General features: G+C 34.7%; 1 pseudogene; it reads left to right on the top strand.

Annotated features, from left to right (window-relative positions):
* The first annotated feature begins 42,348 nt into the window (after positions 1–42,348).
* On the top strand, positions 42,349–136,080 carry LOC149252984 (UDP-glucose 4-epimerase-like; annotated as a pseudogene).
* Positions 136,081–144,179: the final 8,099 nt, after the last annotated feature.

Raw genomic sequence — 144,179 nt, 5'->3', positions numbered from 1 at the left:
GGATTAGATAAGCATCAATGATTTCCTTGAGGGTAGAAAGACATAATATAGAAAATGGACTAACACTCTTTGAGGATTGGACCAATATCCAAGGCAAGAGTGGTCGTAGAGAACCACTATTCTTTGAGGATTAGGAATTCAAGAAGAGTCTTGAAAGGACATAACCAATGAAGATCCAGATGGGGTATATGCCTTGTATAAGTAGTGTGGTATCTCACGTAAATACTCCCAGTCTCTTAAAGAGTCTGTCAAGTTAAGGCCTCATTATGATGACAATGTTGGTGATGATTTTTATGCTTAAGGATGGCTTATGCTGAGTCATGGAAAAGGTATGAATTTACTATTAATCTCATCATCCTTTTCCTTTATTCTTATCTTTTCTATATCTTAATGTGTTAATATATTAAGGAATTACATAAGAAATGAAGGAATTATCTGCAATTATGACTTAGCTAATTATTCCCTTATTTATGCAGGAAAACAAGAAAAGGGACAAATGTTGTTCCCTATGAAGGAACAAAAAAATCGGCAAGCTAAGGAAGGAACACGGTAGTTGCAGATAAGGCCAAATCAAATAAGAAGAAACAATGCAAGAAAGGAAAGGATGTCTGAAGTTGGAAATCTATTGTGAATCCCTCAGGATCGAGAGATCCTGAGGGATCGCATTTATCATTTATCTTTTACCCTTTCCTATTATAAAAGGAGATGTTTGTAAGAAGGAAAGGGAGGAATCTTTGTTATTATTGAAATTGTAATTTTAATTACAGACTCTCGCTGTCGAGAAGAACACGAATATATTGTAATGCTCATTCAGTTTGATGATTAATGTTTAAATGAAGTTGATGTTCCCTCGCATTATCTGAAGTAACTTAGTAGTGTTCACTGGCAACTAAGGGCCCGACCTCTGGTGGATTCAACTGCTTTCTTTGTGTCATACATTTCCAATTCTCGCAGGTGTCATGGTTTGATAGTATTCTTGCTTTCTGTGATTTTATCTCCTTCGTTTTTTATTATTTTCCGGTGTTGACAAAATATCCTTATTTTATATAATTTACAGTATTGTCATTTTGGATTGAGTTACATAAATATTCTGCTTGATATAGTCAACCGTAAAGAGTATTAACTATCGTTGTTAGACTCTCAGATTGATGGTATTGCTGTTTAGATTATCTAGCAAAGAGTGAGTTTAATTTAGATTAAATCAGTTAAAGAGAGATAAGTTATCATTACTGTACTCTGAACTGATGCTGTTGTTACTTGAATTGATGAAAGATTTGATTTCATTAGAGGATTGAGTTTTATTTAATTGCAATTGGAATTTACTAGATGCATCCGTTTACTCTTGTATTTAAAGATCTATACTGAAATATATAATACAATACTCTCTGAATTAAATAGTGGCCACATATTGCGTACACTCTTGAAATAAGAAGACTTGCCCAGATTGATAAGTAATGTGAGGATAATCATTAGTTTTAAAAGGCACCTTTTATCACCCAACATTTTTGCGTCATTGTCGGGGAGAGTGTAGCTGTTTCTAAAGAGTAATGTACATTTGATAATTGCTATTGAAGAAGAATAGGGTATTGAAAATGGAAGGTAAGAACCTATGTAACGAGTAAGTAAAGTGCCTTCTCCTCCGCTCGCTTTTTAGCAGGGAAAATTTTAAGAACCTCCCCTAAATTTATAAATATAATAAATGGGCGAATCTCCATGGTATATAGGAAAAATGGAAGGCGATTTTATCAATAATATAATATGTATATATAATTTTTTGGCGAATCTCTCACCAGGCATGGCGAATATTTTACTCCATTATAAAATCTTGTAAGATCTTCGCGAGTCTTTCACTAAATAATAAAACTTTGTAAAGTCCTAGTGAATCTTAGCATAGGCTACATGCTGGTTTAATTCCCCCATTTAAATAGGCTACATTCCAGGTGAATACCATGGGTCAATACCATGTGCCATTTTTATTTTTAGTAATTCTAATATTAGGGTTAATAATGGCTTTTTGCATGATATTAAAAACAATCTAGTCCATGGTATTTGTCCCATAGTATTTTGGCCATAGGTTTCACCTAAATATAACCCATTTTTTGAGTGTTCGTAAATATAAGGTGACTTATAGAGTAAATATAAAAAAATGTTGTATTTGTTTACCATACCTCTCGTTTATTTATATTTTTATTAATTTACGATACCTCTTTTACAAATATGGTATTTGGCCCATAGGATTCACTTAAATAAACCTCTTTCTTGAGCCTTCATAAATAGAACGAGGGTTATGGACTAAATATAAAAAGAGGTTTTATTTATTTACGATACGTCTAGTTTATTTATATTTTTATTTATTTACCATACGGTCTGAGTAAGTATAAAAATACGTTTTATTTATTTACCATACCTCCACTTTACTTATATTTTTATTTGTTTACCATACCGTTACATGTATATAAGGTGACTTATGGAGTAAATATAAAAAATGTTTTATTTATTTACCATACCTCTCATTTATTTATATTTTTATTAATTTACCATACCTCTTTTATAAATATGGTATTTGGCCCATAGGATTCACTTAAATAAAACCTATTCTTGAAAATGGGCGAATGGAAGGTTGTAAGTCCTAATTTCAAGGGCTAAATTTACCTTTTTTACCCTCTCCCTTAAAATAAGGTGGGCTATTTGAGGTGATTTGTAAAAATGTACTATGATACAAAATATTCGCCCACTAAAAATTTAAAACCCCTTAATTTCGCCAAAGGGCGAACATTCGCCCCTAAAATTATCCTTGCTTTTTAGCACAGTTACAGAAAACTAAAGTAGGTATTTTATGCTTGTCTATTGAGAAAGAACTAGGTATTAAAAATGAAAGGTACGAACCTGTGTACGAAGCACATAAAATGCCTGATCCCCCGCGCGCTTTCTAGCAGAATTGTTAGAAACTTAGGGTATAGATAAACATTTGAATTGTTTGCATGAATGAATAAGAAGAAAAACCCGAAAACATTCCAATTCCACTACCCAAACCCAACAAATCTAAGGGAACAATGACCTTTGGACAATCAAATTTCATAGATGACATCTTAAAGAAAGCTGAATCTCAACCATCAGTACGTCCTCAAAACGTTGCCTCTAGACAACCTACTATCTCCCTTCGGGCCACATGCTCACCATTTGTAGCCTACGCTGAGGTCCACAACAAAACGATAGGAACTGAGCAGAGCTTTCAAGAAATTTAAAATTTACGCCCAATTTCCTCATAAGAAGGGAAATCTTGTAATATTCGTGAAGGAGGAGGAGAAACATGGGAAACAGAGGAGCCAAGATCCCCTCAGGTAGTAATTCAACAAGGAACACCCAACATCCCAGACCGAGGGAGTGTTGTTAAGATCATTCCTACCCTTTCTAATCACCATAGGAATAACTCTGTAGAAATCGTAGAAGGGTACTGGCATATATTGATCAAATGGCCAAAAACCCACAAGAACCGCAGACCTCTACATTATAGTATCCCATTTTTGACACAGCTATCAATGCACCCATGAAAGTTATCCCTTTACAAAATATTCCCACCTTTCATGGATTTACATAAGAGGATCTAGATGCATTTCTGTTTGAATTTGATGCATTATGTCAGGGTTATGATTATACCACCAACCCCCAAAAACTAAAGTTGTTTCCCTCTACATTAAAAGGAGTAGCCCTGCATTGGTTTATGGGATTAGGTGGGGGCACAATAAATGATTGGGATCAAATGAAAATCACTTTCCTTAAAAAATATCAGGACTATTGCAGATATAGGGAATTGAAAGACGAAATATTCCAAATGGTAGCGAGACCTAGTGAGACATTAGAAGAATATGTGGAATGTTTTCAATATAACCTCCAGTGGTCTCCCTATGCAACTTTTCCTTTGCCTAATAATGTGCTAAAAACTACATTGATTAAACGGATGAAAGAATAATTGATGGATACATTAAATATTATGGGTAAAGGTGATATATATCAAGAAGACTATGGTGATATTATTAAATTATGTATCAGGTGCTCAAGAGGTAGTACGAGATTGAAACCAGCAGAACGTGACATGACCACCAGGGATAACAAAATCTCTGGCGGAAGTATAACTCGTGAAGAAATTGGCATCCTGCTAGAGGATTTCAAAACAGATATCTTGGGAACTTTGATGACACAATTAGACATCATCCAAGCCAAGCAGAAGTAGGCTGAAGTAGAGAAAAAATTGGTGATATTTTGTCCTAGATGCAGGAAAAAGCATAGTCACAAAGAATGCCTACTAGATATGGTACAAACATATGCCATATGTACTAAAGATCATGTCGCAGAAAGCTACCCATCACTGCCAAGGTTAAAAGCAGTATATAAGGAGGAAAAGGAAGAAACATAACCAGTCTACTTCCTAAATTAGGGTCACCAATGGCAACCATGACAAACAGATACACCTATTGATCCATCTTCTTTCTTTCAACCCTCGTAATATAATTCACAACAAGACCAAGAAGCTACCTGGTAGAACCAGCCATCTTTTCCCAATTGGTCATAGGAACCATTCTCTATGCCACCTTGGCCCAACCAATCAAATCAAAATAATAATTGGCCAAATTCCTCTTACATCCCACCATTCTAGCAGAATAATGCATATCAATCTCAATGGCCACCCTCCACTTCACAAAACCAGTGTTGGCATTCAAGCTGGCAAAGACCTACAAACCAGCCAGCAGGAACAATCCCCCCACCTTAAACGACACTACCAGAACCCTACACATTGCAATGGAACCCTCAGACCAACCTATGACCATAGCTCCCTGCCCAATCTGTGCAAATTATTGAAGGACCAAATCCAGAAACTGAGTTGAGGGAGTGTAATGAGCTTAAATTAAGGTTTGGACGGATAATAGAATCAGAGGGGGATAAAAATATACAAATTGAAGATCCCTTACCTCTATAACAAGCATCACAAGTGGAGAACATGGTTAAACAGAAAACCAACGATCAAATGATCACCTCTTCTCCACAATTCCTAGGAAGATTAATCATACCTCGACCAATCGAATATCCCAATTTTGATCTTTTGGGAGAATTGAAAAATTTGTATGTAAAAATACCTCTCCTCCAGGCTATTCAGGACATTCCAATTTATGCAAAAACTATTAAGGAATTGTGTATGAAAAAGCCGAAGTGGAAAATAAAAATAACCCCCTACTGTCCATGTAGTTGGTACTTTGTCTAATTTATTATCAAGCAGAGAAACACCAGTAAAATATGAGGACCCAGGAAATCTTACAGTCACGGTGCAAATAAATGGATGCTCCTTCCCCAATGCATTAGTTGACCTAGGAGCAGTAATCAATATTCTCACAAAAATAACTTGTCAAAATATTGGCATTACATCCTTGAACCCAACCATGACCTTGTTGGAACTGGCTAACCAATCGATAGTCAAACCAGAAGGCACATTACAGGATGTAATTGTGTTTGTAGAATCTTGGGAATACCCAACAGATTTCTTGATTATCAATCCTAGAAACCGACTAGATGGACATACCCTAATTCTAGGTAGACCTTGGCTAGCAACTGCAGATGCTTACATAAGCTGTCGAACATGCAGCATGACTATACCAAGAGGAAGTAATGTGAAGAATTTAGCCTTATATCCTCCAGCTCAGCTAAGTTTAAAAATAATAAAAACTAAAAAATAACCTGTATCATATCTAACTAAAAACATTAGATCACCACTAACTATAGAATATGATCTCGAATCCAAGGATCAAATAGAAGATGACATCATTAACACTTACATTAACCGATCAGGTGCCGTATCCCATCCAAAATGTCACATGATCGAAGCAACCCTGGATAATGAAATAGAAGAAGATCCCTTAAAAGATATTAACGATGAGTCAATACCAACAACTTCTGTTTATAACAGTAAAACCATAGAAATTGAGCCAGGGAAAACCTTAAATATCAACAAAAACCTGACTGATGACCAGGAGCAGAAGCTTGTTCAAATTCTATGAAAATATAAAGAAGATTTCGAATGGGATTACCCAGACATGAAAGGGTTTGATCCCCAATTATGCATCCACCAAATCTATACAGATAAAGATGCTAGGCCCATTCGAAAACCTCAACAGAGGTTAAACCCTCACCTTAAAGATATTGTTAAAGCCGAACTACAAAAAATGTTAGATGTAAATTTCATCTATCCTATATCTGATAGAAAATGGGTCTCTCCATTAGTAGGGTGCCTAAAAATAATGGAAAGTGGTGTATGTGTTGACTATAGAGAGATTAATAAAGCAACCCAAAAAGACCATTTTCCCCTTCCGTTCATTGACCAGGTCTTGGACACATTGGCAGGAAAAAATTCTTTTCTTTCTTAGACGGCTTCAATGGCTACAATCAAATTCAAATTGCCCCTAAAGACTAGGATAAGACTACCTTTACTTGCCCTTCAGGGACATTCGCTTACAGGGTCTTACCTTTTGGGCTGTGCAATGCACCTGCCACATTCCAGAGGGCTATACTCAGCATTTTTTCAAATTTGATAAACAAAGAACTCAAGCTATACATGGATGACTTTACACCTTATGGAGATGACTTCGAGCTAGCATTACAAACATTAGAGAAAGTTCTAGAAGGTTGCATTACTACCAGGCTCCGTTTAAGCCATGAAAAATTCCACATGATGATGATTGAGGGCCTCATCCTGGCTCACTACATCTTAGCAGCTGGAATTCAGGTAGATCCAACAAAAATTTAGATAATTCTTTTAATACCTACCCCTCCACACAAACTGAGGTACGCAGTTTCTTGAGATTTTATGGATATTATAGGAGATTTATAAAGAATTTCTCTCAAATTGCTGCACCATTATATGCATTAATAGGAAATATCGATTTCATTTGGACTGAAAAATGTGACATTGCTTTTGAAGATTTAAAACGGCTTGTATCAACAACCCCAGTATTACGGGGCCCAAACTAGGATTTTCCATTCCAGATTTCATCCGAAGCTCTAGATACAACCATTGGAGTAGTTCTCAGCTAGGAGGAAGATAAGAAACCATATGCAATATACTACATTAGCAAAAATCTATCTCCTGCTAAATTAAATTATATTGTGACTGAAAAAGAATTTTTGGCTGTAATCTATGCTATTAATAAATTCAGACATTATATAACAGGATACCCTGTGGTTTTATATACTGATCACTCTGCTATTAAATATCTAGCTAATAAACCTGTTACAAATGGAAGAGTGACAAGATGGTTGATCCTTTTGTAGGAATTCAACATAATAATCAAAGATCGACCAGGAAAAGAAAATCCAGTAGCAGACTTCCTTTCAAGTACGCCAAAGATAGATGACTCAGCAGTAGTAGAAGATCAGTTCCCCGATGAAAATTTATTTGCTGTAACCGTGAAAACACCGTGGTACGTGGATATCGCAAACTACCTAGCAGTGGGAGAATTACCCAAGCACCTAACACCCAATGAAAGAAAGCAAATAGTAAAGCGTAACACTCAGTTCTCCTAGATCAGAGGATATTTATTTCATACAGGGGCTGATATGCACATTCAAAGATGTGTCAAGGAAGACAAAGTCTTCGACATCCTGAAAGCTTGCCATGATGGGCCTTGCGATGGACATTTTGTAGACCGTAGTACTGGTCACAAAGTCTTACTGACGGGCTATTATTGGCCCACCATTTTTAAAGATGCCAAGAAGTTTGTCCAAGCATGTGATAGTTGCCAAAAAATGGGATTCCCCCTACATCCACAGTTAGTCATTGAACCTTTTGAGTGATGGGCATTAGATTTCATTGGTCCAATAAACCCATCATCTTATCAAAATACATACATACTAGTCGCAACAGAATATGTGACTAAATGGGTGGAGGTAGAAGCTTTACTAAGGGCAACAGAGGACTCAGTAATCCACTTTCTCTTCCAACTATTCGTGCGATATGGCTTGCCTAGAGAAATAATCACATATGGAGGGCCACAATTTATAGGCCATAAGATTACTGCAACATTAAAAAATCATCATATCATGCACAAAATCACAACTCCATACCATCCGCAGGCAGATGGCCAGGTAGAAAGTACCAATAAAGTAATCGAGGTAATACTCACAAAGACAGTTGCATCACATAGATGTGACTGGGCTACTCTATTACCAGAAGCCCTATGGGCATACCACATGACATGGAGAAATACCACAGGATATTCCCCATATCAGCTAGTGTTTGACAAAGAACCTATCCTGCAAATCGAATTCAAAATTCATACACAGAGGATAGCTCAGGAGGCAGGCTTGGACTTAAATGAAGCACATATTAATAGGCTACATCAAATCAATGAATTGGATGAAATCCAGCTATCAGCTCTTTAGCATACTGCATTGATCCAACAACAAAGAGTGAAATGTCATGATGCCATTATCAAGAAGATGATCTTCCAGGAAGGTGATTGGGCACTTCTGTATGACTCTAGGTTCCAGGATTTCTCGGGAAAACTCCAGACCAGATGGTTAGGCCCCTATGAGATACAAGAGGTGCATGATAATGGCACCCTCACATTAACTGCCATTGATGGGTATGGCTACTATTTTAAAGTGAATGGACATCAAATACGACTCTATCAAAAACTGCTTACTAGGGAGTCCTTTTGCCAATAGTTACGGGAAGATTCCACTATAAAAATTCTTGCTAAGGAGGGAAACCCATCCAAAACATTGGTCTAGTGAAGAATTTATTTATTTTTCGAATTTGTACATAAATTTTCCTTTCTATTTGATTGAATTTGCTTGTATAAATTGTACATAAGTTCTTTTTTCTATTTTTCCTTTGTTGTTACCTCTAAGGAACAACTTACGTTCCCTCTAAGCAACAATTGTTGCTCCCTATAAGGAACAACCATTGTTCCCTCTAAGGAACAACAATTTTCTATGCATATTTTCTTTCTGTTCCCTCTAAGGAACAACCACTGTTCCCTCTAAGGGAACAATAATTTTGTGTGCAATTTTTTGCTTTTTGTTGTTCCCACTAACGAACAACTGTTGTTCCATAAAAGGAACAACTGTCGTTTGCTCTAAGGAATAGCTACTATTCCCTCTAAGGAACAGCAATTCTGTGAACAATTTTTTATTTTTTATTTTCGTGTTGTTCACTTTAAGGAACAACTGTTGTTCCCTCTAAGGAACAGTTGTTGTTCCTTCTAAGGAACAACAATTTCGTGTGAAATTAATTAATTTTTTCTTTTTGTTGTTCCCTCTAAGGAAAATAAATTTCGTGTGTATTTATTTTCCTGTTGTTCCATCTAAGGAAGAACTGTTGTTCCCTCTAAGGATTAGCTGCTATTCCCACTAAGGAACAACTATTGTTCCCACTAAGGAACAACAATTTCACGTCCAGTTTTTTATTTTTCTTACTGTTCCTTACAAGGAACAACTGTTGTTCCCTTTAAGGAACAACTGCTATTCCCTCTAAGAAACAGCCGCTGCTCCCTCTAAGGAACAACTGCTACTCCCTCGAAGGAACAACTGATGTTCCCTGTAAGGAACACCAATTTTTGTCTGTATTTTCTTCGTTGTTCTCCACAAGGAACAACAAACTTCTGGCATGTATTTCCCTTGCTATTCCCTACAAGGAATAGATGTTGTTCCCTATAAGGAACAACAATTTTCATATGTATTTTCTTTGATATTCCCTACAGGGAATAACTACTATTCCCTCTAAGGAACAACACCCTTTTTGTGTGTTTTTCCTTGTTGTTCCCTATAAGGAACAACACTTTTTGTGTGAGGTTTTATTTTGCTGTTTCCTTTAGGAAATAACACTTTGTGAATATCATTTCTTTCCTTTGCTCACTCTTTATGATCCTCTATAGGGCACAAGTATACAAATATATATGTAAGGATACAAATCTGAAGTTTACTGGAACAAGCAAATCGAATATTATCATCTTTAATAAGATTGCTTTGTATTGATCGAAAAAGAAAGGACACAACCATCTATATCGCTTCACTATCCTTATTTTCACTATAAATGCAATTGATTGATTATTTGTACCATGCTGGTTCTCCCCTAACCCCTATAATTCTCTCTGTTCATTATCATCAAATAAGGTTAAGGGCATACATTTTTTTCTATTGTTATGTTCAAACTTCTTTCACCATCCCTACTCCTAAGGAGAGTTGAGCCACCCTCTATATATAAATAGGAAGTGCTGTTCAAATCTATATATATATATACACATATGTTCACTAATAATTCTATGATTTTTATAGATGGATGATAGGGGTTCTCATCATGAGCCAGCCTACCATGATCATAAGGAAGCAGCGATGTGGCATTCCCACTATGGCCACCACACCAAGGATATGATCCAATGGATGCATCAAGAAAAAAAATCCTTGGAGCAGGAAGTCTCATTATGAGCCTGCCTGCCCACCTTCCGCTCCTTCCTAGTGAATGGAAATGTGTTCATCTGGTTACCAAGCCAACACATTGGTCTCTACTCAAATATCATAATGCGCTTCCCCAATTATACATAGAGGATCATGGTTCCAAAGGGTGAAAAACAAACTTTGTCGAGGCTATAAATGCCTGCGGGCAACAAAAGCCCTGTTGATGGTATTGAAGTCATATTTTCAACATCAATAGTTATTATAATTCCTTTTTTTTTTACCTTTACTACAAAGAGATTATGTTCCTATTATATTTTTGAACCTTTATGCATGCGATATCTTTTAAAAATCAATCATAGTATCTTTAAGTGGAATGATGACAAAAAAGTATTTTCCTGCGCTAGTTGTCCTTTTTCCTTTTCGAATCAGCTTGTGTTATCTCCACACTTATTGATAATTCTCGTTATATGCATTGATTTTAGCACTTCGATATCTTTTGGGATCCTTTCATTGATATGCGTACCTTGCCACTTTTATCACCCTTATACTTTTCCGCCAGCACATTATTCCTTCACTCATTCGGTCAAAGGCGACCTATCATTTCAAAGGGGGGCGAGGAGCAACCTCCATTGTACTTATGTATGCGTGTTAGTTATTTATTTAATTTTGCAGGGCAATATGGCATTCCATGATTATGGAGTATGTGGTATAATAACAAGTCCTAGATAACGATATTTATGCCTGCAAAGTATCATCCGATATAACCATTATAACAACTTGCTGTTCCATCACTCAGCTCTGTCTATTGCTGTGATATCTCTGCTACACTAACTTTTTGTAGAATTTAGGTAGTATGGGAGGAAGAACAATGCGCAGGAAGCTGCTAATACTAGCCATTTCTGATGCAGCCAGAGAACTTCTAGCCCGATCTAGATGGATAATGTACTTCACATGATTTCAGCAACCCAACGAAGCAATTTCCATTGAATTCCTACAAAATTTATAGAATGGACAATCCATGATAAGAGGCAGGCAAATCATAGTGTCAGATGCTGTGATAGCTGAAGTGTACGGATTACCAGTAGAAGGACCCATATGGGCTAATAAAAGATTGAAGTTACAGGATGCTATTGGAGTCTTTAACGATGAAGGATAGGAGATGGTCATCAAAGGCAAAGGATTTCAACCATCATCCCTTAGAGAACCGAGGGGAGAACTAGCCAAAGTCATCCAAAATTACATCGCATGTGACGGGAAAAAAAGACGTGGTAAGGCCGCGTCAACTTAAACTCTTAGAAGTCTTAAAGCAAAAGTGTTCTGTGAATTTACCTGCATATTTGAATTTTCTATTGTGTGACACCGTTGAAAGGATAAAAAAGTCCTAACACATAGAAACCATCGTAATCCACAACTGTTTGATTAGGCTGATAGTGAGTTACAACCTCACCCAACAACAATGAAGTTGGGAGGAATTAATATTTGCTATTGAAGGGGGCTTAGCTCTGCTTACGCCTAACCCTGTTCTGAAAAGGAAGAGGACTACCCTTAAACAAACATTCCCCAAAAGCACAGATATTCCATCAGGCTGAGGACAAACTTAGGAGTGACCGAAAACCCCCAGGGTAGTATCAACCAGCCCATAGAATTGTTTACCCCAGGAAGTGAACAACACTTGTAGATAGAAGGCCAAGATAACCCTAAATTGGACCATGAGGAAGAATCAGGGCATTCTGGAGATGAGGAAAGAAATGAATCAGAACTCCCCTAAACATGAAATACAAGTACCCTAGGTGATTTACTGCACGATATCGAATTGGCCCTGATTCTGGCCAATATGTATGATTTCGTACAACCCAGAAGCCCACTCAATTTTAACATTGGAGCAACTCAATATTTAGAGAACTCTGGCCACGATAGAATTATATCAGAAAATGTAAGTTGTGAAGCAGAAACAAGGGCAGATGCCACTCAAGAACAGGTGAACCAACTTGGTGATATTCCTCTAGGAGAACTTATCCAAGAAGGCCTAAATATGGATAATATAGGCTAAACAGAAGAAATAGAAATAAACTAGGAAGATGACTACCAATCTAGGGACATAGTTCTTTTAGAACAAAGCCAAGATGAGCAACCGGGCTTGTTAGGAGCAGAGATGATTAACAAAATAGTTGCTCCTCCTAAAAGGCATAGAGACAAAATTAAAAAGCTTAGGAAGGAACAACAGAGGCTACATAAAATGGTAAAAAGGCTCAAATGAAAGATAAGAAAATTATCAGTGGGGAAGGTTACATACAAAACCCGGGAAATAATAAATGTAATAAATGACAAAAAAGCTACAGGGACTCAAAATGAGCCCACACTCACTCAACTTGTTAAGGAACAACATGGAATTCTTTCAGAAGTAGCTACCTAGACAGAGGATATACCCTCTTATGACTTAGCTATTCAGACGGAGGTGGTACCCTCCTACAACATGGCTACCCAGACAGAGGCTTGCGCCTCCCATAATAAATGAACATAGACTACAAGCATTCTTTCTCATAGTAGGAGTACATAGACAACCATTCAAGCCAAAGATACATGACGAGCAAAGATCCTAGTATATTGACTGTTCAAGAAGATTTAGCATAGGCTCATCTTGTCGTAGAATGGCTTGAGCTAGAAACTGTTTCACAGCAAAAATACCAAGAATTACAGAGGCAACTTCGTGACATGAATACATCAGAAAGAGGGACCTTCAACAAATACCGAAAGGCAGATGAGAAAATTGAGAAAATGAAGCTCATATTAGAAAACATCATGAGTCAAACGAACACTATCTTCTCATTGCACACTGATGTCTTGGCATGCAGATCTCCTGCCAATAATTATGCCTTATTTCTTCTAGAAAGATACTTGCAATTGAAAATCAAAGCCGTCAGGGCTGGAAAACCAATAGAATTAAAAATAATTGATGATTTCATAAACTGTTGCAAATAGTATGGGGTAAAATTTCAAAGATTGCTTTGTGAATTTTACCTACATAATTTTGTATTAGAGGAAGAAGTAGGAAAGAACCCCAATCCTTTTGTGGTGGATGTGCAATTCCAAGCTTTTATCTCACTTGTTGCCAATCAACTAAAATGGTTCAAGGATCATAACATGTTCCAGAGGCAAGAGAATGGATTGGACCTTTGTGTCAGAGGTGAACCCAAACACCCCTTTTAAATGCTTGCCAATCACAAGAGTCTGATGAAAAGGGAAGGATTAATCAAAATTTTGGGGTCTACTCAGAAAGAGATTGTACAGAAGGGAGTAGAATACTTCCTCTCCATTCAGGAATGCTCATTGGCTATAGCCAAGCTTAGGTGGTCAGTCTCCACTAGAAATTTACAGAATAGAGAGCCATTTAATTATAAAAATTTTAAATTAGTTGCAGAATGTTTTGTCACTTACAACAATCTCATTTTGAGAGAGGGTCCTTACTGGCTAGGTTGTCAGTTTTGCTGCCCTATCATTTGATATGCTACTGAAGGTTATCGGGCTATATATGAATTGTCTGAAGGACAAACAGGGCCCATCTTTGATCTCATGGCCAAGAATCATGGTTTTAGACCACTATACGACATTCCTTCTCTAGATTATTCTTTAACTGCTTTGAATACGAATTACTTTCTTTTCATGAGGCCATGAAATAGGATAAGCAGAGGAGTATGTTGAGTCATGGAAAAGGTATGCATTTACTATTAATCTCATCATCATTTTCCCTTATTCTTATCTTATCTATATCTTAATGAGTTAATATATTAAGGAATTACAGTAAGAAAAGAAGGAATTTTCTGCAGTTACGACTTAGCTAATTATTACCCTTCTTTATGAAGGAAAACAACAAAAGGGACAAATGATGTTCCCTATGAAGGAATAGAAAAATTGGCAAGCTAATGAAGGAAGACGGCGGTTGCAGATAAGGCCAAAGCAAAACAAAATAATCAACGTGAGAAAGGAAAGGATGTCTGAAGTTGGAAATCTATTGCAAATCCCTTAGGATCGAGAGATTCTGAGGGATCGTGTTTATCATTTATCTTTTAACCTTTCCTATTATAAAAGGAGATGTTTGTAAGAAGGAAAGACAGGAATCTCTGTTATTATTGAAATTGTAATTATTATAGACTCCCACTGTCGAGAAGAACATGAATATATTGTAATGCTCATTTAGTTTGATGATTAATATATAAGTGAAGTTTTTGTTCCCTCACGTTATTTGAAGTATCTTAGCAGTGTTCGCTGGCAGCTACGGGCCCAGCCTATGGTGGATTCAACTACTTTCTTTGTGTCATAGATTTCTAATTCTCGCAAGTGTGATGGTTTGATAATATTCTTGCTTTCTGTGATTTTATCTTCTTCACTATTTATTATTTTCCAGTGTTGACAGAATATCCTTGTTTTATATAATTTACAGTATTGTCATTTTGGATTGAGTTACTTAGGTAAATATTTCGCTTGATATAATCAACTATAAAATGTATTAACTATCACTGTTAGACTCTCAGATTGAAGGTATTTCTATTTAGATTATCTACCAAAGAGTGAGTTTAATTTAGATTAAATCAGCTAAAGAGAGATGAGTTATCATTACTATACTCTCAATTGACGCTGTTGTTACTTGAATTGATGAAAGATTTGATTTCATTAGAGGATTAAGTTTTATTTAATTGCAATTGGAATTTACTAGATGCATCCGTTTACTCTTGTATTTAAAGATCTATACTGCAATCTATAATACATTACTCTCTGAATTAAATAGCAGCCACATATTGTGTAAACTCTTGAAATAAGAAGACTTTCCTGGATTGATAATTAATGTGAGGATAATTAGGAGTTTTAAAAGGCACCTTTTATCACCCAACAACTTACCAATCTAACTCTTGTTATGAGAACTCTTGAGTTTGAGAATAACCTTGTACCAAGTCTACAATTATGAAAAACTCCCTAGTTAATAGGGAGTGTTGGAAAATGTAACTAGTTTCAACCTTCATAATTCTCTATGTACTTATTTCATTATATATATTTTATGTTACAAAAAAAATAAGAAAGAAAAATATTATTGTGAGTATGGGTTTCATGCTAAATTTTGATGGTCATCTAGGTAAAGCATGTTCTTCATCCTTCTATGGTTTTTCATGTCAAAAGAATATTTTTTATTGAGTCAAAAGAGTCTTTATCATTTAGATAATATCCTTCTAGGAAATTTGTAACATGTAAAATATATTTATTTTGAGTCTAGAATGTCCTAGAAAACTCTAAGAACAAGTCAACATAGGAAATGATAATTCAACCTAAAGGAAGGAATTTGAACCCCTCAGATGTGTATAAATAGAAGCAACATCATACTCATTTTATCACCAATTATATATCTCCCATAAAGAAGTTAGATATGAAGCTGGAAACATCAATGAAAAAATTGTGAAGGTTTAGAAGGAAAGAAGATCTCAAGAAGAATGAATAAATTTTGTTTTTGGGAATTATTCTCTCACATGTGTGAAGGTTAGCGTTGAAGATAAATTTAATTAATATTTTCCCTATTTAGTTCTCGAATATCTTTCATGCTTATGACCATAAAAATGAAAGACATTGGACATAACCACAAATTCATCAACATAAGCTAGGAACTGCATGAAGCCATCACCCAACCCTTTATCCAATATAGAAACACCAGCCATTACCATACAAAGATGTGTGTTGGGACCCTTACACTCGAGTCTAGAGGGTCAAATTTCTCCCAACCATCCAAATCACACTAAATGTTGCTCTGTATGTGAGAAAGGAAATAATAAAATCTGTCAAGACAAAACCTATAGTTTCTAAGCATTCTCTTGACATCTTCAAGAGATTAAAAAAAGTTATACTTTCCCACTTGTTTATCCCTCAACACTATGCCTAGAAGAATCTTCATTTTCCAATGTATAGCCACTAAATTTAGGTATTGTTTATTCTTTCCATTGGTATTCCCAAGATCAGGTACCCAAGTTACCATATCGCCCAAAAGGTAAGAGTCAATAGAGATTTTCTCTCCATGCCCACTTGCATTTCTATCCTTTGGATTTCTTTATGCTTTTTTTATGGGGGCACATTAAAAAAGAGGTGGTTGAGTTGTGGGAAAAAATGTGAGCTCAACGTGGCCCCATTTTGGCATGCATACCCTATCCATGTGTCCTTCTCCCCCTCTGACTCTATGGCATGGCTGTATCTAGGTCAAAATGACAAAAAAGATGATGGGAGCCTCTACCATTTTTCCTATCTATAATAATAATAATATTATTATTTTTTTGTTGTATTTAAAAATAATCTTATCATATATATATATATATATATATATATATATATATAGCATTAAATTAAAGAAAAATATTAATTTACTATATTTCATAATCAATTTTTTTTATTATTCCTAAGGATTTCATTATCTTTTTTTTCTTGAATTTAAATGGCACCTAATTGGCAAGTGGGAATGAAACCCCCTCCTTTAGAAATGTAGTTTCAATGGTTTCCCATTTATGTGGAGGGGGGGTGGATCATCCCTCACTTTAGAAATTTATTTGCAGGAAGGATGATTCAAACGTCCCTCCATAAAACTAGTAATTCCACTCTCCTTCAAGGAAATTTGACTTCGGGTAAAAATGATTTCATCCCTTCAGGAAACATGGAATAAGCCATAGTGGTTGTGAATCTAGCATTTAATAATTCCTGGTCAATGGATCTTTTCTTCCATAGTGATCGAAAAATTATTTTTTAGAAATCACAATGGAGAGAACAAGTGAAAAAGTTGAAGATTAGTAAGTGCATATCATTATCTACAAATTTGTGGGTGTCTATCCTTTAGGTAAAACCCTACTCAATTCAAAAGAATTTAACTTTGAAAGGGAACCTAAATCTCAAATGAGGGTCCAAAGATTTTTTATCAATGATATTCAACAACGTAAAAGATAGAGATTGAATATTTCAAAGGGGGGTTGATATTATGAATTTTGTGAGCCCCTTCATGAAGCCATGTGTTCAAATATTCAATCTAGATAAGTAATATTTCTATTCAACTCCTATGTGGATTCACCTTTATTATTTTCCCTAGGAATTCTTTGGGAAATCCTAAAAAGTATTGGCAATAGTGTATGACATTTTTTAGTGATCTTGGAAACCACTAAGGAGAGACATTACACTTCTCATGCATACCTATATTCCTACCTAGATATATCCAAACCCCTTCAAACCAACATCTAACTTAGTAGTGAACACGAAATCTAGGAGCATCTACTCGGAGAAAATATCATTAAAATGATGCAAATGCCATCAATACAATATTTTATACAAGGAATTCCCTGCCAACCAAGTTCAACAAGTGATTCAAGAAAATCAAACTCTAGATCAACATGGATTTAAATAAATCACTAATCAAATGAAAAATATCCAAAAAGCGAAGGGAATCCACCTTAAGATTTAACAATAGAAAAATAGATAGAAAGTCCTTTAACAACTAACAAATGAAAAAATAAAAAGTGGAGATGAGTCCAAAAATGACAGAAGATGAGCAAAAAACTTAAATGGAGCCCTAACGGATTGAATACACAAAGGAAATACTAACCAACAAGGTCAACCATGAAGAATAATAAATAGGATAAGATACATTGGAACCCTATGATCAAGATCTACAAAAAACGTAGTTGTAAGACATCAATCTACAAATCCTAACTGAAGAATGGAGAAGTAAACATCTAGTAGCTACATGAGATGAGAATATTTAAATCATCATAAGCACCTACATCAGGCACCATGGTTTTAATCTTCACCAAGCTCAGAACTCTAAGAACCATAACCACCTGGCTCGAAAGACATCCTTGTAAAATGAAGATAAACAAAGTACTTTTGTGCAACAACATTTTAATTTTTAATGGTATTTTTATATTACATAGTCTATTAATGTTTTTCAATGCAATACTTTGTTTATTTTTCTAGTTGTCAGACTCTGAAGTAAAAAATAGTATGAACAATCAGACAATTTATGCTTTTGCTAGTGCTTGAGTTATGAAATAACATCTTAATAACGACAAAAATCAATGTATGTGATGACTTTTGATTTTATGTATATATATATATATATATATATATATATATATATATATACACACTTCATAGTATATTTTACATTTTCATATCTATTTTAAGTAATATAATATTTCATAATTAAAAAGATAGATTATCACTCGCACAATTCATACATTTACTAGTATCTTTAAATAAATCTCAAGTCTTCAAAAATTAATCAACCCATCTTTAACATGTCTAATCATTTCATCAAAGTTTAGTTATCTTGTACCAACAAATATGTGACAATATTTTACATTAAAAATAACATCTTGGGGGACATTAATTTTTTCTCTTTTTTATTAAATATTTAATACTTATTATAACAGAATAAAGTCATGAATATTTATATTATAATTTGAAGTTTATCTATATTTTTAATCAATTTTATTAATTATGTTCATTTATAAATAGTAACATAACATATTATTTCACAGAGAGGATCATTCTACAACCTAATATGAGGGAGGTGTAATTCCTTCCATTTTCAACCTCAATTTGACACATGCCTCTTCTAATATATATGTCTATATATATCTATATATATATATATATATATATATATATATATATATATATATATATATTCTAATATATATGTCTATATATATATATATATATATATATATATATATATATATATATATATATATATATATATTTCCTAATTTAAATACAAGTTATGGCTTCCTCCTCAAGGGGAGGGGTATCGAACCCCTCGTACCGCAATGTAACAACCAATGATTCTTCAACATGATTCCATGGCTCTGCTTCTGATTTTTGGACTAAGCATTGGAGATTAGTAGCCTAAGGAATTTAGGTGAATGTCCTTATCCTAGGTGCAGCTTGGAAATGCAAGAGGAAGAATAGATGTCTTAATAAAGTTACCCAAAACTGACACTACAAGATAAAACTTGACTCCATCCTAAGCTATATCAAATACATGGAGGATCATGCTCTCATTTGTAAATTTTTGTGAGTCTCTTCTACTAAGAAAAGCTATTCCATGTAGATTAAAAATGCATGGTAGTGCAAGGGCCATGATGAGTTGTCCACAGGTTCCAAGGGATTCTTCATGATAGTTTTTATCAACCTTAACAATCACAATAGATTTTTTGTGGGGGGCCCATATTTCATAAATAATGAATACTCTTTCATCATTCCGAGACTCCTAGATATAACCTAAGTAATGAGATGGTATTGGCCACTCCTATGTCAATCCATTTATATGCCTTGCCAATCGAATACTGGAAAGAGTAAGTCTTGGAGGGCATAGTAAATGAATTTAAATCCTATATTGAAAGTTAATATATGACCAAAAGAATGAGGTAAAAAACATAGGCCAAAATTTGTGCCTACATAAGATTTCCTGGCCTATCTCAAAATATATTGAAATCTCCCTACATGATGATGTTACTATCCAACCCATCGATTACGATCATGTTCCTTTCATGTGGCATTGTTTCCATGAAAATAGCCACCTATTCTGTGATTTCTCTCTCCTAAGTCAACCTCTTCTCCTTGTGTAAGCAATGAAAACAAAGCCATATGGATTCAGGCCCCAAAATAATCATCGAGCGAACCAAATATACCCAATGGCCAGTTTCAAGGAGAACTCTTAGTACAACAACTAATATGGAGCATGTAGGCACATGGAGTATCCAAAATATGTAGAGTCGCCTCAAGAAAGTGAGGGCCATAAAGAGAGAAAAAATTAGGATCTCCTTGAATAAAAAGAAAAACTCCAAGGACTCAGTTTACAACACTTCGGCCCCATAGGTTCCAGAAAATATGGATATTGGAGCACTTGTTACTAAAAAAATTATCTTAGAGGATATTACTGTGAGCAAGACAAAAAATAATATTGAGTATACAACATCTATGAAAATAAAATTAGCAAACCTTATTGACAATGTTATATGAACTAAAAAATGGATATCCTTGAGTGGTCCCAGAGCCCAAATTGGTCCAACTTAGACAAACCCTAATCAAAGTCCAAACCAACTTGATTATCACTAAAAAATTCCTTGCGCCATAAAGGATGTCTTCTAAACCTTAGTCATTAGGATCCATGTCAACTTTCAAGGCTTCCATAAAGAGAAAATAATAAATAGGAAGACAATACAGAAGATAATTGGACATGAGATAAGCTTGTTAGCTAACCTAGGAAAGGTACATTTTCTATTATATATTTTTTCTTCATCCCCTCCTCTTTCTACATGAAGATATTTTCCTAAGATATAAAGGACCTGAATAGTAAATATAATAAATCTCTCCTTAAGGATTGCATGAAAAAAATGAAGCCTAGAATTGTTATCTTGCAAGAGAAAAAATGTACAAGAAAAAAATTAATACCCTTTTTCGAAAAAATTGGAAAGGGAGTGAAGTTCAATTCTTAGATGCAACTCAAATAGTGAGGGGCCTTTCTGCAATGTGGAACCTAATAGAAGTAGACACACATTATTGGATGACCATGCCCTCTATGTTTGCAAGAAAAACGAAACACATTGGCTCAAGCGACTCCTATACCTTTATTTTTATCTATGGGCCACATCAATCTACTAATAAAGGCCTTTCATTGATTAAGCTTGCTCTAATTTGTAGACTACATCAATTTGAGCATTACATCATTACAGGATAATTTAACATTATTGTATTTATAAATGATAAAAAGGGTGGAATTTGAAAATTGTGCATGGATTCCACCCTATTCATACACACAATAAAAAACATGCAAACAACCAATTTGCCAACTATAAATGGTATGCACACTTACATTAACACTAGAGCTCGACGACACCAAATAACTAGTAGACATGATCATTTTTTTATCTCGTTAGATTTGCTATAAAATGAGTGTTTAATGGAGTATTTTATATTTTTTGGTGCTAACTCATTGTTGTGGCCACCAAAAACCCCCCTCTTTGTTTGGTAGTAGAAATCACACCAAGCAAATGGGGACCCTTAATAAAAAATCCAAAAAACATTTTATGAAAATTTTTGTATTCAACTCCTTAAAACTGCATTGCATCGCGAGAAGAGAATAAAATTTTTTCTTATGAGCATAATAAACTACGAAGAAGCAACACGAAATTCATCGCATCGCATACATTAGGAAGCCCTCTTAAATGAAAAATCTTAAGAAATCTCCGGTGGCCAATATGCGACGTCGCATATCGCAACATCACGTAAGAAGCACACAATGATTGAATGACTAAGCGCGATCTGCGATGCTGCGATCTGCGATAAATGTGATCATGAATTTCTGCGATGACACATCTTGATGACGTGATCCGCGATGTTGCGATGCGAGTCGTAGAAATCACCCATTGCAAATTTTCCTCGGCACAATATTCAAGGAAAGCTATCCGTAAACCAAAATTGGGTGCGCGCCTTAAAAGAAATTAATGAATGTACGCCAAAGTATTCAAGAAGGACAATTTTGTGTTTTTTGAAGAGTCAGTTCGTTATGGGTGTCATGAATTTATACATTCATAAGAGCTTAAAGCTTTCATGTCAATCTTTATTATCATTACTCTTTTCCTTTGCGTAAACTGTAAGACAAGAAATAACATGAAGAAATGTGCAGGAAACATCTAAGGAAAAGGGGAAAGCGTCAATGCTCGAAGAACAGAGAAGAGATGCCTTTATAAACGGATGTCGCATGCAACAGGACCACAGATTCCAGAGTATCACTCAACAGATGCTGATGTCAATAGGCCATCCAACGCTCAGAGTCAAAAGCGCACAAAAGCAGCATGTTTACAAAAGATCCTGAAGCTTATGCCCGGTAACGGAAAAAAGGCACTAAAGAAGGAAAACGCACCAGAAAAGCCCGGAACAAAGAACGGAGGCAGTTTTCAATGCAGAAAATTGTTTAGAGAGCAAAGTCCCTAACTTGTTCAGTCATTCGCAAGGCCAGAAACCGAAATAGCAAAAGCAGAATCAGTTTGAGAGAAATTTGGGTTATTACCAAGTATACACGCGGTAAATACACCCAGCCAGAGGAAGATTCTCGAAAATATCTTCTAGTTTACCAGAAAGTGGTGCCAGCGCTTGTTATTTCTATTTTCATAGCTCAAACGAAAGCAGAAGGCGACCAGCCAACTCTTCCCAGGCGAATGTTGCATGCTTGCAGCACTAAGGAGCAAATACAGAAATGGTCAGGAATTAGATTCAATTTTTAGAAATAGTTTTGCTTTAGCAGAAGGGCGGTCATTTAAAAACCGTATCCTAAATTTATGTAATTAAGTTAATTAGTTAGCAGTATTTAAACCCTTCTCAGGCATTAGGATAGGGGTCCAGAAATTTGTCAAAAAACTTGTCCTCAGAACATGCACTTTTGCACCCTCGGAGGGGGTTTTGATGAATGGATGGATCAAGGTTTATTAATGTTTGCATCTGATATCTTCTACTGATGTTGCACTTCTCTACTCTTAGTAGATGTTAGAGCAAGGAGAGATAAATCATTGTTGCTTGAAGCTTATGAGTGGAACCAGTCATAAATGGTACTTTTATCTCTTGACCGTTTCTGTTTATATTCTTAAAGTGATATACAATTTTTAGTTGTTTATATGTTATTGCATGAATGTGTGAGTTACCATTTGGCACTTTTGTACGGTGGAGTCATTTATTTATGTTTGATATATGAATAACTTATTATGCGATATGCTGTTCACAACTGTTTTGCCTAACTTTTTATGCAAAGTGGTTTATCTTAATTGATTTCTATTCTTATGATAGCTGAATGATCTTTATTACCAGTTATTGTTTGAAATCTCTTTAGATCGCATAATAGAAGACATACACCCCGGGTTAGCGTAGATTAGATGTGTTGTTTCTCATTAGATTACAATAGCATATAGTTAGTTTAAAAGTTTGAATTAAATTAGCTTTGAGTACTCTTAGATCAGCATCATCCAACTCCACACACACACACACCCTTAAATTGGGAAACTGGTCCCATTATCCCCAGTCAGACCCACTATACCAAATGGATAAGGAGCTGCCAACCAAGGTCCGGACCGGGTGGGTATCCCCCTTGTTTTCGACTTGATTTTGGGGCTTCAACAAATTTGGCGCTAGAAGGAGGGCCCGAACTATGAATGGCACCTAAATCAAAATCTAAATACCATTCTGAGAGTAAATCACCCTCATCAACTCCCCCGACTTCCCCAGTACGTTTAAATCCAGAGTCAGAAGTCGCTCGAGTATTAACCGCTGCTACATACCCTAATATTTCAGACCAATCTACCATTGAACCCCCTGAAGTTCAAACTCTGATTCGCAAACTCCAGGGATTTTCTATTTCTACATAGAGGTCTAATAAATCTCAAAGCAACATGACTTCGCAGTACAATCCTGCTCACCCCCTGACCAGATTAAAGAGTGAAAAATTTGGCATCCAGCCAAATGAATTCCCTCTCCCCACCAGGAAAAGAGCAAGGAAAACACCACAAGAGTCTGACAGTGAGACTCTTTCATCTACATCGTCCATTTCAACTCCCTCATCGCGAAGTCAGCCACCCACATCTTCATTCCAAACCACACATCCATCTTCCGCAACCCGTCTTCTTCCATCATCTAAGATCATAATATCTTCATCTTCCCAGCCTCAGGGACCATCCTCTACACTTTCATTTACTTGAAGCTCAACGATGGCCTAGTCTCCATGGAACAATCCTGGGGCAGTTTTAATGCCTCCACCCCTGAGCCAAATACCGGCCCATCCTGAGAAATGGCTACCCAAATTCAATCCAGAAGCAGGCATGCTAGCTGAAGAGCACATTAACAATTTCATGCTTTCTGTCAATCTCAACGGAGTTACCAACGAGGATGCTGTTGTCTGGCTTTTTCCCTATACAATGCAAGGAACAACCGGGTCATGGTACTTTTCATTACCCTCTGGGTCTATCACAAGTTGGGACATTTTTCAAATTCAATTCCTTACCAAGTTTGGTGATGACAGATCAATGGCAATGTTAATCAATGATCTATCCAATCTTAAAGCCGAGGTTAGAGAACCCATCAAAGATTTCAATTTACGGTTCAATAAGATCCTCAACAAAATTCCCATTGCTTCCCAACCCAGCGAAGAAGTATGATGTGAATGGTATATTACGACCTTACCATCAAACTTAGCAATCTTCGTGGATAGGGCAAATAAAACAACCTTAGTTGAAAACCTGACAGAGGCGATAGCAGTAGAGAAACGCGTAGTAGCCCTGGAAAAGAGATCTGCGATAGAGGAACACAAATATAAAAAAGTCACCTTCAAGGAAGACTCCAAGAAGAAACAAATGAAAGATCCTTTCGATTTGGAAGGATTGCAAAAATTATTAAAGACCATGTCCAATGAGATGATTGACATAAAAAACAAGTAGCAGAAACTTCTTCAAAAAATTCCTATAGAGCTTTTAAAAGAGGCCCTTCAATGGATGTGAAACCACCCAACGCTATCTCAAATGTCGAATCCGAAGAAGAAGAAGAAGAATAGAGTACCACTGAAGGGTAGACCGATGACGAAGAAGTTGTGGAACTACAATGAATGTGGGATTTCATCCTCCCACAAGAAGAAGATCAAGAAGCATTTCCGGTTAGCACACGAAGAAAAAATCAACTTGATCCTCCCCAAACTACCCCTAAGCAAAAGGGCACAAGCCCTGCAACAAAAGATAAAGTCACAACAAAGAAAACGACCGCTAAAGCGACTCAATCTAGCCCAGTCCAACCATATCAAACACCTCCATCAAGAACAGTGATAGTGTCGGATGAAATGGAATACAATATTATTGATGACATGAAAAAGACTAGGACTAATATCAATCTTTATGAATTGAGCAAATTGAAACATCAACAGAAGATAATGATGAAAGAATTACATGCCGTGCCTACTACATCTTTGCCTATAGCTGTAGCTTCCCACAACATGGGAAGACCTCCAACCAACACGATCAATAAGATTGATCCAAATAACATCGCCTTGATTGGAGGAAGATCAAGGTCTCACACTCCCCCTTTTCTTCTCACTTATGAAATTTTCGATAAAAATGTGCACAATTGTTTGGTAGATTCTGGTGCTTCAACGAATATTTTACCCAGATCAATATGTGCCAAGTTGAATGTTCAACCACAAAAATCCGCAGTGCGCATAGTTCAACTTGATCGATCTCAAGTCGAAGTGATTGGTGAACTTAATCAAGTAACCATAAGATTGTCGTCCAACCCGAAGGTATGTCAGGTTATTGACATTCTAGTAGCTAATATCCCAAAATTCTATGGCTTGATTCTTAGCAGGGATTGGTCCGAAAAACTCCATGGATACTTCTCAACCGACTGGTCGCACATGTGGTTACCCTACAATGGTAAACCGAATCAAATAAAGGTTGAATGAGAGTTACACTAGAAGTACATAGTAACAGAATTGGAGGGAGAAAATGAAGCAATAGCATATAACAGCAGTATCATAGGCAATTACTCAGTAGATTCTTTCCTCGGAAATTTCAATGCTCATACATCACCTTACTTAGAAAATTCAGTTTTGTCCCAAGTCGAAAATATTTCCCAAACTGATAATTCAAAGTGTGTTAATTTTGTAGATAAGCCTGTAAATACATCTTTGTTTTGGAAATTATATTTTGATGGCTCTAAATCTAACGAAGGGGCAGGAGCAGGATGCATTCTGATTAGTCCAGAAGGAAATAAGACCATGCTTACGTGCAGACTTGAATTCAATTGCACAAACAATACAACGGAATATGAGGCCTTGGTGCAAGGCCTATACAAAGCAATCAGGTTGAACGTCAAGTATCTTCAAGTCTTCGGAGACTCTGAGATTGTCGTCAAATAGGTACGTAACACCATACATTGCCTATCAGGTCATTTGAAACACTATCAATCTTTAGTACAATATCTGACTGAGCATTTCATAGCATTCAATATTTCGTCAATCCCAAGACTCCAAAACGTGAGTGCAGACCTTTTAGCTAATGTAGCCTCTAGACTTAATTCCGTCGAAGATTTTAGTCCAGATAGATTCTCAATAGAATTAATCTTTAGACCGTCCATCCCTGACAGCATTACAAATTGGAGAGTATTCAATGACGATCCTGATATTGTAAATTTCCTCACTTTTGAAGGATCCTACTCCAATCAAATAATTGACGAAGACCATCACGATCAACAAATACAACAAGATAGCACTGATAATGCTATACCTAAATCGGTGGTTAAGTTGGAAGACTTATATGATTTGAAAAGTCGGTTTAAAGGTCTACCAATTCTAAGCTCTACAGTTCAACTTTGAACTATGAATTAGTAAACCTAGGAACCGATGATAAACCACAAAACGTTAATCTAGGTCACGGCCTAGCCCTTGAAGAAAAACTAGCGTATATTCGTCTTTTGAGACAATACAAAAATGTTTTTTCCTGGAATTACGATGAGCTGAAGACATATGACACTTCTATCATTCAACATACTATCCCTATGATTGACAACAAAAAACCTGTCCAACAGAAACTCAGAAAAATCCACCCCAATTTAGAAAATCAGATAAAAACTGAGCTGAATAAGTTATTAAAAGCCAGAATAATTTTCCCTGTCAGACATTCCAAATGGGTCTCCAATATGGTACCTGTTAGAAATAAAAACAGAGATATTAGAATCTGCATCGATTTTCGGAATCTCAACAAAGCCTGTCAAAAGGACAATTTTCCCCTCTCACCTATGGAGAAGATATTACAGGCAGTAGCAGGCTCAGAACTAATGTCTTTTTTGGATGGATTTTCAGGATACAATCAAGTGCTGGTACATCCCGATGATTAGTTAAAAACCACATTCGGAACTAAATGGGGCACATACGCATATCGGAAGATGCCATTTAGTTTGATCAATGCTGGCGCTACATTTCAGAGAGCCATGGACATCGCATTCAAGGGTTTAGTCAATAAATCTGTAGTAATTTATTTGGATGATATAACAGTGTACTCCAAGAAGCGAAGCGACCATCTCAAAGACTTGAAACAAATATTTCAACGATGTTTAAGGTATGGGATTTCACTTAACCCGAAGAAATCTTTTTTCGCATTAAGTGAAGGAAAACTTCTAGGATTCATAGTGTCAAAATCTGGTATTCACATTGAGCCTGACAGAATCAAAGAAATTTCTGAAATATCCCTACCTCATAATAAAAAAGCCATGCAATCTTTCCTTGGTCAAATCAATTTTGTGAAGAGATTTGTCCCAGATTTTTCACAAATTGTTTCTCCTTTGCAAACCATGATTAAAAAGAATTCAAATTTTAAATGGGGTCAAGATGAGCATGAAGCATTCAACCTGATCAAACAAGCTATCATTAACGATCCATCTTTAGCAACCCCGAGTTTTTCAGAATCTTTTATATTATAAACATTTTCCTAAGAGAAATCATATGCTGCGATTCTAACTCAAGCAAATCAAGAGAAAGCGGAAGCTCCAATCGCATTTTTTAGCTCGAATTTACAAGGCTCTGAACTCAATTATCCAGACGTGGAGAAACAAGCATATGCTGTTTTCAAAGCGGTCAAATATTTCAGACCTTTCTTACTTAAAACCCATACTAAGGTCATAGTACCGTTTCCAGCGGTAAGAAATCTTCTAGTACAGAAGGATGTGGGTGAAAAAAGAGCAAATTGGATCACTGCTTTACAAGAATACGACCTTGAGATCAAACTAGAAAGCATTGTAAGAGGTCAAGGCTTCTGCAAAATGTTGGCTGGAGCATCACAAATTCCTGAAAATTCATCTGAAGAGGTAAAAATGTATGAGGTAAGCCTAAACGATGCAGAATCATTATATGCTGACACCATTTATTATCTTAAGAACGGGTATGCTCCATCACACCTAGATCACACTAAGAAAAGAGGTATGAGATTGAAAGCTAAACAATATCAGCTCATAAATGATGTTCTGTTTAAAAGGAATTACGATTCTGTTCTTCTTAGGTGTCTTGAGAAAACTGAAGCCGAAAAGGTTTTGCAGGAACTCCACGATGGACCAGCAGGCGGACACTATGCTGGAGATGCTACTGCACATAAAATCTTACGTGCAGGATATTATTGGCCCACGTTGTTCAAAGACTCACACAGTTACGTGAGGAAATGCCAAGTCTGCCAAACTACTGCAGGGAGACAAAAGAAACCGTCCATGCCACTACAACCGGTAAACATCAAGCAACCATTCAGTCAGTGGGGCTTGGACATAATAGGTGAGATCGTTTGTTATGCAACCAGCTCAAGAAAATATAGAGAAGATAGATCAGCGCCTTAGAATTCAGCCTCTTCGAGGTGGCAACCTCCTTTACATTACATAAATGAACAATTCTTCGATGATACAAATGAAAAAACCTCCTTTATATATATAGGAGTCTAGGGAGTCACAATATAATCTAGCTGACCTAACAATAATAATATAAAGCCACAAAAATAACAATAGAGGGATTCTATGGGGCACATAAATAACAATATGGGGGTAATAGGGGCACAACAATATAAATAAGGGGTATAACTACAATAGTAATGGGGTAATCACTAGTATTATAGGGACCCAACATGCCCCTCTCCTTCAAAAAAGTGTTGTACTCAACGCTTGAGTAGTTCTGGATACTTCTGCATAAAATTATCATCCTCCCATGTGGAATCTTCAGCGGATAAGTTCTTCCACTTGATAAGATACTCTGAAATTGATCGATTTCGCAGCTGTCGAGTTCTTGTTTCTGTGACTGCTTCCAGTTCCAATATAATTTTTCCTTCCTCGTCAAGTTCTAGCAATATTGTTTGAGTTGGGAGCTTGTCACCTATAACCTTCTTTAAACATGAAACATGGAAAACTGGGTGCAATCGAGAAGCTGCAGGAAGCTCCAATTTGTATGCCATAGTGCCAATCTTTTGCAACACCTTGTACGGACCATAATACTTTGGTGATAATTTATTATCCTTCTTAGCTTGCTTTAGGGACATTTGCTTATACGGTTGTACCCGTAGGAATACCCAATCACCTACATCAAAACTTCTTTCACTGCGATGTTGATCTGCCTGTTGTTTCATTCTATTTTGTGCCAACACGAGGTTATCCTTTAAGAGTTGGAGGACTTGTTGTTGATGTTCGATGTGATGTTCCACTACCTGAGCCTTAGGATTTTCTCTTAAATATGATGTGATGGATGGTGGTTGATACCCATAAAGTGCCATAAATGGGGTCATTTTTGTTGTTGTATGGAAGGAAGTGTTATACCACCATTCAGCCAAAGGAAACCATTTGACCCAATGTGTCTGTTTATCAGATACAAAGCAACGAAGATATCCTTCCAAACATTTGTTTACTATCTCAGTTTGCCCATCAGATTGAGGATGATACGACGAGTTATGAGCTAACTGAGTACCAAGACAAGAAAATAATTCTGTCCAAAAATTTCCAGTGAAAATGGGATCTCTGTCACTTACAATAATCTTTGGGTTTCCATGTAGCTTTTGAACTATTTCCATAAATGCAGTAGAAACTGTACTGGCTTTAAGTGGATGTGATAATGCACAAAAGTGTGCATACTTGGTAAGTATGTCAACTACCACCATGATGACACTCTTTCCCTCAGACTTGGGTAAACCTGTGATAAAATCCATTGAAACCTCCTCCCAACGTTGGCTTGGAATGGATAAAGGTTGTAATAGACCCGGTGTCTTAATTGTTTCAACTTTATTTTGCTGGAAAACCAAACATTCCGCCACAAACTTTTGAATATCTGATTTAAGGCCATCCCAAAAAAATTCCTTCTTAACCCTGTGGTAAGTTTTTAAAAATCTTGAGTGCCCTCCTAAGGGAGAAGTGTGCAATTCCACAAGAATCTTTTGTTTTAGCTATGAATTCTTACAGAGGTATAAGCGATCTTTGTACCATAACGAATCATTTTGCAAGCTAAATGTATCAGAAGTACTGGAATCTTGTTGTAGCTTTCGAATAAGTGCCCACACTTCTTCGTCATTCTTCCATTCCTCCCTTGCTTCTTTTATCCAATCTGGTTGGATAATAGAAATGGCACACAACAATGCTTCCACATCCTCATCCTTTCTTGAGAGTGCATCTGCCACCACATTTTGCTTCCCTTTTTTGTAGATGATTTCAAAGTCATAACCCAACATCTTTGTGACCCACTTTTGTTGCTCTTCAGAGGATAATCTTTGTTCTAAAAAGTATTTAAGGCTATCATGATCCATTTTTACCTTGAAGTGTCTTCCCATTAGGTAGGGTCGCCATTTATTAAGTGCATGGAGTATTGCCAACATTTCCTTCTCATAAATAGCTTTGCTTAAAAACTTTCCCTTGATTGGACGACTTTCAAAAGCAATGGGTGTTTCATCTTGCATTAGAACAACACCAATTCTATTTCCTGAAGCATCACATTCCACAATAAACGTTTTTGTGAAGTCCGGTGTAGCTAAGACCGGTGCTTGGCACATTGCCTCTTTAAGATGTTCAAAGGCCTTTGTTGCTTCCAGAGTCCATGAAAATGAATCTTTCTTCAATAATGTTGTTAGAGGTGCTACTATTCTCCCATAATTCTTAACAAACTTGCGATAATACCCTGTCAACCCAAGAAATCCTTGCAGATGCTTTTTGGATGTGGAGATTTTCCATTCCTTAATGGATTTAATTTTGCTAGGGTCTACCTTAACTCCTTCATGAGATACAATATGACCCAAATATTCCACCTCCTGGACTCCAAAGAAACATTTGGATCTTTTTGCATATAATTGTTTCTCCTCCAATAGTTGTAGCACCCTGTCAACATGTTCAACATGATCCTTTCAAGACTTGCTGTAGATTAGTATATCATCAAAAAATACTAACACAAATTTTCTAAGGAATGGTTTGAAAATTGAATTCATCAAACCTTGAAATGTTGAAGGTGCATTGGTAAGGCCAAAAGGCATGACCAAAAATTCATAATGACCCTCATGAGTTCTAAATGCCATTTTCGGAATGTCTTCAACCTTCATTCTGATTTGATGATATCCCGAACGAAGATCCAACTTGGTGAAGTAAATTGATCCATGCAATTCATCGAGTAATTCATTAATAACAGGAATGGGGAACTTATCTTTAATAGTGAGCTTGTTGAGCTCCTTATAATATGGACACATGCACCATGATCCATCCTTCTTGTGCACCAATACTACTAGAGCTGAGAAAGAACTTTGACTCGGTTGAATTATACCAGCCTCTAGCATTTCTGCAACCATACATTCAATTTCACTTTTTTGGACATATGGATATCGGTACGGCCTAATGTTTGGAGGAACACTTCCTAGAATCAGATGAATAGCATGATCATGATCACGGATAGGTGGGAGACCCTTGGGAGTCTCAAATACCTTGGAATGATTGTCCAATACTTTTTGGAGATCTGGAGAAATAGATGATTCCAATGTGGAAACATCTAGCGAGCATAATTGTGAAATTACACCTCTTTGCTCCTTTTTTAGAAGCTTTGCCATACCATGAGAGCTGATTATCTTTCCTGGTTTCCCTGAAATTCCCCTTAATTCAACTTCCTTTCCTTCCGTAGAAAATTTGATGAAAATTTCTTGAAAATTAAAAGCTATTGTACCTAAGGATTGTAGCCATTGGACTCCTAGTACAACATCCGCACCTCCGATTGGAATGGAAAGCATTGGGCTAGTCAATACATATTCTCCCATGGATAGCTTGATATTATGGAACTTTCCAGAGCAATTTATTGTTCCTCCATTTGCAATCATCACTTGACACTCTGGTGCTGGATATAGGAAGCAATTCAATTCTTTTGCTACCCTACAATGAACAAAATTGTGGGTGCTTCCTGAATCAATCAACACTATTACCTTTTTCTTCTTGATTTTTCTTTCTATCTTGATGGTTTGAGGAGTGGTAATTCCCGCCAATGCATTACAAGATATGGTTGGATTTATTTTTTCTTCATCTAGGCTTTGTTCCTGAAGTATATCTTCTTCTTTTGACCTTTCTTGCTCCTTTTCTTCTTCCTCTTCACAATCTATGTAGAATAATTTCTTCTCAGCACACTTATGACCTTTAGTGTATTTGCTATCACAACTGTAACAAAGCCCTTTTTCTCTTTTTTCTTCCAATTGTTGTGGTGTCAACCTTATAGGTTGTGGAAGACTAGGGGCAACAACACTTCCATCTTTATAGTTATGAGTGGTATGCTTCTGGTTGCCATAATTTTGCTTTCCATTTTTCTTGCTAACCTGAATGCCTTCTCTAATGAGTCAGGTTCCCAAAGGTGAAAATCATGTTGGATATTATCCTTTAAAGACCCTATGAACACATCAATCCTATGCTCCTCTGGAATATCTTTTACCCTTATGTTCAATTTTTGGAACTCCTCAATGTGCTCCATTACTGAACCCTTTTGTTTGAGACTTATCAATTGGCTAAAAAAAGTGTTGCTTTTTGTATCTTCATAATGTGCTATCAATTCTTCCATAAAAATTACCCAAGTGATAAATTATTTACGAGAGAAAAGCCATTGATACCATACAAATTGATTTGGTTCCAAATATACAGTTGCCATACGTACCTTTTGTGCGTTTTGCACATTATTGAGATCGAAGAATTGCTCCATCTGTAATATCCATGTGGCGGGATCCTTGCCATCAAACTTCCTCATATCGATTTTTGGAATATGGTGATTCTTCAATCCAACATTAGCGTCTATGGAATCATGATTAAAATTTCTTTTGTTCTCATCATGGGTTTCCTTTACTACCTTTTCACCATTAGTGACCCTTTCTTGTAGTAACTTCTTCAATTCTTCCATGTCTGTCTTCATATCTATCTTCAAATCTGCCATGTCTCTCTTCAAATCATCCATCTTAGCTTCCATGCCCTTTATCTTAGATTCCACGCCATTTATCTTAGATTCCACGCCACTTATCTTGGCTTCTGTTAGCTTTTGTGAGCGTGACATTTGTTGCACTTGTTCTTGTAATTTTGATATATCATGTAGTATTTCTTCCTCTTCTTCATGGGTCATGCTAGAGCTTTCAGGTTCCTTACTAGGTGTTTTCATTTTCTTTCCTCGGGGCATCAGTTACCGATAATAATGATTTACTATGCCCTTTGAATTTCGTTAAACCAAGCTTACACAAAAAAAAAAAAAAAAAAAAAAAAAAAAAACTACACAGCTTTTTTCACTTTATAGAAGCCTGATATTGAATCTGATGTATCTCTATAATTTCGGATCATCCAATTATGAAATTGCTACTTGTAGTAGCCTTCTGCGTCCCCTTTCCAATGCCACAAGTCTGAGCCAAATTGGATTCTCCAAGGAAGAGTTATGTGAAATCTCCCACAGTGACTGGTTTTTAGACTGGTTCAGTAGAGCGAACTTGTACGACGTGGCACGAGTCACTGTTTCAACCTTTGAATCTGAAACACACACAAACGAAACTACAGTCCATTCTCTTTCTGTAACTTCTTACGAAATTTCAATCCTATCCCCAGAGAGAAATTTATGACGATTTTCCCCAGGTCACCTGTTTTGAATGTAATTCAGGAGTCTGCAAAAAGACCAACTTCCTCAGATCATATCTCCCCAAATATCGCGCGAAAAGCTCTGAAATTCGGACCCAAGGTCCAGCGCGCTTTCTTCTCAAATGGGTTTTTTTTTGCGACTTCTGAAACGTCACAGAAAAAAGTTATAGCGAAAATTCCACGATGACCTGTTTGGAGCAGCGAAACCCTAGAATCCAAAGCTCTGATATCAAATGTTATGCACCCAGCTCAAGAAAAGATAGAGAGGATAGATCAACGCCTTAGAATTCAGCCTCTTCGAGGGAGAAACCTCCTTTACATTACATAAATGAACAATTCTTCGATGACACAAATGACAAAACCTCCTTTCTATATATAGGAGTCTAGGGAGTCACAATATAATCCAGCCGACCTAACAATAATATTATAAAGCCACAAAAATAACAATAGAGGGATTCTATGGGGCACAGAAATAACAATATGGGGCACAAAAATAACAATATGGGGGTAATAGGGGCACAACAATATAAATAATGGGTATAGCTACAATAGTAATGGGGTAATCACTAGTATTATAGGGACCCAACATCGTTCCTCACTCTTCTAAGCAGCATAGATACATCCTCACGACAACAGATTATTTTACTAAATGGGTAGAAGCAGTTCCTCTCAAGACAGCTAATTCTGAAAACATCATTGAATTCATAGATCAATTTATAATCGCTAGGTTTGGATTGCCAACGGCTTTAATATTTGATAATGCCTCATACTTTTCTGGGAATGCAATGACTGAGTTTGCACTTAAAACAGGGTTCAAACTGAAATATTCGGCCAACTACTATCCACAAGGTAATGAATTGGATGAGTCAACAAATAAAAACCTAATCAGGATTATTAAAAGAAAATTTGACCAGAACCAAAAGAATTGGCACAAAACTTTGGTAAATGATTTATGGGCAGATAGAATAATGAAGAATGCTTCAATCGGCACTTCCCCCTTTAATTTAGTTTATGGGAAGGAAGTGGTTCTCCCAACTCACTTAGTGATCCCCTCCTTGTCTTTAGTACAATACATTGATGAAGTATCTACTTCCTCCTTACAATTAAGACAAATCGAAATAATTAAACTAGAAGAACGACGAGAACAAGCTAAGAAAACCCATGCTCATCACCAAGCGCTAATAAAATCCTCTTTTGATTCAAGCATAATGACTAATTTTTTTTTTCAGATGGGAGATCTAGTTTTGAAATGGGATAAGGCTCATGAAGAAAAGGGAAAACATACAAAATTTCAGAAGATGTGGCTTGGCCCTTTTCAGATTGTAGAATTCATAGGCCCATCAACGTTTGTGTTGTAGGATTTAGCATGTAGAAGGGATTCTTTGCTTGTTAATGGACAGATCCTTAAAATATATTTTCCATAGAAGTTGATTCTTCTATTTTGTAGGATAGTTTTAGTTTTTCTTCTTTTCTTTCTTATAAATAAAACCAGTTGTAGATGGTTACTACAGGGGTTCACGAAAAAGACACCAATTCTCTATCAGATTTTGATTTTTTTTTTGCTTGTACAAATAGTAATTTTTTTTTTCAAAAATCTGATCTTTATTATTGACAGATAGAGTTACTTTAGCCTAGATATGATACTAGTTTCAACTTCAAAAAATTTGATGAAAGCAACCTTTAGCAAAAATTTGTTTTGTATCAGCACAATGAAAGGTATTAATAATAAAATAAAGATTCTCTGTAAAAATGCTGTTTTCAAACTCTATTATTTTCGTCCAGAGCTTTCTTAAGGAAAAACAATGATTTCCTCCCTGCTAAATAAAATCGCAGCATTCAGAGGAACAATCTGAGAAAACACTATATCTCAAAGAATAAGAGGTCTCATCACGAGCCGGTTTATCATGATCACAGATATTATAACTTGCTGACTTTGCCAATACTGTCCACCAAAGCAGGGCAACAACTCAAGATTGTTGCAATCAAAAGACAAGGGGTCTCATCACAAACTAGCTTGTTCAGCAAAAGTGTAAATCAAGTGAATGACTGTGTCATAATTTGGCCACCAAACCAAGACATTGTTCTTTAGAGAATAAAAAAGGAAAAAGTGTCAAAATGGGTTTTTCTCTGAAAAGTTGTAAATAGCCTTAAGCAAGATAAAGGATCATTGCTAGGTAGCAGGTAACCCTGTCGAGGCTATGGACGCCTACTGGCAACAGAGGCTCTACCTATGACAAATGAGCATATTTTAAAAGCCAGCACACAGAGAAGACCTTATTTTATCTTTAAAAGACCAAGTAATGGCTAATGTAAATACAAGGACAAAGCCTAAGGAAGCAAAAAATTGGAATAGAAAAAGTTTGAAATAAAATATCATTGATAGGATAAGGCATAATGTACTCTATCTGTCCATAAAAAAATTTAGACTTATGAAAATTTTTCTGCTTTGGAAGTTAAAAATTCAATAGAAAAACAGAGATAACTGGTTCTTCCCAGTGAATCGCCATTGTTGTGGCCACCAACAACCCCCCTCTTTGTTTGGTAGTAGCAATCACACCAAGAAAATGGGGACCCTTAATAAAAAATCCAAAAAACATTTTATTGTATTCAACTCCTTAAAACTGTATCACATTGCGAGAAGAGAATAAAACATTTTCTTATGAGCATAATAAACTGCGAAGAAGCAACGCAAAATTCATCGCATCACATACATTATGAAGCGCTCTTAAATGAAAAATCTTAAGAAATCTCTGACGGCCGATATGCGACGTCGCATATCGCAACATTGCGTAAGCAGCACACTATGATTGAATGACTAAGTGCGATCTGCGATCTGCGATGCTGCGATCTGCGATGAATGCGATTTGTGATAAATGCGATCATGGATTTTTGTGATGACACATCTTGACGACGCGATCTGCGATGCGAGTCGCAGAAATCACCCATCGCAAATTTTCCTCGGTGCAGTATTTAAGGAAAGTTGTCCGTAAATCAAAATTGGGCACGCGCCTTAAAAGAAATTAATGAATGTACGCCAAAGTATTCAAGAAGGACAGTTTTGTGTTTTTCGAAGAGTCAGTTCGCTATGGGTTTCATGATTTGATACATTCATAAGAGCTTAAAGCTTTCATGTCAATCTTTATTATCATTACTCTTTTCCTTTGCGTAAACTATAAGATAGGAAATAACATGAAGCAATGTGCAGGAAACATCTAAGGAAAAGCGGAAAGCGTCAATGCTCGGAGAACAGAGAAGAGATGCCTTCATAAACGGATGCCGCATGCAAGAGGACCACAGATTCCAGAGTATCACTCAACAGATGCTGATGTCAATAGGCCATCCAACGCTCAGAGTCAAAAGCACACAAAAGCAGCATGTTTACAAAAGATCCTGAAGCTTATGCCCAGTAAAGGAAAAAAGGCGCTAAAGAAGCAAAACGAACCAAAAAATCCCAGAACAAAGTACAGAGGTAGTTTTTGATGCAAAAAATTGTTTAGAGAGCAAAGTCCCTAACCTGTTCAGTCATTCGCAAGGCCGGAAACCGAAATAGCAAAAGCAGAATCAGTTTGAGAGAAATTTGGGTTATTACCAAGTATACACGCGGTAAATACACCTAGCTAGAGGAAGATTCTCGAAAATATCTTCTAGTTTACCAGAAAGTGGTGCCAGCGCTTGTTATTTCTATTTTCATAGCTCAAACGAAAGCAGAAGGTGACCAACCGACTCTTCCCAGGCGAATGTTGCATGCTTGCAGCACTGAGGAGCAAATACAGAAATGGTTAGGAATTAGATTCAATTTTTAGAAATAGTTTTGCTTTAGCAGAAGGGCGGTCATTTAAAAACCGTATCTTAAATTTATTAGGAGAGGGGTCCAAAAATTTGTCAAAAAACTTGTCCTCAGAACATGCACTTTTGCTAAGGATTGGTGGAAAAGATTTGAAGCTCCATGAAGTTTACTAATGTATAAGTTCCAAGAGAAGCTCAAACTCATTAAAGAACATATCTAAAAATGGAACCAAGAATAAATTCACAACACTGTTTAAGGAAAAAAGAGGCATGAGGGACAACTGGAGGTAGCTCAACAAAAATACATCCTAAAAACACACACCTAGGAATTGAATCAGAAGGAAGGGAGATTATTGCATTGTTGGGATGATGAATAAGGTAGGAATAAATCCTATGGAGACAAAATTGAAGAATTAACTATCTAAAAGAAGGTGAATGTATTACCCGATTCCTCCAAAATATATTCCCAATCATGAGCATCAAAATCAAATTTTCTTCTTGAGAATCTCCAATGGGAAAAGAATAAATATCCAATATGATATTTAGAAATATCTTAAAATGTTCAACAACAATATATTAAAATATTTAGTTCATCATTGCCTCTTAATCGTTGGGAAGATTTTGCAGCATATCCCCAAAATTATCAGTGATGATCATAATGTTTCCCTAATGTAGGAAGTTATGATGTGAGAAGACGAAGAGGGAGTCACGAGTCTTCAAAAAAATAATGTTTCAAGCCTAGATGGTTTCACTTCATATTTCTTCCATTCTTATTGGTATTTTATAGGGGAGGATATTCATACTCTCTTGGAGGAATCACATTGTTCTCAAACAATCCTCACAACACAAAGTTCCATCTTAATTACTTGCATCTTGAAGATGGTGGAGGATATGGATCCAAGTGTATTTGGACCCATTTTTTGTGAAATGACATATATTAAATTATTTCCATGATCATACCCAATATAATGAAGCCACTTCTTTCTACCTTAATCTTTAGAGAGTAGTTAATATATGTCAAGGGAAAAAAAAACTGATGGGATTGTCATGGCTCACGAAATCATTCACTCCATGAAAAGGATAAACAAAGACGGTATGATAATCAAATTCAATTTTTCCAAAGCCTTTGATAAACTAAATTTATCTTATCTCTTCATATTCTCAAATATTTTGGCTTCTCTGACCAATGGAAAACTTAGGTCTCAACTATGTTTCCATTTTTCGTCAATTTTGATCAATGGGTTAAATTTATATCCCTTTGCAGCCTCACAGGGAATCCATTAGGGTGATCCAGTGACCCCATTCCACTTTTTCTTATTTTTTGAAAGGCCTCGGTCACTACATGAAGGTAGCGGTACTAAAATGTGAAATCAAGGGAATTAACCTAAGGATGCATATGGAGCCCATGACCCAACAAAAATTTTTAGATGATAAAATGTTGATGGGTCTTCTTACCCTCCATGAAGTGCTTTCTCTCCAACCAATCCTATATGATATCATGAAATCCTTCAAAACCCCCATTAAGTCCTCCAAGTCATAAGTCATTTTCATTAACACACCTACATCAATTCAATCTCACGTTTCTAGAGTCATGGGCTTCTAGTGAGCCACCCTCCTTATCATTTAACTTGGTACTTACCTTGTGGATAATTCTTTAAAAACAATCCATTCACAAGATATTTTGGATAAATTGAAACCAAGCCATATAATTGGACATTCAAATCATTGAACCTTGTTATAGTTCTCATTCTTCTAGAATATATTATGCAAGCCTTGCTTATTTATAGAATATCATTCCTAGTAGCTCCCAAATAGGTTTTTAGCTCTATCCAAAGAATATACATATCTTTTATTTTGGGTGATGGTAACACAGAACAGAAGTTGGCACTAGTTTCTTGGGACAAAGTTTCCTTCCAAAACATTGTGGTGGACTTGCGCTAAGAGATTCAAAAAAAAAAAAAAGTAATGGGGTAAAATTTTTGGTAGCGATCACTCCACGAAGGTGATGACCTATCGAAATTAATATGGAACAATAAATATTTCATGTGAAAATTCTTGTCTCCAAGTCTTTCTCCCTTAAACATACATCTAACTCATTAATATGGAACCTAATAGATAAAAAAAAATAGCTTGTCCAAAAGTACTCATTATGGAAAATACATAATGGGGGTTAGCCTAAAAGATGCAAGGATTCTTGGGAGAAACTTCACTCCCAAATAGTAGAGAAACTTTTAGCCTACAAGTTCCCATGAAATTTTCACATAATTTCCATGTCATAATATGTAAACTAATCAAAATGCTTTAAATTTAAAATGAGGTAGATATAAATATTTTGGAGGGAAAAGAAGAAAACCTACGTTTTTAATGGTATTTTTGTCTTATATCCTTATAGGTTTACTCAAATTTCAAGTGTAGACACTCATTGGATGTGGAATTAATTTTTTCATCGAACGGGTACCCATTTTGCATACTTTTGAGAAGAACCACATTGATAAAAACTGAATATACATTAAAACAACGTGTTCAACATGTTTTTTTAATGTATCTTCATTTTTTTTTTATTAATGTGGGTCTTCTCAAGTGTATCCATCATGGGTACTCATTAGATGTGTAATCTAATTCCACATCCAACGAGTGTGTAAAATTTAAATTTGAGTAAACCTATAAGGAATAAGCCAAAAATACAATTAAGAAAAGTAGCGTTATTATTTTCCCTCTAAAATTAATAACTCTTATTTTATTATTTTAACTATTATTTTATTATTTTTTCTTATGAGGCCGCGTTAAGGCTGAAATTTCCTCTAATGATCCTCGCTCCTTTTCCCTAAGTTGATAGTACTCATGAAATAAAAATATTAATGTAAGTGGCACACTACTGGAAGACTCACAACAATAATTCTACTTGTAGGATCTAGAAATGCAAGGAAGAAAGGGGTTTGACATCCCCCAAGAAGAATGGCATGCTCTTGAACATGATATTTAATAAATAAATATCCCCATAATAAATGGCCCTCACAAAATAAGATGGGGTTAAAGCCAACAAGAATGTTCCCAATAAGGGACACTTACTCTTTCATTATCATAGATAACTTACCTCGTAAAGATAAAATATGGTCATAGATTTGGAATGGAAATTGGTGGCCAAATATAGCACACTTCCTTTTTATGTTAGCTCACAAAATAAAACTAGCATGGGATCACCTCCAAAGAGGAAGCTTTGAGGGCCCCTCCTATTGCCACCTTTATAGAGAACAACTAAAAATAATGAATCATCTCTTTAAGGAATGGTCCCATGTATAGTATCCATGGGCATAAATTGCATAATTATTAAAGCAATAAAATCATCACCCTCACTTGGATATAGTAAAAAGTATCCCTTCCTAAAGAAATATTGTGTTCAAGTGTCCTATAGTAAACAAATATTAGACGTTGGCTCTTGTATTTATTCTCTAGTCCCTTTAGAAGGAAAGGAATGAAAAAAATTTAAATGACTCTTGAGGTACTATCCAAACATTTGGACTCAGAACATTTGTATTATGAGATAATATATCCTTGTCCCATGATGATTAGTGGATGATTAGCCCTCCTCCCCAGAGGGATATTTCATTCTCTCTACTATTTGAATATATAAACCAGTCTGTATCCAGTTTCCATGAGTGTTTAAAATATGTAATACAAATTTTCCAAAATTTTCATCTCCCCCACCATAAGTCTTCATGAAATAAAATTCTGATTGTGCCTCAAAAGGAAATAAAATATTTATTCGTTTTGGAGGAATATTCAAAAACCATAATGGAAACCCTCTTTTTCTCATAGATATATTTATGGGTATCAATAGTGACAACGCTATGGAAATTTTCACTCTAGAAAAGGGTCTTTGGGTGGCTCAATTGCAAGACTTCCATAAACTCATCAACGAGGGAGATGCATGCTTAGTTATCAAAACTCTTAAAAATTTACAAAATGGATCTCATATTGAAAAAAAAAAACTTCTTTCTAGTGAATGGGTAACTGTATAGTCATAATCACATAGCTTCTTACTGAACTCTAGGTACTTATTCAACATGATGCATACTCAGATTTAGTTCATGACTCCTCTCTTAAGGTTGACTACCTCAATCTTATATTTAAAGATTAGGACTATCCCTCCTCAACCTTAGATACAGGCTCAACATATTCCCCACCTAGGAATGATAATCAATCCAAGGGAATCAAGAAGAACCCATCAATGCACATAGATGCCTCTAATTCTATTCCATATGGCATGATCAACAAAATTGTTTTCCTACTATGTTGGATGTAGTACTCCAACTTTTTCCTGGTTTTTGGTTATTATATGAACATGTTAACTGTGCCAAAAAATTAGGCTTTTTTCACAAGAATTTTCAATTATTTCTATGATGGTATACAAATGGTTTTTTCACCATTATCTACAATTATGGCCAACCCAAGGTGATTCCCTTTCTAGAATAATTCTAACTTTCTGTAATGAATCCCTATGGATGCACTAAGTTTTTCCTTGAAATGATATCCCATAATATTTATAAGGTAGATATATAGTGGAGAGTATTTTTGTTGATGTACTTGAACCCAATTGGAGCTCACCCAAGTGGCTAGATTGGTAAATATCTAGAGGTAATTCCAAATAACCTCATGCCTTTCATCCAATAAGTGGCTGAGTGTAGGAAACCAATGCTGAAGTTATATTGTAATGATTACCAAAAAATGTAATATACAATGATTATAGATTAAAATGGTGTGGTAGACTTGGCTTATGGCCATAATTTTGTGCGTCAAAATCCATTTAAAGCAAGTGACATAGGTTGTATATCTTGTAATTTAGGAACTATAGATGGTATCTCTATTCTTGAAATGGAAACTACATTTGAGAAGGCATCAGGAGAGAACATTCTTGTCGACATCTGTTTGAGGTGGCCAGGAGATGCTACAATTGTTTATGCCTTTACAGTTAGGGATGAACATGAATAGGGTTGGAAGGCTAAACATGGGATAGAATAAATTTGTAGAGATCAATATTGTTGGGAAAAACAAAATCCATGGGGTTGCATTGTCCATGATAGTGCAAATTGTTATGTACATTATTTTTTGTCAAATAGAATTTGTTATATTCACACTCACACAAAAAAACATTGATAGAAGCGATAATAAATCATTTGTAATTCATTTAATTCAAATATATAACATTTTAAAAAGAAATTAATAATGAAAAAAATAAAATCCATCATAAATAAAATATTTTGGTGCCCATATTAAGTAAAAAATTTCAATGTCAACTATGTATCTATTATATATGGGTAAAAAAATTATGTTCATATTATATAAAATCATTTAAAAAAATAATAAAATTCTTATGGTTAAAACATTTCAAGAAGTTTCACAATTCCACATTCTAACACCTTTTTAAGGTATATTTTTTGGTCATTTTTTCTTAAAATGCAACAAAATTTTGTTGGAACTGCAATTTAAGATTTTTACTCTATAGAATCCATGTTCATAAGGGAATCTTCAAGGAATTGAACCCATTTATTAATTTAAACAATTAAAAGTCTCACATAATTTGTGTGTGTGTGTGTGTGTCTAGAACTAGTATAGATGTTATATTGCTAGTGCCACGAGAGGTCAAATATCTCTAGGTGCAAATGATTTTTCAACTTATGTAATTCGAAAAAAGATTTGTCAATAAGTTTAATCCCTCTCTATGCTTTCTAGATCCATTGTTAAGATGTATATATGATATAATGATTTAAAACTCTTCTTATCTCGATCTAATTTGTAAATTACCTTGGATATTTCATTGAGTAAATGATTAAAATAAATCTTCATAGGTTATTAAGAATATATTACGCTAAATGATGATTTATTTAAGAATATTTTTTAATGATTTAAAATATTTAATATGTATTATTTGACCAATTGTTAAATAAGAAAAACCATTAAAGTAAAGCACATTATGGGGTTACATTGACATGTTATTTTCTTGTAATTTGATTTATTATTAGGTATTTATATTGCTACCAAACAAGTATCCAAAATAATGGCATTAACAGAATAAATAATAATTGGTGATCCAATAATGAATAATATACGTGAAAGTAATAATTGTTTCCATAAAAAATAATGATAAAAGCAAGATAACAAAGCACTAGTTTCTTAGTGAAGTAGAGATATTGTTATCCCCTTGGACAAGTATTCAAACATCCCCGTAGATAGTTATTCCTTGATATAATGGTCATAATTTTATTTTATTTTAACTATTATTATATTGATCATCGTTGACATAATCACCCATCTACAATAATTTTTACCATGGATGCACCATACTTGATAGCCCTTATAACCTCTAATCCAGTGACCCCAAACACACCATGAACTTGAACTATAAAACCCACAAATACACCATAACCATTGAACACTATGTCTGAGCCACACAAGTATGATGCCTAACCCAAAAGCCCATTATTAAATTTATTCCCCAATTACGTTGACCTAGAACACATTACACTCTATTACACACATTATGAAATTGAACATACTAAATATATAGTAGATTTAACAAATACTCCACATGATCTTAAATAAATTATGATGCCATAAAATTTCATCCATTAACACATAGTGACCCCTAACCACTACAAACCAAAACATAGTATAGCTACAATAATAATAAATGATTACAAATTATCCCTAACACACTATCCCCATGACATATTATGAACCTTATTATTTACAACCTTTGATGTAATTTCCTCCATAACATACTATAATATCGAATACACTAATTCCCTAATTTAATGTAACCCTAAGCTATCACTATGGCACAAGGAAGAAAATACCATCTATTCATTATCATTGTTAAAATAATGACCTCAGATGCACTAATATTGAAAACAAAATTGAATACAAATCACTATGACTCCCCAAAATTGAATACAAATCACTATGACTCCATACATCCTATAACCCCTAATTCATATGAACCCTATCAATTATAACACAATAACTGCCTAATACATTCACCTCATAAAAAGACCTCGACCTCTAGCATATTATACCCACCAACCAATGCCACAATCATACCTTGAGACATTAAAGATCACTAACCATTATGACCTTGCATACCCTATGGTCCCAAACACACTATGACCCTTTACATTTTAAACCATAAACCTCTAATGATGATATCCCTCAAAAAATTATGTTGCCTAGAATTGTAACCCCTTATTACAGTTTAACCCTTAATAATTATGTCCCAAATCAAACTATATAATCTCTCCCATACAATCGATTAAACAATCATCCGTTAGAACATTTTGACCTTTAAGAAAGATAACCATTCAAAGCCCTAAGCATTGGTAACTTAGAAACATCGTGCATCCTAACCCATGTGAAATTTAATACAATCACATGCCAATCATTATGAGATAATAACCATTGAACCTTATCACACAATAAATACCCACACATAAACATTGTTAACTCAAACATAACAATAACACAATACACATTAATTCATAACAAATATTAACCATATTTAACGAAATTGAGAATGGTTTACTATATCAGTAAGGGTTGACCACCATTAACAAAATTAACTAATTAGATAAATAACCACTTAATTACCTATATTATGGTATGTCCTTAACCCTAGCGACCTCATTGTTTATTTTTAAGCATAAACAAAAGATCCCATTGTGAAGAAATAGTAGAGTAGATACCTGTAAAACAAGAAGGAAGAGAGAAAAATATTGCAAGGAAATTAACTAATGAATGAAGGAGACAATTTGAATTACTTACAATAGCTAATTATATATTAATTCTAATTATTATATATAATTATTACTTCTAATTATTATATATTACTTCTAATTATAATGCATACTATCTCAATATGGAGGTGGTATAAAGAAGGATAGTGTCGTTTATCAAAACCATCACGAGTCTATCCCGATATATATCTCATATGATCATATTGGAGCTATTTTGTTTACTAGTTGAGTATTGTACCTACTAATAATATTACTAGGAAGCCATGGAGAACTAAAAAATTAAAAACTAGTTTCATATGAGTTGTCAATTTCACCCAATAGCTTAGTATTTGAATGTAGAGCATGATGTTTCATTTGTGTCATGTTATCTATATCCTTAATGCGATATTAATGGACTTCTAAATAAATTCCTATAATCTAATTATAAATATAGTCCAAATAGTATGAAAAATCATCACTAAGACCTCCCTCAGAAATAGGTATTGAAGAAGTTATTGTAGTAGAACTAGTGGAAGATATCAAAGAATAATTATTTGAGGTAGCTATAAAATTAGAGGAACTAAATTAAAAAATCCATCTACCATATGATGAAGCAATAAAAGTAAAAAAATAAGTCATAAATTGATCCTCTGGTGGGTTTTCTTCACTATCCTTCTTGACATTGCCTATAATTTAATCATCTAGATTATGCTAGTGAAGTACTTTGGCTAGTAGATTAATTTTTTTCACCATAAAAAAATATTTAGATGGAAACCCTTTTTGCAATATGTGTACTTTGTTCTCTTATTCTAAAATACTTTTCCCTTGAGAATGTTAGTCTCGTTACTGGATCGACAACTCTCTTCATATACATGATCAATATCTTGTTCTCTCTACTTGTTTTTCTTATTATTATCATTCACTATAAGTGCATAGGGAATGCAAGGATTAACATCCCTAATGTGTATGAGCTTATTATGTTCATCAATCAAGGACTCAATAAATTCTTCCAAATATGGGATGTTTTAGTTATTACCCATGGAAAGGGAATGCAAGGCTTAAGATCCCTAATGTGTATGAGCTTATTATGTTCATCAATCAAGGACTCAATAAATTATTCCAAATATGGGATCTTTCAGTTATTACCCATGGAAATTTTAGTAGTATGGAAAGAAGAGACAGATATATAATATTGAGGACATATTTTAAAAAATAAATGAAGGATAAGTTGTTCCTTCCTCCTATCTATCCCTCAAGATTTCACCTATATCGGTAGAGTCTTGAATCCTAAGAATAATTCTTGTAGGGCCTTGTGGATAAAAAGTAATCATATCATTTTGTAGTTAATGTCCTTTAAAGGTATATTTCTTGTAAAAGGATCCCTCTAGTTTTGTCCCAACTTCCTTAGGTGTTGAAGGTTACTCAACATGAATGAGTTGATCAGAGGAGATAAACAAAAAAAGTATCACATATATATGCTTCATTTATCTTGTTGAAGTATTTAAATTTATCCAAGACTAATGTAGGACAAATTTTTGAACCCATTGTAATAATATATATTCTCTTATTGCAAAAAAAAGAACGATATTCATATTCTAATCAAAGTAATTGAAAGGAGTAAAGATCACTATGAGCTAGTCCATTCTTTGTGAAATGATCTAATATTTTTAACATGTAATATAGTATGTATCAAAGTTGCATAACAGTAAAGTGGCCCAAAGAACCAAAATTGGAACAAAAATAGGAAAAAATGCATACCATGGATGACCAGAAAATTGTCGTAGGTGAGATGAACAGTTGAATTCCCCACTAACTAGAAGACTCGATGTTACTAGTTTACATCCTAGCATGACAATAGATAAGCTTGAATTTTTCTTGAAGGTTTACAATCCAATCAATGTAAAACTTAAAAACAACTATAACAACATGAATGATTACGAGATTTCACCTTGCACAATATTGAGAGTGACATGAATCCCCAATTTCTTAATGTTGTCGGTCTACTAGCTTCTTGGAAGAAAGGCTAGATGTCGCTCTTATTTTTGGGAATTTAGGAAGGTTTTTGTGGTTCACAAAGAAACACATTTCTAAATTTTGGAGGATGCACTGGACAATGAGATGAAAGAAGTTGATTTCAATTTAATTACTCTGTTATAGAGAAAACACTGCATGATAGAATTTTATGAAAGGAGGCCATGCACTATAGCCATTCTCCCATATTATATTCCATTGAAAATTATTGCAGCCTACATGAATGAATACATGGTTGAAGTGTTAAGTAATGTAAGACATGTGCCATCAAATTATGTAATGGTGATTGGAAACATATTTAAGATGATTCCTACCATATGCGTAAAAAATATTATGGAAGGAGAGGACAAAGAGACATGACTATGCAATTCACATTTTCAAAAAGGAATTTAATTATACTAGGTGAATTAAAAATATTAATTGATTATTATAAATTAATTTTATAAAATTTTAATAAATTTACTTTATTAAATTATAAAGTCACTTAATTAATTAATTTCATATAGTTAATTTTTTTAAATAGTTAATATATATAACATAATAACATTACTCCTTGGGGCACATTCATGTATGTGAAAATTCATTTTGGACTAATGACTGCAGAAGCCACTTCCCAAAGGGATATGGATATAGCCTTTGCCAAAGAAATTCATGACTTCCTTGTGATATGTCTAGATGACATAACTGTGTTTTCAAAATCTGATAGTTAACATTTGGATCATCTAAGGTAGGTTTTCATTAAATGCAGGAAGTATGGAATTTATTTGAACCCCAAGAATTCTTTGTTCGGGTTAGAAGAAGGAAAGTTATTAGGTCATATAATCTCAAAAGATGGTATCCGAATAGACCCTGCAAGAATAGAAGCCATCTTATAGATAAAACATCTGAGGAACATTAGAGAATTACAAGCTTTCTTAGAGAAAATTAACTTTCTTAGAAGATTTATTTTCTAATCTAGCAAAATTAATTAGATCACTGAAAAATATCTAAAAAAAATGTTCGACCATGAAATGGACTCTTCAGGCTAATAAATCCTTTGAAGGCATTAAATTGTGCTTAACTAAAACACTAGTTTTGACCAGTCCAAAATTTGACAGAGATTTCATCTTATTTTCCTTTGCTTCTGAGCACACAATTGCTGCAGTTTTACTGCAGAAAAATGACAAGGGCTATGAAAAACATATTTTTTCTTCAACAAAGCCCTGAGAGATTCCCCCTTAAAATATAACATAATGGGAAGACAAGCCTTTGATTTGGTTAAAGCTATCAAGGATTTTAGGGTATACATTTTATATTCTCATATAGTAGCCTATGTTCCTAATTCAGTAGTCAAAGACATCCTAATTCAAGATGGTCCAGATGGAAAAAGGGGAAAATGGATTGCTACTATTCTAGAATATGATATAGAAATAAAACCAACCAAGTTAATCAAGGGCCAAGGTTTATCCAAGCTCATGGCTGAATCGAAATGTTAGGCCTTGGATATAAACTTTATTGCACAAATAGATAATGAAGAGGAGATGGTGACTCCACTAATCAGCCAGGCCTTTATTGAATCACCATGGTATGCTGATATCATTTATGTTTTACTAAATTTACAAGCTCCTCCTGAATTATCTAAGACCAAAAGCATATTTTTAAAGATGAAATCCTTAAAATTTTGTATATTAGACAATGCTTTATTTTGGAGAAATCATGAAGGTATTCTTCTCAACTACTTATTAAAAGATGAATCTGACAAAGTATTACAAGAGTTTCATGCAGGTGACTGTGGAGGACACCTTTACTGGAAAACCACTACTGATAAAATTCTTAGAGCTGGTTTCTATTGGCCTACCTTGTTTTCTGATGTAAATAAATATGTGACCTCTTGTCACAAATGCCAATTTTTTTAGGGAAAGAAAAAGCTTCTACCTTTACCCCTCAAGCCAATCTCTATTGAAACACCTTTTCAACAATGGGGTTTAGAATTCATTGGTGAAATTCAGCCACCTTCCTTTGCCCAACACAAATGGATCTTCATTGCCACAGACTATTTCACAAAATGGATAGAGGCCATACGTTCAAGGCAAGCCACTGACACTATTATCATAACCTTCCTTGAAACCAACATTCTATCAAGATTGGGGTGTCCAACTAAGCTCATTATTGATAATGCAGCAACCTTTATATCCAAAAGAATGATAGATTTCTGCCACAAGTATCATATAACCCTGGGCCATTCCACAACCTATTATCCTAAAGGAAATGGACTGGAAAAATCCTCAAATAAAAATCTGGTGAACATCATCAAAAAGTTGTAAGAGGATAATAAGAAAACGTGGAATAAAAAGCTATTCAATTCCTTATGGGCAGACAGACTAACCACTAAGAAATCAATTGGTACTTCTCCCTATCAACTAGTTTATGGGATGGAAGTTGTTTTTCCATCCTCCTTGGGAACACCAATGATGAAGTTGCTTCAAGAATTGCAGGTTGAACCAAATAGTATCTAAAGAAGAATCAACCAAACAATTTATCTTCAACAAACTAGGGAGGAAGTATACATTAGATCTCAGGTTGTGCAGGAAAGGATTAAAAAGATTTTTGACAAAGGAACCAAGGCTGAAGATTTCTACCTTGGCAAAAATGTCCTAAAGTTGGATTCAGGGAGGGAAGTTAAAGGTAAACATGGGAAATTTGATTTCCTATGGAAAGGCCCATATGTCATTTATGCTTTCAAAGGTAATAGTGCTTTCTTCCTAAGGGAAATCGATGGTATCGAAGCAGAAGGTGGACCAGTGAATGGATGAATGTTCAAACACTATTTTGAACCTAAATATTGGTTCTGATTTCCCATTGTACATATCCCATTTTTCAAAAAGTCAAGTTTGGATTGGATGGTGATTTTTAAAGTTGAAGAACAAAGATAAGGCCCTAAGCTTTAAGGATTTACTTTCATAAATATCAATAATGTAGAGACATAGAGGAGAAGTATTCCAAGGTAACATCAACAAAAATTCAAAGGCTACTGATCTACAAAGTTCTTGACATTTCACCAGTAAATTCCATCCCCAAGTGGAGCCACTGTTAGGTTCCTATACCAATAGGAGTCATAATTTTGAATGACTAAGTTTAAGCCTTGTAATATTGTACATACATTTGCTTTCTGCAAATGTTTTCCATATTAAAAAATTAAAAAATGTAAAGAGGATATGTCCTAAAAGAATAATCAAAGGAAAAAAAGAATGAAAAGGTCAAAAAAATGAAAATATATGAACCCCAAAAGACAAAAGGAGACAATGAAAGTGTGCAAGTAAAAATGCCACTACTATTTACCTTTTATGCATAATAAATGATTATGTACAACTTGTTACTCATACCACAATCCATAATAGTCAAATTGTTTAAACTTGGCTCTTTCATGTTTTAAATTTTATGTTTATAGTTAGAGAATAAAATCTGACCAAATAGTGTAATCTTGATAGATCATTAGATAGGTAGAGTGAATAAAAGGGGCTCATCAGTTTAATATGAGCCCTTGCATGATATAAGGTTATATTTAGATAGCTTGCTATGTAAAGAAAAAGAAAAATATTGACAAGGGTTTGCTAGCCTAAATGCACCCAAATAAAGTGAAGGAAAAATGGTAGGGTAAGTAGATGGGTAAGTAGTAGAAAGGTTGCATAAATATCATGTGATTACATAAAAAACACTTATGTCATTGTTCAAAATTCACATGTTAAATATGCATAAGTGGTAAACAAAGAAAAGTCAATGGTTCACAATATGATTTAGTTAACATCCCCCTCACAAACCCCTTTTCCTAAAGGTTAAACTCTTTTTTCCTAAGAAAATCCCTTGATAAACATATTTTATGCAAAAACCCACCAAATTATATTTATCCTAAGTACTAAGTGTATGGAAAGCGCATAGCATTTCACATACCTAAGTACAATACCCCTTCTTCTCATTTCACCTCATATTAACTCTTTAATTAAATATATAAAATTCTCGAAAAACCCACCTGTATATATTTAACTCCTTTATACAAAATAACCCCACCCCTTAGTTTAGTTATAAACTATATGACTACCCCATATCGCACAAAATATATTAAAATCCCACTCTCAGTCCTTAATCCAATGTTAAAGTGTCCACGATGAGATTAAGTTCTAAGTTAATCTTATACTGCCGATGATTAGACCCATGGGAACCCCGAAAACTATTGGAAATAATGCTAAGAGGGGGGTGAATCAGTATTATTAGATCTAAAATTTTATTTCATAAACATATTTATATATGCTACTTCAGTGAAGTGAATTGGCCTGTACACGTGATTGTACTTAAAGAAACCAGCGTATATGTAGAGAACTTTTGATTTAGACAATTTATCATGTATTAAGCTTAAACCAGTATATCAGAGATTAATTATAAAGTGTAGTAAAAGCAGAATAAAGCATCACACATAAGCAAAACACATGAACACCAAGATATAAGGTGGAAACCCAATGTGGGTAAAAACCACCTGTTGTTGTCGTCTCTGTCTTCTTTTAATAATAAAAAAATCTATTTACAATCTTGTACTGGTGCAGACTCATACTAGTAGGTAGGCACCCACCTGCAGAAGGCTACAACCTTCTCTCATTCTCCAACTTCTACTGGAAGAGAGCTACAACCCCCTAGCTCTTGTACTAACCGATATGTTTACTAGTACGTAGGCGCTAACCTACAGAAGGCTACGACCTTCTCTCTTCATCTAGGGACCACTTTTCATAAATTTTCAAACTGGATGCTCCTGGTACACAACAATACACATGAAAGTCTCATTTCATCCAATTTTCATACTGGACCCATTAACAACATTGAAACTCAGAAAATCATAACTGCAATACAACCATCAAATACATTTGCATCAACTAATCACTAAAACTCAGTCATCACTTTCTGAATCAATCACAACTGAATCAATCAATCACTTGACAATCCATCATCAGCAAATCACAATCAATCAATCTGATCATTCAAAACAATTTCACCAGAACCTAAATCAGAACCTAGAACACTACAAAAACAAACAGAAACAATTGAAACTTTAAACATCATACTTCATAATGTATACGCTACTTCCATGTGTCGAACCAGCATGTATACGCACTTTTACCAAAAGGAACCTGCGTGCAGATATGAAAATTCAAATTTATGATGTATAGGCTACTTTGATATGTTGAACTAATGTGTATATGCTCTTTTATTAAAGCGAACTTGTATACAGATCTATAAATGTTAACTCAAAACATCACAACTATTCTAGACTTCAACCATACCAACATCATCATATTTACAGAATAAAACATGCGTCAGTATTAAGATCTAGTCTGTTTAAGATCAAACCACATAATGATAATAATTTTAAGCCTTTAGGATCCCGGTCCATCAACCTTCATTAGCCAAATATGTGCCTCCTTAGATCAGATCAAGCAAACCATCAGAAGCTCATTAACCTGCATGTATGATCCAACACGTCATAGGATATTCAAAATACTTGCACACCTAGCCTAATGATCTTCTCCTCCTTATACAGTTTTAGGCCTTTCTCAATACCATGGACCAAAACTACTTAGGATCAACACCTTGGACCAAATACCTCAAACCAATTACCTTGGGTCAAATACCTTGGACCAAAAACTTTGTTTTTCCAAGATATACGCGCTTTCCCTTCTCTGAAAGTGTGTGTTTACGTATACGCTCCTTTTGTTTAGTAAACTTGTGTGTATACGCAGCTTGGAAAAGGTGAACCTATGTATACCTCTCTTTCTTCATTCTTTGACCTATTTCACTATGAGCTTTCATCTGAGTGAGTTGCCATAAAGGACAACACCTATATTATAATTCCAACAAAAGCTTTATATGTAAATCACCGTGCAACTCCATATCCTGACCACCATTAATCATTCTTACCCCTCATCCAATGGCCCGTGATCATATCGACGGCACCCAATGTCCACCCTTTACTTGCTTGATAAGGTGGTTTCTCCCTCACCCCCGGTGCTACATGTCAAATGATGAATGGAATCAGGGGACCTCTCCCAAATATTGCCTGCACTGCAAAAGAGGTGCGATGGCCTTCCTAAACCGCTTCCCCCATTTAACCAAAAAACTAACATTGTTCATCGACCAATGAACCCACCAAAAAATTAATGTTTTCCTATAAAAGCCCCATTATCCCACTTTTCGCTCTTTTCACGCATTCGCTAGTAAAAAATCAGAAAGTTGTTGCGACCCTTTGCAAACTAAGAATTCCCTCACAAACCTTCGCCATTGATCCATGGATGTCGCAGATAGTCCAGCTCATTCATCACTCTGTACCATAACATTACGGACCTCTGTAGCCTCCATCAATTACCAGTTATAGTAAATTTCGCCCAACTCCAGGTATTTAACCATGGAAAACAAACTCAATTGTCAAATTCCAGTAAAATTTGCCCTCATAACACTGTTAATTAAGTTAAAAATATCAATTTTACTTTGAATTTTTACAATCTGGACCATAACCATCTGAAAAACCATCGTTGCCCTAAAAACTCTAAATTACCCCCCACACTCAAATCCACAAGAACTGAGTATGGCTTCCCAATTGCAATGGATGTAAGGCCCATCTCTACACCTCATCTAGACCTAGACCACCTTCATTTAGTTGATGAAGATTTCCAAATAAGAGATACCACTTCCCTAGAGCCCCTAATCAAAGTACATTGCCAAAGTAGGGATAGGTACCTCAACCATGTTGATGAGATTGGCCTTTGGGAATCAATTTTTCCCAGATACCAATTCCTCCAAGTCCATAGTTTCCCAAATATTGTTCACTACTGTCATGCTAATTACATCTTTAGTCAAAGAACAGTCATGTCCCCGAACCAAACCATACTTTTCACCATCACTGCTGAGTCCATAAACGAAATGTTGTAGCCAAACCTAACTCCCCTCTCAATTGGAGACTTGCTGGACCAGTACTCGAAGCCTAGTTCTACAAAATTCACCCAATTGTTCCAAACCTTCATCAGAGAGGAAAAACACATCCCTAAGGACTCCCCTCCATATGTATCAGTCATTTTCTCTCCATGGGGCCAGAATATTGTAGCCATGATATCATGTGTGTTGGGCTACACCACTAGTGAATACATTGATGAGTTAATCCTTGCCTTCCTGTCCATCTACACTCCAGGATAGCCTCCTTCTATCATTTATGACTATGCCCAATTTATAGCTAATAGGATGCATGAAAAATTCCTTAGAATGAGCAATGAAAGAGTTTTCAAGTATTTCTTAGCCTTATACCATCTATTCCTGTATCATGAGTCAGAGAAGTTTCCTTCTACCCTTCAAAAGCTGGACACAAAGGGTCAACCCCGGTCAGTCATTTTTTGGACCCCATTGATCCACCCATATCAGTCACCATACTCTTATTCTGATTTCATTCATTTATTTTTACACCCAGTCATGACAATGTTGACTGGAAGCCCTCCTCCTAGAATCAGTCCAAAAATAAAGAGAGTCCTCCAACTGTCCAAGTAGACCAAAGTGGGTGATTGGTGATTGTACCAAAACCACACCGAAATTAGAATCTATGGTTGCATGCTGGCACCATACAAGCTACCAAGATACCTCCCAATGAGGTTGTTTGCATTGGAATATTATAGACAAATCATCAATGGAGATGAAGTAAACTTTGTCAATGCAAATAAGAAGGCTAATTTCAAGATAAAAGACCAACTAGGCCCCTTCATATGCAACTCTGGGGAGGCAAGTAAAGAAGTATATTTGATATTGTAGAACATGAAGTTCCAAAGAAGTTTTGTTTGGAGATATGACCCTTTGGAATTCATTACCAAGAAGAGACAAAAGGTCAAGCTAGAACCTTTCATTCACCATCCCATACTTGAAATAGAAGCATATGCCAACCAAATAGAATGGGTGGAAGGTACCCTAGTGGAGCAAGACAACACCAGAGTAGACATAGAGAATGATCTCATTGATCTAGAAAGACAACTTGATGAGGGTTCTTTCCTGCAGGTATCAGAGCAATCAGACCGACTGGAGACAACCATGAGTACCCCTCCAATTATGCAGACTCCTGAAAATGAGGAGAAGAACCTAAAGAGAAGTAGGGAGGAGGCCATTACATTAGCAAGAGAAACCTCATATGCTCAGCTAGAAACCAACCAAGCAAAAAGGAAAAAAATGAATCTTGTCTCTGAACAGGAGGATACAGAGAGCTCAGCTGAGGTTACAAACACAGAAGGAAACAGGAGCAGTCCTACCACCCCATCTAAGGGCATGCAAGAGCCTTCCACATCAGAGACTCAGATGTTTGAAAGGAATCTTAGTGTGGAAGTGTCTTCATTGAGTAGGCCTGCTGATAGAGACCAGGACAACAAGGAAAGATACAAAGAAATCAAAGCAAGAAACAAAAGGCTCAAGGCCCAAAGCTATGCTTAGTACCTAAAGATGAATCCTATCAATAAAACAAGGCTAATGTAAGCCTTTGAAATTAAAGAGGGGAAGTTACAGATGTCATTCATCAAGCCTATAGCCCAACAGCCAAAGACAACATCCGATTTCAAGAAGGTAGACTTTGAAGTGTTGGCAAGGGATATTCATCCCATAGACTAGATTGAATTGCAAAAAAAGGCTAGAGAAATGATATACTCCACCCTAACAGGTAAAGCCATAGTTGATCACCAGCTACAAAACTCTCTAAACAACATTTCACCACAATTCCAGTTAGAGAAGGCCTCTTCACAGGCCAAGGACACCAGGATCAAGTCCTTAGAGGACTTAGTGATTGAACTTGGACACGATCCCAAGGATATAAAAGTTGTAGAGAATATCATTAAAAAGAAGAACAATGATATAGCTGCATTAAAGAAACAACTAAAAATACCCCAGTTACAACATCCACAAACATTGGAAGTCCTAAAAGCCCAGCAAGGGCATGAAGAACTTATGGACTTAGTCTTGAAGTTGAACGATAAGATGAAAGTGACAGAAAATAATTTGGATGATTTAATCCAATTAAAACAAGTAGATGTGGCCACTTCTTCAACAAATGTGATCCGTACAATCTCCATAACAGTGCCATCCACACTAGCATCTTCTTTGAAAGCTACAACTCCACTTGCAATAGCCTTGCCAGTAATAACAAAATCTACATCAGCAACAGGTGCATCATGAGAGAAAGCAAGAAAATTAGTCAAATCCATGGAAGAGATGTCTATCCAGGCTACTGAAATGAATAGGCTAAGAGAAGAGGTTGCAAGTTTGGAAACTGACTGCAAAATTTCCCAACTGAAGCAAAAAGAAGAAGCAAAAAAATCCCAGAGGATGAGTGAGAGAATCAAAGTCTTAGAGAAACACTTAACACTTGAGAAACTACTTGGGCAAACCAAGGAAATGCTGTGGGCAAATATCATTGACTCTATCAATGATTTTTGGCCCTTAATCTAGGTTATTTTTGAACAAAAAAAGTTAGTAAGGATAGCTACAGAAGTTATGCAGAAAGTGAAGGAGGAGTTGGGAGATAAGCCAGAGGATTCAAATAGATTCATCCACTTCCTCAACAGCAAGACTAGATATGAGCTCCATGAGCTAAATATATAAGATAGGACTGAGGCTATTTTAGAAATAAGGAAATTCCTTTCCAAAAGGAACCTTATGCTGAACTTAGAAGAAAAGTGCCACAATATGCAGATAGCCATTGATATGTCCATTGCTAAATTCCAGATTTTGAGGGAGAAATATTTGTCCAATCCTATGGTTATCATTGAAAAGGTCATGACATAGTTGGATTATGGAAATAGACTCAGACAGTGCTAAGGAACAAGCTAGCTCTTCATCCATAAAATCATTGCCAATAGGCAAAGTTTTGTACAACACATTTGAAAACCTATTTTTCCTAGAGCATGAGATCAAACATCTATTCCTCACGAAGTGCAATTTTACCAAATATATTGAGGTTGATGAAATCTACAGGAGAATGATGAATGTCAAATTACCTGATGCAGAATGGTGGGAGACAATGACAGATTTACTGTGATAAATTTACTGCAAAAAGTTACTGCACAATAAAAAGAGGGAAACCAAGTAAACAGGTAAAGACAGCACATTAGGGTCAAAAAGTATCAGGGTCAAAGAGTATCAGCTGAAATGGTAAAAGTTGAAGAAGATTCTAGCATGAAACGCTACAACAACAAGCCAACATAAAGGGTTACACTTCAATGCTAAAGGCCAACACAACCATAATAAAAGGGACAACATGAAACAATTCAATAGTTGTCTCTATCTTCTTGCAAGAAGATATTTGTATTTCCTAGATTAAATCTCAAGTTGTTTTGAGATATTTTGTAAATAATTTTTGTATAAATACTTCAAAAATCGAAGTATGTAGTGTGGATTCAAAAACACTTCTATAGACTTCTTGTTCTTAAGTCTAAAATTCTATTGTATCAATGGTTGGATCAGCTAGCTGGATCAAGGAATAAAGATTAGATATTTCACTGGATTCTTGTGTAAAGCAAAGTTCAAATAAGTATTCTCTCACGTTGAATGTTACTTTTCTTTGAGTTTTTCCACAGTCTTACTTGTATCTATAAAAATTTGAATGATATAACATGGAATGATATCTCAAAATTGCTTAACTACACTATGTCTTGATTGTTATGCATATTGAATGTTTTCTTCACAAATTTAAGTTAAGGAACCCTTGGTTGCTCCTTAGTTTAGGTAGTTCCTTGTGATCTATAGAAAAGGACTCTTAATTGCCCTTTGTTCATGATTATCCCATGTTCTTCATTTTAACCCCGGTCTGAGGATTCTTAAGTGCTTTCTCACTCTAGTTAGGATCATTTCACCTATTCAACCTAAATATTTGCACTTTACATTGCTAGCTTGCCCTGTGAACATTCCCTTTAATGAATTGATCCAGTTCTGCTATCCATTTGTTGACTCGATAGCCCAATGGCTTAAAGAGCTTTCTCTGTCCATCTATTCCAAGAATTCCACCACCCAACCTTCAATGCAAAACCAAAACCCCAATGAACATTAAGAACTAGCCTAAAATCCTAGAAAAATAAAGCTAAATTATATAGAGAGATCCCTCTTTGAGTCATAGATTGGCTAGAGCCTATAGTTAAAAGATTGGTTTGTGGTTACCTCAGTTTCTTCCTTCTTCTGGTAACTTCTAAGGAAAGTTCTGAGTGAAAACAAGTTAGAGGCCCTAACATCATCTAACTTTGACATAGATGCTCTATGTATTAGTTGTGATTGTCTTGAAAGGTTGTAGCCTTATTTTGAGGTTAATTGTTGAACAAAATCATCTCTTAAAGTTTGGTGACAAAAAATATCACATATCATTTTCCAAGGAGACGAATGATATATGAAATCGACATCGAGGGCTTCTGAGGATTGAAAATTTTATTTTCATTGGAGAAATTGCAAGGGCTTGAGGGCAAGGAAAATTTTAATAAAATTAACTAAAAGGAATTGTAGAGACTATGGACATGCTGAAGCCACACATGAATATTATCCATTTGTAAGTTATTTATTATATGTCTTTGTATCACAGAATTCTTTTGTAAATGTTTATATGTGTATTGTATTTTTTATTATATTTCTTTGTATTTTGAATTGTATTATCTTTCTATTGTAAATGTATTTTATAATATTCTTTTTGAGTTGTTTGAACAATGTTGTCACCTTGATGTGGACAAGAAATATTATTTGATTATTTGTTTTAGGGTTGATTAAGGGGTTAATTCCATAATGGGCTTAGGGATAAAGGTTTATTGTTTAAGATTTTAGGGGTTAGGCATTAGGGGCTTAGGGGATAGGGTTTTAAGGACTTAGGGGAACGTGGTTAATGTGTTAGGGGGTATATCTATGTTTAAGGGGGTAATTTGGACATACATGATTTAGAGGTTAATTGTAGATTTTAATGGATCATTATTAATAAGATTTTAAAGTACATTATGAAAAATATGACATTATAATGATGAATGGAGCATAGCATCAAAATATTTTTATTATGGTCATGACTATATATCTCAGAAACTGTCTCACTTCTTATATGTCAACAAAAGTAACATATATCTTAGATTTTTTCACCATATTCTTAAATATCTTGATGAATTACAAAAGCATCGCCATTGATTTATTGTCTTTGTTTCTTCGTCTAACCTAATTTCTCTTTCTCTTTCTCTTTGTGGTGTTTGTTTTCGTTATATATTATATTTGTAAACTATTGTTATATCGACATTTTAATTCATTCTATGTCTGCTAATATTACTTTATTGATTGTAATTATATAGTAAGAACCTGCTAGGGCATTGATTGATGAGGAAGACATGGTAGCATTAAAAGCGCTTGTTCAAGAACATGGAGAGATTAATATTGAGGATCAAGATAATGATCCTATGGAAGACAATAATGATGTTGATAACATAGTTGAAGAAGATGGGACAAATAGATTGATCCATGAGACATTTAATAATGTGAATGAATGATGATGACAACCTATATGATGATTGTGATTTTGATTTACCTATACTAGAGTTGACAACTGGACCTCTTTATGAAGGCTCAAAGACATGTCGCTTATGTGTTGTATTGTTGTTGGTCAACTTAAAGGTCGTGAAGGGTTTGTCAAACACATGTGTCATACAACTCCAAGGTATGCCATATATTTTGTTACATTTAGTACTATATACATGATAAAGAAATTACCTTTTCCTTTTTTTTAAATTTTAATATAATGATATGCATCATTTCATTGATTTAAAACTTTTTGATGCAATATGTATGAATAATATTGTTTAGTACGTTAACCACTACTAATTTATTTTTATATTGTAGACTATTAGGTGATTTTTTTTACCCCCATGACATGTTTTACCTCATGCATAGTAAGATTTACATGCCATTATGAAATATATTGGAATGGTGTATTAAACTATTCATGCATGTTGTAATAATAATATTCTCTATTATAGAGAAAATGCATTAAAAGAAAAATGTCAAAAACGTGATGAGAGTAGATATCAAACCAATGAAGTATCAAAAAATGTGTCTCACAAGGTTCTTCGTTATATTCCCATGATTCCATGTCTGAGACAATTCTTTAGGTGCAAAAGTGGAATAGAACTTATGGATTACCATACAACGAATAGAAGTGAAGATGTTGTTTTTTGAATGCCTACATATAGATATGAGTTTAGGAATATAGAGGAAAAGTGCCCAGATATTAAAAGTGAGCCTCATAATCTTAGGCTTTCATTAGTATCTGAAGATGGCAATCCATTTGGAGATACGAGATCTACTTACTTGGTGTAGCCCATTTTTGGATCCAGATATATCAGAACTTTAACTAGTCATTTTCCTCATTATGGAAAATTGAACAATACGTAAACATCAAATATTCAATGTAAATTAATGTTAATTATACCTCATATAGGTTTAAATTATTGGGAATAGAATAAGACATGGTGAACTGGACTTAAAATGCAATGTTATTATTATTACACTTTGATACAATGGCCACGACCTGATTACACGAACAAACCCAAGACATACCAATAACACTCGTTATTTGCCTTACAGTTCTCATAATTCAAACATTGAAGGAGCAATGGAGGCGAACCAATAAAAAGGTCCATTTTATGGGTGATAAATGTGGGGTAATAGTCGCGTTGTGATTTTCAAATTCCACCTATATGTCTCTCACATTTGTCCCATACATATACAATTTTGGCTCGAGCATCGTCTAATTGGGGACTATTACAATTAGTTTGGAAAAAAATTCTTTGTCCTACAACAATTACGTGGAAAAACCCTTAGATTTTGTTCCTGTAATAAATGGCAACATTCTTAAAATCACCCTCCACAACTAGTTTAATTATAATTTAATTATGATTTAGAATTAAGAAATGATGCCTCACATTTAGATTTAAATTTATTACATATTTTTGAATAAAAATTAAATTCAAATTATACAATATGATGGTATTTAGGTCCCACTTAAGACATATCAGAATTGATATCTAAGCCAATTAAGATGTTTAATGAGATAACATAATATTTGTGATTAATTATATTTAATATATAATTTTATAATGTGCTTTAATATATTTAATTTATTAACTTTATTCTAATATATTTTAAATTTAATATTTTTTATATCAATTAATAGATTTTAAATAGCTATGAGGATTTCTATTATTAGTTTTTCATATCACATGTTAAATTTATAATAAATATATATTTGTAATATAAAATAAATGCATATTTGGAATCTTTGTAAGTTTTATTTTGAAATACTAGCACAACTACATTAATAAATGTGGTTGATAAATAACAATAAGCCCATATCAAATGCATATATAAATTGTCAATAATATTAAAAATTAATGTCATTAATGTTATTATCAATAATATTAATATAAATATAAAAATCGTATTAATAATAATTAATATTATATTAAAAAATAATAATTAAAAATAACAATAATAATAATAATAATAATAGTAGTAGATAATAGATAATAGATTAAAAAACAATTATATTAATAATCATTTAATAAATAATTCTGAAGTAATTATGAAATAAGCATTTAATAAAAATCAAACAAAAATTTAGATGTGATTGATACAAAATTCAACTTTAAACACTCCACCCAACCACAATTATTAAACGCTAGCCTCTTCCAAAACACACTGAGACTAATGAGAAATGTTGCACCAATTCAAATCATCAGGATAATGATCATAATCATTCACGCTTTCCAACCAATCCCTTCTCACACTTTCTTACATTCTTGGATAACATTGAAATGAAAAAGGCGATGAAATCTCCAAACCATTTATTGATTTCACTCTTGATATAGATGTAATTGTCAGACCCTGCTTCTCTCTATTTCCAATATCTACAGTGTCTCATTGCAAGGGAATAATATTAAACCCAAGGGATATATATTATAAACACAAGGTATAAAAACCCTAAAATAAATATTGTTGACCATGATTTACAATCATTGATTTTCATACTGAGACAATATTTTTCAGGATGTGATGTTGGACCATGGTTGACCATGGTTAATTATGGTTGATTTTCATATTGAGACAATTTTTAGCACATTGTGACAATGGACCATCATTTACCATGGATGACCATGATTGTAAACCCAAGGTATTTATATTAATCCCCAGGATTAATATTGTAAAGCCTATCAATAATATTATACCCTAGGAATATGAACCAAATAAACCTAAGATATTGATATTATAAACTGAAGGGAATAATAAACCCAAGGGATTAAGTCTAAAACCCAAAGGTATTATAAACCCAATAGAATAATATTAAAACCAAGGGATTAATATTATAAATGAAAGGTATATAAACCCTAAAGGTATTGATATTATAAAACAAAGGGAATAATAAACCAAATGGATTAATACTAAAAACCCAAGGGATTAAGAGAAAAATTGATTAATAATATAAACCCAAGGGAATAATATTAAACCCAAGGGATTAATATTTTAAACCCAAAGTACATAAAGCCTAAGATAAATATTATAAACACAAGGAAATAATAAACCCAAGGGATAAATATTATAAACCTAAGGAATATAAGCACTGAGATAAATATTAGATATTATAACATAAATATTTGTCACAATGTGACTATGTTTGACCATGTTTATTGACTATTGTTGACCATGGTTCACCATGATTAAACCCAAAGGTATTATAGATGCAAGGGAATAATATTAAACCCAAGGAATTAATATTACAAATGCAGTGTATATAGACCCTAAAGGGATTGGTATAAACCCAAGGGACTAATACTAAAAACCAAGGGATTAAAAACCCAAAGGATTGATAATATAAATTTAAGTGAGTAATATTAAACCCAAGGGTTTAAGATTATAAACCCAAGGTATATAAACCCTAAGATAAATATTATAAACCCAAGTGAATAATAAACCCAAGGGATAAGTATTATAATCCCAAGGAATATAAACCTTAAGATAAATATTATAAACCCTAACAAAAATATTTGTCACAATGCGACTTTGGAATATGGTTGACCATGATTTAATTTCATATAAAGACAAACAAACCCTAAAATAAACATGGTTGACAATGATTTACCATCATTGTTTTTCATACTGAAATGATGTTTTCCACAATCTACATTGGACCATGGTTGACCCTGATTGAAACCAAAGGTATTATAAATTCAAGGGAATAATGTTAAACCCAATGGATTAATATTATATATCCAAGGTGTATGAACCCTAAAGGTATTGATATTATAAATCCAAGGGATTAAAACCCCAACATATTGATAATATAAACCCAGGGTACATAAATCCTAAGATAAATATTATAATCCAATGGAATAATAAGCCCAAGGGATTAACAAATATCATAATTTATTTTCCATGGAGGAACTTATCATGGAACTTATTAATACAAACAATGTACTTCATAAGTAAAATATCACAATCGCATATTAAGTAAAATATTTCAATGTCAACTAATATCCACAATGAAAAGAAATATATTTTCATCATTAAAACATTTTTAAGCATTTCTAGTAATGCTATTATTTTGTATTTGGGCTATATTTTTTTGTCAATTTTACCATTGATATGCAAACATTTTTTTTTTCAAATATTGCATTTAAAAAAATACATAAGAAGAAATTATATCACTCTAAACACTTTTAGTATTTTTTATTAAAATAGATCAATATTGATGGTTAAAGAAAAAACTAATAAGGTCATATTGCAATTTGAAAATTTGTTACTGAATGATTGCTAATTACTTTTACAACACAAATTCATTAATGCTAGTTTACCTAATTCTAAACTAATCCTACCTTGAAATCCTAGGACACACCAAATTCATAGTTGTAGCTACTTTTATACTTTTGTATTTTAGAAGTAAAGCAATCTTCCATACAACACTCCTTCAAATCATTAACATTTAAACCACACTTACCTACTAATTTTATAGTGGAGACATAACTAATCTCATGGAGATTCATGGCATAAGTTTGTTAAACCTTCTACTCCTCATTTGTGTAGCGACACATATTCCTCTTGAGACTCAAGGGCTTGTAAGTGAACCTTGTGATCCAATATCAAATGCTCCAACTGCTCATAGAGGTTGTCCACGTTAAATTTTTCACTATGAGATGGGTATGATAGCATTCAAATATACGTATGTTCTGATACTAGAAAATGAGACAGGGAAGTAAGTTGTTGCCATGATTATAGGAAAATACCTTGTTATATATGGTATGGAAAACATTTTTAATTAATCAAAGAAGACACAACCTTCAAAACTTGTAGCTCACATTCTTCCAACATGAGGAAAATATTGGAGTACACAATATGATGTTCAAACACATTGAGGGACATCTTAACACCGGAATGGATGGAATTTATTTGCAACACAGTGAAGATGTGGGAAAATACCTTTTTATAAATAATAATGAGGAACTTGTCATGGATGAACTTATTAGAATTGGAATAATATCAACATGGATGAACTTATTTGAATTGGAATAATCTCAACATGGAGGAACTTATTTGAATTGGAATAATCCCAAATTCCTAGGAAATTGGTGGTTGGGGAGCCAGGTGTGAGGAATATAATTTTTTTAAATTTAGATAAGGTTTAGCTGATCTAATGACTAAACATTCCTCATCAACTACCCCGACCACACCTTCATAACTCCAAATACCGAGCTTAATTACAGTTTGTCCAGCCATTTTTCTAAATACAATTTTATTGTATATAAATAAATGTTATAATAATAAGGATGAATTTATTAGAATTATAATACTCTCAACAAGGAGGAACTTAATAGAATTGGAATAATCTCAAATCCCTAGGGAATTGGTGGTTGGGGAGCCAATCTAATTTTATAAATTTATTAAAAGTAATGGACCATTTTGCTTATATATAAATTATTATAAATAATAATGAGGAACTTATTAGAATTGGAATAATTTCAACATGGAGGAACTTATTAGAATCAGAATAATCTCAAATCCCTCGTAATTTGGTTGGTGGGGAGCCACGTGGCAATCTATTTGTTTAAATTTATTAAAACTAATGGACCATTTTGATAAATTAATTTTTCTTATAAACAAATGAATTTTATAAACAATAATTAGGAACTTGTTAGAATTGGAATAATCTCAAATCCCTAGGAAATTGGTCGGTGGGGAGCCACCTGGTAGAAATATAATTTCTTAAATTTACTAAAAGTCAATGCAACCTAACAAACTCTCTAATACAAATATAGTTGTTTGTTAGTTATTTCTTTTATATTTATTTTTTCTTTTCATTATTGACTAATCTCTATTAAAAATATAAAACTATAAAATCCTAAAAGACAAAATATTAATAAATAAAAAATTACTATCTAGACTAAAAATTATATTTTATAAAATAGCAAAATATATATATATATATATATATATATATATATATATATATATTCAAAAAAGTCTTCTTATGTAAAATCAAATTTATTTATATTTATATTTATATTCGTATCAAATTAATTTAAAATATAATATTTTATTAATTTATTATATTTCATAATATATCTTTAAATATTTATATTTATTTTTAAAATATTTTATTAATTTAATATATTTTTATATTTATTTTTAAAATATTTAATTTAATATATTTTATAATATTATATTTATTTTAAATAATTAGAAAGAAAAATATTATCCCTCTTACAATTTTTACATTGGCTAGTATTTTTAAGCAAAAGTCAATATCCTAACTTCAAAAATCTCCCAAACTTAATTCACTAACTTTTAACATGTGTAGTAATCTAATCAAAGTTAATGAATCTTGTTCCAAGAGATTTGTCATTATATTTGATGTTATTATTATGTTTGTTATTATTAAATTTATATTGTTTCCAATTATATTGAATTATATGTCATTATATTTCATATTATTATAAATATTGTCCATAGAAAATTTAATTTTGCTTTCTTTATTATTTTTGTATTATTAAATTTATTTTATTTCCAATTATATTAATTATTATAAATATTTTTTTCACTATCAAAATAGTATTTAATACTTGTTATAATAAAGTATGAATATTTTTATGAAAACTTTAATTTTATTTAAAATTTTAATAGTTTTTATTGATTTTTTTTTTTCATTTCAAAATAGTAATACAATTTGTTATATTTATATTTTGTAAATTAGTTTTAATATGCTACTAAAATTATATTAAGTTATCTTAAGAAACTCTATGGTGAAAAATTTATTTGTTTGAAACATGTATTCTAAACTCGGTGTGATCTTTAGGTTATTGTTATGACTTAAATGCCCCTGGATGGGAGTTACCCAAGTCACATTATTGCCCTTGAAGGTGCAAAGATATACCAAAGGAATTGAACATGCATATGATAATGCCCCTGGATGGGAGTTACCCAAGTCACATTATTGTCCTTAAAGGTGCAAAGATATACCGAAGGAATTGAACATGCATATGATGTTACTAGAAAAATGTTGCAGCAAAGAAATGATAACAACCTAAATGGTGGAGGACGAACAGAAGGAAATGTGTTCAAGCTTGCATTAGTCCTAAAGGGTGGAGGATGAAGGGGAAAAAATGTGTTCAGGCTTGCAATAGTCTCACACTTGTGTTGATATTTGTCTGAGAGATGGTGTAGGGGGCATGATTTAAATTTTTAACTATCTTCTTTTAAAAAATTTAAATTTATTTTGGAGCCATTTTCCTAGAGCCATTAATTCGAGTTTTAAATTTAAATTCAATTTTTTTCCAAAAAATATTTGTTGGAATTTCAAATTTATGTGGTGTATTTTACACAATCCAAGTGTCCAATTAAACTTTGAATGCATTATATCCATTTATGCATTCAAAAATAGAGTTTTAAAAATGAAAAGTTACACATGCGATATAAATATATATAACCAATATAGATCTATTTCGAAGAGGTTTAAATCTCTTGAGGTGCATACTTTTTTTCATGTTTTCCACTCTAAAAGAGGTCCCATAGGCTATCTTTAGCCTTGTAGACATTAAAATTTTCTTTCTTTGTTTCTCATCTTTCCAGAAGTAATTACAATTTCCTTTGCACAACTTGTGTGGGTCCGACAACAACCAGTGACCATGTCAGTTAACCGTAGTTAAAAAGTCTTTATGTTGAGGATGATCATTCCTAAACAAGAAAAATACCCAATAACGTCTCAAGTTGAACACCATTTAAGGTGGGACTTCATCATAACCACTTAAAGCAATTTTATGTGGGAGTTATCTTAAGAATCTGCAAAGTCAAAATTTCTATATGAACTTGACCAAAAATTTAGATATTTTATGTTATATAAAAATATTGGCTACATTATGATCTAACCCTAAATTGGTTGAAAAAAATCAAAATTAAGCCCATTTAATTTTTCAATTAAATATTTTATATCATTCTACTGAAAAAATCCCTTAAACACCTAAAAGAAATCTTTAAAAATATATAATTTAATGTAAATATTATCATATTTATTAATATTCTAGTATCAGGTGTAAAATGTCATGCCAAAAATGGCTTGTTTAAATCAAATTTAATTTAAGGTGTCAGTTCCCCACTCCACCATAAGTATCATGGATTTTGAACATGAAGCTCCATAATGACATCCTAAAATGAATATATTTAGTTTTTATTTATGATATACAAATAAATATTTGATTACACATTATACATATTAGAATCGACCTATGTAAAACCCTTGTACCTTTCCTAGTTCCAAGATGAAGATAATTCATTATATTTAAATAAAAATAAAAACTCTTTTCTTGTAAAAGTATTTTTTATATCTTCCATAATTGATCCGTGACATGAGCCTGCTTATTTATATTTTATTTTCAATGTTATATTATAGTGATGATATTTATTTCTTATTTCTAAGTAATTTAAGTATGTAATATAATTGTAAAAAATAAGGTCATCGTTTTTTTATTTTTATTAATAGAAAGAGTTTAATGTGATATTTTGTAAATTAATGATAATTAAAAGTGAATTTTTTTAATTGGAAACTTTTTATAAAAAACTGAAAATGTAATTATAATTAAAAAATAAAACAATTATAATATATTTTTTAAATGGAAATATTTAGTTTAAATTGAAGTGAGTTATTCAATTGATGTGATAAGTTTTCCATCACTTGAATGTTAACATTGTTAATAATTTTGTTGTTTTTATTTAATTATGAGTGAGTAAACATTTTCCTCATTTTTAATTCTAAATAATAAGTAAACACTCCTCACCTTTTATTTGAAGGAGTACCTACTAAGTATATGATATGCATTTATAGTTTAAAAAATTTTCACATTATTGAATTGTTTATTTTACATGTATTTGGTCTGTATGTGGAATGGAGAAATTATAAATCTCAATTTCATATTAACAAATTATAAATATAGTAGACATATAACAATGGTTAAGAGTATGTGTTTCTTTTATAAAATGTTATAGGTTCAAATTTAAAGAGGATTAAAATATATATACTTTATAAACTTTAAATGAAAAGGCCTCATATCAATTTAATATCTAATTTAGACATAATCTTAAAATTAAATTATTATTATTATTATTGTTGTTGTTGCTCAAAAACATTAAAAATAAATAAATAACAAACTTAATTTTAATTTAGATATCAAAAATTAATTAAATACACTTGCCCTTACTTTATCGTGGGTATTATTAATTTGTAAATAGGATTTTTTATAATATCATGGGCCATTACTATGAATTATCAATACTACATGCCCAAAAAATATGGCAATTTCATATAACATTTTTTTAATTAATTAATTTAATTAAAAGGATAAAAAAGACATAACTACTTTGGAGATAAATCCCAATCATTGATTTATGTATACTACTATGAGAATTATATAATATTTCATGCAGGTTAAATCTTGACAATCCACTTAATAATTATTGATAAGAATTCATAAGTTGTTCATTTGGACCGATAATAATTCATAAGTCGTTAATTTGGACCTCCAAGCAATGCAGTGTGAGAACATGGGAATTATTGATAAGAATTCATAAGTTGTTAATTTGGACCTCCAAGTGATGCACTGTGAGAACATGGGTGGTCTGTGAAAACATGGGTGGCTTGATATTCGTCAACACAATATTAAACCAAGAAATATCCCACTATTGCATTTATGAATTTGGGATTAATTTCTTCTTATGTTTTTTTGTTTGCGTTTCACTTTTAGGTGGCCGCATTTAGGAATTTGGGATTGATTTCTTCTTATGTTTTTTTTTTTACATTTCACTTTTAGCTGGCTGTGTATACCTTTGTATGTTGATTATGTGTTATTTAGCTGATATATGCAAATGGATATATGTATTCGTTTTTCTACATAAGCATATATAAATATGCACTTCTTTTTGTATGTAAACTTATGGCTTCATCAGTGACAATATTAATCAAAGACTACAGTGTATTAAATATTTCATTAGGTTGCATTGACTTTTAATAAATTTAAAAAATTAGATTCGTGCCATGTGTCTCCCGCCACTAATTTCCTAAGGATTTGAGATTATTGCAATTCTAATAAGTTCATCCATGATAAGTCCTTGATTATTATTTATAACATTCATTTATGTATAAGAAAATTATATTTAGCAAAATGGTCCATTACTTTTAATAAATTAAAAAAATTATATTCCTCACACTTGGCTACCCACCCATCAATTTCCTAGGGATTTGAGATTATTCTAATAAGTTCCTCTAGGATATGTTCCTTATTATTATTTATAGCATTCATTTATATATAAATACATTTTATTTATAAAAATGGTCAATTTTACATAAGATGTGAATAATTTTTTTTCTTAAGTTAAAGTTGACCCATGTGAAAACAATAGATGGACAAATGTCAGACGAAGATGAAAAAGGTAGATAATGCCTAGCTTAACCAATTTAAAAAATGGACACCTTTGGTCTAATTAGGTCTTTATGTATATACTAACTAGCAATTTCACTGAAAGGTGGAAATGTTCACAGAAGGAATATAAGATTTGGGAAGATCGTATCCACAATAATATAACAAAATATAAGCTCATAATTAAATTTGAGAATTCAAAACCAGCTACATAATTTCAAAACAAAAAATAATAACATAAATAATCATAATTTTTTATTTATAAAATACAAATAACTAAATAAATTTATTTATATTCAACGTAACAATGACAAACAAATATTCATTTTTACTAAAACTTTACATGCACAGAAATTTGTAATAAAAAGACTCTAAATCTCACACCCTGTTTAATTTTGAATATAGAATTTATGATGGTTTTATTGTCACAATGTGACTAGAAATAAAAGATATGGCAATTGGACACAAAAATGATGTCCTAATGTGACAAACAACAAATTCCATCTCCCATGTGATGAACAAAAAATGACTTTACAATGTGATGAGCAATGAATGTTGTCACAATGTGATCAATAACAAACAACATTGCAATTTTATGACATCAAAATGTGATGAATAACAAACTTCATCACAATGTGATAAACAACAAGTGTTGTGACAATATGATGAACACCAAACAACATTGTAAAGTTACTAACAACAAAAAACATCACCATGTAACAAATTATCAAATTGTCTCGGTTTAAGTCCATCGATGCATAGCTAGAGAGAATTTATTACAATAATGGCTATAAATTACAAGGATGTGCCCATTTCTGATCACATTGGGACATGCTCTTTATTTTTATTACCAACGTGTCAGATTAAGATCTTTCCTTTTCTTGAAAAATAGCACACCCATATTTTGATATATATCAAGAACTTGTTATTTTAACTCTTTTCTCTTTCTTGTGTCATCATAAACATATAATTTAATACAATCAACATTAGGGACTTGGCATGGAAAAATAGATGATAAGAAATGATGAGGATTTTATGAGCATGAATGAGGAAGTTGAAGGAAGTGAGCATTCTAATGATGTTTTTTCCCACCTTCATGCTTGTCCTTGCACAGACCATCTAGCTCATCACATAAGCTTCCTTATTGCAAGCATGAAGAGAGGTTCTACATAAGGTGATAAATATCTTTGATATAGAGAAACAACATGCTTGGGAACTCTTAATATACTATCACTGACATGTTCAAATGATACTTGATGTAGTTCTCGAAAGATGAATTAACTGGTTTCTTTCACAAGCAAGTGTTTCCATTAGACTACAATCCACAAATTCTATAGTTACCATCTAGATTGTCTGTTTCATGGAATATTTGGAGGGGGACACGATAACGAAGGTTTGTGGTCACAAATTTTGTAATTTCTATTGGATTCATCACCTTTTTACTATTTTAAGAGAGGGATAGAGCAAGAAGATTAAGTGCATGGCTCCTGATTGTAATATCATCTCTGATGAAGACATTATAGTAAAGCAAGTCACTATAAAATATTCTTAAGCGGCCCAATGCTTCAATTGCTACCTATTTGAGTACTATATTGATGATAACAAAAAAGTGAAATGGTTCCCTAGCATTCCAAATTGTGGAAATGTAGTTCAAGTTGAAGGAGACGTTTACTATGAAGTCTAGTGTATTTGTGGGGATCAATTTTGCTTCAATTTCTTGGCTCAGCCACACTCTCCTTGTTCCTATGTGATTTGGGGTTTTCGGGAAAAGAAATTTTAGGACGAGTCAGAGAGTTTAAATTAGATTGTATCTAATACCAACTCTTGCCCCAAGTGTTGGATGAATGTTCATAAAGATGGTGGCCGCAACTTGGTTAGCTATGTATGTGGCTAAGAATTTTGTTGGTTTTGTGGTTGTTCCAATGGACATGGACATACCAGGGAAAGCAATGAGGGGCATACTTGTGGTCGATTTAAAGAAGATAAGGAGAAGGATGTTGAGAGTGCACATCATGATTTGAAAAGGTATAGACATTATTAATCTCGATGGAAAGTGTATAAGGATTCATTGAAACATCAACAAAAAAATTCTTCCTTTCATGAAGCACAACAAAATTCCGCATTTACAAAACTTCACCAACCAATTTTTTTTAAAATTACTCACCTCATCAAACTCAAATTTGGTGTAAAATTTTTGAATAGATTTCACTTAATGGGAAAAACAATAGATAGACATATGTCAAAAGGAGATGAAAAGGGTAGAAAATGCCTAGGCTTGCCAATTTCAAAAAGGGTGACCTTTGGTGTAAACATGTTAAAAATAATATTATTAACAAAATAAAGAATATGTAATGATCCAATAATTAATAATATATGATAAGATAATAACTAATAATATAAATAATAATGATAAAAAAGTGATAGTAGTTCATTAGTTAAGTAGGGGTGTTATTACCCCCTACACAAATCTTGAAATGGCCCAGAGATAGATATTTCTTGATAAAATGGTCATTATTTTATTATTATCATAATTGTTATTATATTGATCCTCCTAAGGAATATGATACAACAGTATCACACCTTTAGAAAAATTTTGACCCTATATGTGTAATACCTAGTTAGCCCCTATAACCTCTAATCTAGTCATCCCCAACACACTATGAACTTATACACAAAAATTTCCCAATACACCACAAGCATTAGACACTATGTATAGGTCACACACACTATGATGCATAATTCAAATACCCATTATTAAATTTTTGTCCCTAACTACTCTCACCTATAACAAATTACACCCTTCTACTCGATGACCCCAGATATAGTCACTCTTGCGCACATTATGAAATTGAACATACTAAATGCCTAGTATATCTAACACCTCCTGTACATGACCTTGAATACACCATGATGTACCAAAAGTTAATTCATTAACACATGCTTACATCTAGCCACTATAAAGCAAACCACACTATAAATCTAATGCTTATTACTAATCATGAAATTAACCCTAACACATTAACACCATAATATATTATGACACTTAATGTCAATGACTTTTTATGAAATGTCCCCCAAAGAATACTATGATATTGAACACACTAATTACATGATATATTATAACCCTAAGTTATCACTTTGACCTAAGGTACTTGATACCTTCTATTCACTATGACACTTAATATGAACACCTCAAATGCACTAATCCCTAAAAACACATTGACCATCGACCCCTATGACTCCAAACATATTATAACCCCTAAAGAAAATGACCCCTAATACATTGTCAATTGTATTACAATCATCCCCTAACACATTGACCACTCAAACACACCTTGATCTTTAACATGTTATAACCACTAACCCTTCCCAACCATTTCTATAATCATTCTTTGAAACAACAATGATCACTAGCCATTATGACCTTTGAATTCATATGATCCCAAACAAACTATGAAAGTTTACATTCAAAACCCTTAAAACACTAATCCCATAATATACAATAAGTCCAAAGAATTATGTACTTGAACACATCATGACCCCTAACATTGTAAACCCTTACCATAGTTGAACTCTTAATTGTTATGACCCCAATAAAATTATATCCCCTTACCTGTATAACCTATTATAAAACCATACCTTAGCACATTTAGACCTCTAGGATAACAAACTTTTGAAATCCCTAATCTTTGAAACCTTAGTTACACCATGTATCCTAACCATTATGGACTGTAATATAATTTACCCTTAATCATCATGAGATTATACCTATTCAACCAATTCACCTACCACAAGCTCACCCCTTAATGATATTAACTTGAACGCACTAAGGATCAAGTACACATTAATGCCATACAAATATCGAGCATATTTGAATGTAACAACCCTTGGTTGATTTTCTGTGTGAAAAGATAAATAAGGCCAAGGTCATGGGACACTTATTCCAAGCTGAGTAGTGGGAAAAACGTGCTCATGGTTATTAATTTGGTTTATAATGGCTAAGGAAATTGGCATAGGCAATGGAAAAGGATTTGGAAAGGAAATAGTCATTTCTTGGAATATATTCATGAAAATAATGGAAATTAGGAGAAAAGGAAGTTGAAAGGTCACATGTTGAATGTGAGGAGGATAATGAAGGAAAAATAAAGGAAAATGAAGAAATAGAGACCGTAAAGATAAAAAGGATTTTTGAGGATGTGTTCATGGCTTTTTTTAGTGTTACATTTTGTCAATTTATTTTTTGAGCTCTCATTCTATTCTCTCTCTCTTAGATACTCTTGCACACTTAGATCTTTTTTGGAGCACCCTTGGAGGAGTGTGGCATAATTTGGATTTAAAGAAAGAAGGCAAAGAAAAGTAGGAAAGTACAAGAGAACAGGTGGGTTGACAGCTACTTATAGATTAGTTGTAGGTATGAGTTGTATGTATGGTTTCCTTACTACTTTTTGCATGCATGGAACATGGGTAAGGTTTCTTGGTTATGAGCCATCATTGGCATGGATGATTTGTTGGGTTGACAATGGTTTTTCCTAGCCTTTCCATTTTCTAGATAGTCATGGTGTTGTGTGTTTTATCTTTTGTTTTTTGTTTGGTGATCTTGTTCCTTTGGTTACGAGTTGAGTTACTAATTCTTGGAGCCTTGGTTTGACAAAATATCTAGAAGCCTCCTAACAACTTGGTTTGAGTTACTAGTCCTCGAAGCCTTCTTTAGACAAATTCTCTAGAGACCTTGGTGGGTTGAGTTACTAGTCCTGGAAGCCCTGGTTGGAAAAATGCTCTTGATCTTGGTAGCAGATCTCAGTTGAGTTTCTACTCCTTGAAGCCTTGGTTGGAAAAAATTCTCTAGAGACCTAGATAGCATGGGTAGATATGAATTTGGTGATGGTTAGTGATTTCTAGCCATGAGGTGGAATAACTAGTTGAGGTTTGAGGTGAATTTTTCTTCTAAAATCCACAGTTTGGTTTTCTTTGGTTTATTCTATCACATACAACATTCATTCTTCGAATATGGCACGGGGGCAACTAGATTAAAGAAAGATTTTGTTCAGCCTAGTCTATGGTCGGGTGGTACATGGAAGTCCCTGACTTGGTTGGAATTTTTCACTCAGATAAAGCAATGAATGGGGAAACCGAAATAACAACATTAAGGGAAGAAAACAAATATTAAGTTACATAACTCCATAGAATAGAAACCATTAGAACATATATTAAGAAGAGGTATTTTCCATTGTCATCTATCAGGACATTTTTTGATTATGATGGTGACATTATCTTTGAGTTTCCATGGTTTATATGTTGGTTATTGCTGGTTTATATGCTAGTTATATGATGTATATTGTTTATGGCTCTTGGCATGTTTGATTAATATGTGATTAGTTATTGGATACATGACATAATATATTTTATTGAAACTAATATGAGAGGGAATTAGACCTTATTGATGGTTCTCAGATAAGTAGGAGACCCTTATGTTCATATGTGTATTTATGACCTGTAGATTTCATGTTCATGATATGTTTTTCGGAATGATCATCATGGGTATGCATTGTTAGTTCCAGTTCATGTCTAATATTTGTTTGGAATGTTTTTTCCTTATGTTATTAATGGTTCTAGAAAGTTTCATTAAGTTCTGGGTGAAGGTTTGTATCATAACATTAAAAACTAGCTTTAATCTCTTGGTCTTACCCATAAAATTAGGTGAAAAAGACAGTCATCACTCTCTTGTAGGCATCATGGGTGCAGCTGTAAGGTTTTAGTCGAAATAACGCAATGTTGTTTGAGCATCTAGGATATAAGGGCACTAAAAAACATGGTTTAACTTAGGGTCTGGGATGCTAGAAGGGTGGTTTTTCCCTTGGGGGTCCTATAGAACCTAATAGGGAAGTCATTAAGGTGTGTGGTTTGTTGATTCCACTTACTTAAGGTGATCGAAGAGGTTGAATCATATCATAGTAACTCGTGGTCACTTGTTTAACTTGATAGGTTGATAACTTGGGTAAATGTGGGAGGAGGGTGTTACAGAGTGGTATCAGAGCATGGTTCAACACTTGGAATAGATGGGTGGAATGTGTTTGTCATGCATGCATGAAGGTTGTATATGTGCTTGTTATGTATGCATGGTTTTTCTCATTGTTACAATTGTGTTACCATGTAGACGATGATGATGTTGTCATTGGGATTCATTAGTCATGAATGCATATGAGCTGTATATGCATTTGGTATGCATGTTAGTGTCTATATGTTGTTATGCATGCATTTTCATCATTATAAATATGCATGTATAGTAGACCAAACATGCATTGTGAGGTCATTGTATGTTGTTTGTGTCATGATGATGCCATTGGTTTTTATGATGCTAATGTGTTGGTTCAGATAGAGCAAGAGATGTAGATCACCAAAGCATGGTTGCAGCATTAAACCTCATGGTAAGTGCAGATAATCATGCAAGTGTGCATGGTGGGAATACATGTATATTGGTTAATGGTTGTTATAATCATTATGCTTATGAACATGCTTATCAATCTATTATTTTTTCGGTTACATGTATGATAGATGTTAGTTAATAAGTGCAATCATATGTGCATGCCTCAATTAGTCATGAAGGATAGTAACATGTTGTTATATATATTTTGGCCATATTCGGATGGTTATGGTCATTGTACTTAATATCTTGATGTTGTATGTATCATGCTAATATGGATTGGTCTATGTAGATGATTATGGTTATGATACTCAAGTATGAGTCGATATAATTGTGAAACCGTGTCATACTAATATGGACTCACTTGTGTAGATGTGATAGCCTCATGTGAGATACATTGAGGCATGAATTTGATTATGTCATCTATTTAGTATTTGAGTGTTTGATTATGTGTTCTATTTGGCTTATTTAGAAAGGTATGTTTACATGGTACTTGAATGTTTCATTAAATGCATGATATGAGTATGTGTCTATAATATTACATGAAGGAATGATCTTGTTATGGTTGTACTAACACAATGTGTGTTGACACAACTGATATGTACTTGAGTGCAAGTCGATACTAGTTGTAGTATTATGACTAATCATGGTTGGTTTATTATTACATGGTTGTTAGTATTGGGAAAGGTTGATTTCAAATTCATAGACATGATGCCTTGATTTTTGAAACATGTGATTGACATGTGTGAAAAGTTGGAGGGAGACATGCTTGGTATTGACATGACAAGGTAATAGTTTATTTGCTTATACAAATAAAAACTCAGTGATATGGTAGTGCATTATAAGGTTTAGTTATAGCAAGGTAAAAGGTAAAAGTAAAGAGCTAGGTGAGAATTCCCTTAGCTATGTTTCAATTCCAAACAAATGACTTCTTTGCATATGTGAAGTCTTCTTAAGATTTATCTTGTCTCACATTATGTGGATATGTGCTATATCCATGATCCGGATTTAAACATGAATGCAACAAATTATAGAGATAACCATCAACACAAATATGCAGTGGAAATAATACTTCATTTCATTAATGTAAAATACTAAAATATGCTTACAAACAATAATGGAAATAAACCGGCTAGGGCGATGGTAGCTTATCTTTGAGAAGAGATGTTGTGGCTACATGCCTCTGAACTATCTTACAATGAGGCTTGAAGGCCTATTTATTGTTGAGAAACAATGAAAAACCCTAAACATCCAAAAACCTAACCCTAGATGATGAAACACCAAATTGTGGGCCCCGTTTCGGTAAATTGGTACATCAAATTCCTGAGGTCGTAACTTTGGCATATGATCTCCATTTGACGTGCACAGTATCTCGTTAAAAAGATCTATCTGAGAACTACAACTTTGGGAGGAGAAACATCAGTCCATGGACCCATGTTGCTCCCAATTTTCCCAAAAAACGTCGTTTAGGACCTCAAAATGGCTCTAGAAGTTCACGACCCGAAAAACTGCTAAAAATAGTAAGTTGTGCTACAATTAAGGAAATTGAAAATGCAGAGAGAGACAATTGTGGGGGTCCAGGTTGACTTGGCAGGTGGCCACCAATGTCCACCTGGATCATTCCTCCCCCCTTAGGAAGCAATGGTCCCCATTGCGTTGAGTTCCTCCATGAGATGAGGAAACTTCTGCTGAACTTGGTCCCTGGTGAGCCACTTGCCCTGGTGAAGGAGTTGGCCTGCTTTGACAACTCGATACAGATGGATATTCTATGAGGCATAGTAATAACAATATGGGTACAATAGGGGCACAACAATATTAATACGGATACAACTACAATAGTAATGGGGTAATCACTAGTATTATAGGGGCCTAACATGCCCCTCTCCTTCAAAAAAAGTGTTTTCCTCAACGCTTGAGTAGTTCTGGATGCTTCTGTATAAAATTCTCATCCTCCCATGTGGAATATTCTGCGGATAAGTTCTTCCACTTGATGAGATACTCCGAAATTGATCGATTTCGTAGCTATCGAGTTCTTGTTTCTGTGTCTGCTTCCGGTTCCAATATAATTTTTCCTTCCTCATAAAGTTCTTACAATATTATTTGAATTGGGAGCTTGTCGCCTATAACCTTCTTTAAACATGAAACATGGAAAACTGGGTGCACTCGAGAACTTGCAGGAAGCTCCAATTTGTATGCCATAGTACCAATCTTTTGCAACACCTTGTATGGAACATAATACTTTGGTGATAATTTATTATCCTTCTTAGCTTGCTTGAGGGAAATTTGTTTATATGGTTGTAGTCGTAGGAATACCCAATCGCCTACATCGAAACTTCTTTCACTGCAATGTTGATCTGCCTGTTGTTTCATTCTATTCTGCGCCAACACGAGGTTATCCTTTAAGAGTTGGAGGACTTGTTGTTGATGCTCGATGTGATGTTCCACTGCTTGAACCTTAGAATTTTATTTTAAATATGATGTGATGGATGGTGGCTGATATCCATAAAGTGCCATAAATGGGGTCATTTTTGTTGTTGTATGGAAGGAAGTGTTATACCACCATTCAGCCATAGGCAACCATTTGACCCATTGCGTCTGTTTATCAAATACAAAGAAACGAAGATATCCTTCTAAAGATTTGTTTACTATCTCAGTTTGCGCATCAAATTGAGGATGATAAGATGAGGTATGAGCTAACTGAGTACTGAGACAAGAAAATAATTATGTCCAAAAATTTCCAGTCAAAATGGGATCTCTGTCACTTACAATAATCTTTGTGTTTCCATGTAGCTTTTGAATTGTTTCCATAAATGCAGTAGAAACTGTACTGGCTTTAAATGGATGTGATAATGCACAAAAGTGTGCATACTTGGTAAGTCTGTCAACTACCACCATGATGACACTCTTTCCCTCAGACTTGGGTAAACCTATGATAAAATCCATTGAAACCTCCTCCCAATGTTGGCTTAGAAGGGATGAAGGTTGTAATAGGCCCAGGGTCTTAATTGTTTCAACTTTATTTTGTTGGCAAACCAAACATTCCACCACAAACTTTTTAATATCCGATTTAAGGCCATCCCAAAAAAATTCCTTCTTAACCCTGTGGTAAGTTTTTAAAAATCCTGAGTGCCCTCCTAAGGGAGAATTGAGCAATTCCATAAAATCTTTTTCTTGAGTTGGGAATTCTTATAGAGGTATAAGCGATCTTTGTACCATAATGAATCATTTTGCTAGCTAAATGTATCAGATGTACTGGAATTTTGTTGTAACTTTCGAATAAGTGCCCACACTTCTCCATCATTCTTCCATTCCTCCCTTGCTTCGTTTAGCCAATCTGGTTGGATAATATAAATGGCGCACAACAATGCTTCCACGTCCTCATCCTTTCTTGAGAGTGCATCTGCCACCACATTTTGCTTCCCTTTTTTGTAGATGATTTCAAAGTCATGACCCAACATCTTTGTGACCCATTTTTGTTGCTCTTCAGAGGATAATCTTTGTCCTAAAAAGTATTTAAGACTATCATGATCAGTTTTTACCTTGAAGTGTCTTCCCATTAGGCAGGGTCGCCATTTCTTAAGTGCATGTAGTATTGCCAACATTTCCTTCTCATAAATAGCTTTGTGTAAAAACTTTCCCTTGATTGGATGACTTTCAAAAGCAATGGGTGTTTCATCTTGCATTAAAACAACACCAATTCCATTTCCTCAAGCATCACATTCCACAATAAACGTTTTTGTGAAGTCTAGTGTAGCTAAGACCGGTGCTTGTCACATTGCCTCTTTAAGATGTTAGAAGGCCTTTATTGCTTCTAGAGTCTATGAAAATGCATCTTTCTTTAATAATGTTGTTAGAGGTGCTGCTATTCTCCCATAATTCTTAAAAAACTTGTGATAATACCCTGTCAACCCGAGAAATCCTCGCAGATGCTTTATGGATGTGGGATTTTCCATTCCTTAATGGCTTTAATTTTGCTAGTGTCTACCTTAACTCCTTCATGAGATACAATATGACCCAGATATTCCACCTCTTCTACTCCAAAGAAACATTTGGATCTTTTTGCATATAATTGTTTCTCCTCCAATAATTGTATCACCCTGTCAACATGTTCAACATGATCCTTCCAAGACTTGCTGTAGAGAGTATATCATCAAAAAATACTAACACAAATTTTCTAAGGAAGGGTTTGAAAATGGAATTCATCAAACCTTGAAATGTAGAAGGTGCATTGGTAAGGTCAAAAGGCATGACAAAAAATTCATAATGACCCTCATGAGTTCTAAATGTTGTTTTCAAAATGTCTTCAGTCTTCATTTTGATTTGATGATATCCTGAATGAAGATCCAACTTGGTGAAGTAAATTGATCCATGCAATTCATCCAATCATTGAACAATGACAGGAATGGGAAACTTATCTTTAATAGTGAGCTTGTTGAGCTCCCTATAATCCGGCCACATGCGCCATGATCCATCCTTCTTATGCACCAATACTACTGGAGTAGAGAAAGAACTTTGACTAGGTTGAATTATACCAGCCTCTAGCATTTTTGCAACCATGCGTTCAATTTCACTCTTTTGGGCATAGGGATATCTGTACGGCCTGATGTTTGGAGGAACACTTCCTGGAATCAGATGAATAGCATGATCATGATCAAAAATAGGTGAGAGACCTTTGGGAGTATCAAATACCTTAGAATGATTGTCCAATACTTTTTGGAGATCTGGAGAAATAGATGATTTCGATGTGGAAACATCTAGTGAACATAATTGTGCAATTACACCTCTTTGTTCCTTTTTTAGAAGCTTTGTCATACCGTTAGAGCTGATTATCTTTCTCGGTTTCCCTGCAATACCCCTTAATTCAAATTCCTTTCCTTCCACAGAAAATTTCATGAAAAGTTCTTGAAAATTAAAATCTATTGTACCCAAGGATTGTAGCCATTGGACTCCTAGTACAACATCAACACCTCCCATTGGAATGGAAAGCATTGGGTTAGTCAATACATATTCTCCCATGGATAGCTTGATATTATAGTGCTTTCTAGAGCAATTAATTGTTCCTCCATTTGCAACCATCACTTGACCCTCTGGTGCTGGATACAGGAAGCAATTCAATTCTTTTGCTACCTTACAATGAATAAAATTGTGGTTACTTCCTGAATCAATCAACACTATTACCTTTTTCTTCTTGATTTGTCCTTATATCTTGATGTTTTGAGGAGTGGTAATTCCAACCAATGCATTACAAGATATGGTCGGATTCATTTCTTCTTTATCTAGGCTTTGTTCAAAATCGATGTAGAATAATTTCTTCTCAGCACACTTATGACCTTTAGTGTATTTGCTATCACAATTGTAACAAAGCCCTTTTGCTCTTTTTTCTTCCAATTGTTGTGGCTTCAACCTTATAGGTTGTGGAAGACTAGGGGCAACATCACTTCCATCTTTATAGTTGTGAGTGGTATGCTTCCTGGTTGCCATAATTTTTCTTTCCATTTTTATTGCTAACGTGAATGCCTTCTCTAATGAATCAGGCTCCCAAAGGTGAACATAATGTTGGATATTATCCTTTAAAGTCCCTATGAACACATCAATCCTATGCTCCTCTGGAATATTTTTTATCCTTATGTTCAATTTTTGGAACTCCTCGATGTACTCCATTATTGAACCCTTTTGATTAAGACTTATCAATTGGCTAAAAAAAGTGTTGCTTTTTGTATCCTCATAATGTGCTGTCAATTGTTCTGTAAAAATTACCCAACTGATAATTTGTTTATGAGAGAAAACCATTGATACCATACAAACTGATTTGGTTCCAAATATAAAGTTGCAATACATACCTCTTGTGTGTTTTGCGCATTACTGAGATCGAAAAATTGCTCCATCTGTAATATCCATGTTGTGGGATCCTTGCCATCAAACTTCCTCATATCAATTTTTGGAATATGGTGGGTCTTAAATCCAACATTAGAGTCTATGAAATCATGATTAACATTTCGTCTATTCGCATCATGAGTTTCCTTTACTACCCTTTCACCATTAGTAAGTATTTCTTGTAGAAACTTTGTCAAATCTTTCTTCAAATCTGCCATGCCCATTTTCAAATTTGTGTTCAAATCTATCTTCAAATTGTCCATTTAGCTTCCATTCCATTCATCTTAGCTTCCATGCCATTTATGTTAGCTTCTATTAGCTTTTGTGAGGGTTACATTTGTTGCACTTGGTCTTGTAATTTTGATATATCATGTAGCATTTCTTCCTCTTCTTCATGAGTCGTGCTAGAGCTTTCAGGTTGCTTAATAGGTGTTTGCATTTTCTTTCCTCAGGCCATCAGTTACCGATAATAATTCTCTACTATTCCGTTTGAATTCCTTCAAAATAATTTTTCAAACCAAGCTTAAGCAAGAATTTAAAAAAAATCTACACACCTTTTTTCACTTTGTAGGAGCTCGATATTGCCTTTGATGTATCTCTATAATTTTGGATCATCCAGTTTTGAAATTGCAACTTGTAGTATCCATCTATGTACTCTTTCTAATGCCACCAGTTTGATCCAAATTGGATTCTCCGAGGAAGAGTTATGCCAAATCTCCCACAATGACTTGATTATAGACTAGTTTAGTAGAGCGAACTTGTACGACGTGCCACGTGTCATTGTTTTGACCTTTGGCTATGAAAAATATATAAAATAAACTAAAGTCCGTACTCTTTATGTGCCTTCTTACTAAATTTCAATCCGATGCTCAGAGACAAAATTATTACGATTTTCCCTAGGTCACCTGTTTGGAATGTAATTCATGAGTCTTCAAAAAGACAAACTTCCTCAGATTATATCTCCGCAAATATAGCGAGAAAAGCTCTGAAATTCAGACCCAAGGTTTAGTGCGATTTCATCTCAAATGGGTTTTGATTTTGTCTTCTGAAACATCCCAGAAAAAAAGTTATAGCAAAAATTCCACGATGACTTGTTTTGGAGCAGCGAAACCCTAGAATCCAAAAGCTCTGATACCAAATGTTATGAAACCAGCTCACAAAAGATAGAAAAGATAGATCACCACCTTATAATTTATCCTCTTCGAGGGGGAAACCTCCTTTACATTACACAAATGAATGATTCCTTGATGATTCAAATGACAAGACATACTTTCTATATATAGGAGTCTAAGGAGTCACAATATAACCCAGCTGACATAATAATAATAATAATATAAAGGCACAAAAATAACAATAGAGGGATTCTATGGGGCACAGTAATAACAATATGGGGACAATAGGGCCACAAAAATATTAATAAGGGATACAACTACAATAGTAATGGGGTAATCACTAGTATAAAAGGGACCTAACACCACCAATGGTCACCTAGGTCATTCTGGCCCCCTTAGGAAGCAATGGTCCCCATTGCGTTGAGTTCCTCCATGAGATGAGGAAACTTCTGCTAAACTTGGTCCCTAGTGAGCCACTTGCCCTGGTGGAGGAGTTGGCCTACTTTGACAACTTGATACAGTTGGATATTCTATTGGCGATTGTTCTTGATCTCTGTGTCCATGATCCGATTAGTTGCAGCATGTTCCATGCAATTTGGATTTAATTCTATGGGTGTGAGTTGTTCTGCAATGTCAGATGTGTCTAGTAATGGTGGAAATATGGCCGAAGGTGGTCCACATTGAACACTGGGTGTAGGACAAGGAATGGGGGAATGCTAAGCTCAAATGCATTATCTCCCACAGCCTTAGTAATGGTGTAAGGACCATATCGGAGTGGTCTCAGTTTCCGATAGGCTCCAGTAGGGCGTTCCTTTTTCAAATGCAACCATACTTTGTTGCCCACCTAAAACTCGTGTGGCACCCGATGTTGATCATGTCGCCACTTGTACTTGGCATTTGATTTCTCTAGAATGTCATGGACCTATTGGTGAATATGTTGGATGTGCTCAATGAAGTTGGTTGCCTTGTCTGTTTCAAACTAGACATTAGATGAATCTATGTGAGTAGCTACAAGTGGCATGGCCACATCAATGGGGCATATTGGATGGAATCCCAAGCCCACCTAAAAAGGGATGTGGCTAGTCGAGCTGTGAAGAGGTAGGTTGTAGTTGTGCTGAACATAGGGGAGGCTCTCATACCATGTCCATGGATGCTTTGAGTTGTACATGCGAAGAATGTATACAATCATCCTATTGACAACCTCTGTCTGGCCATTAGTTTGAGGATGGAAGGTTGTGGACTTAGTGAGTTTGGTGTCCAGTATTGACCAGAGACTAGACCAAAATGTATTGAGGAACCGACTGTCTTGATTTTAGATGATATACTCTGGGATCCCAAAGTGCACCCACACTTGTTCAAAGAAGAGTTTAGCAGTTGCTTCTGCTATGATATTCTTCTTGTAGGCCACCATAATGGCCATCTTTGAGAACCCATCAACAACCACAAAAACACAGTCATTACCATGCTTAGTGGAAGGAAGGCCTCACATGTAATCCATGGAGATGGATTCCCAAGGTCTACTAGGGGTAGGCAGTGGGGTATAGAGGCCTTGCTTCTTGATGGTCGGTTTGGTAATGGCGCAGGTAGTACATGATCTAATGTACTTCCCAACATCGTGTCGAAGTTTCGGCCAATATAAACAATTTTGCAGTACTGCCACCATTTTCTCGACCCCAAAATGCCTAGCAACCTGACTGTATTGTGCTTCCCAAATCATCTTGGCACACTCGCTTGAAGGAACACAAAGGTGACCCAAGTGGCATAACAGGGCATCTTGGAGATGAAATATGGAACATACTGAACCTCCAAGAGTGTCTGGTATGTGTGGCCGAATTCTGGGTCGCTTTTGTAGAGAAGTGGCCAATCCGAAGTCTTGTGCCCACAAGAGTTGAGCACAGTGGTTAACACCATGATCAGTGGTCAACTAAGGAAATCTGCAACATTATTGGTGCTACCCTTCTTATACTTTATATTCAAATGGAACTGTTGTAGGTATGTAGACCACTTTTGATGGCGATCATTCCGCAATTTCCCTTGGGTTTGTATGAACTGTAGAGGTCGGTGGTCTATGTGGATGACTGTTTCCTTCCCCAAAATGTAATGCTTCCATTGTCAGTAGGCCTGCAAAATGGAATACATCTCTTTATCATAAGTGGGATACTTCCGGATTGTGTCTAAAATTGTCTCACTATGATATGCCATTGGATGCCCGTGTTGAGTAAGGATTACCCCAATAGCATAGTCAGAGCCATTTGTCTTGACCTCAAATGGTTGTTATAAATCTTGTAACACGAGCACTGGTGCCTTGCAGAGGTAGTCTTTCAACTCTATGAATACCTTCTGTTGAGATTCAGACCAAAAGAATTTTTCTTTCACTCCTCCCTTGGTGACTTGACTCAAGGCCCAAGTGATATGAGAAAACCCCAACATGAACCTGCGGTAGAATTTGGCAAGACCTAGAAATCTATGGAGCTCTGTTAGAGTGGTTGGAGATGGCCAATCCTAAATGACTTGGATCTTGGTTGGGTCAACATGCACCCCCTATTCATCAATAATGTATCCCAGATACTGAACCTGGCTCATGCGAGAAGTACATTTCTCCAAATTGGCATATAGATTATCTTCTCGCAGTGTTTGGAGAACCTCTCAGATCTGGTGCAGGTGCTCTTCCCAACTTTGGCTGAAGATCAAAATGTCATCCAAGTATACCACTACAAATGAGTTGGTGAATGGCTGCAAGATGTCATCCATTAGCCTCATGAGGGTTGCAGGAGAATTTGTCAATCTAAAAGGCATAACCAACCATTCAAAAAAGCCCTCATTGGATTTGAAGTCAGTCTTCCACACGTCAGAGGGTTTGATTGGTAACTAGTGATATCTTGACTTTAGATCGATCTTACTAAAATATTTTGCCCCCTTTAGTTGGTCCAGGAGGTCATCATTCCGCGGGATCGGGTACCTATTACAGCCAATGATCTTGTTCAATGCTCGATAGTCAATATAGAGTCTCCAAGTCCCATCCTTCTTCTATACCAACACGATCGGGTTCCCACAAGGTGATGAACTCAGATGGATGTGACCTTTCTACAGTAGCTCCTGAATCTACCTCTTGATTTCATTGTTCTCCAAAATGAAGCATCAATAGATTGGTCCATTGGGTAATGACACACTTGGGGTCAGATCGATGGAGTGCTTAACCTAATAGTGCAAAGGAACCCGTACAAAGGAGGTGAAGATGTCCTTATACTCCTCCATAACCTTGTCCATCTGTAGTTGTCGTGCATAGGGGCCCTGTCTAGAGGTCGTGGCCATCCTCTTCTTCTTTCCTTGAGGGCATATTATCAAGAAAATAAATTTCCTGGTTTTGGAAATGATCTTACTGCATTGTTTTGCGGTAACCAAAGAGATGGTGGTAGGCGGTGCTACCTCCGGTATCCTGTACAACTTATTTCCCAATGTAACAATAATAGCACAGGGTTGTGATTCATACAGAGCATGTCACTTCCACAAGTATGGTTGTCCTAATAATACATCACAAACTTCAAGGGGAGCAATGTCACACAATACCTCATCCGTGAAGGGCTTGATGTTGTATGGAAGGTGACATTGTTGGCTCAAACGAAGATCTTGTACTTGGTGAAGCCACCCAATGGTGTACAGTTGTGGATGTGTTATGGTCGGTAGGACCAACGGCTTCACAACCACTTCCAAAATGAGGTTCTTTTGGCTCTTGCTATCAACAATAAACTGTATCGGGGAGCCCTTTACCCACATCTAGGAGTGGAAAAGATGCTCCTCCTCCTCTAGATCTTCGGGTTCCTCCTTCTGTATCTTTGTGGTGGAAATGGTGGTGTTGGGCTCTGCATCGATAATCTGCTTCCCTCTGTCATTCCCCTTGTTGGGTTCTGACTCAGAGTCAGAACATGAATCTAATTTTGAAACCTTTAGCGTAGCCACCAGTGACTGCTTGGCCCAACACTCACTTGTGTTGTGAGTGGAGCTCTTATTGAACTCACACCATTTTGCCGTGTTGTTTTTTAGCTTCGCGGTGCTGTTCTTTGCTTGCAGCTTTGGCGAGTTGTCTTGGGATGCCCCACCTTGGCTTTGTCCTTTGTTCTATGGTTTAGGGGCACCTTTCCCTTGCCTCAGATTCGTAGATCTAAAGTCTCGCTTCTTCTGTTTAAACTTTTGCTCGACCTTGATGGCATATTGGTATGTTGTGCCAAGCGAGGAGATGTTCAGGAATTCTATTTCTTACTTATGCAGGCAGCCACAGTATTTTAGTATCAAACGTTGCTCCGAATCCTTGATACCCAAATTTGTGCGAAGGGTCTGGAAAAGATTGGTAAACTCTGGCACGTCTTGGTCCCTTCCCTGCCGCAGCATGGTCCACTTTATGTATTGATCCTCATAGCTTCCAACAGGGTAGTACTGCTCCTTGATGGCATCTCGGAATGAATTCCAGGTGGGTGTGGCTGAAAATAGTGAGCCGGTATTTTCATCCTTTTGCTCGCAGTAGGTTTTCCATCAGTCCTTGACGTGGGGGGCTGCTTTGAGAAGAGTGAAAAAAATCTTTTCCCGACTCAAAAATTCATGAATAGAAAAATAACCCTCTAGCAGATTTAACCATTTATCTATAGCATCTGTGTCTATCTGACCCTAGAATATGGGGATTTCAAAATTAACTTGTACCTTAAAGGGCATGGTGTTTCTAGAGTAGCTGCTGGAAGCCGATGCATCACTTCTGGGTAGCCACTGAAGGATCTGGGCAAAGCTGTCCATCATAGCATTCCTTTGTCGCTCGAGGGCTTCTTCAAGCAAGATTTTGATAGGATCTTCTGCCCCATCATCTTTCTTCTCATCCGCCATGGGATGTTGTTCAGATTTGTGAGGCTGGTCTTGCAAAGGTTTGACTAGTTCAAGCCATAACTCCTTATATCCGACCTCATTCGGGACATGCAAAGAAAAACAGAGAAAAAGCAGACTGCTCTGATACCACTGATCTAGATTTAAATAGGAATGCAACAAATTATAGAGATAACCATAAGAAGAGATATGCAGCGGAAATAATACTTCATTTCATTAATGTAAAATATTTAAATATGCTTACAAACAGTAATGGAAATAAACCAGCTAGGGCAATGGTAGCTTATCTCTGAGAAGAGATGTGGCGGCTACATGCCTCTGAACTATCTTACGATGAGGCTCGAAGGCCTATTTATTGTTGAAAAACAATGGAAAACCCTAAACATCCAAAAACCTAACCCTAGAAGATGAAACACCAAACTGTGGGCCCCATTTGGGTAAATTGGTACATCAACTTCCCGGGGTTGTGACTTTGGCATATGTTCTCCTTTTGATGTGCACAATATCTCGTTAGAAATATCTATTCGAGAACTACAACTTTGGGAAGAGAAACATTGGTCCATGGACCTATGTTGTTCCCAGTTTTCCCAAAAAATGTCATTTAGGGCCTCAAAATGGCTCTGGAAGTTCAGGACCCGAAAAAATGCTAAAAATAGTAAGTTGTGCTACAATTAAGGAAACTGAAAATGCTGAGAGAAACAATTGTGGGGGTCCAGGTGGACTTGGCAAGTGGCCACCAATGTCCACCTAGATCAATTCATGAACATGTATTTTACAAGTATAACAATTGGTTTCCTAGTTATACTTGACTCTTTCAAGGAATTGGAGTCCCTTGAGAGTTGATATATGTACGTCTTTAGTTACAAGTCAACATGCTTGGGTACACCAAGGTAAGATAACTAGTATATTTTGTATCTATTTATGTATTGGTGGTTATGTGTTTCTGGGCATATGATGTAGGGGATTGCATTGAAAAAGAGACTGCCATGAAATCTTGAAGAAGGATCGGGTTGAGCTTTCCTTTAGAAGCATTGACAACCCATGGAGAATTGAGTCATGGTGTCTGTTTCTAGTTTGCTTCTTTCGGTCTTCTGTTATACGGATTTTCTTGGTTTGTAGTTTTGTTTATGTCTAGTTCTTGGTCTTATGAGGAATTAAGTGGGAAGAGTAGCCCCACCAAATATATCAGAACAATATCATGTGCATATGAATTGATATTATGTGATTATACTATGTCTATTTTATGGTAGGTATTGCGGAGGGACACATCAGCAGAATGAAAGTATTGTGATTTGAAGCATGTTAGGGAAAACATGGATGGCAGAAAGACACTAGAAGCAAGGTTTCTTGGTATAGACAGTGTGGTATTTGGATGTGCAACTTACTACTATTGTATAGATGTTGTAAATATTGTACATGTTGTTCTTGTGATATTGTATACATATGGTGTTCTGTATGTATGTTGTTGTGTACATGTCATTTATGCAATGTTGTGTACAGATGGCATTGTGTGCATGTTGGATATGTTGTGTTGTGTAGATGGTGTTGTGCGCATGTTGGATATGTGGTGCTATGTATATATGTCATTGCTTGCATGTTGTATATGTGGTGATATGTACATATGGTGTTGTGTGAATGTGGTGGTGCATACATGTTGTACATGGGGTGTTATGTGTAGGTGGTGTTGTGTACATGTCATGCATGTGGTGTTGTGTACATTTGGTGTTGTGTACATGTCATGTATGTGGTGTTATTTACATGTAGTTTTTTGTACATGTTTTGCAGGCGATGTTGTGTACATAATGTGTTGTGTACATGTTTTTCAAGTGACACTATGTACATATGGTATTGTGTAAACATTGTACACGTTGTGTTGTGCACATGTGGTATTGTGTTATTCTGTTGTGAGGATTGTATAGTCATTGTATTGTAACATATGTATTCATTTTTTCGTAATCTATGTACATATATATATTGTGTTGTTTTGTACACCGGGTGTACGTGTATGTATTGTTTTGTGTTTTACACCGATTGTAGTTGTATTTATTGTGTTGTGTTGTACACCAAGTCTAGGTGTATGTGTTGTGATGTATATTTTGTGTATGTGTATGTGATTGAGTAGGAGAGAAGGCACTATGTGCTTACCAAATATGGTAACCAATCCCATGTGTGTATGAAAAGGATAAGGACAAAGGTAGAAGAAAAGGACTAATTAAAGGATAAATATGAGTTTTTTATTTTGGTTTTATTATGCATGTGATCTAAGAATCTGGTTTAGGATGGCTACATGTGATCTATGATTTTGGTTTATAATGATTGCATGTGATTCATGCTTTTGATTTATGGTGGTTGCACTTTGAGCTAACCGAATGTTATTTGTTTATACATGATGATTTGATCAAACAACTAGTTTGAGTTGTTGTGACAGGAAGTAGACAAAATTGTAGGTGTACCTTATTAATGGGCCACCGATGAGGTATGGTGTGAATTTATTTCAATTCATTTTGAGTCTAATGGAAATTATGTGCTTTTTATAGGAAATCATTGGAAAATCTAGGGTTGGGTAGTTGAAACTGACTACAAGTATTAGCAGTGTCAGTAAAAGGAATTGGAACATGTAGTAATATATTGGTAAAGCACTTCAAGAGCAAGGTCATTGTGGGAAACTGGTACCTAATGGTGTCCATTGATTTCCATGAGCATGCTATGAATGGTGTGACTATTTTGAGGTGGGGGCGTGCCTTGGGTTTTGGACCTTTCGATGTGAGGAAACCTTGACAAAGGAGGGGTCGTTCGAGGGAATATGTAGTAAAGAATGGGATGCCCATGGAACTTGGAAGGTGTGTGGCTACACGAAAGGGTGTGACCACATTGCCCGAGGGACTATGTTGAATAGAGGAGAAAGTCGGGGATGGATTTGTTTTGGTCATTAGCATTTCCAGATGTAATCATATGCATGTTGGGAGTGTGCCTTGGAACAATGAGCCGGTAACTATTCATTGAGAGGACAAATGGCGCAAGATTTTACTCCTTGACATTGGGTGAAACTTGGAAATTGATTGTGGATTTTAGACTTCATGGGACAGAAATGAATCATGGTATTACCTTGAGGGTAGAGGTGTGGGCCTATGGATTCGACTGTTAGTGATACGAGTTTCGTATTCTTTTATTTGATGGTTAAGAAAATGTGCATATGTATATCTGTCTCTATTATTGTAAATGATGTATCAAGCTCAATCTATAAAGCTCCATAAACAATATGAAAATTTGGTGGTTGAAAGAAATGTGTATAAGTGTATATGTGGTTATTATTATAAATATCATAATAATTTGTGTTATAAATCTCTAGTAAATGGTATGATTGTCATATCTTCAGCAATGGTCTTTATAAATAATGCAACAAGTTGTGTTATAAAACTCCATAAGTAGTATGTTTTGTTTTTAGTACTTCTATAGGTGTCATCAAACACTGATGACAGTGTTCCCCCAAGGGGGGAAGTTCTGTAACAACCCTTGATTGATTTTCGGTATTAAAAAAATAAATAAGGCCAAGGTCATGGTACATGATTTTCCAAGCTAAATGGTGGGAAACACATCCCAATGGGTGTTCATTTGGTTTAATTATGGCTAAGGAAAATGAAAAAGGAAATGGAATTTTTTTTGGAAAGGCAAGATGCATTATTTGGAATTTATTTATGAAAGTAATGGAAATTAGGAGAAAAGGAAGTTGAATGTTCACAGGTTGCATGTGAGGAGGAAAATGAAGGAAAAATAATGGAAATTCAAGAAAATAGAGGCCTCAATGATAAAAAAGGCTTCTAAGGACTAGTTCATGGCTTTTGTTAGTGTTAGCTTTTGTCAGTTCTATTTTGGAGCTATCATTCTATTCTCTCTCTCTCATACCCTTTATCAATTAGAGTTTTCTTGGAGCACTCTTGAAGGAGTGTGGCATACTTTTTATTTGGAGAAAGAAGGAAATGGAAAGAAGGAAAGTGAAAAGGAACAAGTGGATCGACAACTACCACTAGATTAGTTTCATGTATCGACGTGCATGTTTGGTTTCCTTGCTAGTTTTGGAATGCATGACACATGCATGTATGTTATTGGTTTATTGGTTATGAGTTTTCAATGGCATTGAGGATTTTCTAGATTGGCAGTCATTTTCCCTAGAATTTCAATTTCATGGATAGTAATGGCATTGTGGGTTTTATCTTCTTTCTTTTCTGGTTGGCGCTCATGTTCCTTTTTTTGTGCATTGAGTTACTAGTTCTTGGAGCCTTGTTTGGACAAAAACTCTAGAATCACTATAACATCATGGGTTGAGATACTAGTGCTAAAAGCCTTGGTTAGAAAAATGCTTTGGAACCCTTGGTGGGTTGAGTTATTAGTCTTGGAATCCATGGTTGGAAAAATTCTCTTGAGCTCTATAACAATTATGGGTTGAGTTACGAGTCCTACGAGCCTGGGTTGGAATAAATACTCTGGAGCCCTAGATAGCTTGGGTAGAGACCGATTTGGTGATTTTTAGTGATGTCCAAATATGAGGTGGAATCATTGGTTGAGGGTTGAGGCAGTTTGTATTATGGAAGCCCTAGTTTGGTTTTAATTCTTTTATTCCATTGGATCCCACATTCATTCTTAGAATATGGTACGAGGGTGCTTGAATGAAATAAAGATTTGGTTTAGCCTAGTCTATGGTCGAGTAGTACGTGGAAGTCTGTGACATGGTTGTAATTTCCATATATTAATAAGAGGTGTTTTCTATTGTGATATATCATAATATGTATTGATTATTATGGTGATAGGTTGAGTTTCTGTGGTTTATATGTTGGTTATTGTTGGTTTATATGCTAGTTGTATGATGTATATTGTTTATGGCTATTGGCATGTTTCATGAATAAGTGATTGTTTGTCGAATGCATGACCTAATATATGTTATTGCAACTAATATGAGAGGGAATTATACCTTCTTGAATATTCTCAGATAAGTATGAGACCCCTATGTTCATATGTATATTTATGACCTGTAGATTTCATGTTCATTATATGTTTGACAAAATGATTGTCATGGCTAGTCCTTGTTAGCTGAAGTTCCTATCTAAGATTTGTATGAAGGATTTTTCCTTGTGTCATTAATGGTTATGGAAGGTTTCATCAAGTTATGGCTAGAGGCCTGGATCCTACCCTCAAAAAGTGGATTAAATCCCATGGTCGCAGCCATAGAACTGGGTGAAAAATATTGTAGTCACTGCATTTTAGGCATCATGCATGCAATTGGAGGGTTTCAATCGAAATTAGACAGTGTTGTGCCAATTTCTGGGAGATCATGGAACTACAAAAAGAGGTTTAACTCAGGTTTTGGACACCTGGAAGGGTGGTTTAGCTCTTGGTGGTCTTGTAGCATCTGATAGCGAAGTCATTAAAGTGCTTGTTTTGTCGATTCCACTTCCTTAAGGTGACCCAGTAGGTTGGATCATATCATAGTAGCTATTCATCACATGTATACCCTTGTATGTTGGTAACTTGGGTAAATGTGGGAGGAGGATGTTACATTGAACAAATTTATAATGATTTACTATATTGATAATTGTTGACAATGATTAGCCATATTAGTGACATAGACAAATTACCACTTAATTCCCTATTCTTTGATATTTTGAACCCCAACGAATTAACTATTGAAATTTAAGAAAAAAAAATGATTTAGTTTGAAGAGTACTACACTAACTACATGTAAAACAATAAATAAGAGAGAATAATACTATTGAGAAGTTAATTAATGAACCATGGAGAAGATTGAATTACTCATAATATATAATGATATGTTATTTTTTAAAATGATAAAAATATATGGACTCTATAGGAGTAAGGAAGAATTCAAATTAGGTTTTGGTTTCATATGCATCTAGTTAGTATAACTCAAAAGCACTTTCCCTAATTCAAAAGTAAGTCAAAATTAAACTAGGTGATCCAAAACTAGTGAAATATCCAATCATGGAGTGAACTGGAAGTAACTAGATTTAGAAACTCATTATAACTATAACATAACTCTCACATGGAAAAAAACTCAACTATATTCATTTAGACTCACCTATACTAAAAAATAGGACTAAAATTTAACAAAGTCAAGGAGAGGGAAAAATGGAAGCTAACTCCTAAAAATTTGGGGGGAATTACACATTGATAATGAGGGTGTCCATTTAATACCAAAGGTCATCATAGGTGGAAAACCCCTGCTGAAAATAAGCCTGCTAAAAATAGAAAACCCTCAAAATAGAAGATTTTCCAAGTGATAGGCAATGTCTTGTAGCGATTAGAATTTGATAATATTTTCCCACAATAATGTATGGAATACAATTTAATTATGGTCACCATGTAGGTATTGTTGAACTACTAAGTGCAATTTACCCCAACAACTCCCACAAATCCCAACTCAAGAGTGTGCTACTGAATGAGTCTTGACAATTCATAGTCATGTTAGATACTCATATAAAAAAATGATGTAAAAATAGTCAATGAGTCCTAGAAATTTAAATCCATGTTAGGTTGTCATGAAAAAATATATAATACATAGTATGACAAATGTGAGATATATAGGGAAAACCACGAGGGAAGAAAACTCCCACTCAAAACACATTGCATATTATATAAATTATGTAGATCCTATGAATAAGAATGGTGTTTCTAATCAACCCATCATGAATATTTACTTAGAAATATACCATAATTTTAGAATAATTTTTCTATTAATTTATATTTATACTTGCTACCAATACTAGTGAGATCCCATATAGTACTAAAACATTAAAAGCTAGTTTCCTATCTCTTAGCAATTTTACCCACTAATCGACTAGATAACTATAGAGAATGTTGTTCCCTGTATAGCACTAAATGTATACATACAATGGGATATGTATGCACTTCTAAATAAAATCCTAAAATATTATTAAAATTTTAATATAAAGAGTATGCAAAATCATCTTGGAGGTCTCCCTCAAGAAGAGGTATTGAAGAAGCTATTTTAGAATGATGAGTAGAAGGTATCAAAGAAGAATCCTCTGATGTAACATAATCATTAGAGGACAAAAAATCTAAAATAGATGTATAATATGATGATGAAATAACAATCAAAACATAATCCATACATTAATTCGTTGGTGGCTTGTCTTAAGTGTTCTTCTCGATATTGTCTGGAATGTAATCATCTAGATTATGCTTGTGAAGTACTTAGGCCATTAGATAAAAAATTTCACCATAAAAATAATATCTATATGGAACCCATTATTTCAATATATATACTTCATTCTCTTCTTCTTATATGTTTTTCCCTTGGAAACCTTAGTCTCCTTACTAGATTGATAGCTCTCTATCTGTATGACCAGCATCCCTTGTGATCCAGATTTAAGTAGGAACACAACAAATTATAGAGATAACCATAAATATAGATATGCAGTGGAAATAATACCTCATTTCATTAATGTAAAATAATGAAAATATGCTTACAAATGGAAATGGAAATAAGCCAACTAGGGCAATGGTAGCTTACCTCTGAGAAGAGATGTGGTGGCTACATGTCTCTGAATTATGTTACAATGGGGCTCTAAGGCCTATTTATTGTTGAGAAACAATGGAAAACCCTAAACATCCAAAAACCTAACCCTAGGAGATGAAACGCCACAATATGGGCCCCATTTTGGGTAAATTGGCACATCAACTTCCAGTGGTGTAACTTTGGCATATGATCTCTGTTTGACACGCACCATAGCTCATTAGAAAGATTTATCCCAAGTACTACAACTTTGGGAAGAGAAACATCCGTCCATGGACCCATGTTGCTCCCATATTTCCCAAAAAACATCATTTAGGGTCTCAAAACGACTCCGAAAGTTTAGGACCCAAAAAACTGCTAGAAATAGTAAATTATGCTACAAATAAGGAAATTGAAAAATTGAAAGAGACAGTTGTGGGGGTCCAAGTGGGATAGGTGGGTGGTCATTGACATCCACCTGGATCATTCCTCCCCCCTTAGGGAGCAATGGTCCCCATTGGTTAAGTTCCTCCATCTATTGAACTTGGTCCCTGGTGAGTTGTTATGCAATCTCGGGTGTGTCCAGTAATGGTGGGAAGCATGACAGAGGGCGTTCCACATTGAACACCTAGTGCAAGCGAAGGAATGGGGAAATTCTGTGCTCCAAAACATTATTCCCCATATCCTTGGTACTGGTGTAAGGACAATGTCACTTCTTGTACTTGTCATTTTTCAAAATGGAACGGTGATATATTAGCCTGTTGGGTAGAGGTGCTATGGGATTTAGATCGAATGAATGCTTGACTTGACAGTGCAACAGTGTCCCTGTGGGTGAGGAGAATATGTTCCTATTTGCTTTCATGACTGTATCCATTTGTTGTTGTTGCTGTGTAGAGGAACCCTTCATGGGGGTCATGGATGTGGTGATGATCTTCCCCTTACTTTGGGAGAAAACTAGACAAAAAATTAATTTCTTAGGCTGGGAGATGAGCTTGTTGCATTTCTTGGTAGTGATTAAAGAGGTGGTGGTAGCTGGGGCTACCTTTGGTATCCTGTATAATGAATTATACAAAGAAATAATGATAGCGCGAGGCCTTGACTCATACACAACATGTCACATCCACAAGTATGGATGGCCTAATAGTACATCAGAAACATCAAGAGGTGCAACATCACACAATACCTCATCTGTAAAGGGCTTGATGTTGTAGGGAAGGCGGCACTGTTGGCAGACTCAAAGATATCTTCCTTGGTGGAGCCACCCAATACTATACAACTACGAGTGTGGTGTAGTTAGTAGGCCCAACCACTTCATAACCTCTGCTGAAATGAAGTTATTTTGGCTGCCACTGTTGAAAATGAATTGTACTCACGAACCCTTCACCCACATTTATGAGTGGAAAAGACACTCCCCCTCCTCTGGATCTTCACGCTCATTCTTCTAGATCTTAGCAGTGGCAACAGTGGCACTGGGCTCTGCACTAATGATTTGCTTCCCTTTGCCATTCCCTTTGTCGGGTTTCAACTTAGGGTCAGAACCTGCATCTATTTCTGAAGCCTTCAACTGGGCCACCAGTGACTGCTTGGTCTAACGCTCACTAGTGTTGTTAGTGGGGCTCTTATGGAACTCACACCACTTTCCTATGTCCTTCTTGGACTTCGTGGTGTTGTTCTTTTCTTGTGGCTTTGATGGGTTGTCTTGGGTTGCCACATCTTGGCTTTATCCTTGGTTTTGAGATTTGGGGAAGCCTTTCCCTTGCTTCAGATTCACAGATCCAAAGTCTTGCTTCTTTTGTTTGAATTTATGCTCAATTTTGACAGTGTATTAATACGTCGTGCTAAGCGAGGAGATGTTTAGGAACTCCATCTCTTCTTGGATGTATCTATGTAGGCAATCGCGGTATTTGAGTACCAAATGCAACTCATAATCCTTGATACCCAACTTTTTGTGAAGGGTATGGAAAATGTTTGTGAACTCTGACATATGTTGGTCCCTTCCTTATTGCAGCATGGTCCACTTTATGTATCCATCCTCATAGATTTTGACAGTGTATTACTGCTCCTTGATGGCATCCCGGAAGGAATTCCAAGTGTGTGCGGTAGAAAATAGTGAGCTCGTACTGTCATCCTTCTATTCGCAGTAGGTTTCCCACCACTCCTTGACGTGGGGGGGTGCTTTGAGAAGAGTGAAAATAATCTTTTCTCGAATGGAAAAATCATGAACAGAAAAATATCCTTCTATCAGATTTAACCATTTATCTATGACATCTACATCTATTTGACCCTCGAATATGGGGATTTAAAAATTAACTTGTACCTTAAAGGGTGTGGTGTTTCCAAAGTAGCTATTGGAAGTAGATGTGTCACCCCTGGGTAGCCACTAAAGGATTTAGGCAAAGTTGTCCATCATCGCGTTCCTTTGTCACTCGAGGGCCTCTTCGAGTAAGAATTTAATAGGATCTCCTGACCCCTCATCTTTCTTTTCATCTGTCATTGGAGGCTATCAGGATTTGTGAGGTTGGTATTGCAAAGGCTCGACCAGTTCAAGCCCTAACTCCTTATATCCTGATATTGTTGGGGACATGCAAAGAAAAATAGAGAAAAAGCAGACCGCTCTCATACCACTGATCTGGATTTAAGCGATAATGCAAAAAAGTTACAGAGATAACCATAAATACAGATATGCAATGAAAATAATACTTCATTTCTGTTGTGGGGAAAAATGCCTATGCAGGATGATCCTATCCACCTAAGGTGTGACAGTGCCTTAGCAACAAACGAGTACAGCTATTCTGGTTTCTTCCTTTATGAAATGTGAAAGAAGAGAGATGAATAGACTTACTGGTGTCTTCTGTTTGTCCGTCGATCTGGTCTCTCTCCTCTTTGGGAGTTCACAGCTACTTGCCTTCTTGCTTATCCAGCTTCAACTTCCTGCAAGATCACAAGAGAACAGCTACTTGCGACAAGAGAAGAACTCTACACAAAGACAGATATTCACATTCATAACTAGTTTAGGATTAGAAATAAACCAAATACACTAATACATTCATACATCAAAAATACATCAGCATATAGGAGAAACCAAGATAGCTTTATTGATGAATAACAAGGTTCAGGAAGAGATACAACCCAGAGGGCTCCAATCCAGCGTCTCCTTCCCAGCAAATGGAATTCCGATCTTTACCCCTTTCAAAGCATTAAGCACCCAATGATTCCAATCTCAAACCAACAACAATTCTTTGCAATAACAAAATTCCAGCCTCCAGATCTCATGGAGGAGAGATCCATATATAGATGTTTGGAGAGAGGATGAGTCAGCTTGAGATCTGACTAGCGTCCTCTCCCTCTATCAGTTCTTGAGTCCACTTGGAGGTTCTTGCTTCCACTTGGAGATTTGGAACCTCTTACTCATCACCAGTCGAATTCCCCGAGGCAAGTGTCATTTTGGAAGCTTCCTGGGTTTTGACACCTTGAGAAATGAGCCTGCCACTTGTCCATTCTCATTCAGCACAGGTAGCCAGTGTTCTAGTTGACATTCAACGCAGGTAGCCAGTGTTGGCTTTGACATTCAGCGCAAGCAGCTAGTGTAGCCACTGAAATGATCCTGACTTGACTTGTTTTGAGCAGTTTTTTGGTGGAGAACTTCTGTGAATTGCTGTGGTTTGTTAGCCTTGTTCCTCTAGGGGTAGGAACAACATGTTTAGGGACTTTGGATCCCTTAGATTATGGACATTTCATGCTCAATGCTGTAAGGAACAAAAATGTCTATAACAGTTGCCTCCTAAAGTATGAGGCTGTTTATCGGGCGAAATGCTTTATCAGGGGGATCCGAAGTTCATCCAATGCTGAGAGGAGACCTGTAATAAGATACAATACAATACATTATTTTTCATACTGCTTTCATGATCTAGCTGAGGCGAGCATTCCCATGCTCAGCTTTATAAATTCATTTTTCTCTACATAGAACAGACAATTGTCTGATGGTAGACTGATAATTTTGCTGAAATTATCATCCTTTGAGTAGGATGATTATCTGCTGCAATGATGTACATGTCAATGTCTTTATCTTTCCTGAATATATATCGCAGCCCGGATGGATGAAACTAGATATGGGGTCTTCAAACTCGTTCAATCTTCACCCTAAGTACAAGTCGATCCATGTGAGAAATGTTCTGAAGTCGAACATGGAAAGACATCTCTTGATTACCGGTCAATGATGTAAACCGTTAACAAGCGCGAGAGGAATCACCGATAATGATAATGACCCTCAAGGTACTGCAGAACAATTCACGTGGTGTGAATAAAGGACTTGGCGTCGAACACCACGCAAAATCTTTCGGTCGAAGGTCGTTGATGTATACCTATCGCTGGAAGTGAGAAACTTGCCATTGAGGTATGCAAGCTTCAAAGTACTGAAGGGGTTGTTCCTAGATCGACTTCTTGGATAATGAGCTGATGTCGACAAGAAGCAATCCATCAAAGGAGGGCCTTAGTGAATCCCACATCAGTGACATGGAACAGAGCTAATGATTTTAATGGAGGTGAAAACGATCTGTGACATATGATTCAGGGTGGCGGTCATGAAAGGATGAAGGATAATGTATGGCAGTGGATGGGACACGGTTGACTTTTTCTGAACGACTTCTCTTGAACATATGGCGACACTGATGCGATGGATTGGTAGCATTACCCCAAATATGGATGGTATGGCGAGACCATGGATGTGACCGGTGAATGAAACAACCCAACCCGATTGTGGTACGGAGGAAAAGTGTCATGTTCAAGAGCGACTTGCTACCATCAAAGTTTTCTTTAGTTTCTCCCAATTTTTCCCCAGTCATTGCTGACCAGTACCTCTATATTTTTGCCAAGATTGAGGAGGATAACATATGCTTGTTCTATAACCTGCCCTTCGGGCAAGCCCATCGCTATGTTTTAACGATCCTAGCGATAGTGAAACTCGTTCTCGTCTAAAGACAAGTTTGTCGCTATTTAATGATTTTAACGAGTCTAACGACAAGGATAACTCGGTCCTTTTCATTTTTAGAGAGTCTAAAAAGGTACATAAATTTAACTCCAAAAGTCATTTTTCGTCATCTAATACCTTAAGTCTGAAAAAGTATAAAACAATACAGAATGGATGAATTTTTGATAGTTTTAGCGAGCCGAATAAAACAAGCACTCGATCTTTTTGTGCAATAATCCCTCAGGTCCAAAAAGATTACAATCTAGAGGAGGGATAGCTCTTCCTATCCCTTTAACGAGCTGGAAGGCCAAGGACTCGGCAATCTTTTCATATTTTACGAGTCAGTTGAAAAAAGCTTAAAGAAGACTCGTATTTTGAGGAACGAGTGATAAACAGGGTTAGTAGCTGATTCCAGGTACAGGTTGGAATTTTCCAATCACGACAGTGTCACAAGGATGGCTAGGTGAAATCACTCTTCGTAGCTGTTCCTCAAAATAGGTAAACGATCATAGATCGGCCAATGGAAAAGTGGAGGTGACGGTGCAAACACGACCAAGGCTTTAATGGCTGATGATATTACATTCACAGTGGTTATTTACCGAGATAGTTCATTTTTTAACGAGCTTAAACGTGGGTGGAAACATTTGCTCGATTTTATGTTTATTTTTTAACGAGCATGAATTACGTGCTAAAACTTCTCGGATCTTGCGTTTATTTTTTAACGAGCCTGAACTTTATGCTAAAACTGCTTGATTACCCAGTCATAAGATAAGAGTGTCTCATTGAGATTCTATTTTTTATGGAGCTTCATCTCACAAAGCTATGCCCCGCACCCTTTCTTTATGCAAGTTAGGAAACAACTAATCCAAAAAACAGATAAATAGCCGCTCTTTGCTTGCACTCCAAAAGGTTTGGATGCCCCCGGGTATAAAGTACGATTTCAAGGTTACCTCTACTTCTCTTCCGTCAAAACATTTGTTTTAACGAGAGAGGCTTACCTCTTTCAGGTTACCCAAAGATTGTCTCATTAATCTTTCAAACAAAACACTTCCTCGGCAATGTCCACTGAAATAGACAAAGGTGAGTGATGATTCCCGTCAACTTACATAACTTTGACAAAAGAATCTTATTCTAGAACAACCCCTCTTCCTCTATGGATGGGGTACGGACTAGTCATCTTCTCCCGCGGAAACCTACTCTATACCCAAAGTTTCCCTGTCAAAGCAGGCCAGGATGCATGCCCCCTGGGCTCCAGTCATATCCTCCCGGATTACTCGCACTCATCAGGAGGACGGACCGTGGGTTGAGACACTTCTTGCGTGAATAGACCATTTAGGGATGGTACATGACTATTTGCGATGCGTGATCCGGGAAATGAAAGTTGGTCCACGAGCTTGACCATTCTTCCTTCATGCGGAAAACACATTACTCTAAAGAGTGAGGAGACTATAGCTCTCATGCAATATATATAGTCTCGTCCAAGGAGTAGGTTATGATCCAAGGGTCCTTGAACGACCATCACGTTCATTTGAACGGTCTTCCCTTTCAATGTAATAGGCACATTGGGGAGGATCCCTAAAGGTCGACTGGTTCCTTTATCAAAGCCTGATAGATTTCTCATTTCAGGCAAAAGCGTTGGCGAACCAAGCGCTTTCCAAGCAATAGAGGAAAGGATACTCACACATGCCCCCTCATCAATGATAGTGCCAGCCATTACCATTCTGTATATTTGAACGATAATTTTGAATGGTATGCTTACTGGCAACCGGGGTCTGCCTAGTTGGTTCCAGTCAGAGGACACAACCAGGTTACTTGGTGGTGGGACCGGATAGACGGCTGGATATCACTCTGACGAACTTCCTTCCTGCGATAAAGGAATGGGTGCATTGCCCCCTTGTTCATCAGAGTCAGTGTTGATGAAGAGAATTTGGACGGTTTCATCTTTATTCTCCTCTGTGATGGTATCATTCGAATATAGAGCCTCTGAAGGCAAAACCGGGTCAACTGCCGTCTCAACCTTTTGACTTTCGTCAGGCATGGATCCAGACGGTTCATCTTCAATGATAGGTGCTTCGGCTGACCACCTGGGTGGGCCAACCGGGTTCTCAACTAGTGAAGGACATGTTAGGAGTTTTTGATATCCAGGAGGAAGTTGTGCTCGTAAAATCGGGCGATCTTCCAGAACTCTTTTAGCCTCATCTAAGAAGGGACAATGGTGGATGGCATGATCCCCTTCACACAGTTTGCAGGAAAATCTAGCTTTCCCTCTCTGTCCTGTGGCTTCACTTCCACTAGTTGACAGTGAGCAGTCAACATGGTTATCAGAGGTTGATGCTACCGAATTGTGCAAACGGGGAGACTAGTCCCTTAGTATTCGAGGGATACAGGGACAATCTCTGTGGAAATGGTCTCCTTTGCATATGACACATGGCGATTTAGGCCTAGTTAGTGCTGTGTGTGGATTTTTGTCAGACGACACTTGTTTGCCCCCAGTCGCCTTTGGCTCCATCTTCTTCTTCTCTTTCTTCTTCTTTTCCTTCTTCTCCTTAGGAACTTGGTTTTTTGTTTTACAAGCTCCGTCAAGCGAAGAGGAAGGAGGAGAGGAAGAGTTAGATGAGGTAGAAGGCTGGTTGGCAACTCTGGTCTGGTCTAACTGTTGACTCGACTGTTCAGGAATGGTGGTGTTCTAAACGAAATTGGTTGAAAAGAGCCAAACTGGCAGGCCAATTGTCAGTCCTGGAAGCGACAATGTGGCCATGTGGGGCGCACCAACATCTCCCCAAGAGGAGAAGGGAATAGGATTTCCAACAAGGGGAATTCCTTGGTTGGTGTGCTCCATTTTTTCAACCTAAATATCAACGCATGAATAAAGGGTGATTGTTCCGTTTAAAATAATTTTTAACGACGCTTTAGACACAACTTGCTTTTTCAGTTTTAAAGAGTCGAGAAAAAGCTAAAGATGACTCTAGTCTCCTTCAATGTTTTAATGAGCCCAAAGTGACAAATGCTCGTTTGGACTTTTTCCGTTATAGAGTCTGAAAAAGGCCAAAAGGAACTGCTCTGGAGTTCTAGGCAGAGGGTGTGCCAAACTTTTCGCAAAACCGCAGAATACTTTTTAGGGTACGGGCGGTCGATCTCCTGAATGTTGTGTTCAGTGCATTGCGATCAGTAGGGCGACCGACAAGGCTTCCTAAGGATAAAGGTTTTATGTCTATAGGGGTCTCCCAATATATACGCGACGATACGTGGGAGCACAATCCGTACTGGCGCTATCGTCCCTCAAGAGGAATCACCCACCATCCACGAGATCGACAGTCACCAGGCTTAACGACGACGAAACACGTCTCTAGCCTAGACCTCTATGTTGTGTGTTCTGTTGCAAAGCGTTGTTAAGTTCATTCAATTTATTTTAGGTTGATCTTTTTAAAGTTTGCCTTTCAAGGTTCACCACGAGATGTATGATACAAATCCCTAAATGCAGTCTAAAGATGATAAGCAAGCTTTATATCTTTTCAACTTTGAAAATCCTAGCTACTAAGGGAAAAGAAAGACACCATCTTTTCTCAAAGAGCAATCAGCACACTCTAATGCACTTTTCCTAAATCAGACATGCAAACTATCAAATGGAAATGCACAATGCAGGTGTTTCTTTTCCGCTTTCTTAGTATTGATGCCTACAAAGAAAGCTTTTTGTACAACTTTGAATTTGCTTTTAAATGATCAATACAAAGAAGTTTACTTTTTCGAAATCAGAGAAGATAGAAGAGATTACAACACTTAATGATTTTCAAAATGAAGACTTGTTTCGACACTTAAAAGAGACAAATTCAAACCAATAAGCAAAATTAAATGTATAATCAATCTGCAAACAGCCAATGAACTCTCTTCTAAGATCACAATCAACAGATCTGAATCAAGGGTTACAGGATGATTATTTCACTCATGCAAAGGAACACTGTAAATGATGCCACAAACACATAAAAACACTCACAGTCTTTTTGTACAAAAGGAGGCAGAATCTAAGCAGAGAAAAGGAGTTATCAGACTGGTACCTATGCTGGTTACAGGCTGCAAAAATCAGAGATCAAATCAAGGAAAAACAGAGCAGAGAACCCCAGCTGCATAAGGCAAAACTGGTTCAGCACAACCTCAACACAGGGGTTTTGACATTCAGCGCAGGTAGCCTTCAGGGGACCTGCGTTGAAATGCAGAATCCCTTCACTGGGTCTGCGCTGAAGGAGAAAATCTCGTTTCCCTCAGGTTCTGGGTCACAGATTGCTATTTAATTCACTGTTTCAGGCCAAATAAAAGCAAAAAGCAAGGTGTAATCAAAGGGATGCTTTGAAGGGCTACTAAGATCTATCACAAGGATCATCAAATCATTTGTGAATCCATTGTTCAGATCATAGACAAGTCCAGTGACTGGATCAAAGCAGCAACTTTCTACTTTGCATCTGGGAAAGATGCAGTTCGATTGTTGTTGTCAAGTCTATGATGCAAACAATGATAGAAACACAAATAAAATGACTAAACAAATCTTCCCCAGCGGAGTCGCCAATTTGTTGTGGGGAAAAATGCCTATGCAGGACGATCCTATCCACCTAAGGTGTGACAGTGCCTTAGCAACAAACGAGTACAGCTATTCTGGTTTCTTCCTTTATGAAATGTGAAAGAAGAGAGATCAATAGACTTACCGGTGTCTTCTGTTTGTCCCTCGATCAGGTCTCTCTCCTCTTTGGGAGTTCACAGCTACTTGCCTTCTTGCTTATCCAGCTTCAACTTCCTGCAAGATCACAAGAGAACAACTACTTGCGACAAGAGAATAGCTACTTGCGACAAGAGAAGAACTCTACACAAAGACAGATATTCACATTCATAACTAGTTTAGGATTAGAAATAAACCAAATACACTAATACATTCATACATCAAAAATACATCAGCATATAGGAGAAACCAAGATAGCTTTATTGATGAATAACAAGGTTCAGGAAGAGATACAACCCAGAGGGCTCCAATCCAGCGTCTCCTTCCCAACAAATGGAATTCCTATCTTCACCCCTTTCAAAGCATTAAGCACCCAATGATTCCAATCTCAAACCAACAACAATTCTTTGCAATAACAAAATTCCAGCCTCCAGATCTCATGGAGGAGAGATCCATATATAGATGTTTGGAGAGAGGATGAGTCAGCTTGAGATTTGACTAGTGTCCTCTCCCTCTGTCAGTTCTTGAGTCCACTTGGAGGTTCTTGCTTCCAATTGGAGATTTGGAACCTCTTACTCATCACCAGTCGAATTCCCTGAGGCAAGTGTCATTTTGGAAGCTTCCTGGGTTTTGACACCTTGAGAAATGAGCCTGCCACTTGTCCATTCTCGTTCAGCGTAGGTAGCCAGTGTTCCCGTTGACATTCAATGCAGGTAGCCAGTGTTGGCTTTAAAATTCAGCGCAAACAGCTAGTGTAGCCACTGAAATGATCCTGATTTGACTTGTTTTGAGCGGTTTTTTGGTGGAGAACTTCTGTGAATTGTTGTGGTTTGTTAGCCTTGTTCCTCTAGGGGTAGGAACAACATGTTTAGGGACTTTGGATCCCTTAGATTATGGACATTTCATGCTCAATGCTGTAAGGCACAAAAATTTCTATAACAATTTCATTAATGTAAAATACTGAAAATATGCTTACAAACAGAAATTGAAATAAACCAGCTAGGGCGATGGTAGCTTACCTCTAAGAGGAGATGTGGCGGCTACATGCCCCTGAACTATGTTACAATGAGGCTATAAGGCCTATTTATTGTTGAGAAATAATGGAAAACCCTAGAAATCCAAAAACCTAACCCTAGGAGATGAAATGCCACAATATGGACCCAGTTTTGGGTAAATTGGTACATCAACATCCCCGGGCTGTAACTTTGGGATACGATCTTCGTTTGACATGCACCATAGCTCATTGGAAAGATATATCCGAGTACTACAACTTTGGGAAGAGGAACATACTCATGGTCTCATGTTGCTCCCATATTTCCCAAAACAACGTTGTTTAGGACCTCAAAACGGCTTCGGAAGTTCATGACCTGAAAAACTGCTAAAAATAGTAAATTGTGCTACAAATAAGGAAACTGAAAAAATGAAAGAGACAATTGTGGGGGTCCAAGTGGGATAGGTGGGTGGCCACCAAAATCCATCTAGATCACCTTGTTTTCCACTCCTTTTTCCTATTATCACTCTTCATTATAATTTCATAGGGAATCTAAGGATTAAGAGACCCAATGCATCCTATTATTATTTTCAAGTATTAAGGACTCAATAAAATGATCCAAAGATATAATATTAAAATTACTACCCATGGAAAGTTTAGTAGTATGGTAAGACTTAGATAAAGATAGAATATTAAATACCTAGTTTGGAATATACATAAAGGATAAGTTGTTCCTCATTCATATCTATCACAAAAGATTTTATATATGTCACTAGAGTCCTGAATCTATATAAGAAGTCTATTATGGTATTAAAGTTATTTGGATATAGAGTAATTATCTCACTCTCTAGTTTATGTCATTTTGACTCATATTTCTTCCCAAATGGTCCCTCTAGTTTTTTCCAAACCTCCTTAGGTGTTGAGCATGACTCAACATTAATGAGAATATTAGAGGACATAGATAAATAAAGTATCTCAGAGGCTTCATCCATGATATTCACGTAGTTGAATTTCTCAATGGCTAATGTAGGATCAATTTTAGTACCCATCATTATCATATAGATTCCCTTACTACACAATATTAGAAAGATCATTTGCTTCCAATGAAAGTAAATGAAATGAGTGAGGATCACTATAGTATGTTCCAATATTTTTAAATGTGCAATAAAATATTATTATTTTTCAAAAAATAACTTATTTTGTAATAGCATGTTTGATTTTAAGCATAATCATGGGATCTAAATGTGAAACAAATATTAGACTAGCTACTTCTAGTACAAGAAATAAGAGAGAATAAAATTGATGAGAAATTGAATAATGAACCAAAAAAATACAAATCACTCATAAGGTATATTGATATATTATTTTTGAACATAAATAAAATTTATATACTATATAGGAGGAACAATGAATTCAAATGAAGTTTCCGTTGCATGTGCATGTACTCAATATAACTCAAAAACACTTTCCCTAGTTGAGAAGTAAATCAAAATTAGATTGGGAGAGCCAAATTTTGGAAAATATCAAAGAATGAAATGAACTAGAAGCATGTAGAGTTATACATTAATTATAAATAATTAATAACTCTCACATGAAAAACTAAGATAGTTATACTAAGTTATACTCCAACATAAGGACTGAGAAACAATCAACAAGGGGAAGAGAGAGGAAAATAGAGGCTAACTCCGTTGACTAGTTCCTTTAGGTTTTCTCTTCCATATATAGATTACATCTTATGTATAATTTATTTTGTAGTCTCACAATCTCTCACTTCAATAGACTTTGGATTTTATACTCCTTTTACGATAACATTTATTTGTTTTAAATTATATTCATTGGTTGAGTGCATGAAGATGGGTTACACTTTTGGACCAAATGTGGTGATGAAATTTCAAATTTTTATTCTTTTATCGAATTGAAGCCCTCAAAATTCATACAAGCATTGTGAATTTTGATTTGTAGTAAAAAGATAGTTTGTGGAGAATTATGTTGTTGTCCTAATGATATTTTTTGTAAACAAATTTAGTGTCATATAATCTCTCAATTTTCCATTAAATGAAATGTTTGACCTTGATTTCCACACATCTTAATAGCTGTGAGTATTTTCATGTAGCATAAATTAATATAAAATATGTAATTTGATATATATATATATATATATATATATATATATATATATATATATATATATATATATATTGAATTTGGCAAATTAATATTCAAACTGCATTTTTCATAAACTTGTTCACGTAGTATTTTTTTCTACTCTTTAAAAAATAAATTTAAAAACCAAGGGTACCCCTCTGAAGAGGACTCATAAATGAAGATAGTGGTATTTTTTGAATATTTTTCATTTTGTGTATTTTATTTTATTGATTTTTATCCATCCCCTTTAAAATTTTCCGAAAAAATTTCAAACATTAAGTTTAAAAGAAATTATATGAAAAATACCATACGAATTCAAAAATGTTAAACTCATATGGCATTGGATAGAGGCTTCCTTCAGGAATCCAACATGATTAACTCTACGACTTAATGAAAATGTATGCCTTAATTTAATTGGGATAAATAATGATGGTGGAGAGAAATATGAAGAAGGGGAGCTAAAAATCTATTTTTAGGCCCTCAAGAACTCGATCAAGTACTTAAAATTCTCAATCAAGCGTTTGAGATACAATTTCAAATATCTTGATCAAGGGTTTAAGAAACTCTCGATTGAGCCCTTAACGGGGTTAAACATAGGCTTAATTGAGATAGAGATTTAATGCTCGATTAATCCCATAGCTTGATCAAGCTCCCGTATAACCTCGGGTTACGCAATAACTCGATAGAGGGTTTCTTTTAATTCTATATCAATTTATATTTAAGCCCCCAAACAACTCACTCAATTGAGGGAAAAAATATTTAATAATTGAGCACTTAAAATGGCTTGATCGAGCTACTTGTTTTCAACCAAAACCCACCCTTTCTTGCCAAAAATTGTAACCCACCTTCATGTATAGACCCCATTCTTCTATACATGCTCTAGATATAACCATACATTTAAATCAAGAGCCACTAAATAGGTTTCTGATATCACCTTTCAATTTCATTCAATAATGGTAGTCTATCTAGGGTAAGCCAACTCTGGTTAGTCATGGTCACTGAAATATACCTTCTAGTAATTGCATTGTTCATGAAAGAACCTGGTCTAATAACAAATGTTGGAAAATAGGATAATACTGATAGGGGGATGAATTAGTATTATGACCAATTTTAACTATTAATAATAATATTCAAATATTCATAAATTTAACCATGTAAACAAATAATGAACCACACAATAACACCATGAACAACATACAGATATGTAATGCATAGAGACACCATATGTACGTGGAAACCCATAAATATAGGAAGAAACAAATATTATTCTGTTTCTTTATGAAAATGTAAGCTCCAACGTGTTGTTACATTACTAGCACCAACCAAAAGGAAGCACTAACTCCCTAATGTGCAAGCACACAGTCGCAAGATGAATTGGCCCCTAATAATTTTATATTAATTGACCTAAAGGAGGCACCAAATCCATGATTTGCATGAACCCACTTACAAAACCCAATAGATCAAATTTTCATAAAATTTTTAGACATAGACCCATGATTACTATGTCACTTTAAACTTCATATTTGTATTTGGTTCTCTCACAAATTCAAATATTAACCAGTAAGATATTCTAGTGCACTACCAACATATGTAGGATATCTATACTTCTCATCTTAACTCAATCTCCACTATGCAAATATTTCCTCTCACCCGTATATGATCACAAATTTTTAAACCTTCTTAGAATCTCATCATTAAGTTCTAGATCTGATCCTAACTTCTTATTTTAGTTTAAGCAACTCATCCTAACATTTTTACATATGATGACAATACTTAGATCTACCTCTCTTAGCATTGGTAGCATCTTAAATTTCATATCTACATATAGATCTATTCTAATCTCTTTTTCCCAACTTAACCTTCTTCAAACTCTCTCAATCATCATCATATTATTTTGTTTTATAGCAACAATCAATCGTTCCACTTACTCAGTGTCTATTTTCCATCAGCATGGCCTCTAACAGTATAAAACCTTTCACAAATTTAGCCCTGATAGAAACTTATCCCCTTCAATTATCCATTAGGACAACCAACATTCCTTCATCTACATTCTTTTCTTTTATAAGTCTATCCACCATTTACCATGAATATCATTCTATAGTATTTTCCCATACTAATTTAATCTTTGACTATATCAACTAGGGAAAGTCATTTGACTAAATCAAATAGACTAAGTCATGCACAAATATCTCTTCTTCACATAAAGGTCAAGCTAATCATTCCCTCTCTTGTCGTGCATGGGCAACCCTTATACTAATTTAACATCTTTGACTACAAAAATCTCTCTCTTTAATTATTTGGTTTTTGCAATACCTTCACTTTGGTTTCATTTGTAGCGACAATAATTCCTTCATCTAATATCCTTTGGTGCCTTAATTAAATTTTGTACCCATGCACCAAACTTACATTATTTCTTCCCCTCATACTTTAGTGATCTTCCTGATATGATACAAAGCTAGAATGAATGGCTTAGGAACATAAGGTTATTACCTTCATGAAATGTGCAATCAAGTTAATTTTGGTTATTCAACATCTTTTGTTCCATTTAGTAGATGGGTAGTTTTGGACTATGGCATGTGTGTTGTATGCCTAATTACCTAAATGCCCAAACACATCTATTTTGGATAAAATACTTGCCACATCAGGTCCCCAATTCAACCTTGTTAACCAATGACATGCTACCATTTTTCAACCATTGTGCCATTACACATCATTGCCCCACATCTGCTAGCCACTATTTCCCATGTTTTCTGCTGACGTCATCGTTTGACGGTTTCCTCTTAGTTTTGCTCGATGCCAGTAAGAGATAATCCACTTGGCACGTAGTTTGTTAATTGCACATGCCACATGTCCCTTTAACAAATTTGACATGCCATTTGTTTGTCGCATTTCCGCAACATGGTGCCACTTGGTTATAACTCATGCTAACATTTGTTTAGGTTTATCCATCTATTTGTTTCAGAACAAATTTGGATCTAGGTGTTTACAAAAATTGGCCTGTTTTCTCCATTCCTAGAGGTCTGGTTACCCAGATACATCCTCTTGAAACCACCTCATCAAGCCAGCTTAACTACTAAGTCTTCTAGGTCAATCAATCAACATATGCCATTTTTCATGATTCTCATGTGTATTCCGTGTCATTGTTGACTCAAGGAAATCTGGTACCCATACATTTCTCTATGTTTTCTTTTTCATTTTTCAAGAACTCTAGATGCTTAGATAAACATTTGTCCATGCGGAACCACAAATACTAGAACCTTAAACCTTATCTTGAGCTTGATTATGGACGAATAATGTTGAAACCTATAGATTATATCGGTAATTTTGTACTATAAAAAGAATACAAACCTATCCAGCTCGGATGTTTCCGAATGAGTCTAGAATTCAAATGCTTTAAAAAATCATGCAAGCCCAAAATATGTCTGAATACCCCAAACTATTTTAACCATTTTCACACTTCCAACGTTGCCTTAACTTTGTTACTTGGAAGGTGTACCTAGCAAATAAGGGAAGACAACCATCATATATAGAAAAGGCACAAGACAATGTTTCAATGTCCATAATTCCTACAAGGAATTTTTTCTCCTTCTTCTTCTCTATTCTTACTATATGCAATTTATGTACCCCAAGTGGCAATTGTAAAAAAATGTTACTAGCATGACCAAATTATATGAAAGGCTCAGCCCATTGAGACTTGATTATGAAGGAAGTCTCTATATAGTTTTATTTACTTAATTACTTTTTCCTTTTATAGATTAGTAATTAATTCAGTTTTTCAATGACATCCTCCAATGTTGGAGTATATCTTAACAACAAGGCCCTAAAAGTGTTATATGAGACTAGGGTCAAGGTATATTACCAATATAAGAACTATATAGAGTGTGATAGAATCAAATTGGGTTTTCATAGGATTTTTCAATAATTAAAAATTTTCCTCAAAAATAAATTTTTTAAATAAATTTCGTGTAACAAATAAAAAAGTGGCACTAGGAGGTTTAATGTGGCAAGTGGGTACTTTTTTTCATTCTCAAAGTACCTATATTACCTTATTACCCCCTTTTGGGTGAAAAAGTTTAATTTTTTCTTTATGAGAAATAATTTTTACTCTAAATGGTGAGGAAAAAGTAAAAAATTTAACAAATTAAATAAGAATAAGATATATTTGAAACATGTTTTTTTTGTCTCCAATCAAACTAGTGTTCTCAACCACTTGATAAAAGTTTTTGAAGCACTTAAATATATTTCATGATGGCTTTATATACACTTGGAACTTGGGAGGAGATTCCAATGAAGGGATTCACTTTTACTTCAACATGTGACGCTTCTTCATGAGCTGACACAATTCCCAAAGATGGATTTACCTACCCTCAAACATGTGGTTCCTTAGAGGGTGTGTTCAGTGGTATTATGAGGGATTTGTGGAAACCACTACTCCACACATGACAAGTCCATCTATCACAAGTGGCAATCCTCTCTCTCAAGGTATCACAAACCTTAAGGGTGTTGCACCTCTTCACATCTCTAAATTGCAGCTCCCCTTCATTATTGCAACTAGTTGGAAAGAGGGGTAGAGAAACAATTGCTTCTCATTATAATTTTTCTATATTTTTGCATTGGAATAAAAGAAATACTTTGGAGGCTACCATGGTGCATGTGTCTTATCTGGTGGCCTCATTTCTACATGAGGTAATATTGCTTGTAATGTATTGTCTTGAATTTCTTGTTATTATAGGCCTTTGAAGGGGAATTGTTGCCCATAGGAGTAGATAAACAAATTGGTTATTTTCTTATATTCTTACTGTCTTACACTTGCAATTAAATGTTGCATGTTCTCTTATTTTTATAGTTATGTGGCATTAAATTCTGAAAGTATTTAAGAAAATGTAGGTATCTCAAGATTGAAGGTTTGGGTCATCTCTGAATCAAGTATCCATTGTACTTCAATGTATAAGGAGACACATTCCTACTTAGCACCAACAATAGTTTCCATTTTCCTAAGGAATCCACTCAATCTTCTTGCTTACAAGTTCTAGAAAAATATCGCAATATATATTATTTATTTTTATGAAATATAATTGTTATATCTAGAAAATTAAGTGCTAATTTTTTATGAAAAAATAATAATCCAGGCAACAACATTTTTTAGTGTCATTGTTGGTGATTAATCCTTTAAACCTAGAAACCAACATTTGTTTTTGTTTTATTTTCAATTTTTTTATATGTATGATTCTCAATATTAGAGATTGTTTCATTTCCATGTGGAAAATCCACTATTTAAAAATATTCAAGGTATTCTACAAGAATGGATTCAAATGGTTTTGATTAATTTGATTCCTAAACCTGCAATAGTTTATCAAAGGAGATTGAACAAAATTTCTTCCCATAAACTCCTTCGAATTTTTTGAGACAAATATATTTTTGATATCCATTTAATTTTTGAATTAAATAAGTGTTAAGTAGAAATGCATGATATTTATGCTCCTATTTGATCGTATTGATTTTAAGTGTAGAGACCAACCCTATAATTTATTTTTTTTAAATCTACTAAAAATACAATCATAAGAAAATATCATTTGGAACTAAAAAATTATTAAGCATTACATAAAAATTTCCTGAATTTCACTTCATTGAACATATCATCTAATTTAAATGGTATTAACTAAAACCATAATGAAGTCGTACAAAAGAATATTATAACAACATAGGTACCGTTCACCAGGAGACAAGATTCAAACTTGACTTTCTGCTATTTTCCCTCTGTTGTCAGTCGCCTCCAAGTGTAAATGTCGACGTGCTTAATTAGAATGCAATGACCCACCAGTTGACCTCCCAACCTACTCCTTGGGTACTCTCCTTCCTCACGGATCCTCGATATGCAATGGGGTTGTACAATGGAGGAATGTATTAGCTTGTAGAGGAGAGAACTCTTTGGCTTAAGAGTCCCCTCTCTAAAGTCCTCTACCTCACCAAACCAACTATAGCTCATAGACACTACTCTGACATAGTCTCATCCCATGAAAAGGTTCCTTATGCCATGACCTTCCCTTTCTTTTAAACAAGTCCTCATAGATGACACTTGGAATTTCATGCATAATTAATTATTTTTGATAATCCAATAGTTTGATTATTCACCCACCCATATTTCAGTCTCTCATCAAGGATCTCCAAAATTATTTACTTAAATTTTAATTTAAAAATAATATGTTTCCTCACTTCAACAGGATTCCTATTTCTTCTCATATTTGTCTCTTGATCCCCCTTTTTACTCCTTAATTTGTGTTCATTACTAAAGTCAATTGATAATTCAAGATTTGATCCCCTATCTACTCCTCTAAACTTATCTCTTAGATGGATATTCTTATGTTGGTTGTTGCAACATGGAGGTTCTCTAAATTTCTCTAAGATTTAATTTATTAGTCTTATTTTTAATTCACCATCCTCTTCTCTTAATTAGGTCTAAATATTTTATGATTAATATTTATCCTTACATTTATCCCTCTTTCACCTTTTACCTATTTTAATTACACTATTTACCTAATATTTTCCAACATGGGAAGGGTGGAGTTTTTAAGGTAAAATATTTTATTTCTTCCTATGATCCTCTTAACCCAAGTTTTATTCTTGATATAAATACCTTGGTTTCTAACATCATTTACCCTTGATGTGAATTTACCTGGTTTTCATATCTTGATTATATTTATTAATTTATTTATTTTTAGTGATTCCAAGGGTGCCAAGTCTGGTTGTGCCCTTCAAGGACATCCCTTGAGATTCCAAGGGTGTTACGTATAATAGTTTATTTGTGATGCCAAAGGTGCCAAGTTGGTTGTGCCCTTCAAGAAATTCCCTTGAAGTTCCAAGGGTGCCACACCACTTTCCGTTCAAGCATTCAGTGGCTATAAGGGGAAAGTATAGGTGCAACGACAAAAACCACTATCAACTTTTATGTTGCCTACTATGGTGAGAATAATGATGTTAGGGATCAAGGAGTCTGCCTTGATGTGCGCCCCCCATTAAAATCGTCATGAGTGACCCAACTTTAGGACATGCCCCCATGACATCGTGATATTCAAGGTGAAGGTGTTTCAACCTTTCCAACCCAAGTCATGACGGAGGTGCTAGTGGGTGAGATCAAGAACACTGTCCCACCCATCCCATGAAGTTCCATCAAATTGTACAACCTATCACCCATATGTGATTCATTCATACACAAAACTAATATATGCCCACAACCACTAACATATCATCAGAGTATAGATAAACATATATAGGAGGTTTCAAAATTGACTTAGAACTTCAAAGAAAAAATATAATTTTCATCAAACCAGATGTCATCAACTCGTCATATGCGAGTGCCTCTGTTAGTTTCCTTCCATACTCAATAATCATCAGTAACAAGTTTCCTCAGTGTTAGTCATTTTCATAATAGCATCATCAACATCACCTAATCATTCACATCATTGTCCATTGTGAACCAAAACTAATACAAGTAGGTAACATAGGGGACACATCCATCATGGCTATCATCATCATAACATCAATGGAAACATACATATCCATCAAAGCTATCAACATCATAACATCAACATAAAACATAACTATCCATCAAAGTTATCACCATCATAATATCAATAGAGAGCATAGATATCCTTTACTACCATCATCATCACAAATTCAATAGAGAGTAAACATAACCATTTATGCTACAATCATCATAATATCAATATATAGCACGCATAACCATTAATGCTACAAACATCATAATACTAATAGATAACATACATAACCATTAATGTTATATTCATCATAATATCAATGGAGAACATACATAAACATCACAACCACTAATATCACAACCACTAATAATAGAGTCATGTGTCCAGATCCTCAACCTAAGGTCCTCAAAGAATAATGTCTGAGCCTTAGGGCTAAATAAAATTTAATGTCATATCACTGTCAATCAACTAGAGTAGGGAACTACATTAAGGGTTGTCCACATGTTATCGTTTGAAAGATTTCCTTGCTTTCATGGAAACAATGCAATAAGTGCTGAAACTCACATTTCGAATTTTATGCTTTATTTTAGCAAATAGTGCAATAACCACAAATATGAGTATGTGAATATGAATTTGTTTTTCCTATCCTTAGAATAATATGTTTTATATTGGTTCATTAAAAAAAATAATGGGAAATTCTCAACTCTTAGACAAATCATAAAAATGATACATGGGGGGATAAGAAAGAGTAATGCCACTTGTTAGCCTCACTCACGAGAATAAAGAAAAATGAAATTGAGACTATGGTGGAATTCAATAATAGATTTAATGATTTGACCAAAAGGCTTCATGCACACATTAATCCTCCAAATTCCTCTATTCTGATTTATTACATTGAGGATTTTAGTGGTGACATGAGATATAATATAAGGGATAAAGAATAAACAACTTTGAAGGTTTCATAAACTATGGCTATGAAAATTGTTAAAAACATGAAATATTTAGGAAAAGAAAATCTCCCTAATTTCACAAGAGGAACTTATTCAATGTCCCGAGAGCCTATGAATAAATTTAAAATTATGTAAGTATATAGTGATCCTATAAAATATTTTACTCAATTAATAAAGACTGTGGAAGTCAAACATGCTAATCAAATTAGTTCCCTACAAAATTTATTTAAATGGAGAGGTCACAAGAAAATAGATTTCATCCTAGACAAAATGATATGTGGAAAAAGGAAGGGCCTTCTCAAGGTTAGACACCACCCAAACCATTAGAAAGAACAAATTTGGTTGAGAATCAAGCCCCATGTTTTTGGATAAAATGTAATGAGTTTCATGATAAATCTACTTGTGGTGGTTCATGTTAGATTGATGAAGAAGAACTTGTAGGAAGAAGTGAGAGAATAAACATGGTTGGCAAAAAGTATACTCTTTCTATGGGAATTTGGATTAAAAATGTGGAAAATAGTCAAAGTATTAATAATGTGATTATTAATTATGATAATGTTACTAAAATTTATGGTGAGAAACCTACGCTTGAACAAATCCTTGATATAGTAAGGGATAAGGGAGTAACTTATCAAATAAGAGGAAATAAGGATCAAACCCAACTACAACAAAATGTGCCCAAGATTTTCAGTCCTCCAACTTCAGATTTAAACATTGATTTGGGTGGTTGGATAAATAATTTTAAATTCTTGTTTCCAGTAGCAAAGTTTCTTTAGATACCATACCAAAAGTCAAAGTTGTTAAAGGCTATAAAGGTTTCTTAAGGAAAGGGTAGTGAAAGCATTCGAAAAGATACACACAAATATGTTCGCGTTATATTGCAAAATATGTATATGGGTGTGGTGAATGAAAAAAGTAAACCCTTTTTTATCACTTTGTTTGCTAATGGTTACCTTCGACATAATTTCATGTTAGAATTGCGTGCCTCTTCAAATTTGATTACTAAAAAGGTCATGGAACAACTGAATTTAAGAATATCAAGACCTTACCATGACATTTGTGTCACTGATTCAAATAAAATAGATGTGTATTGGATAATTGAGTATCTTAAATCACACCTTGCAGCATATCCAAATATTTAGTTTTTTATGGACATCATGATCATAAACGTAACCGATGCATGGGGTATGTTTTTATCTAGAATTTGTGCCACAAATTCGGGTGAAAAATCCAAATAGATCTATCACATGATACCATCCCAACCATTGATAACACCTTTTTTAGACTTCATAGGGAGCTTGAAAGGAAGTATCATATTGAAAATCCAAAGAAACCAAATAAATGAGCTAGTTTAGGAATAAGATGAGCATGGGATCTATGTTGTGTTATCAAACTTCGTACCACCTATAGAAGAAAAAATTAAGGAAATAAGGATGATAAAGTTTGGAATATGAAACTTGTTGGAGCTCATTCATTATTAGGAAAGGATGTTGGGATTATAATCACTTATCCTTTTGGGAATATTTTCATCTTTAGTTACTAATTATAATTTGAAGAAACTAGTAATGTAGAAAACCATGAGGCACTCTTATTGGGTTTGGAGATGGCTAAGGACATGGGAATTGAGTTATTAAATGTCAAAAGGTTCTATGATTTAATAATTTTCCAGGTCAAAAATAAAATTGGGCAAATGTGGAAGGGTGAAGAGATATATTAATGAAATATGGGGTACCATGGAATAATTTCATGTGATTAATCTAATAGTAGTCTCTACATAATTAAACAACAAAGAATATGAGTTGGAAGTAGTAGCTTCAACACTTCAGCGTATGGAGGAACTAATAAAAGACCAAATAAAAATGGAAGTTATCTTTAGATCATTGGTGCATAATAATGTAGATCATTGGCCAATTTTCAGTGATAAAAAGAAAACATTGTGATTTTTCAACAATATGGATGAACCTTCATATTCTCATTCCAATTATAAATAAGAGGTGTGTTAATATCAAGAGTTTGATGAAGATAGCATAAACCACACTCTCAGAGGACTCGTAGCTTTGGAGAAAATATTTGACATGCATGATATTGATGAAAGGAAAAATCAGAGAAGCTTTGACCTGGCAACCAAATATAGGTGAAAATGGGAGAAAATTAGGATCCTTAGTTCATGAAGATTGGAAAATATACATCAAAAAAAGGAGGAAATTAATTGATAAATCTATTAAAATAATGTCAAGATGTGTTGACCTTTACTTATGGAGAGTTAAAGGTTTACATGGAACATGATAGCTAACAAAAAATACCTCCTAAAGTTGAAAATTTAAAGCCCCTCAAACAAGCTATTTGGAAAATTAATCACAAATTTTCCCCCTTAGCGCAAAAGGAACTAAAAAATATGCTAGTTGCAGGAACCATTGCTTAAACTAGACATTCTTCTATTGGAAAATCAAGAAGGAAATGAATATTTTCTTCATCTTGATAATTACTTGTGACGTTTCTTATTATTACAATTCCTTATATCTTATTTCTTTAGTTCATCAAGAAATTACCAAAAGCAGTAGCACATAAAGTAATGGACACAATATGTAAGTACATGAAAGGGAAACAGTCGTCTCAAGGGGAAAATCTAGTCAAAGTAATTCTTCCTTTCAATAATATTCTTTGAGACACATTTCCCTAGACCAAGACTAGACCTACCCTCCACACCAAGTCATCATCCATAATTTCAAACTCTTCCCAGCAACTTCAACTATGCAACAACTTATGGCAACTCACAACTTTTGCTAGTAGTCCAAATTGGAATACCAATCCGGAGCACAAAATAGAGAGATACCACCATCAACATTTCAATTTTCCTTTTCGTCTTAGACTCCCCCAAACTCGCATTCACTTCGGCTTCTTGACAACAGACTTTCCCAGCTACCCACTTTGCAGTTCTGCCCAACAACAAGATTTTTTTACTTCTACCCAACAGAGGGAATTTGAACTTGATGAGAAGCAATGCTCGAAATGAATTCAATGTCCTTCCTTTTATAGGATTCTTGTGGAGTCTAATGGGTCCTTAGGCCGACTTGATCTTCCCTTAGGCCGACATGGTGTGGGGGTTACATAATACATATTTGTCTCAATACTTAGCCTTTTTACATGATTCAAAAGTGCAAGAAGGGTCTCTTTAAAGGTACAATAATTCTATAGACTCACAAAAAATCATAGAAGTCCTCAATGGGGACTTTGACCTAAACCATCATGATCCAAGAATGGAATCCATGCTTTAATAAGTCATAATAATAATAATAATAATTCTTTTCTTTATTCTTTTGACAAGTACATTACATGATTACTCAAGTAAATTATTGAATACCGAACATAGTTAATTTTTCCAACACTCACTCTTAACTAGGGAGATATTCATAATGTACATATACAATGAAATATCTCAAACTGTATGAACCATGAAGAACTTTATGCACTGCAATTCCATTTACTAGAATCCTGAACAATGAAATCTATCAAAGTAGTCATTCAATAGTTTAGGCACCACAATGCCATGGACTAGATTCCTGACCACGAAAATCAATCCAAATAGCCACTCAATAGTTTAGGCACCACAATGCCATGGACTAGATTCCTGACCAGGGTAATCTATCAAGGTGGGAATATGATGGACTCAAAATTTCAGCCCCTTTAGGTTCCCTCAGGCTTACTTACAAACCATCAACCTAAGAATATAGGTGTGTATCCAAAACAAAATTCTTTGATAAACACCACCTTTCCAATTTATAGAAATCATCACAATGTGCCGACTAAATGTCCTCTGAGGCAATGCTTCACTCATAGAGCCTAAACATCCCTTGATCTAGCAGATCAAGAATAACCAATCTCTCCCAATAAAACTAATTGGTAACCAGCCTGCTATCAAATCCTTTGATAGATTCACCTGTACAAAAATAATTCCAATCAATAATACACTTTCACATGTACATAATCAAATAAAAACCTTCAGGGTATTATAGAAAACTTGATGTTTCTTCCTAACATTCCATACTAGGACTATCAACCAAATATCTGATGGAATATTGCTCAATAATATGATTTACTTCCTACATCAAATGCAACAACATATCCTATGAAAATAATTATTTAATTAATACCAATCTATGCCCTCCCACTAACCTAGGAAGCACCTCTCTATTTGAACTCCTTGTTAATCTTACAGAGATCTCTTATATTCATGCTTCCTTCAAGATATCATCTTCTTCTTTTTCAACATCAGAGTATATCTCATGGCTTCCAACCATTTCATCAAAATTATGATCAGACTTATCATTCTCATCACATCAATGAGCATCTTCACTAAGTTGAATATTGTGTACTTGCAAAACTTAAATATCAAGTAGAACCAAAACTATAGAAGCATGATGTTATCCATATCAAAATCACGGAATAATTTCAACTTTATTCATATCATATACTAAGACTTACAAATAAGAGGCATATACTCTTCAACATCTTGCTACAGAATTTATACACCATAGACTACTCATAACAACATTCATTCCATCAAGGATTTCATTATGTCTTCCAAAGGTATGACATACCTTACTACAACATATAGCAAACCCTAGAAACAATTTAGACAAATATAGATCTATAAAGTATATGACATCCTTTCAAAATACACATGTTAGACTTGTCACTAGAAATTAATATAAATATTATATTTCATACAAACAAATCAATCAATGTCAATCATAACTTAGTCACTCATCTGACGAGCTTCCACTAGGATTAGTTCCAAGCCCCTAGATTTTTCAATCAACCAGTAATCAATCACTAACATGACAAACTATTACTAGGTTTAGTTGCAAACACCATATTTTTGAGAAATCATCAATCTCAACCAAAAATTAAATTTTCAAAAAACCTCTCACACATCTCAAGTTATCATATTGTTAACATTCATCAGGGATTTCTACGTCAACTAAGGTTCAACAACAAAACCCTAGAACTCACAAATTCACCAAATTTTATACAAATCTCAAATCATCATATTCTATAGGCTTTAATTTGACTAAGGTTTAATTCCAAAACCTTATAGTTACATTCTCACAATCTCAACAATAATTACATACATAGTTCTCAAATTGTTACATTTCACACTAGAACTTTTCACTACTAGGATTTACTTGCTAAACGCTAGATTTTCAGATATCATCATCCTATAATCTCAGACAAGGACTTCTGTTAGATCCTAAATATCATGACCATTATTTGCTAGGTAAACACATATCTAGGAGTTCATAACAATACATAATCATATCATATGTCCAACAACATCTTGACCAACCTAATATTTCTACTAAAAGGACATATCTATATATGCCTAGATTTCATCAACATGCAACTATATTTCAAATCATGTGTTAGTCAAACCCAACTTCACAACATTGTTAGACACATAATCAATTTGATTGTACTAATGTCTAATCAATCAAAACACACATACCAAGTAAATAAATTCTAAGAAAATATAAGGGTCTTTCTCACACATTCACCAAACCCTAATGAGCTAGGATTCCAATGTATAACACATATTCCATAAAACCCCAATGACCTAGGGTTCCAATGTAGAAAGATAGAAAGCATCATATTACCAAAAATTCAAAGGTTTTGGGATGTTAGACCTTACCACTCAACCCTAACTAGTTAGGATTTAGCGATAATACCAAAATCCCAAACATGACATCATTAATAATAACTTCACATAACATTTCACAATTACCCTAAGAAGTTTAGTGTTTTCAGACATTCACATAAGCACACCCTTCGGTTAGGGTTTTCCAGAGCCTGTCTAGGGTTCTACACAATTAGTCAAGAATATGAGTGGGGTGGGTAGATTTATCAAATGACGAATCACTCAAATCAAGAATCACTAATATTAAATATAGCTTAGACATAACAATGTCAGTAATATATTATCAAATGAATAGTATTTTCAATTAATGTATTTAAATCATACCTTTGTTTCTTCACTAACCTTGTCTTGAGAGATCCTCCTCCTTATAGATGTTTTTCCTAATCAAGACAAATAGAAGGAAAAATGTGATTAATATTTAATATCATCAAAACTAAATTAGTACATGAACCCAAAAATTAAAAGAGATGAGATACTTATCTTTGAGAGTTGTTGGGAGCTCCCTCCAAAGCCCAAGGGAAACCTACAAACTTAAAGCAATACAAAAATGTATTTTCCAAAGATATGTTAAAAGACTATAAATTCTAAAACATATAAAACAATTTATGTAAAGAAAAATACTTAATAGTGTAAATCCTTAATGTTAGATTCTTCAGGCTTGAATTTCTTTGAGTATCCTTCTTCAAAAAAGTTTGTTTGATATCTTCCTCTCTTCTTATTCCTTGTATTCTGAGGAAAATCACTCATGGATCACTCTATTTTAAATATGTCAACTTTCTTTCTTGGTCCCTTCAATCTCTTCCCTTTATGATGAGAAACATAAGCATTTGATACTCCTTCTAGATTTGTTACCAATGGGATCGTTAATTCTTCTTTACTACATCCGGTCAATAGTTCTTCAAAGGTGGGAGCTACCTTCCAACTGTTGAGACCTAAAGCAAATGCACCCCAAGAGGATAGTAATACTGATATGTAAGTGATCACAAATTACTTTTATGGAACAATCTCATCGATGGAAAAAAGATGATCCTTGAGTCTAGCTATCTTCACAAATAAGGTTTCCATAATATCTTCTTTAGTCATTTTCATATTCCTCGGCTCATTCGTTAAACTTGCTACTTGACCAATGTTCTCAATAGTGAAAAGGTTCTTAAATGCTTCATACATCTCTTGAGCATGATTGATGTTATCTATGAATGGGGAAAAAAATTTGTTTATCCCTTATACCATTAGAGTCATAGCCACTAATCCTAGATCCTTGAACTTTCCTTTCTTGGCATGATTACCTTCTTCTATAGGCTTACTTACATTTCCTTTTTCCAAATCCATCATCTTGTTCTTCTCAAGGATTAGGTCAATCCTCTTCTTCCAGGATATGAAATTATATGATCCTTCAAGTTTTTTCTCACCCTTTATTCAGTTGTACATCCTCCTTAAATATAATAGACTCCTTCCCAAGGATAGTACCTATGAACGGATCTGCCTTTTTCTTCCTTCTTCACCAAAGCTTTAATACCATGTTGGAAAATCACTAAGTAAGTAAATATTTTCTTGATATTGATAATTACTTGTTATGTTTCTTATTATTACAGTTATTTATATCTTATTTATTTAGTTCATCAAGCAATTAATAAAAGCAACAACACATAAAACAATGTACACAAGATGTAGGCACATGTGAGGGAAAGACCCCCTCGAGGGGAAACCCAATCAAAGCAATTCTTTGTTCAATAGTATTCTTTGAGACTATTCACCCTAGACCAACACTAGACCTTCCATCCACGCCAAACAACCTCTAGAAGATCGACACATTCCAAACAAATTTGACTATGCAACAACTTACGACAACTGGCAGCTTCCAATAGTAGTCCAACTTGGAAGACTTCCATATCCCAATCCAGAGCATGAAACAAAGAGAGACCACCACCAAAATTTCGATTTTCCTTGTGTCCTTAAACTCCCCCAAACTCACATTCACTTTGGCTTCTCAGCAATAGACTTTCCCAGCTACCCACTTTACACTTCTGCCCAAAAACAGGATTTTCAAACTTCTGTCCAATAGAGAGAATTAGAGCTTAATGAGAAGTGATGCTCCAAATCAATTTGTTTTCCTTCCTTTTATAGGCTTCTTGTGGGGTTGAATTGGTCCTTAGCCCAAATTTATCTTCCCTTAGGCCAACATGGTGTGGAGGTTACATAATTCATATTTTACTTAACATTTTTACATGATTCAAAAGCCCAAGAAGACTCTCTTTAAATGTACAATAATTATATATACTCTCAATAAAAGTACTCAATGAGGATTTTTTCCTAAAACATGCCTATCCAAGCATGAAACCCATGCTTTAATAGGTTGCCACAATACTAATAATAATAATAATAATAATAATAATAATAATCCTTATTCCTTTGACAAGTACATTACATGATGAATCAAGTACATTATTAAAGACCAAACATAGTTACTTTTTCCAACATCTTCTTGGTGCTCCAACTTAGTAATGATTTGGAAAAATAATAGAGCTATAAGGTTATGTCTTGATTTCAGGAAGTTGAATATGGTTTGAAAAAAATACAATTTCCCTCTTCTTAATATAGAAACCTTACTACAAAGGGTCATGGGATGAGGAATGATGTTGATATTAGATGGTTTTTCCCACTATAACCAGGTTATGGTAAGGAAGTAAGATTGACATAAAACCAATTTCATAACACCATGGGAAACATTTGAGTATTTAAGAAGGTATTTTGGTTAATCAATTCTAAGCGCTGCATTTCAAAGGGTTGTGGATTATGCTTTCAATGGATTAATTTAAAATATCATTGAAATTTATTGAGATGATTTAATGATTTTCTTAAAGGACGGTGTTGGAAATCTATTTTCACATCGTTTCACCAATTTTTTTCTCTTTGACTTCCTATACTTACATCTAGTTACTACTAGTATCACCCTTTATGTGCATATTTTTGGACCAATACTATAAATATAAGCATGATAAGGTAAATTGTTATTTAATTTATGCATTTCCTTTGTTTTGAATGTTTTAAGGAGGTTTAAATGATATTATGCTAATGATGGTCAATGTTGAGGAATAGTTCCTATTCCAGGTAAAGAGTTCTTATTCACATAGTTCTGTTCAAGCTAACAAACTACCATCCTTGATCCCATGAAATTATTTTTCATATTTCTAGTATTCCTAGCACAAACTAGTAACATGGATTTTGTATATTGGAGGGCTAGGATATTTTCATGTTACTTTATTCATACCTAGATCGTTAAGAAGAAGTGTGGAAAATTTGTCAATGATTTGGTCAAACTTATATGCATAAAATCCCTCTCTTTAAATGAAATAATTGGAAAAATCACTAGAAAATCAAGATTTTCAATCATATTCCTATGAATAATATTGAATAAGATGTATTTAAAATATTTTCTAAATTTTGGTTATTTTTGTGATTTTTCCATAGGATGAGGGAGGACGAATCTTATAGATAGAAGACGTTATTCTTGAAGTATTTTGTTAATGTTTTTCTTCCTGTGAAGACACAACCAACCATTTTAGACTATGTTAAAACACTCTTGTTATTCATGGAGATTCAGATTAAACAACTAGAGCAGATCTTAGATTAAAAAAAAATATATGATCTATCAAAACAATGTAATTACATTTCCTTCTTATTTCTATGACCAGAGGAGATGATCTTATCCACAACCGGAGTTTTTTTGTTATAAATATGTATCAAATCTTGCCAAATGCATATGTACAATAGATATGGATTTGAAAATTATATTTCATAATATAATAACATTCTAATTTTTATTGTTACTTTGTGGCATTGGTCTTAGTAAATTTTTGGTATTTAGGTAGCATGCTTCCAAGGAGGGCGAGGACCCTGTCTTAGGTAGTCAGGATACAATAGTAGATTTATTGTATTTCAAGTTTGCTTGATGTTTAACATTTTACTTCTTAGTAAATTTTATTTCCTAAATAGTTAGTGAATTATTGCAAGAATCATTAAGGTCATCTTCCAAACCATATTTCCATTCATCCACTAGTATATGGTACCATATGATTTAGTGACCTATTAAATATCCATTGTCTCATGCAAGTTTATCGAAACATAGTATAGACTAGGAGAAATGTATTTGTTAGATTTCCCTTACGAGAGTGAACTAAGCCCCATCTATTGATTCGTATTTTGAGAGGAATATTTCTTGAAGAGTGTTTATGCAAGAGTGATTGAAGTTTCCTTTAGTTATATGTAGTATTGTAATTCTGATCCTTCGCTTCCTCTGCTTGCACTCTCAAAGTTCATGAGCCCTAGGTTGATGATTTAATATCTAAGGTTTATACATATAAATAACTCAATAGATGGAAAGGTCATATGGGTCAACTTAAGAAATACTTTGAAATATTTCATGAGTTTGGCATTTCCTTGAACCCAATCAAGTTAATATTTTGGGTAATTGAGGGAAAGTTATTTGGGACATATCATTTCAAAAGATGGGGTAGGGATTGGACATGAGAGGTTGAAGCCATAGATATAATTCCTTTACCTCATAATAAGGATGTTCTGTAATATCCTTTGGGGAAAATAAATTTCATCAAAATATTTATACTAAATTTTAAACAGGTAGTAAGGCCCATCCAATGAATTTTAAAGAAAGATGCAAAATTTGAATTGAGTGATGAAGGAAGGAAATCCTTTAAAGCTATCAATAATTAAAGTACAAAGTATCTTATACTAATCAATCTTGACTATTTGAAATGATTTCTAATATTTTCCTTTGCATCTAAGGATACTATTGTAGGGCTTTTTCTTTAGAAAAACAATGCATGGAAAGAGAAAGCCATCACATTCATGAGTAGTGCTCTGCATAGTTTATAACTGAAATATCACACTGTGGAAGAGGAACCATATTTTCTCAAATCTGTTAAGTATTTCATAATTTATATTGGATATTCAAAGATAATAACTTATGTTCTTCACTAAATATTAAGCAACATATTAACTTAGCAATATTGCTTAAGAATCAGAGCAAGTTGGTTTCAGAAAATACAAGAGTATGTTTTAAATAAAAAACCCACTACGTTGGTCAAAGGTTAGGTCTTATCAAAGATGTCGATAGATTGGAATGAGAAGGAATTAGGGATGTTACATCAAAACAATTCATCGGGTCCAATGGTTTAATTAGAGCTTCATATATTAGAATGAATTCATTAGTATGCATATATTTTTTTCATCTAAAAATCCTTACCATCCCAATCCATTTATTAAATCATAAAAGAAGAAAAGCAAGGTTGAAGGAATTGGATTATTGTATAATTGAATATGGACTAGGATGGAGGAATCCTAATGGTTTGATACCTAAATGTGTTTATGAACTATAATCTAAAAGGTTTGGGACAAAATTTCATGTGGGATTTTTTTGTGGACATTGTGAAGCTAAGAAAAAAGCCCTTAAAATCCTTAAAGAAGGTTATTATTCTCTAACCTATTTCTCATATGTACATAAGTTTTCCATAAGTTTTCAGACATATTAGTTATTGATAGGGAAACACAAACTAATAGCCTTGCATTTACAACTAGCAGTAGTGAGAAACCTTTTCAACATTGGGGTTTCGAATTCATAGGAGAATTAAAAGAGAATTCAAATAATGGATGGACTTCGATTTTTACTACTATAGATTATTTTAAAAAGTGGGTTAAGGCTATTTCAACAAAGTGGGAAACTAAAAATATTGTCATGGACTTCCTAGAAGTCAATATCATAAATATATTTGGTGTGGTTTCCAAGATAGCCACTGATAATGTGAAGGATTTTAGTTCAATAAAATTTCCTTCCTTTTGTTTGATGTATGGCATTATCCTATCTCATTCATCAAACTACTTTCCCCGAGGAAATGGACTTGCAAAATCTAATAGTAAAATTTGTATGACCATCATTAAAAGTATGTTGGGGGATAATAAAAAAATCATGTGACAGAAACATCAAATATGAATTATGGGAAGATGGAATAACAAATAAAAGTAATACCATAAATATCCCTTTTTAGTTAATTTGGATGTCACTTTGCTGGTACACCTAAAAGTTTCAATGTTTCAACTTATACAAGGTTTCACATCAGATAAAGGTGTAGCGCAAAACACGTTAAATTAGTTATAGAATTGCATGAAGTAAGAAGTAAGGCCTTTGACTAGAGATGTACAAATCAAGAAAACGTAAAAAGAGAATTTGATAAGTCTTCTAGGACAAGACAGTTTTAGAAAGGCAACATGGTATTACTATGGGACAAAAGAAGAGAGAAGGTTAGGAAACATGGGAAGTTTGAGAACTTATGGGGTAGACCTTATATCATACAAGATATGGTTGGTACAAGTTCTCATCAGTCAACCATTTGGATGCTAAGAAAATGAATCTTCCTATAAATTGGACATTAACTCAAATTATTTTTCACTGAGAACATTTGTGCTAAAGGATAATCCTTCTATAATGTGTTTCTAACCTTTTATTTCTTTTGATTTCAACATTAATATTTTAACATTTTAATTATAACTTGTTATTTATTTTATTCCATCTTCTACAATATTAATAATTTTATATATGGTGCATGTGTTAATAATATTTCTTGTGGTGACATCTTTCTAATCATTGCAAATTCTATAGTTCTTCCACGTTTCCTAAATATCAAGAAAACATCCCCACGTGTAGCCTAATTTTACTTTTCATATGTGCCTAATAGAGAAAGGAAGAGAGCCATCAATGTTGGACAAGGCAACAATCAAATTTTCAAATCTAGAAGTCATGTCGGAAAATTTTTCCCTTTCATCTGTTCTCTCATTTCTACATACAATTTATGTACCCCATGGGGAAATTGTAAATTTTATTTTTATAGAATGATGAACTTACATAGAAGGATTAGATCCTTTGGACATGGTTATTTTGTTTCTCTATATATATTTTTTACTTACCTAATTATTTTTTTTCTTTTTAATGATTAATAATTATTTGAGATTTGAGATTTGCAGTCTGTCTTAATAACTAGCTCCATGTCATCATATATTAACATGTTAGGAATTATATCGAGTCTTATGTAACTACATTAGGTTTTTTTAATATTTGTTAATAATTAAAAATTTCCTGCAAAACAGGAAGTTCTAAATAAATTTCATGTAACAAATTAGAAAGTGAATCTAGGAGGTTTCATATGGCATGTAGGTAGTCATTTTCATTCTTAGAGTACTCATATTACCTTAGAAGACCATTTTGGTTGAAAATTTTATTTTTTCATTATTAAAAATCAATTTTACTCAAAAAGGTGAGGAAAAAGACAAAAATAAATAAAAGAAATAAAATAAAAAGAAAACATTGTCAAAACATGTTTTTCTTTGTCTCCAATAAAATTGGTTCTCTAAATCACGTGATAGAAGTTGATGAAGCACTAAAGTAGAGTTAGTGATGGCTAGTTTTTCTTTGTACCCAATAAAATTAGTTCTCTAAAGCACATGATAGAAGTTGATGAAGCACTAAAGTGGACTTCGTGATGGCTAAAAACACACTTGACATTTGGGAGGACATTCCAATGAATGGGTGCACTTTTCCTTCAAAAGTTGGAACAATGTAAAATTTGAAATGGGAACTCATACTATTACCCGTTTTGTAGAGATAGCAAAAAAGTGACCTAATTTTGAAAAGGGGTGATGCAGAACACACGTGTTTTTTAGAGCACAGTTTTTGGCACTATAAATTTTTTTTATGTACATTGCATTTTAGAATGGTAGTGTTTTTTATGTTGATTTAAAAACATGGTAATTCTACACCAAGCCCTTTTTTTAAAAAGTTTTTATTTTTTATTTTTTTTATTTTCTAATGTATGAAATCTAAATAATTATTTTGTAAATTTAATAATTTTTGAAGTGGTCATTTTCTTCATATTTTTTTGTTTTTATTTTGTTTTTATTTTTTTTGTAGTGAGGTTTTTATTGTTTTGCATATTTGAAGAAGAAGGTTGATCTTTTGAATTTTTTATATTCTACATATTTATATATCGTTAATTATTTTTTCAATCCAAGAGAAATAATTGTTTCTAAAAAACAATATTTTTTTAACAATGGACATAAAAATAGTTAGTTTTAACATAAATATAACTAAAAAACTACACGTTTTGATAATTTTTTGCTACAATTGACATGCGAAAATCACAATTTTTATACGAACTTTTAACTAAAAATGGTTAAAAAATAGTTTTTTTTTATGAATTTCATGTCAAAAGATAATAATAATCATTTTTTTTCAAAAAATAATGATTAACTTAAAAATTAATGCGAAAATCACATATTACAAATATTGAACGCATAGCAACCTTAATTGAGTGTATATTCTTCTCATAAAATGTCAAAGTCAAAACATTACAAGTATATCTACTTAATAGTTACAAAAAATGAGTTTGATTTCCAGGCATAACTTAAATTTATCAACAATGTCACGTAATCCAAATTCTTCATCCCCTATAGTTTCATCATTGTCTTCTTCCGCAATATTTTTTGCTTCCTTTTGCTCATTTTCGTCTTCTAATGGATCTTTGATGTCTTTGAATCTCCCAATGTATGTCTTTCCAAACATCCCATGTAATGGTGGTTGGGGTTCCTTTGCATTTTTTGCCACACGTGATTCACTAAAGTCCCCTTCAACCTAATTTCTTGCATTGCATCTGGAAGAAATTGAAGAGCATTAATTCTTTGTTGAATGAAATTGCACTGTAATGGATCTTTTTCAGTTGCAATGCAATTTCTTCCTTTTTGATGGCAGCATGCTAGTGTTGTACCTAATTATACAGCACAAAAGAAATAATGAAGTAAATTAGTACAATGACCTATTAATTAAAAAAATAACATATTGAAATTCAATTCCATATAATAAAACTTACCTGAGGTAGAAAATAAATCCAAAACCCAATCTCCTTCATTTGAACATATGTATATAAGATAGTTAATCAATAGTTGTGGTTTTTGATAAATTTTAACTATCTCTCCTTTTGCTTCTTTGTCTTCATGTGTTGGTTTTCTCATAACAACATTGTAAGTCGGTATTTGGCTATGACTCTTTCCGTCTACCCGATTAAAAATCATAGACATATAGCTATCATCTTTTGCCCAACTATCAATATGAATGAACTCACAATCATTTATAAATAGTTGATCTTCATGGTTAAGAAGATTTGACTTTTTCCTGTAACATGAAATAGTAAAAGTTCAATCAACTTGTACATAAATGAATTTTTCAACATTAATCAAATATACATTTTAAACATCTTACCATGTAAGCTGCATCCTTGAATTTGTTTTCCCCTTGAAGCTTGACAATATCATTGTCAATTGTGTGTCTGAATGAAATGTCACAAATCTCCATAATGGTGATTATGTGACTTGTACAAATCCCGCAACCACTTTACTAAGAGCTTGATAAGTATAAGGGTCACTATCATAGTCAATGTTTGGAATATTGAAACGATGGGGAATATCTACAATAACTAGGGCATAATCCCTTTTAGGTATGAGTTTAGCGATGTCTTCACAGTTGCCTTGTATTACTTGATATTGAATAGTGTCTAGCCCATTCCAAATGAAATGAGTAAGAGTTGGATCAAGTTCAACATTCTTAATATGTTGCTTCCTCAATATTTCGAACTTTATTTTTCAATAAAGGTTCTGAAGCTATCTGGTGCTCCATTATCATCCTTCTTCATGTTTTATAAAAAAAACAAATATATGTGTAAGTTATAAATTAAAAATAGTACACATGTGAATAAAAATGAATGTGTAAATCAAGACACCTTTTTAAATGCAAGATAAAAAGCTTTTAACTTTGATGTATAACTTGAATCTGGATAGTTTTGTACAACATCATCCCAACTATATTCATTCAACAATTTAACTATTTGTTCTTGAATTTTCATGTAAAATTTGTGACTGCATAGATCAAGTAACAAAAAGTTAATATAATGATATGTATAACAAATACTACCAATAACAACATGTTTTATTTAAAAGAAAATTATAATCTAGAAATAAATAAAAATAATTCTACAAACTTAATTTTGAAATTCCTCATACATTTCCTCCAACGATAATTCCTCTGACCTCACATGAGATAATATTGTTTTGACAATTTTTTCATCTTTCACTCCTTGCATTGCTCTCCAAGGTGTGATAGTCATATCTTCTGGAAGCTATTTCATTTCAAGAGCTGATTTACTGCTACTACATATCAATGGCTTAGACTTTTTGACCCTCTGGTTTTTAATGCCAATGTTCTCCCATATGCTAAAAATCTCATCAATCAACTTCCAAACATCTCCAGTTCTAAATGCCAATTGGAAAATGTTATCAACACCTTTGAATAAATCACTAGGAATGTTGCATTTTCCACCTTTTGAATTGGTTTTCTCTTCAATTTGATAGCCTATTTCCATACAACATTCCCTTCTAAAATCTGCAGTAACATTTATCCTATCCCCACCACATTTTTCTTAAAATTCACTATGAATAAATCTAACCCTTTGGATGAAACTCATAGACATCCTATATTCATTATCTGAATTATAATCTCATGCCACTAACTTTTCTTTTGTATCTGATAAACCATCATAAATGATACATTTCATTGTTTCAAAATGTGGGTTATTGGGATATTCCTCCACCAATTGTCTTTGAGCTTCTACAGAATGGTTCTCCCCAAGCACATAATAATTGTATTCAAAACATCTTGACTTATCAAATGCTTCTTTGTTGGGAACTTGAACTGGATCAACAAGAAGCACATAATTAACCACATGAGCATATGGATTGTACCTCATCAATGTCTTTAAGTTGTGAACATGCAGATGGTGTGGCTTTCTGACTTGATATTGACATTGTCCTTCAATTTCCTTATAGGTTTGCCTGACATTAAGCTGAAATGTACGACCACCATCTATTAAGTTTCTCTTTGTCAAATTTTGTCGAATGGCATTTGTTTTGTTTTGATAATGTCATCCTCTAAATCAGCTCTTGGTGTAACGATTTCTCTGCTTTCTTTTGAAGTTTCACTAGGTTCTTGACTGCTGGTAATGACTACTTCAAAATCTTCAACTTTAATTTTCTTTGTCATAACATTCTCAACAGATTTATTCTTGGGCATTGTTACTTCTGGTCTTTTATGACTCTTCTCAGTTCCAATGTCATCTTCAGTAATGGCAACATATGCTTCACTGCCAGTTTCAAGTTCATCGGCCTCAAAAGTAACTTGTATACCTTTGCTAGATTTATCCACGAGAGGCCTTTTTTTCTGATCCTTTGGATGTAGTTTTGTAACATCATTAATTAATACCTTTTTCTTTTTTTCCATATCTTCTTCTAACATTGAGTAAAAACTGTTGACAAATTTCATGATATCATGCTCTATGAAATGAATGCCTCCCAACCTAATTGAACAACTTTCAATAAAATTCTGCCAGAAAGAATATCATATGTCAATAAAAGCAAAGTTAAAAAAATATAGCAAGACACTTTCGAGAACACAAAATAAAAATATAAATAACAATACTTACGATGTTTTGTTTCATCTCATTTACAATTTGTTTACACAACTTTGTAGATACCTCTCTCATGTCATACAATGAATATGATAGTTGATATTTAATCTTTTCATGTGACTTGGGAGATTTTGTAAGTATGTAAACAACTTCAGTGTCCAGTATCGAACACATATCTATGACTCTTCCCATCACCTCATAAATTCCATTGTCATTCGGTATATCAATAGATAGATCTATATTCACATTTTGGCTTTCTCTTTCTTTCACATACCAGATTCTTGATGGAAATTTCACCTCTTTTGAATTCTTCCAGTATGAAATCATCTTCTTATCATTTGAGGCACTTGAAAGATCTATAGCCATGAGCTTAGGTGGAGTTCATTCACCAATGTTTTTTGAAGATGCACCTTTAAGAGTCTTTGATCCAGAAAGATTCACAGAAATCCTCTTTGATTCCATTTTCCTGAAAAATAGAAACACATAAATCAATAAATAACGAAAACATCTTAACTTAAATCCATAATGAAAATATATCATAAATTTTAAATTTTCATAATCAGATAATTGAAATTAAAAAATATTAACACTAAGAAAATCGCTCGCCACCCTGCAGGTAGGCGAGCCGCTGGGACCCTGCTGGTGGGCACTGGGCAAGAGAGTGGGTGGGTGGGTGGGTGGGTGGTATCGGGTGGGCGAGCGGGCAGGCTTCGTGTGGGCGGGCGGGCGGGCAGGTGAGCGCGGACGCCAGTTGGGCGGGTGGGCGTTAGGTGGGCAGGTGGGCGGGTGGGGGCGTGGGCGTGGGTGGGGCGAGTAGGTGAGTTCCTGGTGGGGGAGTGGGTGCACGGGTGCTGGGTTGACAAGGGGGTGCCGCCCCTCACCCCGCACCAACCTGGTGGCCTGCCTGCCCTCACGCCCCCTTGTCCACCCGGTGCCCAGCCGCCCGCCCTCCCACCCAGCGCCCACCCGCCTGGCCGCCCGCCCACCTGGTTCCCACCCACCTGCTCGCCCACCCCACCGCACCCTATGACCCACCTGCCCACCTAGCCACCCCACCCCACCTACCCGCCTACCCACCTCGCACCACCAGCCCACCCCGTGACCCACCTACTCACCCGCCCCACCTCGCGCCACCCTGGCGGCCCTGGTTAATATTATGGAATTGTTTTATAGTGGGGTGAATGTGGGATTAATTTGTTTTAGAATGTATTATAAAAATTAAAAAAAACATTCAATTGTTTAGTAAATATTATATACTTTGACTATTAAAATAATTTAGGTAGAAGTTGTAGTTCACAATTTTAACTATAATGATTTATTTCATAAAAAAAATTAGTTTACATTTTTCATTAAATTGTAGAATAAAATAATGAAGAGAAATAAATCTCAAAAACTTTTAGGAGGGAAATATTTTCGCGAAACTTTTTGGGGGGGAATTTTTGGAGGGAAAATTTCATTCTCTAAGCTATATAATATCTTTAGAAGACTCTCCATTTGTATCATTCAACATCCTCTATTTGAAAGTGATGGATTGTACTGATAGTGAAGTTTCGATTTATATAGCATCAACATCTTCATCGCGTAACAATTCTAGTCATATGGATGAATATAGCAGGAATTCTTCCACTATGAATAGAAAATCACTTCTTCCACTTAGTCCTAATCCTAAGGACTATAAGAGCAGCACTGATGAAAGAGGGGATGGAGAATTTCAAATAAATAAAGAGTCACAGATTTCACTTAGTCCAAATCTGAAGGACTATGAAAGCAACAGTGATGATGAGCTTGATGACAAATTTCAAAAGAATGGAGTGTCACAGTGTCCACTTAGTCCTAATTCTAAGGACTATGAGAGCAACAATGATGAAGAGCATGATGGTGAAGTTCAAAAGAATGGAGTATCATGTTGTCCACTTAGTTCTAATTCTAAGGACTATAAGAGCAACAACGTTGAAGAGCATGACGATGAATTTCAAAAGAATGGAGTGTCACAGTGTCCAATTAGTCCTAATTCTAAGGACTATGAGAGCAGCAGTGATGAAGAGCGTGATAATGAATTTCAAAAGAATGGAGTGTCAAAGTGTCCACTTAGTCCTAATTCTAAGGGCTATGAGAGCAGCAGTGATGATGAGCATGATGATGAATTTCAAAAGTATGGAGTGTCACGGTGTTGAGTTAGTCCTAATTCTAAGGACTATGAGAGCAGCAGTGATGAAGAGCGGGATGATAAATTTCAAAAGTATGCAGTGTCACGGTGTCCAGATAGTCCTAATTCTAAGTACTATGGGAGCAACAATGATGAACAATGGGATGATGAATTTTAAAAGAATGGAGTGTCATGGTGTCCACTTAGTCCTAATTCTAAGGACTATGAGAGCAACACTGATGAAGAGAGTGGTGATGAATTTCAAAAGAATGGAGTGTCACAATGTCCTCTTAGTCCTAATTATAAGGACTATGAGAGAAGTGGTGATGAAGGACAAGATGATGCACTTAGTCCTAATTCTAATGAGTATAAAGGTATCCGTGATGAAGGATAGGATGACGCACTTAGTCCTAACTCTATGGACTATGAAAGCAGCACTGAAAATGCACATGAGGAAGAATATCCAATAAACATCGAGTCAAATTTTCCATTGAGTCTAAATTCTAGGGACTATGACAGTAGCACTGAAGAAGGGGAAGATGAAGAATATTTTCCAAGTCAGTATTTGAAAAGCACAGTGAATCATAGTGTGGATAACATTCCTCTTAATGATGATGAAAATCCTTATACAAATGATGATCCAATGATGGAGATGTTGCCAAGAAATATTGTATCAAGGAGTAGGAGCAGACCTTTTCGTATCAACGCAAAATGTTCTAGTTATACAAGGGGTAGAGAAGAATATCTGATGAAAAGAAGTTCTATCAACACACTCATTTCAAGTGAATGTTTCCAAAAAGATTGCTTGAAACATATGGATTTCAAATTTACATTAGGGAGCAGGAAGATATATTTGTCAATAAATAAAAGCATGCAAAATTCATTTTTAGTTGGGCGTATGCAATCTACATTGTCAAGTTACGATTATCAAATTAGAACTTTATTTATTTAGAGAAAATCTTTCAAAATGTTTCATTCGATTAGGAATTTTCATCTCTCGAGAATTCAAGAAAATTTGGAAAAGGATCCCACATTCTATTCAGAAGTATGTCATTAAAGACAGTTTGGGCCATTATCAAATACTGCAATGTCATGGATGAAAGATTTCTTTTCAAAGCATGGAGAGTGTATGCCAAATAGAGAGACAATACATATTACAGATAATTTTTCAAGATGGGAAATATACAACTTATACAAAGAATTTGCAAAAGGTGCTGAGGGACATGGCTGGTTTATTACATATCAATATTCTGTGAAGGTATGGAAGAAAGAATTCACAATGTCTGTATTCCTAAGAAGACAAGGATGGGGATTTGCAGTACATGTGCTTATCTTAAATAAAAAAGGGACAAATGTGAAGGGTCGGAAAGAGGTAAGCATTCATAAATTTAACTTTTAAAATTGTATATTCATCAAGTATGAAAACATATTTCTTAATGGCTTTCTTTTATGTTGTGTAGATTCAATTGTCAAAGAACTTCAGGAGTATCGTGAACAACAAACAAATGAAAGGAAAAAGTTGTATAAGCATCGAAAGAAGTGTTATGATAATCCGAATAAATATTTGGGTTTGATAATTGATATTATGGACTAGAAGAAAACAAATTTACCACATTTTGTTCACACACCCAAAAATTTACTGGAGGAATATTTTATTCAGTATCACTTGGTCGGCTGTATGCTTTTCAATGGGAAAATGTTGCCAAGGGTGTACTTCATAGCTCCAAATATTCATAATGATGAAAATCTGACCATAACCATAATTCATGATGTGCTTTCTCATTGGTCTAGTAATCTTCCTGAAGTTTTGCATCTACAATTGGACAATACTTGTCGTGAAAACAAAAATCAGGTTGTTTTTGGATATCTAGACATGCTTGTTTAATTGAGAATTTTTCAGAAGGTAAAGGTTGGTTTCCTTCTTGTTGGGCACACTCATGACCATATTGATCAGATGTTCAGTCGTTTTTCAGTCACATTGAGGAGGAAGGAAGTTAGGATCTTGCCATCATTAATTGAATGTATTAAGAAATCATACATGCTAGAGCCTACTTTTGATGTGTTGGAAGAAACTGTTGACATGCGAAGGTTTATTATGGGATCATATGGTGAGGGGAAAAGCATTGAACAACTTAATGACATTGGCTTCCAACATCAATTTCGTATCAAAAAAATTGATGGGAAAACACTAATATGGGGCAAGAAGTATTCAACTACTATAGAATGGGCAACATCATCACGTTTGCAATTTTTGAAGTTCATTCCAGATCATCCAATATTTCCATAAAAAATATTGTGATTACAATTAGTTGGTGAAGTTCATAATGCACACAGACAAAATAGAGATATAAATTATTCTGGTTTCCTAGAAGAAATTAAAAAATGTATTAGATATAAATACGAGTACTTTGACATTGTTGGTTTAGTTTGGTGGGAGTCATTTTTCAATAATCAAAGTGATATCATTTCAGCAACAAAAAATGAAGATATACATTTGAGAAATCCATTTATTTGGCTAGAAAATGTGTCGAATGCACATGAGGAAATAAACATTGTTGAACAACAACAATCTCAAGGTATTATTAATTCTTCATAGGCAGAGGAAAGAGAGATGTATATTAGTTGCAGAAGATCTCGTGCACAATGTGAAGCCATGGAAGACCTTTACAGGGGTTCAGTACAGGATATTAAGGAGAGTTGCATGATCGCAGTACTAGCAGATGGAGATCCCAATGGCTATCCATTCTGGGTTGCTAAAGTTATAAAGATATTTACAAAAAATGAGGATGTTACAAGTGTTGAAGTACATTAGTATGCCACAAATACACACCCATTCAATGATGTGTATAATCCAGAGATGGTAGTTGACAAAAAAAATGGTGAAATGAGAAAAAGAAAGGGTATGAATATAAATCGTCATAGCACAGACATATTAAAATCGGAGGATGTTGACATACTTGTTTATGACTTCAATTTAACAAAGAGAGGAACTCTTCACTTCAAGATGATAGAGATTCTAAAAATGTTGTTACCAGAAGGAACAATGTTGAGATGGGAGTCTGCTGAAACTAGTCATAGATCTAGAAGAATTTTGAAACTTGAAATGATGGGCATGCATGTGGACTCAGATGGGGCACTAGTTGATGAAAGAGAAGAATATGGAACATCTTCGTCAGCATCTAGTCACTCATCTGAAGATGTGAATTTTGATCGTGTGCAAGAAGATATGAGTGCTTTTGAATAATTGTTTAAGACAGTTTATCTAACTGATGTATGCATCGTATCTTGAATTAAATTTTTTTATTTCCATATGGTGTTAAATCAGAAGTTATGGGTCATTTTTATGTTGTTGGATTATATCTCTTAATTATGATAATTTTTATTGTTTAGAATATCTACAATGAAGAGATATAATGTATGTTTCATTCAATATACAAATAATGACTTTTGAATTCATTTAGTAATGTAATTTGTTCATAATGTCATGGTTTTTTTATTTTATGGTTGAAAAAATTTCAATTTATTTTGTATCTAGCATGTTATGGTTGAGAACATGTTGAATTTATACTTAGGAAAGAAAAATGTTATTCTACATAAAACATTAGTGTGTTTTTTCCTCATAAACAATTTTATTATCCACACTAAAAATTTGGTTTTACGAGTATTTTTTTTTTTTTTTTGAATATTGACCCTAAAAAAAATCATCGTTCCAGTATCATCACTTTTTCATTTTCAATTTGTATTTTGCACAAAAATTTTGTTTTCACTGCCATTTTTAAAACATGTTAAAAATTGTCCCTTAAAAAAAACCATCGTTCCAGTATACACACTTTTCATTTTTAGCCCTGTTTTTTATGTTTTTTTAACGTTTTTTGGCCAGAATTCCTGTTTTGATTTTATAGTTCCTATTTCAAATTTTACATTGTTTTGGTGCTTATTGATGAGGTTATTCAATTCTCAAACATGGATTCACCTTCCCCCACATGTGTCTGGTGAGCGGTAGTATTGCAGCAAGAATTTTGCAACTCCTGGGCTAACAACTTCACTTTTATCAACCCAGTAGTTCGTAAGAAACTTGGAAGTGTCGGTGCTATATGCACAAGTACTAGTTCTCACTGCAGGTTGTCAATTGGTCAGTCGGCGCGAGATCACTAGGAGCTCAAGCTAACTTTTATAGATTTTAGAAGAATCTCTATGTGTGATGAAAGGAAAGAAATATTACTCTACAGATACTATTCTAACTGCATAAAGGAGAAAGACTCGAATGTGAAGCAAAACCTAGTAAACCCTAATTAACAAGTTAATTCTACTTTTGCCAAAAACATTATGAAAACCATGAAAGAAATGCCATTACGTACTCAAGGAAGTAAACAACATCTAACCATGCTATTTCTAGAAGTAAATAATCTGAAAACATATCTTTGGATTTTTATGTGTTTTTATGTGAATTCAACATGCATCTAATTTATTGTATGTGAGTGTGGCAGTGAACAGGTAGTGTTAGAGGGTGGTTTTGGAGCTTTAGAGGATGTAGGATGGTGTGGATTGGTCCTAGGAGGTCTTAGGTGGCATTTTGGAGGCCTTTTCCACACTCAGCCTTCAAAATAAAGCCTAAAGGAAAAACTACAGGAGGACACAAGAAAACTATAGGAGGAAAACAAGGAAACTACAAAAGGAGCCCGAGAGCAATTTCTGCTTTTTTGAGGGAATGAGAGTGGGTGGAGAAGGTGGATGAAGTTTGGAATGAGGTGTTAGGGTGCCTAAGGTCTACCATGAAACACCAAGAGAGATAAAGATGATTAGGTTTGCTCAAGGAGAGAGGAAGAAGTTCTATGAAAAATGAAGGAAACTAGGGAAGAATTGAGGTGAGGTTTGGGAGACCTATAGGGCATGGATCAGATGGAGGGTGTGATTCCTGGTAAGATGGCCTACTACTAAAAGAGATATGCTACATAGAAATTGACATTCAACCAAGAAAATCAAGCAACAAATGAAATGAGTGCATCCTAGGAAGAAAAGGTTTTTGCATTAAAATGGCCTAAACTATGATGTGTAGAAGGAAATGCTGGGAAATGCTGTAAGAAAGGAAAACATGAAAAAGTACTATTGCAAATCAGGAAGTGAACATGATAAAGAAGATCTCAAGCAAAGCAAAACTGGACTATCAACCTACTAGAGAGATGCAAACATTAGAAGTCCTAGGAATGAAGAAAATCTATGTTTTTGGGGCAGCAAGAGAGTCTTCGCCTCAAATCATGGTCCCAAAGTAAGGAAGAGAGGAAAAGGCACTGTTTCTAGCCTTTTGAAGCTTCTCTAATCACTGCTTAACTGCTACAGAAATCACAAATGGAAGCAAGCTACTAAATCATCAAAAGAAACCTATTCGTAACCATAAGAGAAATGCATCTAACAACAAACTAATCTACAAACTGAAGTAAAGCACACAAATACAAGTAAAGAGAAGCTTGGTTGCTTGGATTGGGCCCTAACCCAAGAGCTTAAACCCTCTGAGGTAACTCAATGCTAGCTCAAAAAGGATTCCATCTTCATTATCAAAAAATAGCAAGATTACATAAAACTGTCAGAAAATAGTAAGCTCGAAATTTGAGCAGAGTTTACACAAGAAAAAATGTTGACCCTAGTGAGGCCCTAGGCCTCTCTACTTATAAATCTAAAGGTACCAATATCTTCCTTAAAATAAAGGAGGCTTGGCTCCAAAAACTTGAGATAATTGTCAATCATCTTCCACTTGCTCGGCTGCCTTCTAGTGCATGATTTGGTTGCGTGTACTCTGAGCTTAATGAAAGGGAATTAGAAGTGAGGAGCAATAAATGAGGGGGATTCCATCCTATAAGTCCTCTCCTCTATCTACTTCAAGTTATTGTTGTAGTTTGACCACTAGATCCTTGACTTTGACCTTGAAATCCATCAATAATCTGCATTAAATACATGTTAGACCACATGGCATAATAACTAACTCAACTCACCCTATAAGCATAAATATAATCAAAAAATCATATAATAAGCTAAGAGAATGGTTGATTTGACTTAGTTAGGAGATAAAATAAGCCCATATAATTACCCATTTATGAGGCTCATCATCACCGCCTACTGAAGGTGTTGCTCATCCTCTAAGCAACCTAGTCAATCTCTTAGCCTTTAATGGCGTTTGTGGCCTCCCTAGCATTCTAGGCTTTTGATGTGGTTTGCTCATGTTCTCCATAAAGTCCTGCCTTTCTGTCTATGTCCTTCCACCGCTCCTTCTCTTCTTCTTCTCTGCTGCCTTCCAGAATGCCTAATACGAGTGGAGGACTCGCTTTGAGGTCAATCCAATTGACCTTCAGCCTTTGAATGGAGTGCTTGTACATTGCCACTCTTTTCAATGTCTCCTTCAACCTCACGGGGGAACGGTATTCTCTGATTTACAAGCTATGGGGTAGGGTGTTCCATCTTCTCATGCTTGCATGCACACAGTCATCCCCAAGTAGCCTAAGCATATATTCAGAGTGTGCAATGGCTTGTTCCTGATTGGCTAGATATTTAGGGGCAATCTTAGGGTCATTAGCAAGCAGGTTGTGTGTGTTGATGAGTGCCATAGGATATGATGGCTCAGCTCTTATCATCAATGGTTCATTCTTCTCTTTTATTAATGATCTTTTCATTTCTGCTGCCCTCAATTCTTCATGGTTCATCCATGATGCCATGGCCATTAATTGCAGATCCCCTAGCTTGGCATTGGGGTCCCACACATTCAGGTCTATGAGGGCCATGTTCTGTAGATAAAACTTTGCCATCTTTGCTTTGTCCTCGTAGGTTCTTTGGTCACACAAATCCATGAACTGCCTGTAGTCTTGGAAAGGTGTTATGCCTCTTTGAGCCAAACTTTTTATTTGGAATTGACGTCATTGATCCTTCAGATAGAGGCCATAAGATTTGGTTGGTGTTCTGAATTGTAATGCTTCTATGGATAAGCTGGCCATGTATGCCAAATGAGTCTCTT

Source organism: Pinus tabuliformis, chromosome 7 (genome assembly GCF_031772625.1).
Source record: "Pinus tabuliformis cultivar Carrire ecotype Pingquan chromosome 7, CPIR1, whole genome shotgun sequence".
Lineage (NCBI taxonomy): Eukaryota > Viridiplantae > Streptophyta > Pinopsida > Pinales > Pinaceae > Pinus > Pinus tabuliformis.
This window is presented reverse-complemented; position numbering and strand designations above follow the sequence as displayed.